Raw genomic sequence first — 133,750 nt, 5'->3', positions numbered from 1 at the left:
GGAATATCTTTGACTTTGTGGTGGTCATCCTCTCCATTGTGGGTAAGATAACCCAGTTCTCTGGTTCAGTATCCAAACGGGACCCTCTGGTTCCAAACTCCTGTGAACACCATAACACCTCCAACACAGCACACTGAGTCAAGTGTCAAGATGATAAAACACTTTGGCTCCGTGCCTGGCCAAGGGCCTTCAAGTCATTCACACAACATTCACCTAGAGACAGAGTTAGCTGCAGTTGAATGCCCCTTTAGGGACAGCGCTATAATTTAATGTCTGAACCCTGAGCCATCACTGGTTAGACCCTATCAGAACAGCTTCTATCTCTCTTAACTCTCTGTTAACCATCACCTTTGGCACTAGAACGGTGTGTTGATCTTCCATGTATGTTTTTTCTTAGCATGTATGGCTTGTTGCTGGCATTTAATGTTTGTGAGTCCCTGACATGGTTCTAAACTAGCTTGAGTGAGATAAAATGTCTGTCTTTCGTTGACACTGCTGCTGACAACTAGGTTGTATGTGTGCGTGTGTGTCTGTATATGTATGTGTGGTTCTCAATATGACCCTGGTCCAGGGACAGGGTTGAATGTGAGTGTGTGCGTGCGTGTGTATTTGTATGTGTGTGTGCATGTGTGGACAAGGCTGAGTGTGGGAGGTGCAGCAGCAGCAATCAAGGCTGTCTCAGTGGGTCTCTGGGGGGGAATCACACATGATTGTGTATGTGGGGGGGGGGGGGGGGTTGCTAACAGTTAATGGTTAGAAGGAGGGGGAATCTACATAGGAACACCTACACCAGAGCCTAAATGAGAGTGTACTAACATTGTAATACCCACACCTACCATTTTACTCAACAACAACAGCCCATGCCCAGTGTGTGACCCAGCCTGCTCTGTTGCTCATCTTCCTCTCTCTCCCAGGCATCGTACTTGCTGACATCATCGAAAAGTACTTCGTCTCGCCAACACTGTTCCGAGTGATCCGATTGGCTCGCATCGGTCGGGTCCTACGTCTGATCCGAGGTGCCAAGGGGATCAGGACACTCCTCTTTGCCTTGATGATGTCACTTCCTGCGCTGTTCAACATCGGGCTCCTCCTCTTCCTGGTCATGTTCATCTACGCCATCTTCGGCATGGCCAACTTCGCTTACGTCAAGAAGCAGGCGGGCATTGACGACATGTTCAACTTTGAGACGTTTGGGAACAGCATGATCTGCCTGTTCCAGATCACAACCTCTGCCGGCTGGGACAACCTCCTCTCCCCAATCCTCAACAACTCTCCAGAGGAGTGCAACCCCCACCTGCCCCACACCGGCACCAACGCCAAGGGTAACTGCGGCAACCCTTCCGTGGGCATCACATTCTTCGTCACCTACATCATCATCTCCTTCCTAATTGTGGTCAACATGTACATCGCCATCATCCTGGAGAACTTCAGTGTGGCTACGGAAGAGAGCACGGAGCCGCTCAGTGAAGACGACTTTGAGATGTTCTACGAGGTGAGCCGATGGAACCCATATTATACCCAATATAACATTATAGAATACAGGCCTAACATGTCTCATATAAGTTAACCCATTTAGAGAGTAAGTTAAGAGTAAATATGTTCAAAGGTCTGCACAGCATAAGTTATTTTTCAGAAACTTTAGCTAGTGGGCTTAGTTAACTGCCAGGCTAAGTTACCTAGCAGTATACCCATAGCAATGCCACTACCATGCTAATGTTACTGTGCTAGCCTTCTATTTAGTACATGCTGAAGCCATACCAAGCGTTTGTTGTGTCGTTTTCGGAAAATATTCAATTGGAATGTTTGAATCACATATTTTTTACACTGTGGCACCCACTTTTAAACACTCACATATGTGACACTACTCCTTAATGGGTTGAATAGTACCTGAAATAATAGTGTGATATAACTATGAAGGGACCAGAATGTCTGATATAATATCTACAATAAAGTTAATAATGTACAGTGTATTAATGCAGTATCATCTGCTGTCATCATCTACTGTACATATTGACTAATAGTACACGGCCTATAGAAAGCTTTGCTCCGTCCTGTGATGAAGCTGGAAGGAGAGTGTGACCTGGTGCTGTGCAGCACGGCCTCAGGTTCCTCACACATTCACACCTCTGGCACATAGCACCCAGGAGTCCTCACCAATAACAGCTCTAAGAAACTTGCACATCCCAGACTGATTTGATTCTAATCCTGCTGTAGCTTTGAACCGAATACAAAAGAGACAAGTGTTCTGTGTCTGACCTCTGTGGTCTTCTTCCAGGTGTGGGAGAAGTTTGACCCCGAGGCCACCCAGTTCATCGAGTACGCAAAGCTCTCCGACTTTGCCGACACGCTTTCGGAACCTCTGCGCATCGCCAAGCCAAACAAAATCAAGCTGATCTCGATGGACCTGCCCATGGTCAGCGGAGACAAGATCCACTGCCTGGACATCCTGTTTGCCTTTACCAAGCGCGTCCTGGGCGAGTCTGGGGAGATGGATGCCCTCAAGCAGCAGATGGAGGAGAAGTTCATGATGGCCAACCCTTCCAAGATCTCCTACGAGCCCATCACCACCACCCTGAGACGGAAGCAGGAGGACGTGTCGGCTGCCGTCATCCAGCGCTGTTATCGGAGACACCTGGTGCGTCGTCAGATGAAGCAGGCCTCGCTGCTCTATCGGCAGATTAACACCGCCACACACTCCCCCAGCGGGGGGCGGGGGGGCGGCAGCGAGGACGAGGCGGATGGAGGGGCTGGACGGGCGACGCCAGAGAAGGAGGGACTGATCGCCCTGATGATGAAGGAGAACTATGGCGGAGGAGGGGAGATGAAGCGCTCAGACACTCTGTCCTCCACCTCGTCACCACCCTCCTACGACAGCGTTACTCGGGCCACCAGCGAAGTGATCCACATCCTCATCCCAGGTGGCGACTGCTGTGACCTGCCCAGTCCTGCTGAGCCCTGCAGCCCCTTGTCCTCTGACCCCGACCCCAACAGACACCAGAAGAGTCTTCAGTAGAAACAAGCCATGTAGGACACGCCCCCCTACTCCCATAGTCTAGCTTGTTGACAGAATGTACTGTAGATCAGAAGGATTCTGTCTGGGGGAGACAAAGGGGGAGGAGGGAGGGAGGGAGGAGGAGGAGTGAGAAGACGACAAGGGAGAGGAGGGGGAGTGAGAAGAGGAGGAGGGACAGGAGGAGGAGGACAGGAGGAGGAGAGAGAAAAGGAGAGGAGGAGATGGGGGGATAGGAGTAAGAGGAGGAGGTGATAGAGAGAGGAAAGAGAGGAAGGAAAGGAGGAATGAGAAGAGGAGGGAGATGAGGAAGAGAGAGGAATGAGAGAACTTCCACATGCGGCTCACCATGCATGGATGATGACTCTCTCTATCCTCCATGGATGAAGAAAGGCTACCTTGGACCCCCAATTTCAGACATGTCAGGTCAGCTGTGTCTGAACATCCATATGAATGGGGGACCTCAGCAAAGGTCACAGGTGTTACAATGACCACAGGACCAATGGGACGATTTGTTTAAAAGACCAAAGGACCTGATCACAGCTAGTCAATATTGGATCAATATCTCTAGCATTACCCAAACTGTGGGCATATGGAAGGACAGCTACGATCAATTGTGGATGATGGTTGATCTCCATGTTCACCTGAAGGACCGCTGTTTGACCAAAGCAAGATCAAACAGTGACAAAGGGATACACATTTTTCAGAATATAAATGTAACTTTGTTGATGTTACCAGTCTTTATAGCACTAAAATTATGATGATGACATTTTTTTTATATTTTTTAGAGTATAAGTGGAATCGTGGTCTTATCAGACATGGAGAACCATGATTAAACCAATCTGAAATCCTGAATAAAGGAACCCTGACCACATGAAAACCACACAGGCCGAAGGAGAGAGCAGGAAATATGACCGCTGGCATGCACACATTTTATCACAGTTCAATTGCTACTTCCTTTAATTAAATGTCACATTTAAGTTTACACATTAAAAACAAGGTTCATCTGGTCTAGCAGCACTCAAGTCATTGTATCATCAATGACCACCTGGCCATGGTTGGTGCTATAGCCAGGCTGCTAGGAGACAATCAGCATCTCATGATTGAACAGGTCTTTATTTCTCTCTCCTTGTAGAGCTTAGTTTGGTTTAGTTGCTCTGAGTGTGTTCCTTTGGTCTCCAGGGTCAGGGTTGCCTAGCCAGCAATGACCATAACTAGGGTCCTGCTTCTTTATGAGTTCAAGTATTGGTTCAGCATGCGTCACAGTAGAGGGCATGCTCAAGGCACGATAAACATGTCTTTATCTATTTTGCACAAATTACCTGCGTTTGGTTAGCAATAATTTGCTATGTTTAAGAGGATTATTTACAAAAAGATGTGTCAAAGTTTGTATTGTACAAAGTCCTGGCTCTATATATGGTGACGTGTCTCCTGTCCCTTCCAGAGTACATCCCGTTTCTGGGCTAGAAGCTGGGTTAGGGGCTGGAGCTCCTCTGCTCTTTCCTCCTGCTCTAGATAACTGTAATAATAACAAAAACACTGCACAACTGTTTCCTGTCAGGTTGGGGTTCCATATGTAAAGAAGGGCTGTTTTCTGTAGCAATAGAGCCAGTGTGTGCCTGCTAGGACATGGATCCACACATACCTGGACACAAACACACCTGTATAATGATATACATGGTCACACACACATGTATCTTTATAGATATGTACCTGGATACAGTCAGTGTGTTACTGTTTATCTATGTACCGGGATAGTTAGGACAACACCAGACACCTTGTACAGTGTGTATACTTGTGTAGGTACAGCAAATATCTCTGAAGAGGCTCAATTCCCAGTCTGTCCAACTCCACCTCTAGAACACACACCCCACTATCTCCACCTTTACAACACACACCCCACTAACTCCTTGTCTACCACACTCCAACTCTACCATAACTCCACAACACTAACCATAACTCTATAACACTCAACCCACAATCCATAACACTACAACACAAACCCTAATCCCATAATTAAAATTCTATAATTTAGGCATTATTTAAATTCTGCCATTTAAGAAGATTTTATTTTAAATATAGAGCTAGAGGCTGTTCGTATCCAGACTCAGCTATGCCCCCTGCTATTATAGAATTCCTACTGATCAAGCCTCTCAGTCCATAATGTTGGACTGCTGATCTGGGAGCAGTTGTACCTTCTGAATGGCATTACATGGACCAGACTGTACTCTGAACTTGGATCAGATGCTCTGCTCTGTTCTGGGGTTAGGGTGAAGGCGGGCTGGCTATTTGCTGCTATGGTGTGACTGGCTATAGATCATATGAGAGGCTGTCCCGACCAGAGAAATCTGATTGCATGCTATTTAGGTACCAGGTACCACAGAGACAGGTACCTGGTACAAGACAGGGTTGTTTAACTGTGGAGGGGCAGAGATCAACATCTCCACTCTTTAATTCCCCAACATACTGTTCTAGTTGTAAACAAGAGATGCTTTAGTCTGAACAAAGATGCAGAAATACATCAAAGCAATGCTAAGCGGTTTCATCGTTAATTATCCTGATTGTTTATATGACCTGTGTGAGAAATGCAATACACCTGTTATTTCTTACAGTAAGCAGTCCTTAATGTATGATCATTATTTATTTTTCGTCATCAGGATATTTTCTCAGAGCAATTCTCACTGCTCATCCACAATGCTGTGCCTCCGTGAACCACGCTGGTGTAGAGAAACTGTACTAGACAAAACTACTTTTTAGTTGAAATACTTTTTAGTACTTTGCAAATAAGTGTCTGTATATATAAAACTAGCCTCCGGTAATAAACAAAGTGAGTCTACTGTATGTCTGCTCTCTTCATTTGAGAGTACTGTGTGTGTGTGTGTGTCTCTGCATCTGCTGGTGTGTGCAGTATGTGTGTTAGAAGCTTGGAGCTCTGACAGAAACAAAGTCTTCTGTTCAACAGTTGGAAAAACTCTCCCATCCTCCTCTCGTATCCTATCTTTTATCCTCGCTTCATCTTTATGTGAAAAGGCACACTTTGTTCCTTCAGGTGCTGCTTGTCAATGGTCATCTCATGATCTCTCTGAACAAATACAGTACTTCAATCTGAAAGCCTCGTTCAGTGTTACTTTCTACCATAGTTTCCCACCATGGCTATATTCTCTCTCTGTACATACACACACACACCCAGGGGAGGGTGCTGGAAGTGGGACAAAAAAAAGGCAACTCCTGCTGGTTCGATGGATTGTTATCAGACTCTACATGGTTGCACCAGCTTTGTGTAAATTCAAACGCAGCCTCATTTAATGGAGTTGGTTATGGCTGATGTTCAGGAGGAGAAGACCTCACATCAACTCTTCCCCCTTTCACAAATTTCCCCCATATATATTCTCCTTAGATTTACCTGTTATTGTGCTTTCATGTTAACGCAGAACCTCGTCTACCTAACCTGCTGACGCACCTGCTACAACAATCGCTTCGAACTCTTGTCCACTAAACATTTACGTCTTGCTACTGCTACACTGTTCCCACACACAGCTGTTTGTACACTGCAACATCTTACGCTACGCTTGTAGAAGAAGCTCTCACCACTTCCTGGCATGGACGTCTTGAACCTTCACCTGTCCCACAACGAGTTTCCCTCCCAGCCCGAGAGGATGGTCCAGTCTTGCTGGTCCAGTCGCATCCCTGAGATGGGCAGCCCAGCTCCAGGATCTTTGGTCACCGTGGGTGCTATAGCTCCTCCCAGGTCCAACACAGAGGAAAACGCATTCTTACCCTCAGAGGCCTATCTGAGGGTAAAGCTTCGTCTCTGGCCAGCCCAGCCCCTCTCTGAATACCTTGCTTCTTCCACAGAGATTCCAGAAGACGGTCTTCATGCTCCCTCTTCATGCTCCCCGAAGGCCCCGGTCCCCTGGCCTGCTGTCTGTATTCCTTTCTTTTTTGGGCCCTCAGTCGTTATCTGCACCTCCTGTTTTTCCGTCCGGCATCCTCACTCCTCCTGCCCCCCCTTCCGTGTCTGCGGAGCCTCCTCTATCCCTACCTGCAGGTGGCACTACAGTAATCCTCCCTCCGACCCTGTACCACCTTCACTACCTTCACCACCTTCATAACCTTCACCACCTTTACCACCTTCACCTACACCACTTTCACCATCTTGGGACGTGGGAGTCAGCCTGGACCTGACTCCCACGTAACCCTGGTCACGGTGACTCCTCCAGCATGCCCCGCTACCTCCTCAGCTTCCATGCCCTCCCCAGTCTCCCCTCCCTACAGATCATCATCCTCCAAGGTAGTTACGTTGACCTGGCCAACCGCCTTCATCTTTCTCTAATCTCTGTACGCCGCACCATCGATGGACCAGCAGGCTCCTCCACCAGGAACCCTCCCGGCGCCGCAAACTCACAACTCCAAAGTTCACCTACAACTTTTCCCTGTACAGAGACGTCTGCTCTGCCTCCCCAAACATCATTCACAGCTGGATGACTACCTCTCCCTTATCCTCCAGCTGCCCTGCTGTTTGGTGGCATAGCTTTTCACACCTACCATGTGTCTCACCTCCAAAGCCATAGGTCGCCTCCAGCTATTCAATGAGAGCATTCTGGGGTGCCCTGGTTTCAGAATTGTATTGCCAGATGTTTGCTGCCCTCTCCACCCAGCCCTGCTCTCTGTGTGGCGCTCCCTCTCTCCCTGACATGTACTGTCGCTGCTCCTCCCTCCTCCAGACCACGACCCCTCCTACCCCACGCTGACTTCTGTCCCAGCCCTCCTCGCCCTCAACCCCATCACCCCACAGCCCTCCTCCCTCCTCTAGGCCTGCAGACAACGATCGCCATGGCCTCTGAATTATTCCAGATCGGCATGATGATTTGCGATAACTTTTAAAAATGGCAGATGCTCAATGTTTTTCTGCAGGAGCGTCAGCGTTTGTTCATTTTGCTGTGGGCCACCCTCGCTCCTTGAGCTCCCATGATCCCACTGACCACAAAGCTCCCTGTCAGTGCACCCATCCATCATTATCCCCGCTTTGGCCAGAGAACCCCATCCAGACCCCACCTTTGTGAAATTTGTCATCAGCGGTTTCACTTACGGTTTCTCATGGCTCTGCTTTCCAACTTCTTTCACTGCCCCAACCTCTGGCTGGCACTCGCCACCCCTACCTCTGTGTCTTTGTTTCTCTCCAACAAAGTGGTCCAGGGCTTCATGATTGGTCCTTTCACTTTGCCTCCATTTCCAGTCTACCGGGGAGCCCCATCGGCGTAGCCATGAGAAAATACTCCAGAAAACAAGTTAATCATCGATGTTTCAGCGCCCCAAGTCAGTAAGGTTGCACTTGGCTCTCATTTGCTTTTGTCTTCCAGTGAGCGTCACCCTCCACGATCTCACGGTCTGTCCCCCCTCACACTATCCGCATACTGGGCAGCATTGCACCGCTCCCGTTACTTCCACTCCTCCCATTGAATATTGTTCCCTCTCTCGATTTATTAACCATCACAATGTCAATAGCCACCTCTCCATCCGGACATCCACAAGCCAAGTTTACCTCAGCAAGATTAGTTTTTTATGCTAAGAGCTTCTTAAGAGCGTTCTAAGAACGCTCTTAGAACGCTCCTAAGAAGCTCTTAGCGTTAAGAGCTTCTTAACGAATCTGGGAAACCCGGCCCTTATCGCTTAAATCACTAATGGAAAATGTTAGCTGTCTTCACAGTCGTGTAGACAAGGCATTCGTGAACAGATAAACCAATTGCAGCGCTCCCTCCCAGTGGCGGTTCTACATTGAATTACACGCGAGACGCCCTTCGCCCCCCCCCATTGAAATCAAAAGGCTGTTATGGTAAGACCGATTATGTTCTATACAGCTAAAACAGCCTGGGGTCAAATTGACACAAAACATAATAGGAGGGTTACATAAACATGCCCTTACACGCTAAATGTCTGTTATTACATTCTATATTAATATAACTTTTAGGGAGGAGCACTTTTAGTTATGACGTTAAACTAGCCTATACTTTGTCACGAAATATAGTTGTAGCAAAATAGCAAATGTTCGTCTTTGAAACTACCTACAGATTTGAAAATTCCGTTGGCTAATTACAGGGCCTAACCTAAATAATGAAAATAAATAATAACTGAACTTGTAACAGTTTTGTTGCAAAGCACACTATTATGGTGAAATGTTATCTTGTGTTTGTTGAGTTAAAACCGAAATATTGTTGTTGCATAGCAAGCATCATAGCAAAAAGGCTAACAAACGTAAGAGTTAGCCTATACCCACCAATTAACATTAGCCCTTCATTCATGACATGGATACCGTAATAATCATACAGAGACATATTTGCATACCTTTATCTTTTTCTCGTTTCTCCTCTTCTTCTTTTCTTTTTTTTCGAAATTGGGCACCTGATGGCTTACTTGACCTTTTCCTGTCCATCTTCTTTGGCACTCAACATTTTATTTCAATGAATTCAGTCATTGAAAAAGGATAAATTTAATTTACGGATAAAACAATCACATTAGTAATTTTTGAATATTTTTTGGGCAAAGTTTGCAGCGAGCCTTGTACCTGGAGCTGGGTACCGCTTGTAACCAACAGCGGAAATCGCTGTTATCTAGCCCAGAGCCATAGAAAAAGAGAGTTGCGACACGCTTTGATCTCGCCGACACGTGATCACGTGGTTCATGTAGCTCGCTGTAGTTCCAAAAAAAACCCACTGCTGTCAACCGGTTTGAATGGTTTTCAATGAAGCTGGCCAACGGAAGTCGCTTTCTCAGGCAAATGATGAATGAAACAGGCTCGGTTAAAGAAATACGATATTCTGGCTATCTTCAGCAGACTCGTATCTACAAAAGGCAGTCCTCCCTGACGTGTTTGGTGTAGAATGGAGTGAAATACAACATTGTGAACACTCACTGCCAGTGAAACACAGGAAAAAATTAGAGCTTTTTTGTCACGTGGTTCCGGTAGCTCCCTGTAGTTAAACAAAAACCCCACTGCTGTCAACCTGTTTGAATGGTTTTCGGCGGGACAGACGGCAGCACCAGAGCCATAGAAAAAGAGAGTTGCGACACTTCCATAGACTCCCATTGTTATCGAGGAATGCGGAAGTAAAGCGTGTCACATGCGACCTGTAGTTCCAAACATTGCATTTTCCACCGTTCAACCCCATTCATTTTCAGTGTCTCCGAAGCAAGTTAGCTGGTAAATTGATGAAAATCCTTCATTTTTTCATATTTTTACCACCACATATCAATTGTTATTAGTAGTATTTCATATAGCTAGCTTTAGATAAAGTTGATCGTAAGATTATAGCTTGTTTGATTCGAAACGCAGTTAGAGCTAGACTGTAGGTCTAGCTAGTATATAAGCAACACTTTTACTGAAGCTAGCTAGAGAGCATGTGTATCATAACCAGAAGTCAGTTGGCTTATAGTCTGTCAAATTAGTTCTAATTATTGGCGTTCGTTGGCATACAAAGTAAGTCTTCTATATATAGCTCTTATTAGCGTAGTTAGTAGAGCTAGCAACAATGAATTGCTAATTAAGTGGTCAGAAGCAAGTTAGCTGGTAAATTCACGAAAATCCTGAATTTTTTCATATTTTGACCACCACATATCAATTGTTATTAGTAGTATTTTATATAGCCAGCTTAAGTTAAGTTTATCGTAAGCTTGTTAGATTCTAAATGCAGTTGGAGCTAGACTGTAGGTCTACGTAAGCAACACTTACTCTAGCTAACTGTACGTGTATCATAGCCAGAAGATCACCGGATCACTACAAACAAAAGGAGTGGAAGAACACAGGACATATTGTACAATAAAATGTTTTATTGAATGCAGTTGGTTGCCTTGTTTATTCTGTTCTATTTACCAAACTCCTTTCTTGTCTTAAATTGAGCAGTTGCTGGTGATAATGGTTAGATTCAACTTGCATCAAGTACTACAAATATAAGTGTTGTTAATGTGGTAGGCTAAATTGTAAGTGGGCTGATGAATAAAAAAACGTTTAACAAGACCCATTTACTTCAACCGTCTAAGGTTAAACGTTAAGTGGAACAATATAGTCCTCATTAGGCTACTGTTTGGTATGTACAGTATGGTACAGTACCGTTTGTACAGTATGGTAGCTAGCATAGCCATTTCTAGCTCTGCTTCACAATATTGCGTTATGTAATAACGCAATATTAAGTTCATGTAATACATACATGTTAATAAAGTATCAGACATACATGATACAACACACCAGTAACCAATTGACATTATGTGTTAATATACCGAAAATGTCCGTGAATCGAGATAACAGCGATTTCCGCTTGTAACCAACAGCGGAAATCGCTGTTATCTAGCCCAGAGCCATAGAAAAAGAGTTGCGACACGCTTTGATCTCGCCGACACGTGATCACGTGGTTCATGTAGCTCGCTGTAGTTCCAAAAAACCCCACTGCTGCCGGTTTGAATGGTTTTCAACGAAGCTGGCCAACGTAAGTCGCTTTCTCAGGCAAATGATGAATGAAACAGGCTCGGTTAAAGAAATCCGACATTCTGGCTATCTTCAGCAGACTCGTATCTACAAAAGGCAGTCCTCCCTGACGTGTTTGGTGTAGAATGGAGTGAAATACAACATTGTGAACACTCACTGCCAGTGAAACAGGAAAAAAGTTAGAGCTTTTTTTGTCACGTGGTTCCGGTAGCTCCCTGTAGTACAAAAACCCCACTGCTGTCAACCTGTTTGAATGGTTTTCGGCGGGACAGACGGCAGCACCATCTCGATTCACGGACATTTTCGGTATATTAACACATAATGTCAATTGGTTACTGGTGTGTTGTATCATGTATGTCTGATACTTTATTAACATGTATGTATTACATGAACTTATACATAACGCAATATTGTGAAGCAGAGCTAGAAATGGCTATGCTAGCTACCATACTGTACAAACGGTACTGTACCATACTGTACATACCAAACAGTAGCCTAATGAGGACTATATTGTTCCACTTAACGTTTAACCTTAGACGGTTGAAGTAAATGGGTCTTGTTAAACGTTTTTTTTATTCATCAGCCCACTTACAATTTAGCCTACCACATTAACAACACTTATATTTGTAGTACTTGATGCAAGTTGAATCTAACCATTATCACCAGCAACTGCTCAATTTAAGACAAGAAAGGAGTTTGGTAAATAGAACAGAATAAACAAGGCAACCAACTGCATTCAATAAAACATTTTATTGTACAATATGTCCTGTGTTCTTCCACTCCTTTTGTTTGTAGTGATCCGGTGATCTTCTGGCTATGATACACGTACAGTTAGCTAGAGTAAGTGTTGCTTACGTAGACCTACAGTCTAGCTCCAACTGCATTTAGAATCTAACAAGCTTACGATAAACTTTAACTTAAGCTGGCTATATAAAATACTACTAATAACAATTGATATGTGGTGGTCAAAATATGAAAAAATTCAGGATTTTCGTGAATTTACCAGCTAACTTGCTTCTGACCACTTAATTAGCAATTCATTGTTGCTAGCTCTACTAACTACGCTAATAAGAGATATATATAGAAGACTTACTTTGTATGCCAACGAACGCCAATAATTAGAACTAATTTGACAGACTATAAGCCAACTGACTTCTGGTTATGATACACATGCTCTCTAGCTAGCTTCAGTAAAAGTGTTGCTTATATACTAGCTAGACCTACAGTCTAGCTCTAACTGCGTTTCGAATCAAACAAGCTATAATCTTACGATAAACTTTATCTAAAGCTAGCTATATGAAATACTACTAATAACAATTGATATGTGGTGGTAAAAATATGAAAAAATGAAGGATTTTCTTCAATTTACCAGCTAACTTGCTTCGGAGACACTGAAAATTAATGGGGTTGAACGGTGGAATGTTTGGAACTACAGGTCGCATGTGACACGCTTTACTTCATCATTCCTCGATAACAATGGGAGTCTATGGAAGTCTCGCAACTCTCTTTTTCTATGGCTCTGGCTCATGCTAGCCTCTAACTTAGGGTTAACATTAACTATTGAGTATCCACTGCATTGAACTGAATAACGCTATCTAGCTAATCGAAAAGTCAGAGCGAATTAGAAGTTTCTTGAATAAAATAAGCAAATATTCAGTTACTACACTGCCCATTTCCCATCACATTTGTATTCAGATACTGATTTACAGGTACCGTTCACCTGAAATAAGAAAAGTAAAAACACAGTTGTGAAGTTTTTCCACCTCTCTTGGCATCTCGCAATGACTTGTGGGATATCAGATGCGTTCTTGCTGGCCAAGTCACAAACCGATGCTTTCTCGATAAAAGGGGCGGATCAAGAACACTTTCGGGTATTTTTGGCGTTCTTGGTGACTTGTGTTCTTTGGACTGGAACCGTACTTGGGCAATGAATGAAGACGTCAAACAAGTTTGCAAGAACGGAATGATCGTACTGCATCCTCCTGTCCTTGGAAGTTTGTTCCGAACTTGCCGGGTTCGAACTATCAAGTACACAAGTCCAAACTTGACGTACTTGGTATTGAGAAAGGCCATAGGTACTTAGCTAGAACTTAACTTTCCAGTTATGTTTGGTTACTACGTCTTGCCCAGGACCTGATGCAAGTGTAGCTAATATGAACCTCATGTCTCCGTGGTGCAAACAAACATCAATACAAATTTAGTGTCAAACTAACTAGTTTCAACATATCGTTTAGTGTGGATTATGAACCCTAAATTAAGAGGATATGTACGCTCAGCTGGTGCAACAGGCTCTGGTCTACAGGGACTTTTCAATTCCTGCTCGGTCTACAGGGAGTGGGATAGGGTTGGTTGCTGTAATCAGGTCAGCTCTAGAACAGATGGAGGAATTAAGATCATGTGACCCCAACATCATAAACACATAATCACACTATCTCTCACCCTCTCTCTCCTTCTCCCTCTCTCTAGATTGCTCTACGCTGTCATACCCCTCTTTCCGTGTGTCTAAGACTGTCTTGTTAATATAAGCTTTGTGTCTATGGTGTGGTTATTGCATGTAGACCCCATTTGGAGTTAAGGTAAATGTAAGTCTGGTAAAGAGCATGTTGAGGGAGTTAAGTCTGGTGAGGAGCGTGTTGAGGGGGTGGGAGTTAAGTATGTTGAGGAGCGTGTTGAGGGAGTTAAGACTGGCGCAGCACATGTTGAGGGTGAAGATCGGTGGCTGAGTATGTCCATTGTGTGTGTGTATGACCGCTGTCTCACCTTTGTGACAGCGAGTGGCTTGTTACATTGTTTATCATAAACAACAGTGGCAGGTGTCAGCATGGTTCTATGTGGACTGTGTGTTTATATCAAAGTGAGATGGGATCCATACCTGCCTAAGCCTATTATTGTCAATCAGTGGCTCCTGACCCACACACACACACTCACAAATACACAGGGCGTAGATGACACAGCAAAAACATGTTTGCTTTCATGTGAGGCGTCTAAACATCGCTCTCAAAACACATACACACGAACATGCATACACACCAATCTACTGTTTTATCTCCATGGATACCTCAACAATAGGTTTAATATGAACCCAGACTGGCAATGGCTGGAGGTACTGACAGGGAACGGTGGAGAGATAAAGAGGAGAAAGGGCAACGTACAGAGAAAGAAAGAAGTCAAGCTCAGGCTTAATGCAGCTGACTGCAATCAGAATTGGAGGGATAGAGGAAGGAAGGATAGAGGAAGGAGGGGAAAAGGGATAATTAGATGGAGAGAAATAGAGGGATGATAGGACACAGAGGTAGAGAGGAATGATGAGGATGGAGGACAAAGGTTCCGTGTATCTCTGTCAGATCCCTAAGGAGGAGCATGAGGAGAGGTGACATGGCACGCAACACACACAAGCACACACATGCGTACACACACACACACAGTGTACATCTATATGTTTCTCCCGCTCTACCCTCCCCTGTTCAGTACTGTATGGCATCACCATGGCAGTAGGGCGTTGATGAGGTCCCAGGACGGGGTAGGAGTGAGCGGTGTTCTCCCAGGGGTGAGGCACAGACTTCACCCTGAGAGTAAACACTCCTGTTTGTCTCCTTGACACACACTCACAGGAACATATACCATGTTGACAGTGTGCCCTTATCAGGGGCATGGTCCCCGTGGTGACTATAAAATCCTTAATCTACCTTCTCTCTCTTTGGTTGCATGGCAGCAGAATCCATTTCCAGGAAAGAGGATTGCAATGAAAACAACAAAGACAGCTATACGATGGAGGGAGAGGGTTAGAGAGAGAGAATGCTAGACAGTCCTAGAGGTTATTCCCTCTCCCACTAAGCTGTGGTCTACTTCCCTACACTTAAAGAAGTTAATTGTTTCTATTTTAGATGAGTCTAGTTAAAGAATAAGAAAAAGTCAAAAGTGGCCTAAAAAGGATATTTGGATTCCAGTAAGCCGAACATGTAGTCTATAAATACTGATGGACCCATTTCATCCATGCTGTGTGTGTGTGTTTGTGTGGGTATGTGTGTGTGCTCCTGGTCAGAGAGCTTATAAACAAGATGAAGCTGCTACTGAGTTCCAGGAAGTTTGGACCCCCCTATCTCATCTAAATTGCCCAGTCATCAGCTGCAGGGGAACTGAGCTGAGTGGTACTGCCACCTGCTGGCCACCAGAGGGAACAGTGTGTTGTCATGTCCTCTTCAGCTGCATCATGTCAGCTGAGGAGTTAACCCATGAGCTGCCCTGGAAGGTCTCGCTGTGCACACACACAGGGCTGTGCAGTAGCATGCTAGGTGCTAGCAGCCTAGCTGAGAGCAGTCATGTTTCTGGGGCGCTGTTCTAAAGGGAAATCACTGGGACAGAGAACGGAGTCAGGAGACACTAATTACAGCCTAGGGTTAGTCAGAGCACCTGCTCCACAAACACCACCAGGTGCACCCACATGAGTGGAGCTAAACATCCACAATTGGTATAAGTGCCACTCAACCCTGCGGTGGCCTGTTCACCCACGCTCTCTCTTCCTCCTTCTAACTTCCTGCAGAGAAAGTGTTTTTCTGGTTTGATATTTTCTGAGGACACACACTCCAGACCAGTCACACATCTTACCAACATAGATACAGATTAGTTAGTCTCACTCACTCACACGTCATGGCCAGCCCTGGACTGGGCTTAGGTGCCCTGAACAAGAAGCAATTGTTTAAACCAAGACATAGTGATCTAGTCAACATAATAAAATGTTTACTACAGCTTCAGGCCGTGTTCACACTTGACTTTTTTTTTTTTTAAAGCGCTGCCTTCAGCGCCTTTTGAGCACCTTTTGAGCGATTTCATCACGAGAATTCTGAAACCTGAACAGGAATCATACATTCTAGCGATACATTATTATCCGTTATTTTCTGTTGGTTACTTATTGATAGCTAGCTACTATGGCGAATAAAATGCAATTACTTGCTTTAGCTTTGGCGTTTGTGGAGCCATAGCCTGGTAACTAAGGTAGAAGGTTACTAGGGAAGGTACACGCGTACCTACTCTCCTTGTCCTGATTGGTCAGTTGTCAGAAAGGCACTTGACGTCACCCAGCGCTTTTTTGAAGAGTTGAGAAAATTGAACTCAAAAAGGCGTCGGGCGCTGCGCTTTTTTAGAAGTTTTTAAAAGGCGACCGCTTTTTAAAAAGGCGTCCGCCTTTTTCCTTTTCCCATAGGGTTGTATGTAAAAAGGCACTGACGGCAGCACTTTTTTTCTGAAAAAAGAAGTCAAGTGTGAACACAGCCTCAGACATCCCCTTAAAACATTAGTAAAGATGAGAACCATTGTACTGCTCTTACAACCGCGAGTGTTCTAGAACACCATCAAAGATGCTCCAAAGTAAAGACATCCTAAACATCCTACTTCCATTTTGTAAACAGCGCTGTTAATGACAAGAACAAACACCACAGCTGTTTATCAGTATAACATACAGTACCAGTCAAACGTTTGGACACATTTGTGTCCAAACCTTTGACTGGTACTGTATATATATGGATCATTTCAGTATAATGAAACAGTTCTACAATGTTTTGGTCTTCAGCGGCAGATCTAGCCTCCACTCTATGGGTCGTGCTGGCTGTGTTTGGTCCTCAGATGCCCTTCGTTGTCTCAGGCTGCTCTTGCTTGGCCAGCTCCATCTTCTTCATCTGGTAGAGCTTGAGGAGGTAGTCGTCAGGGGCGATGCCCTTCTCCTGCAGCTCCGCCATGTGTCGCTCCAGCTTGGCAGAGGAACGGGCACTGCCCACCTTCCTGCCAGCCAGGTAGAGATGGAACTCCGTATAGCTCATCAGCTGACACGAGTCCTGCTCACACAGGCTGGGCAGAGACCCCGCCCCCAACCCCAAGAAAAAGCGCAGCCCTGACACCGTCTCCAGCTCTGATAGGCTGACCTCAAAGTCCTTCAGGGGTCGCTCAAAGCCTATTGGATGGTTGGGGACCACAAAGGCACTTAGGGCTATGGGTCTAGATGCTGATTGGTCGGTGTTGTTCATGTTTCCAACGAGGATGACTTTGAAGAGGTGGGTTGGCACGGCAACGTTATCTCTTCCAATAACCTGTAGAGACAGAATTATGATGTAACTGGTCGAGGAAATAAATTCTCTCTCCATCTACAGATTTGTATGAAAGGTACATGCTGTGTAATACTGCCCTCAAATGGATAAAAGACAGAACTGCAATATGACCAACATTCCATTATAGTCCCTCCAGTCTCAGCAAATAATACACATCAATGTACTACTTTAACAATAGGTGGTTTTCTTGAAGGCCTGGGTGCTGTCTACATAGCTGAGGCTACCTGGTATGTCACCATCCTTTTCCCATCATCCTGTTCTTCGGGCAGGGCCAGCGGGCCTGAGACAATCCACACATCCTGGAAATGCTTGGTCAGATCCCGGCAGTACATCTCCAGCCTACACACATACACAACAACCAAGCAACAGATTTGTCCGGAGTGGAACCCTGCAATGTTCTAGAGTAGGGTACCTACCTGTTCCAGAACGCAACGATGTTCTAAAGCAGGAAACACACCTGTTCCAGAAGCCAGCGTTGTTCTCATAGTTCTGAGGCACGATGTTGGACAAGTAAAATGTCTCAGCCATGGACTGCTGCAGACACACAAGAACACACCAGCCTGACTTGGGCAGAGGTGCTGTGTGTGGTTCTATGTGTGGGTTTTTGTGTGTGTGATTCTGTGTGTTTGGTTTTGCACCTGTGGTTGTGTGTGTGGGGTTAGGGGTGCAACAATTCAACAAGCCCACGGTTCGGTTTTTATGGGTCCAGGTTTCGGTTCGGTTTGTTTAGCATATTAGGTGAAAGTCAAAGTTTTTTTTTTTTTACCATTTCAGTGTTCTCTCTGTATTTTCGGTGTATTTTCTGTATATCCGGCGTAGATGCCCCATCATGTTATATGTATTACCGTTAGCATACTTTACACATGCCGAGCTTCGTATGATTTGCCTCTCTCCAGCAGTGATGCCAACTCCTCAGTAAGGAAAGTAGCAGTGCTGCGTGAGGCTAGTGAGACTGGCCGCCTGTGAGTACTTTGGAACGGCGGTCGATCCGTACTTTCATGTCAGAGTCTCTAAAACACCAGCAAGTCTCCAACAACATCGGAAAAAGTCGCTAGATTTGTCGGTAGTCACTTTTGACAATAAAAGTCGCCAGGAGGGTTTGGAAAGTTGCCAGATATAGCGAGAAAGTCGGTAAGTTGGCAACACTCAGACCCCCACCCCTCGCCCCTTGGCTCGAGGCAATGGCCTCGGTGGATGTAGGTGATATTGCATTTCCGGTTAGGCACCCGGCTCGTCCGGTCGTTTTTACTCTATTAACTCCAGTCAACATATCCAAAACTATATCCCCCAATAATTTTTGCTCAACATTTTTAGCCAATTCCCTGGCCTAAATACATCCACTGCAAACATTTATCATATTCTCATGTAGGCCAGCATGTAAACCAGAAGATACTATTTTAAAAGAAATTCCTGGACTAAAATAATGCTTCATGACAGTTTGTATGATTCAAAATGGTCATTTCACACTAGCATTTAATTATCGCGGCAAACAATTACACTGCACTTACTGTAAGTAAAGTACAAAAAAGTCAAAATAACAAAACCTGTAATTATTACTTGTGAACGAATATCGTTCACAAGTAATAATATTCTTATTAATAGTAATAATATTCTTCTGCCAGTCTTCGGATCAATGATTCGTTCATCTGCCGGGTATGAGTCTCAGAAGAGGAAAAAGAAAGTAAAATGGTTAAATCTGCTTTGAAATACCGTAAATAAACTACAAATATTTACGGTATTTCAAAGAAGATTTAACCATTTTGTAATGAGCGTTATTATGTTCATGGCATGACAAACGTAATTATAGCCTAATATAAGTAAGGGATAATTCCCGACGAGGTGTCCAATATCACCTGATAATGGACGATGCGAATGTTACGTCCCCCCCTATCTGTCTGTTTCAGTGTGCCTTGAGCGTGTTGGTGTTCTCTGTGTTGTGTTCCTGTGTGTGTTCTGTTCTGTGTGTTCCGCAGGTGGTGCTGGTTCGCCCCTGGTTTTCCGCTCATCCATGCCTCCCTCCCTTCCGTGATGCCGTTCACCTGGGTCACACTTTGGTTAGGGCACCTGATTAGTGTGCCAGGTTAGTTTAGTTTTGTGTGTGGTAGATTAGGACAGGTTAGGGGTGGGTACTTTATGTTTGTTTCTTTTCTTTGGTACCGTCCAGCCCCTTTTCCCAAACATACCACCGTGTTATCATGTTTGTTTACTGAGGCGAATAAAGCCCTGCTTGACCGTGTTTGCTGTTTGGCATTTTTATTGGTGTTTTGCTCGCACACATCTGGGGGTCCTTGGGCTGTGGGGTGTCGGGTCCCCCTCTTACGGGAGGTAGACTATAACAGCGGAGGCTTCCGAGGATGCCAAAGTACTCACAGGCGGTCAGTCGCTTATACCATGGTCACTTGCCAACGATTTTTTTTTTTTTTACAAACATTAATTTATGTTTACAGGCGTTTTGCAAAAGAAATCTAACGTTTTTTAACGTTAACCAACTCTGATATTTTATAGTCCGCTCAGCTCATAGAACCAACACCTGCTTTCCCTTGGCTGAGCTATTAGCGCGAAAGCTAACGTTATGCTAGCAAGATTCAGAGGCAATACCATTGTGTACGGTTGACAAACAGTAAATATAATTTTTCAGTATGTTTGACAATAAGATTTGCTAGCTTACCAGCCATGTCACTGTCCCAAAATCAATATCAAGATTTTCACAAACAAAGTATCGGCCATACTAGTACTAAACTACAGTACGGCCGCAGCCTGTGGAGCGAGTTGAATAGCAAATGGATGTGAGATGACCGCATCAAAGTTGACATTTTCTCCAAACAGTAATTATAATTTGACAGTATGTTTAACAACATGACTAGCCAGCTATCGAGCCATGTCATTGTCCCCAAATAAAATCAAGATTTTAAAGAAGAAAATAATCGGCCATGTGTAGAGTTGCTGCTACTGTCATGTTGACCGCAGCCTGTCTGCAGTAGATTGACTAGCGAGGTGAATAGCGAATGGGATGTGAGATGAGCGGTTACGTAACACTGACACACTACATTCAAAAAACATTTTTCAAATAGGTTAAAATAAATATTGAAGTCACTCATTGTTGTAAATACAAGTTAGCTTGTTAAAAGTCTTTCAAAATTGTAAATGGAGGCTTTGAATCCGTCCCTGTTGTTATGGTTACTTATTTCAGACACTTTATACAGGCTCATGATACTATGTAGCCAGCGCAATAATTTAGAACGGTGAAAAGACAGTTTTGCTGCAATTACGTAGTAGGTGTCCGTTATCACCCGATAATGGACACCCCTGCACCCACATCAGAATCGAGGATTCACCCAGACCATGGTATAATAAGTGATATTGTGGCATGTTAAGGTGTCATTATAGATTGTTGACGTCTTCTGGAGCAAAGACTAAGATTAATAAATCATGTCTGATAACCAAAATATTGCAGGGCTCGACAATAACGATGGCCCGGGTCCACCAAAACTATTATTGATTGAAAAATTTCAGTTTTGCTAAATGCATAAATAACTTCAGCTTGTGGGGCGCACAGTTGGCAAATCAAGAGTTGAGTAGTGAGTGACGAGTGGTTGTCAAATTGTAATTCTATAATCTCGATACATTTTTTAACAACTGGCGCGAGACAATAAAGTGAAGATGGCAGCAAAGTAGAGCTACGAGCTCAAACGGAAGCAATTTTTTTATGGAACGAAGATGCACTGTGTCGTCTGTCGTATGTTCCCGTCTAAAGCAGACAAAAGTGGATCTTTTGGCACAGGCACCGTCAATCCCTGACCAGCCATGCTAGCAGACAGCACCTGGTTTGCGTGACAGCTAAGCGGATGGTTGACAATCCATCTTCCAGGCCGTTGACCATGGGCGTATCTAGCCCTATTTTCATTAGCCCCCCCCAAATTTGTTTAACCCTTGTGTTATCTTCGGGTCATTCTGACCCATCAGTCATTGTGACCCACCGTCGTATTGCGACAAATTTACCTCCTACAAAAACAAAGTGAAGCATTTTCTTTTAACTGTCGGGCTGTCTCAGACCCCCCACATTGCAATGGTTAAAAGAAAATAATTGTTATTTGTTTTTGTATTGGGTAAAATTGGGTAAACACAACGGTGGTTCGTTATGAACCTTTGGGTCATGTGACCCGAAGGCAGCACAAGGGTTAATAAAAAAAATATACATATTTATATTTTAAATCTAAATGTGTTAATTTATCTTCCTAAACCCCATTAGAGGACACTATTTAAAAGGATATTTTCAAAAATTTCTTCTGGGGGAACATGCCCCCAGACCCCCCTAGTTTTGCTGGGTCACAGGAAAAATTATAGGTTTTATCTAGGGGCTTAGCCCCCCCAAAAGTGGGAACCTAGATTCGCCCCTGCCGTTGACCATGCTGGTCAGGAATTTAACTGAGATGCCCATCGTGTTATTGCACGACTTATAACAACGGCATATCACGTAATTAAATTCGTACTGCTAGTTTATGTACCCTTAGTATAGATAGTCCACATATTTAAATTTTAGGTATATGTTTATTGTATGCACCTTCCTGCCAAAGCAAATTCCTTGTCTGTGCAAACTTTCATGGCGAATAAATCCCATTCTGATTCTGAATTAAGAGGGGCCAGCCGTTCCCCCAGGCTATTGAACTGCAGCAGAAGAATGGTGTCGACTTGGGTACTTAGTATCATACTGATGAAATGCTATGGAAGCTTTTATATATTAGCATTGAGGGACCAGAGGTTTCAGTTTCAGCCTGACAGAGTTGTGCAGAGATGGCTGTCAGCAGGGAAGAGAGCACGTCATGTTTGAGTTTTATCACTAGAAATGTGATTTCATTTTTGTTCTTTTTACATCCAGGATGTGTTTAATAAATGGTTAAACATGTTAATAGAATAACACAATTTATAAGTCTTTGGTTTTGTAGTAACAATGATAAATTACAACTTTTGGAGGGGGGGCCAGTAAAAATTGTCTTGGGGCCAGTAAGTTTCAAACCCACTGGCTCGGTGGGGCCAGTGCCAAAAAATGTTAATGTTGAGCCCTGTATTGTTATGGTTATGTAACGTTATGCCAGGTAAAACCACAATGATGGCATTAACAATAACTAAGCTAGTAATAGTAAAGCAACACTCATCATCATTATAATAGTAAAATATTTATAGGCTTATTTAATTTAGCTTGCTTTGCCGATCGAGCTAGAACAACGACAGAGCCAGATATTCAAGTTTACAGTTTCTTTAATCCGACACAATACTTAAGCAGTCATACTAAAAACACAAAGCAAAAAGAACGTATATTTGGTGAGTCTGAGTCGTATGTGGAATGTATGTCCATCTAGAATAGGCCTATATTTCTAAAAACCAAGTGAAAGGAATACTATACAGTACTAATAACATTGATTTTCGTAAAGTTCACATGATGTATCTGCTTCTTGATCGGACTTGTACCCAGGGCTGGATTAACAATTTTCTGTGCCCTGGGCAACAAGGCTCAAGGCCCCCCACCCCTAAAAAAAAAAATAGTTTGGCTATTTTTGGTACATGTTTTAAATTGTCGACTAACTTCAATTCTTTTTTTCTTTTAAATTTTCTTTTAGCACTCCCGCTTAACTGCTTCTCAATCTTGCTACACTGCTTCTCCCCATAGATCGCTCTCCTCCAGCCGCAGCGCTTCAAGTCACGTGACTCTCGCTCGCAGTGTCCGCGGCGTAGAGCTGGCAAGCCGCAAGCGGCATTTGTGCAGGCAGCTACTAGACTACACAAACACTGTTTTTGACGTGATTTAACATAATATTTTGATCAAACAAGTTGCAATAAAGTGCTCACATTAAGGAAAGTAAGGACTGCGTTCATAACGTGATATAACATTTTAGTTGACGTTGTCCAGGGCCCCTTAGATGTAATGTGCCCCTGGGCAAGTGCCCAGTTGCCCAAATGGTTAATCCGGCCTTGCTTATACCCCATTCTGCCACTGCAATGCCTTAGCTCACACGCTCCCGCCTGGTTGTCGCAAAGTATGACGTTGTACAGCTAGTTGCAAGCGTGCACGAGTCTAGCTAGGAAAAAGGCAAACCACTGTTCTGCGCAAGACCGGACGAGCCGGAACTGGAAAGATGGCGCGGTCCGTTTCGCGCTCTCGCTTGCCTCACTGCGCCACTGAGCACTTTTCATAGAAATGAATGGGGACGCAATCTTGGAAGAGAAGCTGTGTCTATTCAATAAGTCTATGGCAACACTGCTCTCCAGTTCCTTCCTGTATGTGACTTGTCATTAATATACTGACAGTTCATTGGACAGGTACTCTCCGGGAAAGGTTACGGGAAAGGGGAAGGACAAAGGGTGTTAGGTAGTGTTTTCTCGTAGATCCTAAAGACCGCGGCTTACATGTAAAAAACGAACAGTGGTTTGTGTGTTGAACAATTCGTTTTTTTGCGGTTCGGTTTTGCACCCCTAGTGTGTGGGGTGCTTCTGTGTACGTGGGACTGTGTGCATTGCTCTGTGTGTGGGGTTCTGTATGTGTGGTTCTGTGTGTGCGTGATTCTGTGTGTGTGTGGTTCTGTGTGTGGTTGCTCCTACCACGGAGGCCTTGTTGTCTCCAGCCGGAGCCATGTGACCTCTGGACCATCCGCTGCCCAAGTAGTCATCATTATGAGCAGTGAAGGATTCTGGGATACCGGGGTCTGGCCGGAACTTACACTGTTTCCTGTCAGCTTTGCCTAAAACAAACACAGAGTACGTCACAATACCAAATATACGGTGGCCGACATGTGCAAACGCCCTGCAACTTAAGAAAACACATGCAAATTGACAAAACACAAGCAAGGAAAGGAAAGCATGCAAACCCCGAAAACAAATGCAAACAGAAAAACGCTGCATCCAGATTACACAACGGAAGTGATCCAGGCCTCTAGGGGGAGCGCTAAGTGGAACAGCTGGATTTTCGATCCAGAGAGAGCAGATGAGAGGTTTGTTTTGGAAACGGGACCAAAAGTGAAGTAAAAAGGCGACATAAAAAGGTTAGTATTCATTTTTACATTTGGCAATCCTCTTTTACAGTATTTTAAAAGAGCGTTTCCAAAACAAACCTCTCATCTGCTATCTCTCTCTCGCTCTGTGGGGTCTAAAATCAAGCTGTTCACTTAGCGCTCCCCCTAGAGGCCTGGATCACTTCCGATGTGTAATCTGGATGCTGCGTTTTTCTGTTTGCATTTGTTTTCGGGGTTTGCGTGCTTTCCTTTTTGCAGCGCGTTTCTATATTTGTATGGAAGCAAATCGTTACCAAAATTCAAATGCAAATGCATTTCCAGAAATGCATTTGCATTTTAGGAATGTGGCTGCATTATTTGACTCATAAATGAAATTAGTAATCAATCATCCTATTTGCATTTTAATTTTCTTCTTCAAGAGTGCTCAATCTTTCACTTAATTAAAATGAAAAGAAAGACATTTGAGATTTAATTTTCAAAACATGCCCCAGCAAATAGATACCAAAATTCAATTTGAAATGTAAAATCGTGACCACAATTCAAATTCAAATGCATTTGCAGAAATGCAAAATGAACGAAAAAGCATTCTGAGCGGCGCAGCAGAGTGACGTCAGTAGCCGCTCTTCTTCAGCTCCCTGCTGACCGAGCTATCCATCTTAGGGGGGGGGCGGTGTGCACATCTGCATTGCATTACATTGCAAATGTGCCGGGAAATTGATTGAATTGCCGGGTCTTTAGAGGACGCATCACAGACTGAGCAACTTGATGTCAAACAATGACTAAAACAGTGGCAGAGCTACTATTAATGTGTAAATCTGTGACGGCAGAGTATGCAGCCAAGCTCTCTATGACTTGTTCTACTCGGTCACGGGCATCAGACTCAGATATATTATTAGATTCTACCTGTTCAGCTAATACAATACAAACAGTGTTTGCACAATTTGAGGGAGCGCCATGGTCTCTGATGCGTCCTCTAAAGCAGCGGTCCCCAACCTTTTTTGCGCCACAGACCGCTTTCATGTAAGACATATTTTCACGGACCGGCAGAACGGACTGGGAGGAAAGATAGGCCCTGGACAGCTGCGCTGCTAATGCATGTACATTCTGGGTTTGATGTGATCCTAGTTAGTGACTTCCACACCTAATGCGAGCGCGCGAAGCGCGCGAGAAAAATAGTTTAGCTGATTTGAGCGAAAAATTGTTTTTGGAGTTTTATGTAAAATAAACAGCCGTTTTTTCAATTGACCCATCTTTAAGTTTCTTAGCCTGGTTTTCCATCGTTATATTGTTACTAGCTAGCTTTCGATGTGTCAGTCCCACTGTTGTGTGTGACTATAAGCTACGACAGTGACACCCAAAGTGCGTTCCTTATATCCAGTTCAGGCCTATTCCATAATTTTGTTTGATTGCTGTCACGGCAGAAAATCCCGCTTGATGTTGGAAATGGAAGCAGGGTTTTCAGTGCTTTAGTGGCGATCTCAGGATAGCCTTCATCCAAAACACCGATAGAGTTGTTGTCTCAAACAGGCTTCATTGAGTGGTAACTATCACTTGTCATGTGTCAAGAGGAAGAGACGTGCATGATACCGTTCAATAAAGCCCACAAACTTGCTAAAAAATGAGTAAACACACGTCTTTGCAGAGCTTTTTTGCTCAGGGGAAAAGGCCCGCGGAGAAGGAGAGAATCAGGTCATTTTTCAGAATAAAACGTCTTTCAGACTCTGATAATCAATTAAAAGGAAATAATGTTATTAATTCTTTTTTGTGCGGCCCGGTTCGAAATGACCCACGGACCGGTACTGGTCCGCAGACCGGTGGGCACCGGTCCTCTAAAGACCCGGCAATTCAATCAATTTCCCGGCACATTTGCAATGTAATGCAATGCAGATGTGCACATCGCCCCCTACCGAACAAGATGGATAGCTCGGTCAGCAGGGAGCTGAAGAAGAGCGGCTATTGACGTCACTCTGCTGCGCCGCTCAGAATGCTTTTTCGTTCATTTTGCATTTCTGCAAATGCATTTGAATTTGAATTGTGGTCACGATTTTACAGCCACGTTCTTAAAATGAAAATGCATTTCCGGAAATGCATTTGAATTTGAATTGTGGTCACGATTTTGCAGCCACGTTCTTAAAATGAAAATGCATTTCTGGAAATGCATTTGAATTTGAATTGTGGTCACGATTTTGCAGCCACGTTCTTGAAAATGAAAATGCATTTCTGGAAATGCATTTGAATTTGAATTGTGGTCACGATTTTGCAGCCACGTTCTTAAAATGAAAATGCATTTCTGGAAATGCATTTTAATTTTCAAATTTTACATTTCAAATTGAATTTTGGTATCTATTTGCTGGGGCATGTTTTGAAAATTAAATCTCAAATGTCTATTTCTTTTTCATTTTAATTAAGTGAAAGATTGAGCACTCTTGAAGAAGAAAATTAAAATGCAAATAGGATGATTGATTACTAATTTCATTTATGAGTCAAATAATGCAGCCACATTCTTAAAATGCATTTCTGGAAATGCATTTGCATTTGAATTTTTGTAACGATTTGCTTCCATATATTTGGTTGTGTTGTGTGTATTTGCAGCGCATTCCTATATTTGCAGCGCGTTTGCTGAATGCTGCGCATGTGTTGTCCATTTAATAAAGATGTTTCTTAATTTGCTTGTGTTTTGTCTATTTGCATGTGTTTTCTTAAAAATTGCAGGGCGTTTGCACATGTCGGCCACCGTACAAATACAATTTACATACATAGCCTACTATACCTGGAGTGGGCAATTAATTTCCCGAAAGGGCCACGTGAGAAATTGGGACCGTTGTGGCGGGCCGAATCAATAGGCTGAACTTAATTCTGGTCAATATACATTTTATTACTTTATTTAAAAAAACTGTAAATTATATGGGTTTGAGCTACTGGTACTGGTAATACATGTTACAATAAGGCTATGAAAATACGTCAAAATTGTATTTGACAAGGTATTGGGACGCACCGAGACATTCCTCAGACCAATGCCTTAAGCGTGTCTCACTGTACAGGTCCTCGGACCATCAATGGACATCTAACAAGCTACCTAGTAGTTTCTGGTCGGACAGGTGTTCGGCCACCCACCGCGGGGTCTTCCGGGCCTGGTCGTATGACAACGTGTGGTTGGCATAATACCGGACCTCCGCGCCGGTCACCGGAAAACCGTAGCGGCCAATGTCCTGCTGGACAGGAGTAGCTAAAGAGGAACGTGAACAGCGTAACATCAGCAACTCGCTCACTAGGTAGATGCCAGTAACATAATGTTTGACAGTGGTAGTTACCATTGAAACCTTAATCCTACACAAGGACTTTCATAGCGATTACCTTTGTCTGTCTTCCTCGGATCCTCTGTGTCCAGCTGGTAAAGTTTCAGAGCAGCGACACAGGACATTGTGCTAGCGGTGGCACCGCACACAAAGCAACCGACATATTTCAAGAACACATTCGCCGTCATGGCGAGGACTATATAGAATCTTCGTATTTTTTGTTTATTGTGTTTTTTTAAATGTTGCTACAATCGGTCTTCTCTTCGCATTTGTGACTCTTCTTCGAAACAAAGGATGCTTTGTGAACTGAGGGTAGCTATACGTCGGGGAAAGTGAGATGTCGCCAACTAGCGAGAGATGTGTATATTTTCTTGAACATTAAATATGCATGGAATGTTCTCTAAACAGCCAAAGTAGCTACCAAGCTTCAGGACATCACTTAACACCCTCAATGACGCTATGGTTAACAGTACCAAGTTCACACTGACAAGACCAAAAAGATAACAGGCAACCAAAGATAATACTTTAACAGTATTTTATTGTTTACTTTAATATACAAAAAGATACAATTGAAATAATTCCTTTCTAGTATTTTTTTCTCTACCTGTGGGGGCGTGACTGTCTCCCACTGGGGAGGGACACTACATTCATGTTCTGGCACACCTTGCTGTCGGGCTGCAGCCGCGCCCCCACCACTAAGCGGATGTAGCTCGACTCTGAAAGCAGAGCTCTAAGAAGACCACAGTATAAAGAAAGGATGATCCACGGCAAAAAAAAAAGAGCTATGTTACAATGATCGTTGAAATGATCCTCTTCCCACGCCAACACCAATAAGGGTGTATGGGGGGTATTTTATATATATATATATAACTTTTTTTTTTCAATCGTCCTCTTAGATCGGAAGAGGTATTACTGTGAACCTTATCTCTTCTCTGTAGACACCATCTTATACAGATCCTTTTTTCTTTTTCCCCCGTATATTTATGTTAAATCAGTAGTACAAGTCTGTTCTAGCTACAATAGTGAAACATGTCATACAACAATTACATTTCACAACCCTACTTATTCTGGTGATAAAACCCCTTGAGAGGACAGAAGCCAGTTGAGACCCAGTAGCACAATCTGGTCTCAGCTGGGAGGGTTTGGAAGAAAAAAGACTCAATCTGTACTTTCAGTGTGTGTGTTCACTGTTTGGTTTGTCAATGCAGGGGCTGACAGCTCTTCAGAGAAGGTAAGAAAACTCAACTAAACATTCATTATTGATATAGTAACAGAGCATGGTATGGATCAGGGTTACACTGCCAGACTAGGGGCAGGGATAGAAAGAGAAGTTGGGTTAGCATTAGCAGGTAGCGCTTGGCATTCTGAATGAATATCTCCGTAAGAAGTTTTAATACTAGATCAGGGCTCGGCTGATTGATACGGTCCTCAACATTGGACCACAACAGAGTACGAGGTAATTTGGTCAGTCCAGCACATAATTACACATTCACGACTAGAGCAGACCATCTCTCTGAAAAGCTGAGACTTGGAAAGAGCAGTACACATAGAAAGATAAGAGAGAGAGACACAGAAGGATGGCAGAGACCAAGAGTGATAGTGAAGTGGCGCAGATGGCGAAACTGAAGGCGATGTTCAACCAGAGATTACCAGTGTTGAGGAGCAACTCGGATGAATCTGCCTCTCTGACTAATAAAGATGGAAATATATCTCAAATTATAGATGTGTGACCATGCCTCTTCTCTGTCTGTCTGTCTGAGAGTTTAGTCTGTGACTAGATGGTCTGGGCTCTTCCTCACAGATTAGGTTATAATGCCAGGAGTGGGTGTGGCCTGAGTCGGGTATACTGGTGCAGGAGACCATGTGACACACACAGGAAGTGACAGAGGAAGCACTGTGGCAGTGATTTCCTGTCTCCATCCCCCAGAAGTTACCTTTCCACCACTAAACTTCAAACTAAAAGAAGAAAAAGGAGAAGTGAGAGAAGGTGAAAGGAGGAAGTTTTCACATTGTCAAGGGGTGCATCATACATGAGAACAGCGTGAGGTCCCCTGTTGCTATGACAATAATGTACTAGTAATATAGTACTGTCTCTGACTGTTCTGCTTTAACAACACTGTTCCACTGTGGCTCAGAGGTAAACACTTCATTAAGTACCGGAATCAGGAGACAGCTAACAGCTTTATGTTTACGTCATGCAATGTTGTCATGTTTATCAGTCCGCTGCTGACAGAAGCACAGAGACCAATGAAGCACGCAGCCATGGTTCAGCTCAGAACAACCACTATGATGATGAACATGACAATGAAGAAGACCAAAAGAAAGGCACATGAGAACACAGTCATTCAACGGTCAGAGAAAGTTGTGCTGCTGATGATACTGGTAACATTCCCGGAAACAATGTCACCGGTGCTAGATCACTCTGAGCGTCATCATAATCCAGTATCAGTTTTGGCCAATCAACATCTACCCATGGTTCAGCCAATCAACATCTACCCAGGGTTTATCCAATCAACATCTTCCTAGGGTTCATCCAGCTAACACCTACCCACAGCTTATCCAATCAGAGAGAGGGTGATACACCACTCACTCACCAGACAGACAATACCAGACTTTGGTCTGTTGCAGAGTTTTGATGCAAGTCATTTGGCTACATGGTTATGTGGCAAGAGAGCATCTATCCAGCCAGCCAGTAACTAAGCAACCCTATGCAGAGCTGCAGCGTACTGGCAACATCACATTCCAGCTGCTGGCAGGAGCACCAGTTTACCAGGAGACAGGCCATGTTTTGGTTGCTGGTCTACTAGATGTCTAGGTATAGTACAGTGGGGTCAGGAGTAGAAAGAACACAGCTAGGTATTGCTTAACATATTGCTTGCTACATGAATCAATTCTAACTGTTAATTAGATAAATCCTGTTACTGTAAACCATACATTTGTTCCTGTTAAAGATAAAAACACTAACCTGACCGTTTGACACAAACACACCCTGATTGACTACCAAAAAAAGGCTTGAATTCTGCATCCCAGAAGAATTTAAGTCAAGTCAGTGATTCTTGATGGAACCACATGGAACACTAACTCAAACAACTTAGACCAAGAAGACACAGGTCTGATCTATCTGTGGCCTGTAACCTCCACTACTAGAGTGACTTGCCGGTCTGGACAGACCTCAGAGTTATCTGGACCTGGCCATGGACACTGGGTTCATGGTGACAGAGCAAGAGACTCTGAGTCTCTCAGTGCATGCAGACATACAGTTAAGGGATACTGCATGGAGAGACAATACCTGAACATCAAGATGGTATTTATGGCACCATTGAATGTGTAAAATCAACAATGTATTTCCTGATGTTGCTAGACACTGTGAAAGGAGTGGTGTATTTACTGGTGTTTCTAGAGCTGAAGCCATGGCTCTGCTGCCTCTGTCAGTTGCTGTGAGAAATAAGAGGAAAAGTGAGACAGACACGTCCTCAGGGGACATACAACCCCCCTCCCGTTCTTCTTCTCCATAGAATATAGTATTATACCAAACATCATCATCAGAGGTGAATAAAAAAGATCACTTTCTGTTTTAAGTAGTTAAAACACTTTCAAAGGCATGTTGGAGTTTTTTTATAGAAGAAAAGTAAATGGTTCAGCTCATGTCTCTTGGCTTTCGTTTTGATAACTTCATGGTTTATCTCTTTTCTTTCATTGTCTAGAGGTCACCAGGACTCGGGTGCTATGACGGCTTCAGTGTATGCTGGAAGGGAGAGGGTAGTCTATGCAGGCCGACTATCCCAGGAGGAGAGGAGACCAGCACACACACAGAGTATGTGTAATGTGCAAGGACTGGACAGGCAGGATCCCATATGTATATCTATTTACAAAGGAAACCCCTTCACACCGCAGGAAACATGGTAGCACTTCTTCTAAAGAGTTGGGAATTTGGTACTTTTCCCAAAAACTCCCTTACCAATCAATTCATCATAAAAGCAAGAAAAAAATCACGTTAAAATATAGTTACTACAAGTTAACACAACTAACGGAATACATTACAGAAGTACACAGAAAAGAGTCTGAGGTATCTCTGGTCTGAGGTGTTCTGAGGTTGATGAACAATATTGTTTGTTTTTAATTTAGTGTTTGCGTTGTCTTGTCTATGTTCTTGACGTGTTGACGCTGTTCTCTCTCACCTTTGGAGAGGGTGTCTCTACTCAGCCTTGCAAACACTCCTGAACGAGTCCACACATTGCTTCCTTTACCGAGTTGCATGTGTGAACACAGTGTATTAAAGGAACATACAGAAATATCTTCATCTTTGAGTCGAAGCAGCAGCATATTGAACATTCACTGTTACACTATGGCATACAGAAATACAGACCTGCGTTGCCACAGTTTAAGACAACAGGAGGGAGAACCCCTTCTCACGCTCAATTAAATCAACCAGGGTTGTCAAGACAACAGCACCTGCTCTGGGTGCTCGTTTGGTCCAGTCGAGAAGAGGTACAGAAGGATGGGACTAGCCAATCAAAGGTCACCAGTTCACCTGACCCACCCTCCCACCTCACCTCTAAACCAATCACATTCCCTCACGACAGAGGGTAAAGCCCACCCTACCTTGGAAACACCCCCTTAAATAAGGAGCACAACTGACAAGATGGATCACAAGATATCTACTGAGCCTCGTCCCCCACCGCCTTCTCTCTCACACACACCTGAAATAGTATGCATCTCCATGGCAACCATCCACCTGTATGTTTCCTGGTTCTACATGTTTGGGGCCTTCCCACATTTGAATACTTCCCCAGTCAGCTCTGTGGTATGTCATAGTTCCTCCCATCATAGTCCAGATCACCAAACATTGCGGAGGTCGAGTTGTGTCTCCACCCTGGTTACCTGAGAATCAGTTCCGTACCAAACCAGGTGATGACATCACAGATCTTGACGTAGTTCCTTTTCCCGTGTCAATTCTTTGTTACAAACGTCCTGAAGAAACCAGCTGTAATATTTGACCCCCAACCCTCTGACCCAGAACGATTTCCACTTGTCCCCGTGCATCCACACATCAAAAGAACCTGTCCAAACATAGTGGTGTTGCATTTCCTGTTTCCTGTGTTTTCTAGACACCCGTTGGTCCGATGGTCAGTAGCACTGTGGGAGACGGACGTGACGTCATAGAAACGTTAAAAAGTCCCTTGAGGAAGCTTGGTTGTGTGTAACAGTCTAAGAGTTCCTCTGCAGGGTTGCAGCATAGTGGCTGAGATCAACAGAGAGGCTGCAGGGCTGGGGTGGGGTTGCTAAGCGGGCTTGTCTGGGCGGAGGTCTTGTGGCCGAGATGGAGTACAAGACAAGAGACTGTGAGAGGTCCTGGACCAGTCAGCAGTCTGAACCTGAGCACTCATACACACAGACGTCAGCTGCCCTTCTCCCCGTCAGTTTTAATTTGTAGTACGTCCTCGCGTCATTGTATAAAACAGTAGAAGAAGTCCAGAAATGTGCTGGTAGTCTTGATCCGATTTGGAGAAAAAAAGTAACATTAACAGAACCAATAATAATAACAATACAAATAATAAAAAAAAACATGTCTGGTTAAAATAGCAGCTGTATCCATGTGGCGTTTCTGAGATTGACAGGAGGGCACATTTGTTTCACTTGTGTGTGGCGGTCCTGAAGAGGGGGGGGGGGGGGGGTTCGAGAACATGGTGTGGGACGCCCCTTCCCTAGGGCTCAGATACTGGACTCTTTGGGGGGCAAGTCCACGTTGGTGACGGAGGTCAGCATGGAGACCAAGCAGTCTGAGGTAGGGGGGCCAGCCAGACGGCGGATCTGACAGATGCGCTCCTCCACACAGCCTGCAGAGAGACGGGCCTCAGCGTCGTGATCCCAGCACTCCTCGATGGTCTCACACATCTGCTCCAAACCCTGAAGACCAGGGGGGGGCGCTAGGTCACCACAACACGCACTACACCGCTATTCATTCACATACGTATCATACATGTTGTTAGTGGTAGTGGTAGTGCTGACCGTGCTGTCTGTGTTTGTGTGTGCCAGTGTGCTAACTCACAGGGTGTTTGAGCCAGCAGTCTTTGAAGAAAGGCCTCATCTTCTTGTGAACCACAATCTCCTGCAGCTCCTCCAAGGACGGGTGCTGCCCAATATCCTCCTCGAATGGCAACATGTACTCATCCACAGGACCTGCACACACACACACACACAAGCCCCTTTTAAACAGAGATCTCCCTATATTGCCGTAAAGAAGACCCCTCACTGAACGAAACCACACCGGCATAATGATACCTGCGTGTGATGTTAAACAGAATGCAGGCGTTTTGGAATCAGAGGGACATCAGTGTCTAGCATGTGTATTCCCTCCATTACAGCTGTCCCTTTTACACAGACGTGATTCGGCCCTGTGACTACCTCCACTGCCGTCTCAATTAGAGTCCGACCAATATTATTGGCCGATATTATGCATTTTCCATACTATTGGTATCGGCATTTATAATGCCGATAAAAATCATAATAAAAATAATTTTTTATTATGCCTTCACAATACAAACAAACAAACACGGTTCAAAATCAAGGCTCATAATGGCCAATAAATGAATGTATATATAAAATATTTAAAAACGGACGAAACACACTTCAACCATGTTATGAGTGTTGGTGTTGCATAGTTTGTCCACCAGAGGGCACTCTACAATGTCCCTGTTGGCAACACTCCTGTGTAGAATGCCCAAAACCCTACAACCAGCTGATCCAGCCAGAGTCGGGCAAAGTGTTAGGGAAATCTGTTACACGTTTCTGGATTTTTTTTACTTTATCTTTATATCTCTGATATATCTTTATATATATATCAGCCGATATATCAGAATAACGGATGGAATGCCTTGAGGGAATGTTGTGTGTGTGTGTGTGTGAGAGAGAGTGTGTGTGGGTGTGAGAGTGTGTGTGTGAGAGAGAAAAAGAGAGTGTGTGTGTGTGTGTGTGAGAGAGAAAGAGAGAGTGTGTGTATGTGTGTGTGTGCTCACCGTCAGCAGCTTTACAGCGTGACACAAGCTCCCAGAGCACCAGGCCCAGTGCGTACATGTCTATCCTCAGGAAGGCGTCCCTCTGGAAGTTGATGGCTCCTTCAAGAACCTCGGGAGCCATGTAGCGACGGGTCCCCACCTACACACACATGCACACGCACAAACACCCCAAAACACACACACATGTAAGCACGCACGCACACATATACACATGGTTGTTTCCATCCTTATTCTTTAAGTATAACTTATTTTAGAGTTCTCTTCCCCTGGAACAGATTTCATGTTCCAAATGAGGGGGGCTGTCGCTGTCTTGGTGTGTGGGGTTGCATCAAATTCCCCTTTTTTGCTCTGTTAAATTGCTGCACCAGTCCACACTTGACCGGTGGGGATCTCATTCTATTATGACTGTAACTGTTAGCTGCTCCTGGCATTCTCTAATCCCTGCTCTCCTCTCTCTGTCCCCCCCCACACACATCCCTTGTGGTGTGGGGGGTTTGAGTTGTCAGCACCTGCCTGGTCGTCGGTCAGCCAACGCTGGACCTGGTCGCGAGTCTCCCGGTCCTGTCCTACATCTATAAAGTTGAATAATGGATTTTGGTGTTTTAAAAACCCATCGACACTGTATGACTATGTTTAGCCTGTGTTCTGCTCCTCTCTCCCACCAACCGTCTCTGGAGGAGGGGATCCCTCTCTGAATTGCTCCTCCCAAGGTTTCTTCCATTTTTTTTTTCTCCTGTTGAGAGTTTTTTGGGAGTTTTTCCTTGTCTTCCTTGAGGGTTTAGGTTGGTTGAGGGGCAGTTCTATGGGCATATGTGAAGCCCTCTGTGACATGCTTGCGTGTAAAAAGGGCTATACAAATAAATTTGATTTGATTTGATTTGGAACCGTTGATGATCCACACAAAGAGTAGTCATGGTCCCTAACACACACACACACACACAGGGTTGTAACCCACCTGGCCATGTGTGTCTCCTGGAGGCTTGCCTGGTTCAAACCGTACCGCCAGACCAAAATCTCCAATGATGGCTGTTAGGTCTGTCCTCAGCATCACATTCTTACTCTTAAAGTCCCTGGAGAGAGAAAGAAAGAAAGAGAGACAGACAAGAGGAGGGAGTAAAAGAGAGGGATAGAGACAAACGAGAGGAGGGGGGTAGAAGAGAGAGAGGGACAGAGACAGACGAGAGCAGGGGGGAAGACAGAGGGAGGAGGTATAGACAAATGAGAAGACGGTAAGAGATTGACAGAAGGAGGAGGTATAGAGAAGAGAGGAGGAGGGAAGATAAGGAGAGAGGTAGGATGTATATAGATGAGAGGAGAGGGTAAGAGAGAGGGAGAGAGGTAGGAGGTATAGAGAGATGAGAGGACTGAAGCTACTGAACTCAGACAGGGTTGTGCATGGTGACTGTGGGTCAGGGTCTCACCTGTGGGCGATGGCTGGTTTGGGCCCTTCCCCCTTGCAGTGAGGGACGTCTTCATGGAGATAAGCCAGGCCGCATGCCATGGTTTCTGCTATGTGGCACAGTTCAGGCCAGCTCAACACGTTCCCCTTCAGATAGTCTGTTAGGGAACCCTACACACACACACAAAACATCAGTCAGGACTTCTTGCCTTTATCCCCCCCTCCCCTTCTCATTTCTCCCCCCCTCCTTCCCCCACCCCCCCATGTCTCCCCCTCCTCCCTCTTCTGTATCCTTCCCTCCTCCCCCTCTCATGTCTCCCCCTCCTCACCCTCTCGTGGAACTCAGTGATGAGCCACAGTTCCATCTCCAGGTTGGTTCCTCGTTTTTCCGCACCAATGTAGCGCAGCAGGTTGTCGTGCTTCATTCCCGGCGTGGAGAACACATCACGCTCGTTACTCCATGACTGCTTGTCCTGCAGAACCAGGTTGAAAACCGGGAGGAGACGGTTACGTGGAGCAGAACCACCTTTCACTTGCACTGGAGAGCTGACATTCTACAAGGACAGCAGTCTGCCATGAGGGTAGCCATACCTGGATGGGGAAGACCTTCACAGCCACGTATTCATTCATCATTTGGGCCTTCCACACACAGCCGAAGCGCCCCCTAGCTTTGATCTCCAACAACTGCAGCGGCTTGAGTCCCACCAGGGGCGAGGGGGGAGGGAGGCCATTGTCCTGATGGATTGGGAAACACAAAAACGCATCTACGTCAGGTTTAACAGCGTGTGTTGTTTGGTTAGTGAAGATGTGACTAACCACAGTGCTGCCAAGCACCTCTAGATGGCGTCATACTGTCACCAAGCTGCCTGGCCTGCTTGGCAGACTGGAACAAAATGGCCTCCTTATGGAACACACAAGAAAGGGCCATGAGAGAGAGAACAAGGGAAAAAAAAGAGAGGAAGAAAGATAGTCAGATGGCTGAGCGGTTAGGGAATCGGGCTATTAATCAGAAGGTTGCCGGTGCGATTCCCCGGGCAAGGCATTTCACCCTACTTGCCTCGGGGGAATGTCCCTGTACTTACTGTAAGTCACTCTGGATAAGAACGTCTGCTAAATGACTAAATGTAAAGAAAGAACATAAATCATGAAGTGAGAGAGTGAGAAAAAACCCAAGTGAGAGAGCAGGAGCAACAGAGGGCTTTAGAGAGCGATAAAGACAGAGAAAGAGAGAGAGAGAGCTGGCACGTTAAAGAGGTATGAATCATTTAGACAACCCTTCAGGAAGACATGGAGAGAGACAGAGCAAGAAAGAATACAGAAACACTGTGTGTGTGTCTGCATATGTGTGTGTATTCATATACCTCATTGACGTCGACGTGGCCGTAGGGAGGCTTGCGGTGGCGGTACATCCAGAGGGCCAGCAGCAGGGCCAGGGACAGCAGGGTGATGGGGAGGAGGGAGTACCCCAGCACGCTGTACAGGTGGGCGCTGGGTGCCGGGGCCTTGATCACTGGGAAGGCAACCAGGGGAGCATTACCACACTGTCCTGTCTCTTCAGTATAAGAACACACACAGAGACACACACACACCAACAGAGACACAGACACACACCCTTACTTGGTCCGTTCATGTCAGGCAGGTGTGTGAAGTGCTTGTTGCACAGGTTGCCCTCACAGCAACAGAAGAACACCTGGGGATTTTCTTCTGTCGCCACACATTCCTGCCTGAGAAGGAGATAGGAAGGGAGACACAGCCAAAAGAGGGGTAGGGAGTGAGGGAGGTACGTAAGGAGAGAAGAGAGAGGGAGGTAGGGAGGGTAGAGAGAGAGGGAAGCAGAGAGAGGGGGGAAAGAAAAAGAGAGTTAAGGAGGATAGGAGGGTAGAGAGATAGTAAGAGAAGTAGGGAAAGAAGTAGGTAGGAAGGGAGGAGGGGTGGAAGAGAGAGGGGGGAGAGACCACCATCAAACCCAATGTGTGTGGACCAGTGTACTTTCTGGTCTAATGAGACTTTCAGGTGGCTGACCTCTGAGAAGGGTATGAGCTCTGTCTGTGGTGTGTGTGTATGTTTGAGTGTAGGAGTGTATGTGTATGTTTGATTGTTTTTGGTATGTGTGTATGTTTGAGTTTGTCTGTGTATGTTTGAGTTTGTTGGGTCATAGAATAAGCCCTGTCAGCTGGTCCATCGGGGTGTGTGTGAGTTTGTGTGAGTGTGTGTGTGAGTGTGTGTGTGTGTGAGAGTGTGTGTAGACGACCTTGTCTAAACCGACCTGAGGTGTTTCCAGAGCTATCAGACATGTCAATCTCCCAGTGGAATGTTTCCAATATGTGGAACGCAGCTACCAGGGGCCAAAGAGCTTGTCTGCGCACACACACACACACACAAACCTGTCATAGCAGTTGAAGTCATCCAGCCAGCAGCCTTTCTTCACCAGCTCGATGGTTCCAGAGCTGTTCCTCCAGGAGGCATAGCAGTGCGAGCGCTTGTCCTGGTCCCCCTCGCAGCTCTCCACGCCACTGAGGTTGGTCCTCTCCACCTGGTAGTTGTGGTTGTAGTACAGACACTCGCGCGTGTCCCGCTCCGCCCCGCTCCATCCTGCGGGAGGGGAAAGGGGGTTTAGAGCTGGCCACAAAGTCGCACGTGTAGCCAAGGTGAATCGGTAAAACCAGTGCTCGAAGTGGGCTCACCGGTACGCAGTACCGGCACCTCTACATTTTACTCTTAAGCGTACCTTTTCACCTTTTCTTGCGTACCGGCACCTTTTCTTGCGTGCCGGTACGCTAGATTCGAAAAAGTTATATAGACAGCATCAGCTGATGCCTGAGTAAAACAGATTTTTCACTGCTGCTTTCAAACCTAGAAACTAAACGACTTTCGTTTGTAAGTAATTATGTTAGCAGGCATACTAGAAGGTGGAGAGAGGAACAACAACTCACGATGTGGTGGTGGTCTATACTTAGGAGCACAACATACACACACACACACACACACTAGGGCTGCTGCGATTGGTCGACGCTGGAAATGCGTCGACATCAATATTTTAAATCTACGCATCTTTTTTTTATTTTATAAAAAAACCCGCTTTAATTCATTATAACAAATGTTCTTCTTCTATATCACTACGTAATTGCTGCGTGCATGACGTCAGTCGTTGTTGGCTTGAGTCATTGGTCGGCTCCAGTCAACGCTCCAGTTTAAAAAAAATCATGGCCGCTGCAGCAGAGTCCGACTCGGTTCCGAAACGTCCCCAAGAACCCAAGGCTTCAAAAGTATGGGAATACTCGATTTATCACCAAACAATAAGGTGGTTTGTACACTGTGCAAAGTTGCAATGGCATACCACAGCAGCACTAGCGCTATGCACGAGCACCTGAAAAGAAAACATACAGGCGCTATTCTGGATGATGGACCGCCAGAAAAGGCTAAACCACCATAAGTGTTGTCTATTCATGTTTATTAGATTACCATAAGTAGGGAGAGCCTTTTTAATATATTTTGTCATTGTAGCTGCTAAATACACGCATTATTAAAGCCATAAAGTCGTCTACCTGCTACCTTAGTATTTCCATTAAATAAATGTTTAGGTAGGCTAGAATCTGGGTTTATTCTACATTGGTTGATAGGATAGCTCTCTAGGATAGCTCTTGCTATTTAGCCCATCTTTCCGTAACCATGACGCGTTGCTAGGACAACGGAGGCGTATGAAGTGTTTTAAAGACGTAGCTCTACTCCGGCTCTAGTCTGTGGTAAATGTACCTGGTTCTTAGATAATTGGCGAGTATTGCTAGAATCATTACCGAACTGGCATAAGCACCAGCCCAGAACCAGCACCTTGGAATTTTTGGTTTAAAACGGGTGTGTTTGTGCATGTTGGGCTTGTTGGGGTCTGTTATGAACCTTATCTAAATATGGGGGCTGGGAGCTCGTAAGCTATAGTTTGACTACTATGCCACTTGCAGAGAGACACACTGCAATGAATATTGCATCCTGGATTGAAACAGCAATTGAGAAGTTTGGAAGCAAGTAGAATCAAGGCTGTGGTGCATGACAATGCTGCTAATGTAGTAGCAGCCCTCAAGTTGTTGGAAGAGAGGCATGGGATATCTTCAATCCACTGTGCTGGCCACACATAACAATTAGGGTTAAATCCAGCACTGAAGAATCCACAAATTAACTAAGCAATTGGAGCTGCAAGGTGCTTGGTGGAACATTTTAAAAAGAGTAAAATGGCCAGCTCAAAGCTGAAAACAAAACAAAAACAAATGGGCAAACCTGAACACAAACTGATTCAAGATGTTAGTGTAAGATGGAACAGCTCTTACTACATGATCAGCCGCCTGCTAGAGCAGAGGTGGCCTGTTACAGCAACTCTGTCAGACCCAGAAGTAACAAAAAGAGCAAAGCATTTCCTTGACCTCAAAGCTGAACAGTGGAGCCTGATGGAGGAGCTAGAACAAGCTCTCAAGCCATTTGAGTGTGCTACTGTTTATCTTAGTGGGGGGTCATATGTAACCCTGTCCTCTCTACTGCACTCATTAAAGGACTGATGAAGTCCACACAGAATGCAGCCTTTGACAACACCCATGTGCAGGGATTTCAGGCTGCTGCAGCATATGAAATCTCAAAAAGGTGGGAGGTTGAGATGGCCTTCAAAGATGCTACTACAAACACCAGTGTAATTGCAGCTGCCCTGGATCCCAGGTTTCGCAGAATGAAATTCCTGTCCCCGGATGAAAGCCTGAAACTGCAGGTTAAAGTGCAAGCCCTTGCACTAGAAGCAAAGAGGAGAGTAATAGAGAGTCAGCAACAGCAGCATACCACAGAGGCCCAAACATCAGCAGGTGTTACAGAGAAGAGGTCTGTGTCGTTGCTGGATACATTGCTTGGGTCGGACTCAGAAGAAACATCCAGCCAGAATGACAGTGAAGACGAGATATCATCAGTCATTCAGTGAGAGAAGAGATTCAAGTATTTTGGGGATCAGCCTCTGCCTAAAAGTACAGATCATCTGCAGTGGTGGAAAGCAAATGAGGCAAGGTTTCCCTCTCTGGCTGTTCTGGCAAACTCTTATTTGTGTGTACCTGCCACATCAACACCTTCCGAGCGTCTCTTCTCCACAGCTGGAAACATAGTTTCCAAGAAAAGAGCTAGCCTGAGTTCAGAATATGTGGACATATTGACATTTTTACACTACAACACACATGTCTAACTGACGTTTGATTGAGCTGGACACCATTGTTCATTGTTTCTTACACTTTAAACATGTTGCACTTTGTTTATTATGCAGACCTAACTTTTTTATTTTGATAAGGGACTTAATAGAAACTTGCTGCACTGCTGACTTAAATATTTGGCCCTCTTTTTTATTTATTTTTATCACGTTGGTAGTTTAAACCTACAGTTTTGCACTTTAATATGTAAGCCTTTGTTTGTTTGTCAATGACATATACAGTTTGTTGTTTTCAAAATAAAATGAACTGAAATGGTCAATTTGATTTTTTTGGAGGAAAATTAATTGTTTAGATTAATCGACTAATCGGTAAAATAGTCGGCAAATTAATCGATAGAAAAATAGTCGTTACTGGCAGCCCTAACACACACACACACACATTATACTGGACAATCAAGGACTAGATGAGAGTGCAGTACTATCCTTTCTGTCTCGGTTGAGACTGTGTGTGTGTGTGTGTGTCTGGTCTTATTGCTTCCAGATAACTGAAGCCTCCCCTTAACCAATCGAACTCCAGAATATTGTTTTCTCCACCCATCAAAAAGTTGAGATCCATAACGTGGCTCTATTATGGAGACTGGAGTATATTCGGACTCATAATGACATTAGCATTTGTATGGAAGTGTGTGTGTGTGTCTATGTGACCCTGTATGACCCCTGTGTGTGTGCTGACGACAAAGAAGGTTAATGATATGGATCTGTTTTTTTTACATAATAATGTTCACACACACACACATACACACAGGCCTCCACACCCAGGCTTGAACATCTCCGTACGCCAGCTCTCCTAGTCCAGCACTAAGAGGATCCCATCAAGCAGAAAGGATGTCTTGATCAGGAAGAGATGATCTCAGTAACTGCTATAAAACACAAAATATCTGCTACCTGATAAACATCAGGAGAAGATTTTCAAAACCGAGCGGAGAACCAAGGCGGAGAATAATACCAATATATATTGGTTTACACCTATCAACATTTCTAGCCACTGCGGGACCAAAGGCAGGCTAGGGGAACTCATTTTAATGTTAAATAAGGGAAATGTTCATGTCATGGGACCTTTAACTGCCTATCACAGTCAAATAGAAACAAGTAACACTAAACAGCAAACAGGAATCAAATGTAAGCATATATTGAATCGAAACTTGATTAAAAATGGAAAGAATCGTTATTCAAAAAAATCGTGAATCAATTTTTAATTGAATCGTGACCCCAAAAATCAAATCGAGAGGTACCAAAAGATTCCCACCCCTAGTTGTCACGGTACCAGAATTTAGTAGACGGTACACCAGTGAAATTCAAGGTACTCAATACCATTTTGGATACCAAAGGAAAAGATAAAAATAGGTTACTGTTAAAAAAAACTGACAGTGTAGACATTCAAACGTAATTCTACATCCCAAACTCCAAAACATAAATTTCGAAATTCAAAAAATATGTCATCTAAACCCTCTGTAAAAATGGGTTAACCCTGTTGTGCTTTGTCCTCTCCTTTTGTATGCCCCAGTATTAGGTATTGCATTTGCAGTATGCTGCTCACCATAAAAGCCATTACGATGTTTGCAAATTGGTTTCTGGTGATCAACGATGTTCTCATTGTCATCTGCCTCACACCCAAAGTAGTTTTTCCATATGTGGCTCTTCCACTTTACTTGTCGACAACTTTTAGTGTTGTCCAGTGTTGCAACAACTTTGTCACTAGATTTAGCAACTTTTCACCTTCCCTAGTGACAAAAAATCAAATCTAGCAACTTTTGGCAACTTTTCAGAGAGCCACTAGTGGTTTCTGGTGAGGTTTCTTTTGTCAACACTGTGCTTGTCAGCATCCTACTCTGCATGGGTAGACCCGGTACCTACCGTAATTTCAGAAATTCTGGTATTGTTCCGTTTTTGGGGGATTTGACTACCGACTTGGTACCGGAGTACCGGTTTTTGTGACAGCACTAGTCAGGATGATTGGATACTGGATGTAAGAGTGGAATAACGATTTGTATCTTCGAACCTCAATTTTCAAAAGGGCAAAAAAGAGTATTTAAATAGTTGTCGGAGAACGGCGATAAACAGGTCGAAAGGGTTTTCAAAACAGGCCAAAATATCTAACATTTGGGGCGGAGTTTGACTGGCAATGGAGTAGGACGTGTTTGACTTGAGCTCCCGCCGAACTGCTGCAATTTTAAGTTATTTCGCGCTTTACATTACAAAAACTTTGGTGATTCTGCTCTGAACCTGTTTCTGAACCAAGAAAAGTGTCTATATGTGAGGCAATGGCTGAAAAACTACGCAAATATCAGTACGACGGATCAGTCGATACTAGGCCTAACACCGCCCCGACACCGAGTTCAACCGTCACCCGATCTCGAGTGACTCCACCCGCTTCAACCAGCCTAGAGAAGATGGACGCTGTAGCCTTGAAATCCGACATTCTTCGCACGCTAAAGGCGGACATATCGGCGGTGATTAAATCCGAACTGAAAAATGCGCTTGCCGAGGACTTCAATGCCCTCAAAACCGAAATTCAAGCGGTTAAGTTGGAAATAATAAACAACACAGCAGCGATCCATTCGGAGATGGATAAAATGAAGGCTACTATCAAGGATGTGGAAGGCGGGCTATCAATGTGGTCGGACGAGGTGACAACTTTGCAGTCTGTGGTCGCTGACTTGAAAACAGAGGTAGCTGGGCTAAAAGGCAAATGCGAAGACATGGAGGGAAGAATGCTGCGGTGCAACATAAGAATTCTGGGAGTAGCTGAGACGGATGGATCAAGCTCTACTGTGTCGGTGTCGAGGCTGCTGAGAGAAATACTACAGCTGGATAAGGATGTGCTTGTGGACCGCTCGCATAGAAGCCTGGGTCCAAGAAGACCAGATGGGAAACCACGCGCCATCGTAGCTAAACTCCACTATTATCAAGACTGTGTCGATGTGCTGAGCCGTGCGCGCTCTCAAGCTCCGCTGAGATTCAGCGGGGACTCGATCGCCATATTTCCAGACTATACTGCAGGCGCGCCAAGGCCAGGGCTGCGTTCACGGAGGTTCGGAAATTGCTGCACAAACGTGAGGGCGTCCGATTCGGCATCTTATTCCCAGCCCGACTACGCATCACACATGACGGTAAAGAAAGAGAATTCACCGATGCGGAAAAAGCGATGGGCTACGTTAAAAAGAACATCATCTCTACTGAGGCCTGAATGTTATTGAATGACTGAGCTTTATGTAGGTTACGTTATTCCAATTTAAAACCTACCCCAATGGAGCAATACTTATTCTGTTCACATTATCTTCAGCTGCTGTCATGTGGGGTTGGTCATCCTCAGTCATGGGTAAGTGATGCTCTGACTCATTTCAAGGGCAACTTTGTGTGGACAATATTTTCCTAACTTGTGTTGCTGTAAATAATGATCATACCAGGTCTACCTTGTTACACAGAATACTTTATTGTACTGTACAGACTTCCTCTCATCTTATTTTCTTGTGTAGCCTGTTTTGATAAACAGTAGCCTACAGCCTATTGGTTACCCTTTGTTATGAGCCTGTGATGCTCTGTTACTTTTTATGAGGAGCGTACAATATGCATCTTAAGGTGTAATTGCCTTTGCCATTGTCTTCAGACTAATTTTCTTTTTCTTTATGATTTATTTTTTATTTAAGAGCAGAATTTGATTTAATATCACAATGCGCTATCTGAGTTACTTCCATATAGGGGGGTTCGGCGGGAGCCTGAGCGGTTTGCTCTTTAGTGTCCCATACACAAGCACTAAATGTATGGATTTGTTTTGAAGGGGTATTGTACTCACCATGTTCTTGTAGGTGTAAAGGGGGGTGGGGGAATGTTACCAGACTTTTTTATTGACCAGACTTACCCTGTCGGGTGTCCGTTTTATATGTCACTGCTGTCATGTTGTGGCTTGTATAGGTTTCAGATGTATGACTTTTCCCCTAAATATGTCTGGCAACTATAATTCCAGAGGGTTGGATGGCTGCTCAGTCAACTTTGTGAGTTGGAATGTTAAATCACTCAACCATCCAGTGAAACGTAAAAAAGTACTTTCACATTTGAAACAGCTCAATGTTGATATCGCATTCCTTCAGGAGACACATTTACTTACAGTGGATCATTTTCAGCTGAAAGGGAGTTGGGCAGGACAATTTTATCACTCCAATTTCCATTCCAAAGCTAGAGGGGCAGCCATACTTATTAATAGAAACACACCATTTACTATGACTAGTGTAGAGGCTGACCCCTTGGGGCGATATGTTATTGTAGTGGGACAACTTTGCTCTTTACCAGTTATCTTGGCCAATATATATGCGCCAAACTGGGACAACCCTGGGTTTTTTTCAAACATTTTTTCACGTCTACCAAATATGTCATCGCACCACCTTATTCTTGGTGGTGACACAAATTGTACACTTTCCCCGGTATTAGATCGTAGTTCATCCAAAAAGGCATCCCTGTCTAAATCAGCACGTTCAATTAAAGTATTTCTTAAATCATATGACGTTGCTGACGTGTGGCGATTTCGCAATCCTACCTCCAGAGAATACTCTTTTTTCTCCCCCGTTCATAGGAGTTACTCCCGTATAGATAATTTTTTCCTTGATAAAAGACTTCTTCCTCTTGTAACCAAGTGTGATTACAAAACAATAGTTATTTCAGATCATGGTCCTCTAGCTATGGAAATACGTATCCCTATTATACAGTCCATTTACCGTCCCTGGAGACTTAATTCTCTGCTTTTATCAGAAGAAGCTTTTACTAAATTCATATCCTCTGAGATTGCATCATTCCTGGAGATTAACCAAACACCAGGAATGTCTTCTTTAACTGTATAGGAGTCACTAAAAGCATATTTACGGGGCCAGATAATCTCATATTGCGCAATCAAGAAAAAGAAAAACACTGCACGCCTTAAAGATCTGACGGATGATATTCTTAAATTAGACAGACTATATAGCCATATGCCCTGTGCCGAGGCAATGAAAAAGCGTATATTTTTGCAGACCGAGTTTGATCTCCTGACAACACGACAGGCCGAATACCTTATCTCTAAATCGCGGCATGGATCCTATGAGCATGGGGAAAAGGCTGGGAGAATGCTTGCTCATCAGTTAAGGCAACGAACTGCCAATCAGACCATTCCTGCTATTAATGATGAGCAGGGCTTAAAAAATACTGATAGCCAAAAAATCAATTCTTGTTTTAAAACTTTTTACCAGTCACTGTACACCTCCGACTCTAGTGCAGAGCCTTCCTCGTTGGAAGATATTTTTGGAAATGTACAAGTCCCCTCCATTAACCCTGAGGTGGCTGATCAATTGGAGGAGGACCTCTCAACTAAGGAGATAACATTAGCAATTAGATCAATGCAAGGTGGCAAATCACCGGGGCCGGACGGTTTCCCCACAGACTTCTTTAAAAAATTCTCAAAACAGCTCTCCCCTTTATTGTTAAAAGTATTTGAAGAATCTCTTTCATTGAAATCCCTACCACCAACCATGCGACAGGCAGTTATCTCTTTAATCCTTAAAACAGACAAGAACCCTCTCGAGTGCGGCTCATTCCGTCCAATTTCCCTTCTTAACACTGATGCCAAAGTTCTTGCTAAGGTCCTCGCGCGCCGTTTGGAGGAAGTTCTGCCCTCTGTCATATCACCTGACCAAACAGGCTTTATTAAAAGTTGGTATTCCTTCTCTAACGTCAGACGACTTATGAATATTCTTTATGGCCCTTCTCCACCCGGTGAGCTAGAGGTAGTGCTTTCATTAGATGCTGAAAAGGCTTTCGACCGGGTGGAGTGGGAATATCTGTTTAGCACATTGAAGAGATTTGGATTCGGCCATAAGCTTGGATCATGGGTCAGACTTTTATATACGTCTCCGTTGGCGGCTGTGCGCACTAACAATAATGTATCCACTTACTTTGAGCTACAACGCGGCACAAGACAGGGATGCCCTTTGTCCCCATTGCTATTTGCAGTTGCAATGGAACCACTTGCTTTAGCTCTCAGACAAAATGTAGACATTAAAGGTATCCAGCGGGCAGGGCTGGAACACAAAGTTTCACTTTATGCGGACGACATGTTATTGTACATGTCCCAACCCCTCTCAAGTCTCCCAAAACTAATGACTTTACTTACAGAATTTGGAAACATTTCTGGCTATAAAGTCAATATTCAGAAAAGTGAACTCATGCCTATTGGTGATGGAGCTAGTCGGATGTCTCTCGGCTCAATTCCCTTTAAAGTTAGCCCTAAATAATTTAAGTACCTTGGGGTATGGGTCACACATAACCATAAAGATCTATATGTGGCTAATTATCAACCTTTATTAGCTAATCTAAAACAGGACTTTGAGCGCTGGGACCATCTGCCTCTCTCTTTGGGTGGAAGAATCAATGCGGTAAAGATGAACGTGTTGCCTAAGTTTTTGTATATTTTTCAATGTCTTCCATTTTTTTTAACAAAATCTTTCTTTTCCAAACTGAATAATCAGATCTCAACCTTTATTTGGAACAAAAAAAACACCAAGAATTAAAAGAACTATATTGCAGAGACCTCGTACAATGGGAGGGATGGCACTCCCAAATTTCATGTATTACTATTGGGCGGCCAACATAAGAGCATTGCTGTATTGGTTGAGGAGCGATACTACTGCCCCTGCGTGGACAATTCTCGAGAGGGCTTCAGTTGAGTCCACCTCTCTAGCAGCTTTATTGTGTTCCAAACTACCATTCACACAGCCTATTTCTAGCTTCACTTCTAATCCAATTATAACACATTCAATTAAAGTCTGGAATCAGGTTAGAAGATCTTTTTCCCTTAAAGAATTATCAATGGCTGCACCAATTGCTAAAAATCACATGTTTATTCCATCAATGATGGATGAAGCCTTTGATGCTTGGTCTAGGAAGGGGGTGGTCTCGCTGTCTGATCTCTATATTTATGGTAATTTTGCCTCCTTTGAACAGCTGGTACAGAAGTATAACATTCCCAAATCACTTTTTTTTTTGGTATTTGCAACTTCGGAACTTTTTAGTCTTAAATTCCGATTGCTTCCCATCGTGCCCTCCCAGTTCGCTGTTAGACTTAATTTTCAATTGTAAATCGGTAAAAAAATGGGCTATGAGCAGAATCTACGAACAACTCAATATATACGACTTGACACCATTGGACATACTTAGAGAATTTTCTCATCATCCATATGCCTTAGACATGCTGTTATACAATTTAAAATTGTTCATCGTCTGCACTGGTCTAAAGTCAGACTCTCTAAGATTACTGATATAGACCCCACATGTGATCGATGTAGGCAGGATCCCGCCACTCTGCTGCATATGTTCTGGACATGTCCAAGACTTTACATGTTCTGGCTGAATATTTTTGAGACCTTCTCTGGGATACTTGCAAAGGTAGTCGAGCCATCCCCACTAATTGCATTGTTCGGTGTAGCCCCCGAAGACGCCTCTCTTAGTGAAAGGGAAGTCAACATGTTGGCCTTCTGTTCGCTTCTAGCTAGGAGGCTGATACTGTTTAAATGGAAAGACCCTATTCCACCGACACATAGCCATTGGATCAGGGAGGTCATGTGCCATCTAAAATTGGAGAAAATCAGATATACAGTTAGAGGGTCTACTGAGAAATTTTATAATATTTGGCAGCCTTTTTTTACTTTTGTTGAGGGAATGGAAGCTGACAATATGACAATGTAAACAATTTCATTTGTATAATTTCTATTTACTTTATTCATTTTTTTTTTTTTTACGGATGTCTGGTTATGTAATATTTGTATGCATATGTCTGGTATCTGGGAGGGTGGGGGGGTTGTTTGAGTTTGTTTATCTGTAAAATGTAAAAACCAATAAAAAGACCTTGATCAAAATATCTAACATTTACTTTAAAGTTGACAAAAGCTTTATTACATTATTGTTTTTATTTGGACTGCATAAATAGGTTACTTCTACTTTATAATGTGAATTTTGTATTTAGAAAAGATGTAGGCCTTGTTATTGTTTTCCAATTGCACACAGAACTCCCCTATTCCTGGGGGGTGTTCCATCAACGTAGGTTAAGAGAAAGCCAGGCTTATTTTGATAAGTCTCACTTACTTTAGCGAGAGTTCTGTTACATTACGGTCTGGGCTTGCAATTCCCGAATTTGTGTCTGCGTGACCTCAAAATATATTTGGAAGCATTTGTGCAAGTGCAAATCATCGTTATGTTGCAACCTGTTTTAATTTCTTTACAAAACGCCTGCTCATTAGCCTACTACACAAGTGCCTGCTGTGAGCTGATACAGTGACCGGTCCACCGTTCTATCCAATGTTACATAACCAATTAAACTTCATCTTTACATTCTGAACTTTAATGAAGATTTTTGATTGGTTAATATTAGCCGTCAGTCACTCCTTGTCACTGTGGTCCGTTGTCACATGACAAGGAGCTAACTAGCGTGCAAAATAAATCTATAACATAAAAATTGTAGTTGTGATTCTCCTTAATATTCGGTGGGTGCTCCTCCATTTTGGCTGGTGCTCCTAGTTGGGAGCACCAGTGCCACCAAGTAAAATAGTTAATTTCAAGCCCTGGGGCCAGTTGCATAAAAATAGACCATAGTCTTAGACTTAAATGTAAGTTGAAGTCCGACTTGCCATAGACACTTCAATTTACCTGTTGCATAAAGCTTTACTATGAGTGACGAACGTAAGACTGACTTAGATAGCCTGTTGCACTTTGCATTTGGGGTAAAATAAGACACAAAAGAAAAGATGGCAGACAAAACAGCGAAACAACTGCGAAGGATCGATCATAGACTTATATATGGTAGACACAGCAAGCCTGCTCTTTCAAGATGGTGCCTCATTAATTTCTATGAAAAGTGCTCAGTGGCGCAGTTAGGCAAGCAAGAGCGCAAAACGGACCGCGCCATCTTTCCAGTTCCGGCTCATCCGGTCTTGCGCAGAACAGTGGTTTGCCTTGTTCCTAGCTCCGACACTTTTTTTTGTTCAAAAAACATTATTCAAGTACAAATTCAAAAACACACTGAAAACATTAAATGAACACATACATACATGAAATAAGCGGTGCATGAGATTTACATTAAAGAGGTTGTAAGGCATTGTAAATGTTAAGAGTCCGGATGGATTTCTTATTTGTCAGTCCTTTTAAAGTTTGAAAATATAATTTCATGTCACTTTTAAATTTGTGAATATTCGGTTTTCTTTCAGACCATTTAAAGACTTAATGACTAATTTAGACCATTTTATATTTATGGATATAACATGTTCTAAATACAATTTAAAGATTCAAAATGAAAACATGGCATTTATCCAAATCATTACCTTCATAGTAAAAAATTATATCTCTATTTTGTAATTTTATCCTAGAGCCACACAATACATAAAATACATCCTCCACATCAATCCAGAACACTCTGACATAAAAACATTCACAAAACAAATGTGCAATCATCTCTGTGAAGACACAAAAACATTTGCAGGATTCAGAAAGATCAGATTTATATTTCTTTAAAATGTGATTTGTTGGGTAGATGCAATGGACAATTTTGAAATATACTTCATTTACTTTATTGTTAACAAAATTTATTATAATAGGTCCAAATCAAATTCCAATTGATATTCCCAAAGTGGTTATTCCAATAATGTTTGCATCGAGCAGCTGTGGGGCAATATATCAAATGTCTTAAATATCTATTATTGCACTTTTTAATCCTATATGTCAATGCCAATTAATAAAACATTGGTTCTAAATGTTGACTGGTCATTAGAAACATTACTACCCTGCAGCACTCTTACGTAACCCGTGGGTATAGCATCAAATACTATGCTATAAACTCGTGCAATTATTGGAATATTAAACTTCCCTTGTGTTATCTTCGGGTCATTCTGACCCATTAGTCATTGTGACCCACCGTCGTATTGCGACAAATTTACCACATACAAAAACAAAGTGAAGCCTTTTCTTTTAACCGTTGGGCTGTATCAGACCCCCCACATTGCAAAGGTTAAAATAAAATTATTTTTATTTGTTTTTGTATTGGGTAAAATTGGGTAAACACAACGATGGTTTGTTATGAACCTTTGGGTCATGTGACCTGAAGGCAGCACAAGGGTTAAGAATTCTGAATATGTAAGTAAGTTACCGTTGTCATTAATCAACTGGGAGATCAATAAAATATTGTTTTGGACCCATTTTGGATAGAATATTGACTTGTTCTTGTACATTAAGTCTTTATTATTCCATATCAAATGTTTGTGGGGTGAAAATTGTGTTTATACATAAGAAGCCAACATAAAAGAGCCTGTCTATGAAAGTTAGATAGCTGAAGAGGGATTTTATCAATACCAAAATTGCATTTTAGTAAGAATTCAATACCCCCAACTTTTGGAAAAATTAAGTTTGGAATGAAATACCACAGTTTATCTTTATTTATTTTTAATCCAGTTCACCTTGGAAATTATATATGATGTATGGAAATCAAGAACATTCAGACCTCCTTGATTGTATGGATTACATAAAGTATTTTTGTTTAAATAGTGAGGCTTATTTTTCCATATGAAATTGAATAATGTAGAATCTATTTTCTTAATAAAAGGTTTTGAAACATCTAATACTTTGGCCGGATAAACTACTAATCCTTCAGTTTTGGACAAAAGTACCCGACCTTTTGAGTGATAAATCTCTCATGAGCCATCTATCAAATGTATTTTTAACTTTTGGAATGAGAGGTTGAAAATTGGATTTCATCCTTTCTGTCTGACTTTTACAAATATGAATTCCTAAGTATGTTACTTCCTCTTTAACAAGGATACCCTCAAATTCTGTTGTATGTATATTGCTTTCTTTGAGTGGAAAAAGGGTAAAAAAATATATATTTAACGCTAATCCTGAAAATCTTGAGAACACATTAAGACAATCAATAACTGTTTTTACCTGAAATTCATCTTTTAAGAAAATGGCTGTATCATCAGCTAGCTGGCAACATTTTATTTCTTTCCCCACCGAACGTCACGTCAATAACATCACCAGGACTGCATTATTCCATCTCAAAAACATTGCACGCCTCCATCCATCACTCTCCTCCTCCACTGCCGAGCTTCTGATCCACTCGTTCATCACTTCCAGACTCGATTACTGCAATAGCATCCTTTACGGCTCACCGTCCAAAATCCTCAATAAACTCCAGTACATCCAGAACTCCGCCGCACGTCTGCTCACTCACACCCGCTCCCGTGACCACATCACCCCCGTCCTCCAGAACCTCCACTGGCTCCCCGTCTTACAACGCATTCACTTTAAAATCCTTCTTCTCACTCACAAAGCCCTTCACAACCAGACCCCCGCTACCTCACCGACCTGCTCTACCACCACACTCCCTCCCGCTCCCTCCGTTCCTCTGATGCCAACCTCCTGTCCACCCCACTCAGGACCGAGCACCGAACCTGGGGTGACAGAGCTTTCTCCATCGCCGCTCCCTCCCTCTGGAACTCACTCCCCAAACCCATCAGAGACTGCGCCAACCTGTCAACTTTTAAATCATTAGTCAAAACGCACCTTTTTAGATCTGCTTTTAATGTGTAATTAATGTGGTGATTTTATATGATGTCCTTGTTTTATGTTTATTTTAACCATGTACAGCTACTTTGAGAACTTTGAAAAGCGCTATATAAATGAAATGTATTATTATTATTCCCTACAACATTAATTCCTTGAAAGTTCTCATTATACAAATGTAGTGCCATTACTTGCATTACTAAGAGAAACAAGAACGTGGCTGCAACGTCTACTCTTACTCTGCAAACTCTTACAAAATAAAAAAAATAGCCTTCCTCTTTATCAGTTCTTGTATACCCCTTACATTAAATGAACAAAGTGACAAAGACAGGTTGAACAATAGAAGAGAAAAGTATCTAGAAAAACTACTGTTAAATTAACCTTGTGAAAAATGCTTTTCTTTACCTTTTGAATATTAATAAATTGCAACAAACAGGCATCCATTTATATACCTCTGACCCCTGAAACCGTGCTTTCCAGTGGCGGCTGGTCAATAGAGGGAGCTAGGGCGCCGCCCTCCTTGGTGAAAAGTGTTTTAGATTTTTGTTTTTCATGTAATATATTTTCTAAACAATAGGGATGCTCCGATCGGATTGGCGCCGATCCATATCGGAGCCAAAACCGATATTCTCATTATTGGTTTGATTCGGCGTTCTCAAAACGGCCGATCAAACATGGCCGATCAGATGGCATAAAATCTGCGAGAACTACTATCAGAGACGTTTCAATAAAACGTTATATAGGCATTTCAGGCCGCCAATGGTAAGAAATTATTCTTTAACCTTTAGATGCGTGAGTTCTAAATATTTCCGACGCTTCCACCAGAGTGAGTTATTTTTCCAAAACGGAAGCTAGCTAGCTTTAGTTAGCTTCCGTTACCTAGCAACCTAGCATAATACTCGTAGCAATGCTACTACCTGCTAGTGTTACTTGTTAGCCTCCTAATTGTACATTTTGAAGCCATACTATAGCGTTTGTCATAGTTTTTGTCTATCGGAAAATAGTCGGTTGGAATTTTCAGAATCGCACATGTGCGACGTTACTCTGTGAGACCCGCATTCGAACGAAAACAGTCACGGACAGCCACTGCTTTTTGGAAGGCCAATAAAGACCTCTTTCCTGCTCTTGCACAGGCAGCACGAGTCTTCCTCTCCACACCTTGTACAAGTGTAGATAGCGAGCGACTTTTCAGCACAGCAGGACATATTTTAGATGAGAGGAACAGGTTGACTCCTAAAAATGCTGAGATGCTTATATTTATCAAGGCAAATCTGCCAGTGATGCTGCTTAATCAGAAGTAAGGTTTGAATACTCTAGTATGCCCTCTCTCCGAGTGAGTGAGTGAGTGCGTGCGTGCGTCCGTGCGTGAAGTGAGTGAAGTATGTGAGCGTGAGTGAGCGAGACACTATACATATAGATACACGTTTTACTTTTGTTTAATTGCTGACTTCCTGTGCACCTTTAATCTTTATTCTCTCTGTTATCTCCTCCTAAATGCAGACAAATCGACTTGAAACTGACTGACTTGAAACATTAGATATTTGTCTATAGCTTGTTTATGTTGCAGTTAAGTTTTCATTATTATTTTTCCACAGGAAAGCTACTGTATAAGCTCCAAGTTCTCTTGAGAGCCTCTAGAGAGTGGAATGTTGCACATGTGATTCTATTGTTGTGATTTTTATTTAAAGATTTATATTTGTATCATTATTTTAATATTTATTATTATTTACACATTTTATAGTAAGCGAGAGAGCTTCTACACTGGAATGTTGCACGTTCCCTGCATTAAAACGGATGGTTGTCAATTCATGATACTCTCTTGTCTCGTAATTTAAATACTTTAAATACAATACCAATGTTGTTAAGAATAATTAATTTCATAAATCATGCTACACAATAAATAGAATGCTTCAATCGACACTGTGATCGTTGATCGGTATTATCGGATCGGCAGATACTGATTTCAGTGATCGGTCATCGGTGATCGGCACCAAAAAACCTGATCGGAGCATCTCTACTAAACAATAACTACTAATTTTAAGCATGACTGTGTTAAAAATACACAATAATGTGTTGTGTATATATATACTAAAATTCTGTTTTGGGATAAATTTACTTCATGCTCGACATCTGGGATGCTAGAAAAATCGCCCATCGAAACGCCTACCAACCTGCTGGCGATAGGTGAATTGCTGACCGTTGCTAACAAGAAACACATATTTAGCCAATCAGCGTCCTCAAAAATTATTCCTAAAGGGCGCTGAAATAATCGCCCCAAGCAAAGAGTTAAGAGTATAGAAGTGATTTTGCAACTGTAGGGCCTACTTTACGTTATTGAAAATGAATGACTCCGGACCGGACTTTAGCCGTTCTCAAATTCTGTCAGATATCCTCTCCAAAATCCTTTTGAGAGGAGAACTTTAGTGGAGAAAATAAAAATAAAAGAGTTTGTCCCAGATCAAAATCAAAATTACACAACAGGCGAGCGAAAAGGGTACAGCTAAATCATACACGAGAGGTTTCTCCAACGATAAGCTACAACAGAAAGGCCTGGCTAGCTGGATGCAGTCATGTCAATGCCTTATTTTGCTTCCCGTGCTTGCTTTTTATAACATTCGGAACAGATACAACATGGACTGTTACAGGAGTTAAGGACATTAAACATGTATCTGAGAAAACAAAACAAGTGCACAAAGGCACACATGGAGAATACAATCAAGCTAGCCATGCTAGGACAGACAATATCGTTATGCAACTGGACGAAGGTCACCGGATTGGGGTGAGGAAAAACAACGAAGAAGTGGATAAGAACAGGCACGTTCTATCAAAGATAATTGATTGTGTTAAATTCATCTATAAATCCTTAATATTTAGTTTTACAGTAATAGTTGTGTTGTGTTTTCCAATAATACCAGGGAGAGTGGCTCAAGTGCCCAGATGTCTGTGGTTTTCAATATTTCTGAACTGAGTGTAATGATATTTATAGTCCACAAATGTGGACATTTGCCTATAGCTGTGTGCATTAATTAAATAATTACTATTTCACAGAGAACTTGTATCATGCAGTTTGTGTTCAATTGTATTAGGATGGTTACTGAATTGACTGAATATTTCACAGCCCCACCTAGAATAATTTTCACCAGCCGCCACTGGTGCTTTCCTAACATTGAGAAAATATTTTTGGGAATGAAAGTGCCATAAAAAGTGGAATCTCTACATTTCAATTACTTTAGAACACCATTTCCTTTTGTTTTATTTTAGATTAGATCTGCTTTAGAACTATGCTTTCAACAAAGCATAAATGTAACTTTTCATATTTGTTTCCACCCCAGTTGTGAGGAGTTTATTTTCCATCAACTATTACACTCTTATTTCTTTACCATCAACGAAGGCTCTGGCTCCTACAAAGAAAGCTATCCGTGGCCAAAGTTTGTTGCGCGCTTCCTTTTCTTTGGTGGTCAAATCTTCTCCAAATTTCAGTTTATTTACCTTTAGGAACTCAGACTCCTTTGCACATTTCCACAGTATTTCTTTCGTCGATCGGGATGTAAATCTTGTTATCACTGGCCTAGATTTTCCGCTCTCTCTCCTTCCAATTCTGTGGCTTACGTCAACGTGCAATCATAGATCTTCTCCGGCGTTTGGTATGATTGCGCTACAGATGTCCACGACACGCTGCTTCACATCCCAGACAGCATTTACATCTGTGCCAGATCCGTTTTCGAATCAGCAGATTCGCGCAGCAGTTGCACTCACTATGCAGATCTGCACCAAATTTGCGCCAGACCTCTCAAATTCAAAATGGCGGCGAACACAAGGGAAGATTCAAGTGCTAGCTCCATACACAAACGTCGACCAGGTAAGAAGTTCTGTCATATTTCATGGCTTATTCTGATTTAGATATTTATAAAAGCCTTGTATATTTGTCATGACATGCAAATTTGAAAAAAAAAGTGTAAAACTAGCAACTTTGTAGGTCGCTAAACATGAAGTACACGTAAGTGTACTTATGGACTGATGCTCCTCGAAACTAAGCTAATATGCACACACGTAAAATGGGAAAAAGCTAGCTCTGATGCAGCTAAAAAGCTGTACATGGTCCCAATGAAATAAATAACAAATAAATCACTAAATACATACATACTTAAATTAGTTGGGTTGAAAATGTTAGTAAAAATGTGCACATGTAAATTAGCTTGCATATTATCCCATTGGAATAAATAACAATTAAATAATGCAAACCTACATACATAAATGAAATTAATTTGTATTTGATTTTATCATGTTTTTATTTCCAGAGCGTTTTTCTTTGCAAAGAGCATTGGAGCTACTTGGGTCAATTGATGGAGACAACTCAGATTTGGACGTGTCTGACAACGATGATCCCATCCTGGATGGCAATTACCAACCATCACCACAGGAGGAAAGCAGCAGTGAGGAGAGTAGTGATGATGAGGACCCCATGCCTGAGCCCACTGACCACAGCAGAGGACGCAAACATCTCCATAGTGCAGATAATGGATAGCCAAGACCCAGTAGATATTTGTTTATTTTATGCAGTTAGGACCTTAGGGCTATGTGAAGGATTGGAAGCAAAATGCTTATTTACAAAACTTGTTGACAGGTTCAGGGACAGGGACAGAGACAGGTACAGAGACAGGTACAGGCACAGGTACAGGTTCATCCCGCACTCTCAGACGTCGCCGTCAAAGTCAAGAGATTGAGGCTGATAGCTCAGAAGATGACTTGGAAGAGCCAACACCAAGACCAAGCCAAACAAAAAAAAAAGAAAAAGGGAGACTCTGAACAAGGTAATTGTTATTATTTTTGGCCTTCACACCTTGAGGGTAAATCTTCAAATTTCATATAAACTTCCACACAGATTCAAGTATTTTATGCACCAATACACCTCAATTGCTTACATGGGTAAAAATGTAACTTCCTACAATAAATACTATTTTTATTCTGATTCTAGTTGTGCAGGACGTGGACTACGCTGGAAGGCTACTCCATTGATGCCAAACCTGGCAGAGTATCAGCATCAGGACGAAACTGATCTAGACAGACATGGCTGGACCCCACTAGACTATTTTGATCAGTACATAGATAGAGATTTGATGATGACGATTGCAGAATGCTCTAATATTATGACACTGTCTAAGAGTGGGGAGACACTTAACATGACAGTAGATGAGGTTTACCACTTTTTTGGTGCCTGTATTTTGATGTCCTGCATCCGATACCCAACCATTAGGATGTACTGGTCCAAAGCCTTGAAAATCACTGCCATCACTGACAAATTCACACGTGCCAGATTCTTCAAACTGAGGGGAGCAATAAAAGTGGTTATTGATCATGATGTGCCAGAAGACCTGAGAATGTCGGACAAATTCTGGAAGGTGAGGCCTTTTCTGGATCGGATTCTGCGAGGCTGCTTGTCTCTGAATCGACCTGATTGCGCATCTATTGATGAGCAGATGATACCTTTCACAGGAGCCTGTCCCTGCAGACAATATCTACCAATGAAGCCAAACCCAGTTGGCATAAAGAACTTTGTTTGTGCTACAGCAGATGGCATTGTGCTTGACTTTGAGCTATATCAAGGCACAGGTTCACTGATTGAGAAGGTCGAAGAACCAGAGGGCCTGAGTTTGGGAAGCTTAGTCATCGAGCGTCTGTGCCAAACTCTGCATCGTGGCACAAAGGTGTATTGTGACCGGTTCTTCACCACCATCAAAGGTGCGCAACGAATGATGGAGAAAGAGCTGTACATGACTGGTACAATAATGAAGAACCAACTCGCTGAAGCGAAGCATAAGTTACCCAGTGACAAAGCCATGAAAAACGCAGGAAGAGGTACCTCATCAGAAGTTTCCGCTGAAGATGGAAAGTTGTGTGTAGTGAAGTGGTACGACAACAAACCAGTATTGCTGATGTCTGTTGTTCATGGTACACAGCCTGAAGACACCTGCCAGCGCTGGGACAAGAAAGTGAAACAATATGTCACTGTCTCGCGACCAAGCATTGTCCGTGAGTACAACATCAAGATGGGTGGAGTTGATTTGATGGATAGAATGATAAGTTACTATCGCATGAGCACCCGTACTAAGAAGTGGACAATGCGGATGGTAATGCACTTCACGGATCTGGCTTTAGCCAACAGCTGGATACTCTACCGAAAAGACCATGCAATATGTGCTGGACCAAAGACAAGACCCATCCAGTTCCTTCAGTTCCGCATGGAAGTGGCTAAGATCCTCTTGGCCCAGCATCATGGTGCAGATGCAGACCTTTCGACACAGTCAGAGGAAGAAGAAGATTCAAACCAGGGAGTGAAACGTCACGTGACAGAGTTGCCCCATGTCTCGGTCCGCAGGAGGGCTAATGCTCACCTCCCAGAGATGATCGGCCTGAATAATGCAATGCGCTGCAGACAACAAGGTTGCACTGGAAGAACCCAAGTTCGTTGTATGACCTGTAAAGTGTTCTTGTGCTTGCAAACCGAGCGCAACTGTTACTCAGCCTTTCACACATAAGTGATGGCAGTGATTCTCAAGGTGTGTACATGTTCCTTGGTTCCTCCATGTTCTCCGACTCCGTGAAGGTCAATCAATCAGGTGACCTCTGGGCCTCTGTAAGAAGGCCTGGTCCTTCAGTGCTCAGTTATCGCAGCCTTTAACATGTTCCCTTTTTTACATTACCAATGCAAAATGTCACATGAGCTACTCATCTATGTTTTTTTCTTTTTTTCACTATGATGTTCAAAAAACATTAGTAGCCTAATGCAAGAGTGACTATTTAAAATGCTTTGAATGTTTTATATTTTGTTACAGACATACAATGTCATCCTGCAACTGTTTTGCAGCATATCAAATGTACCAAACACTATTTTTAACTGTCCAAAATGGACAAAAATGCAATGTTTCCATGTTGTTTTTACTCTGATAGTCAAAACATGTTGAAAAAATATGTGTGTATGTGTTATTAACCTTTTCATGTTCCTGTTAAATTTGCCTGAAAACGCCTAAACAGCATACCCAAAGTAAATTGGAAGCTGTTCTTGAACCATTTGGAGTACATGCATGTAAATGATCTCTTTTGAAAGCTGACACTCTGAAGTTATGTCCCCTGTTGTCAGGACCCCTGTCAGTCCTTCTAGTGTTGAGTAATAGAAGCTTGAACACAAGGAAAGTGAAAATTTCTATTTCCGCCTAGATTTTGTTTTGAAAACAGAGGCCTGAAGAGGCCTAGAGGTGGTAGGTATTATCTGGAAGACTAAATTGGACCACAGGTTGAAGCCTTACCCAATTCAAATCAAAAGTCAAACATAATACCACAATATATTCATATTTGACACATGTTTTTATAAGAGTACATCCAGGAATTTTCTAAAAGGGTCTTTTGGAGACTCCAAAATGACCCTTTGTAACCAAGGTCAAGGTCAAATAAAAAGGTATTATTTTTCATAATTGTTATCTCTGGCCCATCTCTGGTACTTAGAAATATCATATATAATAGCTAAATCCCTAATTAGTAATACTGAAACACAAAAACTGAAGCATGAACACATTGGAGTGCTTTATCTGATTCCAAGGATTGGCGCACAAAGAACACTGATTCTGTCAACCATATTGCGCAATCGACTGTTATTTTGAAGGCTCCACAGACGCATACAAATGAGGTATTGGCATTTTCAGCTAGCTGTCAGCTACAAGGCTAACGAGCTAATTTCAGAGCCAGTCGAAGCCAGTTCGAGAAATTTGTTTAGAACGAGTGTGGGGGGGGGGGGCGGGGGGGGGCAGGACGCACAGACCTAGTTGGCTTTAGAGGGCTGTCAACGGGGCATGGAAGCTCCTATTGGGTCGAACAAGGTGTCAATCAAAAGGGGAGGGTTCAACGGACATTTTGAGACCTTCATTTTGTAAATACTCCGTTGATAAATCGGAGAAAATAACACTTTTATGTGAACAAGTTGTTTCTTCCGTCGGCTAACTTGCATAATGAAACAAAGGATAATGGCTATTCATGAACGTAAAACATTGTATTTGGACGAATTACTTTACATGGTTAGATACTTTGAACCCTTGGGACTTACGCAGATCAAGTTTTGATGGCATGATTTGCACACCTGGACCTATTTGAACAACTTAGGGTGAGTACAACTTTTTTCTTTGGCATTGTTGAAGGAATGTTCACCGGAAAAAGACGTTGACTTTGCTTGCTATTGCGACTTGATCTTGAATTGGTTTATTTCAATGGAAGCACAAGAATCGTAGCTTTCCAACGATGTATAACATGTGTAGCGTCTAAAAAATATATTTTTTAGAATTTAGTGCGTCGTAACTGAGGAAGGGGGAGGCAGCATTTTTGTCTCGCGGGCGAAACAGGAGCGTAAACAGGTTAATACATTAAAAAACAGTCAGGAAAAAAACTGCTGTGTTCAAGGCAGAAATAAAGAGTTTTTCATTCTATTACACAAAGGTGACTTTGTGTTTAATGGAAATTCGGACCATGAATCCACATATGTGGACATCATTTTTCTCTAAAAGTACATCATATAAAAAGATGATACTTAGTTTTTATTCTAATTAGGTTCCAATAAGCCCAAATAGCAAAGAGAAATTAAAAATGCATGTAAAAAAACAGCTTGGGCCTTAAGAGGTTTTAACCTGGGAAAACAACTGGGAATAAATACATTGATTAGAAAAAAAAGAATATATATATACATTTTTTTTTTTTTTTGGAGCACCGAAGACCCATTTTGACCCAGGAAAAACCCTGGAATGGGGTTAAAAGTCCGATTAAGAATCAGATACATGATGCAAACAAGATGGAACTAACCACATATGTTGTTTTTTCTTCTTTGTGTTTTGAGTATGATTTCCAACTCATTGTATCGGATTAAATAAACTGTTAACTTGAATACCGGGCTCCGTCGTTGTTCTCGCCAGGCAAAGAAAGCTAAGTAGTCATTGTAACAGAAATCCTCCATAATGCACTTACGTAGCCTACTGTCAACTTTCTATTCAAACGAAATTTCTTCATACTGCCTTCAATTTAACATCAGTGTAGAAATATGACCTGTGTTTTCTATGTTCAACCTACAAAACCAAACTATAATTATGCCTATTTTCTTTTAATCTATTAAATGGATATAACGTGATCTAACAAGACTTGGCAATAGTTAACAGCGGCACAACTCTGCATTTTTTATATTAAGACAATATACCTACTACTAGCGACCGTAATTGATGAGTGAGTGTAGTTGCGGAGTCAGGATGACTAAAACCTAATGTAGCATAACCATAACAATATTCTGGTTATCAGTTAATGTATTAATCTTCGTCTTTGCTCCAGATAGACATGTCAACAATCTATGTTCATGCATTCACATAATATAGCCTAGTAATTGCCATCTTGACATAAAATCTAATCTGTTTTGAAATAACGGGAATAAACTATAGGCTATTAACAACATTTCACCTCGAGTTGCCTGCCCTGCTGTAGCCAGTTTAGCAAATGGTTGGCACACACGTGCCAACCATTTGACACGTGTCTACACTGGCTACAGCAGGGCAAGCAACTCTAGGTTAACAAGCTATTTCTCCCTGTGCTCATTCAATATAAGTCTATGGCTCATTCAGCTCCAGGTAAATCGGCAATCGGCTAATGTTCACTTTTGTGCTTGTCCCCTGTTCGTACCCGCGAGCACATTTCCATGCAACTTTTCTTGACGTAAGCAAATAAATGGGGTGCTAGTTTACCCATTTCGGATTGGTTTCAAACTTAGCAAAAATCAGGCAAAATTATTCCATGAAAAAGCTAGTAGTATGAGCCAGGTTGGAGAATCGAACAAAAATTATTGGGGAAGATAGTTTTGGATATGTTGACTGGAGTTAATAGGGGTTATGTGGAAAACACTTCCGTATTTGTTAGGGGTGGAACGGTACACTGAAGTCACGGTTCGGTTTATACCACGGTTCAGACATCACGGTTCGGTACGAGTTCGGTACAACGGAGGGAAAAGCAAAACAAACCAGGTTCCTCTACGAGTGAATACGGGCGCATTGAAGATGACATGTAAATTCCGATTGCGTCAGTGATTTTTTTGGCCCTATTTGTATGTGTATCTAATGGCTAGTTAAGCACTGTAGGGAGGAGAAGTTGGACAGTTTTTCTTTGTCTCGTTCCAGTGATTGGAACACCTGGGTGATGGCGTCAGATATTTGTAGTCATTTATCACACGCCAAATGCGTTGTAGGCGTTAGCATGTTAGATGTATTTCCACTCACATACCCCACAACCAGTGACGTGCGGTGATGTCAGTAAGAGGCTAAGCACTGAGTTATGAAAGCCAGATTACCTAATTTATTGTTAGGCTAATATGTCAAAACAGTAAACTCAGTAAACAGTACTAGCAGTAGCCTACAGCCGCTGACTGTTAGCACAGCCACATAGCCAATCTTTTCTTCATACCAGTCTGTCTGAAACGATCGAAAACATGTCCCTTTTGCTGCAGTAGTCCATCTAGGTCTGGCGTAGACCTCCCTCTTGATATTAACACATTTTTTGAATAAAATCGAGCTTGGAGAAATTCCTCAACTCGGTGATATCGGCAGACACCGCTGCTGTAATTTTGACTTGAATTTTGAGGGGATTACGCTTACAATGTAGCTGGTGTAATGACGTTAGCTGCGCAAATGTCCAGTAATATCTCGATTTTAATTGGTCCATGTTTGATACGTAACATAGATGATTACTGGCCTAACATATGTGCAAAGGCACAGCAGAGTTGTGCTTTTCAACGTACATGTTGAAGAATATAGGATCGAAGTGCACAAGTGAATTTCTCGCTTGTCGTCCGCAGTGAACGGACAGTAAAAGCACACTTATTCAAAAAAGGTTTTTGTATTTGATTATGCGTAACTGCTACATTTGTCATCGTAACGTCTATACAATTGGAATAACACACATATCGCATATATTAATCACAAGAATAAACAGTAAAAATACAAGTTTATTAAATACAATGATTTAATAAACATTTTAACGTTTTAATTTTGCCTACCCAGACTGCACGTCACTGCCCACAACTGCTGAACAACGCCGACACACAGTGTCTGTCTTATCCACCACTCTTCTGCCTGTACTACTGTAACTGAAAGGGAAACCAAAGTTTTCCCAAACTTGCAATCTTAAAGAGGCCGGCGGGTCCTCTATCTCGTGTGGGTCGCCATACTCGTCCTTAGTGCTGCTAGCTAACCTATCTCTGACTCACGGTGGCGCCAATCAGAGCTACAGATTAAATGTCCCTAAAGAACATGAGTATCTAACAGTAGTTCCGCATTACACTAATTAATTTGCACGCAAGTTTTATTTTTATACCGTGTATTCTCCGTGTAATTTCATGCACCGAACCGTGACGCTCGTACCGTACGGTTCAATACGAATACATGTACCGTTCCACCCCTAGTATTCGGTAAAACAGGCATCATCACTTCCGGATCTGTACGCTCTATGCTGACATGGTGCTGTTTTACACAAGATGCTTCCAGTTTCCAATTTTATATCTCGGTGAATTCTGCGCCAAAAAGGTCGACGATGGCAGCTTTTAAAAGAAAAAGCGATTCCCCATTGATCTGTCGACTCTGAATTTTGATTTGACAGTCACTCATTTCGGTCTTTTGTCACGCACCCCCGCCACACATTGTATTTGTGTATGTAAAACTATTTATATATTTAATATGCTGCAGCGCCCAACCAAAATTTCTCTGGCCGATCCGCTCTCACTATGGAACCGGCAGGAATCAAGCGCGTCCCCCCTGGAGTTCTTAGTCGAGCCTGCCACTTATGAGCCAATCAAAAAAAGAAAGGGGCTACACAATAGCCAATCAGAAAATAGCACTATTGTATCTGGGTAAGATTTAACGCAACAACCAATGAAAAAAAGCATATCCTGGAATTGTTCATGTGATTCTGCTACAACATCTTCCGAAAGTTTTGTTCACCCACAGAGGAAACCACTGGAGTTTGAGCACTTTGAGCACAGAGTTAGTCATGATCTCCTGTTTTAATGTTACAACAAATTCACAACTTGTTTGACACAAACAATGACAACTTGACTGCTGTTAGAAAATGTTTCCCAGATAATTAGCATCAGTTTTTCATGAGTGTCTGTAACTTAACCCTCGTGCTGCCTTCGGGTCACATGACCCAAAGGTTCATAACGAACCATCATTGTGTTTACCCAATTTTACCCAATACAAAAACAAATAAAAATACTTTTCTTTTAACCTTCGCAATGTGGGGGGTCTGAGACAGCCCAACGGTTAAAAGAAAATGCTTCACTTTGTTTTTGTATGCGGTAAAGTTGTCGCAATACGACGGTGGGTCACAATGACTGATGGGTCAGAACGACCCGAGGAGAACACAAGGGTTAAGCAACAGTTTTACAGCCTGTTCACTGACAACACCTTCTCAGAACAAGTAGTCTAGGCCTAGTCATATTTTCATTATCACACAATGACTGACATATTGTCACATTATAAACATCTCTCTCCAAATAGGCGTAATAATTGTATTAGTACTAAATAAATGTAACTGTATTGCATAGTCGATGTTATAGGTCACTTTTAAAATCATGTCATATTTTATAATTATATCCTGGCCATGGATGCATTAATCATTGCACCTGTCTTTCAAAGATGTCAGGTAAAAAGCAATTAAGCATCCTCTCATTCGCCATAAGAGTAAAGCCCCCTAAAAAGGCTAGGTTAGAGGATGCCGGCCCAGAGAAGGTAGCGGAAAGGGCAGGCCCACACAACATGACTTGCTCATTATTAATTACGATGAAATGAAAGAACATTTGAGTAATAGAGGCCCCGGTCACAGGCCCCGTTTTTTCCCTGCCCTATTGTCTTCACCTGTGTCTCATTCAGTCTCGTTAGTTTCATTGTGTCCACCTGTGTCTTGTTTGGTTCTGTGTATTTAGGTTTCTGTTTTGTGTCCAGTCTTTGTCTTGTCATTACCCCTGTCGGTGTGAGTAACCTGTCTGTTCCTGTTTTGAGTAATAAACCTGTTGTGTTGACGCTATGTTTGCCGACTCTCCTGCATTTGGGTCCTACCCCACCTCTCGCTGTGACAGTAACTCTCGCCCTGACAGCCCCTGGTTCCCTTTTTCAAAGGTGACTGGCTTGAAGCAATTTGGGAGGCTATCAAAGATCGCAGCCTTGGTTTTAGTGCTTCCACATTCTAAATTCTATTTTCGATGGTTGTTTGGAACAAAACCTCAACATGAAACAGCTTGTCTCTGGACGGGACATTGTCATCGTGACCCTGAAAATGGCTGGGCTTGAGCCAAACTGTTTCAAATGGGAGCCATATGATAAAGGAGTCCAAAAAGGCAACAAACACTTAGAATAAACAACACCAGTCATAATCTCTCTCTTTCTCTCTCTCTCACACATGTGGAAATTGAATAAATATTTTGTACTTTGTATTTGGTTGAATTGTCAGTACCATGTGTCAAATATTTTCTTCTGCAAGTCAGAGCAATTATTAATAACAACAACAAAAACACTATAATAATAATATTATTAATGAAACACCCCCATTCCCGTGACCCGTCCAACCCGCCCCCCCTTTGACCCCCTCTGGAGGGGGGGGGGGGAGAATGTCACTCTTGCCTGTCTTCAAAACTTGAGAGCCCTGTCTTATTTGAGTGAGAACGGCTGGCCCGGTAGACTGCATAGTCTTACTGTAGGCGGCAGCCACGTCTCGTTCGCGTCACGTCACAATGTAAATAATTTTACATGTCGGTCAATTTTACACCGAAAAGGTTGAGGATAACTTGCAATCTGAGTGAGACTGCGTTCCCCGGTACTAGGATACATTGTTTTGACGTTAGCCTCAGAGTCAGAGACTCGGGTCACTCATTGGCAGTGTGTTCACAATGTTGTATATCACTCCATTCTACGACACCAAAAACGTCCTCCCTGACGTTTTTGGTGTCGTGCTTTTTGTAGATACGAGCCTGCTGAGGATAGCCAGTGTGTCTGATTTCTCAAAGCGAGCCTGTTTCATTCGTAATTTGCCTGAGAAAACGACCTCCGTTAGCCAGGCTAGTTTTGCCCACTCAGTCAGGCTATTTAAAGATCTCTGACAGTCAGAATCACTGTCCTTAGCCAAATGTGTATATTGACCAGTTTAGAGCTAAATACTCTTGCCAGAGCCTGGAATCAAACCAGTGTTTTGAGTGATTTTGCATGGGTCTCCATCAGGTCATCCGGACATTTCACACTGAGGTACACAGTAAAAATCACTGTTCGGATTTTCCCGCATCTGGTACTTAACCCTTGTGCTACCTTCGGGTCACATAACCCAGAAACCATAAAGGTTCATAACGAACCATCATTGTGTTTACCCAATTTTACCCAATACAAAAACAAATGTTTTTATTTTTATTTTAACCTTTGCAATGTGGGGGGTCTGAGACAGCCCAACGGTTAAAAGAAAATGCTTCACTTTGTTTTTGTATGAGGTAAATTTGTCGCAATACGACTGTGGGTCACAATGACTGATGGGTCAGAATGACCCGAAGATAACACAAGGGTTAAACGGTTTGGTTAAATACATGGTCTTCACAGTTAAATAATTTGTGACAGTTCAAGTCGGTTGAGATGTTACACGAATCGCGATACACGTTTTAAACAACAGGGGTGCTGAAGCTGTATACTTTGACCTTGCATTACAGCTTTGATAGTTAAATTGTGTTAAACAGTCGGAAACATGGCGGCGGCAAGTGCTAATGCTGATGTTGAGGATGCCAAAATCTCATTCAAATCAGAGATGGGGCGGCATTTTGGCTTTCCAAAGACTGAAAATGAAAACCGATGTGGTGAGGTGGTAACAGACAAAACAAAAACTGTTTGCAGATACTGAAAGAAAAAAGATAATATACTCTAATAGTACAACAAACATGATGCAGCATATAAACCGTCACCACAGTTATAAGCACCAGTCACCTCCACCTGCACGTAATAGCTATTAACAGGTCAAACCGCACTGACCGGTGGATTTGCAGCAACAAGTGCGAGATTAAAAAAAAATAATTGACATAGAAAATTCACAGAGATTTGCAGCATTTAGTCTGAGTTAGAAATAATAAAAGGACACTTTCGTTTATAATTTGTCTTACATCTCATTTTGTAAAAAATAATTGAGAGAAAATCGTATAGTGAAACCAGTATTGTGAATCGTGTCGTGAGTTGAGTGAATGGTTACATGCCTACTGAGAGCACTTATGTCGCAGCACGTTTGTTCTGTCTGTGTTCGGAAACATAAATGCTGACTTTTTTTCTCACAATATGACCAAACATGAATGAATTTACGTGGTTACTTTATCTCTAAAAAATGTGTTAATTTAAATAAACAAGTTAAGAAATAATGTCACTTTAACTGTTTTCAAAAGAGGTTAATTGACATAAGATAAGGCCTAAACTAGATAAGGATGAAGGTGCTCAGATTATAAAATGAGCGTTTACCCCACCAGCCAGTCTTCAGAGACAGAAGTAACCTGCCTGGTGCCGTCATGGTTGAAAAAGCATTGCTAAAATGCCCTCTAGAGTGGCAAAAAATTACACCAAGTGCCCTATTGTCTGCCAGTCACATTGGTAAATATCCTTGAGTGCCCAGGATGCCTCTTCATGCAATAAATTAAAGTGTGTAGAAAAATTAAATGTATAACATGTCTTAATGAGTGAGAGAAAACATGATGCAGTGCCCTATAAAGGTGCCTTACAGTGGTCTAAACTTGACTGTTCCCGTGCCCTTCCTTCCAATGGAAAAGGGTGCTGTTATGAAGTGCCCTTTATGCTGCCCCTACACGACAGTGTCCCAAATGGTGCCCTTTCCCAAGGAGAAAATGAGATGCTATGCACATAGCCTAAATGTACAGGGGTATGTAACATTATTATGTCTATGCTTTCAATAGACAGAGTAATCTAGACAGGCGTTGGCAATAGGCTACATTGCTACTTTTTCATAAGCTTCCCTTGCCGACTAACAGCTAGTCTAGCTAGAGTCATTTGCTAAATAAGGTATGTTGATGTGTATTTGAAACGTATTGAGCATTCTACCTATTCTAACTATGCTAGATACAGGAGACGTTAGCATTGCTAATAACTGTTAGCAACAAAATCATACTTACAGCTTGCGTTTGTGATGCGCATATGGTCGGAGCAGCACCTCTTTTCAGCAACAGCGGCTTAGCAAATCCTTCTTTAAATTGTCCATTGTGTTTAAACAGTGGACAATTGGCAATTCCTTCTTTTAAACTTCCAAACTTTCTTTGTAATTCCCGTGGAAGTACACAGAGCAGCGTGCAGCTAAACTAGTGTCTGAGAACTCAATTTTGGGGCATGACAAAGGTACAGACCAGTGCCAAATAGGGTGGATTTTTTTAAACCGACGGTTTTACAGCTACATTTTTTAATTGTGAGATTTTTATAGGAGAGAGGTGACAATGGGACTTGAGGTTCACTGTATGTCCATTTTACACACAGAACTTTCTATTCAACTATGACAAGGTAAACCCGGTTTAGCAGTCAATGACTCCTTTTAAAGCTCAGCATTTAGCCTCCGTTCAGAGATCTGTGTGCCAAAGGTATTTTGAAGTAATTTATAAATTTGTCTGTTTTTTTGATGGTATTTCACACAGGTCTCCGAATAGGTTATGTAATATTTGTTGGGCTGAAAATGGCACGGGTGCAGGGGCCCGTTCTCCGTACTTATTACATCCGAGATCAAATGACACATCCAAGATGACATCATCTTGCATATCATGATCTGGCTAATTCGGTTCTTCGAACACAATTGTTGTTTATGATTAGTATAGCTGGATTGAGTTATACGTTGGTCTAAAAGGGGGTATGTATCGATAGTAGAAACTTTGATCAGCAACGCTGCTATTGGCTGCTCACATAAGTCTATGGCTGCTCACCGTGGCCAAAATGAGCGCCCTGTTTTTTCCGCAACAGAGCCAACAGAGCAACAGCTTGCTCGAAGGTTACTCCGAATTTTAAGATTTTATCAGAACGCCAGGGAACACCTCAAAGTCTGCAAAATCCAAGAAAGAGGGCTGGCAAAAAGTAGCAGACCAAATTAAATGTAGAGGAGTGACGTGTTTTATCGCTTATTACAGTAAGCTATAGGCCTATGTTTTGTTTTTTTTCATACTTTAATATTTTCATTTATCATCTTTAATGTCATATGATGTGGTTTCAACAAATGTAATATGTAAATGACACCCTCACAAAAAAACGATAAAAAGTATAGGCTAGCCTATCGCGCTGTGCTTAAGGAGCCTCACGCAATGAGCAATTAATTTGGTTTCATGTTAAATTCTGCTAATTATTCTTGCACCTTCTGCAACAGGTTCCTGTAGTAAAAACGGACAAGACATGTCTGTGACAGACTTCCTGTATCACCTCTGCTTGTAAAGCCTCAATCTAATCGTGTTTACATAAAATAAACCTGCTCCCGAGCAGGTTTAAGCTTACGGACCTGTTGCTATGATAGCAAGTCCAGGATGAGCTTCGAAGAACCGGGCCCCGTTCGTTGTAACAGTGTGTTTACACTGCAGCGACGCGAATCGCTTGCCATCGCTCGCCTTCCCACAGTTCACCACGCGCGGGGGCGTATCAAACAGATTAATGTAGAATTGTAGTTCTCTAAAGTCACTGTTGTAGTTGTCATGGCCAAGTGTGCAGACTTGGGTTTACGTACTCGCAACATCGATCAAAATACAACTTGTATACAAAATACAAAACTGTTTAATAGACATACACGTTGACATGTGTAAAAACGTTTTATTATAATACTCAAAGTCTCTGCTAATCTGTCGATACGACCAGGGAGTTCCAGCCGGGCTTATAGTAGTAGCCCGGCTGGAACTCCCTGGAACGTAACTTTGTTCGAGAGTACAAAGTACAAAAAAAACACCAGGAGCACCGACAACGTCGGCAAACCTGCGCCTGGCCTCATTCTTTTTATTAATGTCTTTGTACAAATACAGAGACGTATGGTACAGGATTGGATATGCAGCCACACAGGCGATTAGTTTCTCCTCCATCTTAAAAACTGAAAGCTAGAAATGTTTACCATGGTTGCTACGTTACGAGAAAAGAAAACACTGCCATTGGCCATCGCTATCGAAAATCGCTCCTCATTTGCATAAAGTTGAGAAAATCTCAACTCGATCGCGTCGCACCGCTACCCACAATGCACCACGCAAGCGATTCGACTGGCTCCATTGAAAATGAATGGAAAACATGTTGTCGCTCGCATCGCGTCGCTGCAGTGTAAACGCACCGTAAGGGTTGAAGCTAAGTTAATCAATTGTCCCTTTAGCCCGTTAACATTAGCGAGATGAGTGAGAACAGCAAATATCGGTTCGTCAACGGCTGATCCGCATCCAAATCATGTGGTTAATTTCAATCAGGCTAAACTTATCAGGGAAATTGCACGTGCACGTCCTACTTCAAAAGGCAGGAAAGGTCACCAAAACCGTGATTTTCTAACTGTATGATGGCGGAAAAGACGAAAGAGAGAGCGGTGATAGGCTATTCTCGCCATCCGAGCAAACTATTATAATGAGTCTCTAGACAATAAGCATATTATCATGGCTAAGTCAAACACCGCCACGGCTGCCAGAGCAAAACAAGCAGCTTGGGAAAAAATTGCCGATAAGCTAAATGCGAAAGTTTTGGGGAAATGTATAGGCTCATCTTAAGTGCCTCATTACCCCAATCAATCAGATCACATTTCTTTAATTGTGCCTGCTGGTATAGGCATGGTATAGGAAATTAATAATCGAATGAGATCTTGCTAGCGAAAATAATGATCTCAACTCTTTCAGAATAAGTAGGCTAAATAAAAACAAGGCCAAAGAGTATCTAATTGATACGAATTCATAGACAATTATGAGGATATATGTAGGCTACTGCGCTTATATCATGTACTATATATGTGTATATGCATGTAGGCATATGTGTAAATCCCTCTTTGATGTCGTTGACTGGGACATGGCCAGGGAATATGATGAATTGATTCATCAGCTGGTTAAGCGCCAAGTACACTTTTCTTACAGCAAAGCATGCTGCGGCTTTGCCAATGTTTTCTGCATCGCCTATACTGTATAAAAATGTAGCCTATAGCCTACCTGACGCAAAAAACCTCAAGGCTATGCAGTCTGAAGCACAGTTAAAGTTTCAAGTAGCTTTATTGTCAATTTCTTCACATGTCAAGACATAAAAAGGAATCGATATGACGTTTCCCACTCTCCCACAGTGAAACATATAAAAAGCACAGGCACAACAGATAAGACAAGACATTTCGTAAAATATAGCGTTACATATTCACATACAGCAGCATAAGCTCATAATAAAGCATAAAGCTTGCTGCGGCGTGTGATATTTGCAATGTACGGCCCGAGAAGATCTTGCAAATAAATGAGTCCATGTCGGCTGAATCGATATCGCTCAAACAAGAACTCATCCGTGTGAAATAAAGGATCTTGGCAATCGCGAAGAACTCTATTGGTATGGAAAGCTAATCGAACTAAATTATAGCTCCTTGGTCAACTGGGTCTCTCAAAAAGGGAGCTGCCATGTTATTTTCTGGGGGTGTGGCAAGCTTATCCAGCTACACTTACGTTAGCCTGCTCTGGAGCAGGTTACTGCTAATTGATATGTTACTATGGTGATTTATCGAAAGTTGCTTCCACGAACCAAAAAGAGGGGCGTTTTTTATCTTAGCCTGAAAATTAGCTTGCTAAACCGCTTAGCGAGCTACGACGAATACCCCCCCAGAACAATCCAAGATAATGACAAATCGTCAACAATCGAATCCAGCTAACTGAGTTAGTGACGTACGGAGAACGGGCCCCTGTTCTATGAGCCCTGATGCATCCTGAAATATCCCTGGGAAAAAACAAGAGGTTTTCTCCTTTTATGGTATGCTCAAGAATATATAGATGAGCTGTGCGCTGATTGGTTGGTTTACAACGAGTGAAGCTGCGGAGCAAAGACGCAGCACGGCCAACAGCACTCACTGAAACATCAAAGGTCGAGACTTTAAATAAAAACGTACATATAAATATATTGTGTTTACACAACACTGTTTTCAACAGATTGACTAGATATTATTTGAAATGATAACGTTAGTTGTACAGGGATCTTCTCATTGACAAACATCACAGCCCGTCAAGTGTTTGGTTCCTTAGGAAGACTCTGAAAAGTATCAGCATTCCCTGTACAGCCTGGAACACTGCATTTACGATGGTCCATTTTCAATATCCTTTAAAAACTTCCAAACTTTCTCCTTTGTAATTCCTGTGGAAGTATACAGAGCAGCACACAGCTAAACTAGTGTCTGAGATCCTGGGCCAGAACACCAGAGGGCTGGTCTGTATGTAAATGTCAGGCATGCAAACAGGTCAGGGGTAGAAAAGGTGAGAACGCTACGGCGAACCCCTGACCCTCTAGGGATGTCTGGGGACTAGCTAGCAAAATGTCTTAAATTTTTAAGTTAAACGCATCAATCTAGTGCACTTTGAGAGCAAAATTAAGAGGCTAGATCAATGTAGAAAACCTCTCCCCACTCTGCCCCTGATTGGCTGTGAGGTTAAAGGCCGAAATATGCTTCTGCGTCTCCGTTTACGGATGGGCGGGCGCACGGATACGCACGGATACGGACTGATAGACTTCGTTTATGGTTCTCCGTAGGCTGTGGGTGCTGAAAACAATTCACCGCCAGAAGAGTAGGTGGTGCAACGGTTTTTTGTAAGTCGTCGTCGAGTGTTTATTTACCTAGGTTATCGAGAAGTCGGAGCAAATTTGCAAATTAGCCGTTTCATCAATAAAATACGCACATTTTCAGCAACTACACTGCCCATTTCTCGTCACATTTTAATTCAGATGCTGATTTACATGTACTGTTTAGCTGAAATATGAATTCTAAAAACTTACAGCAATGGCGGTCAAAGGATTCTGTTCGTCCTGTTTATCACGGCAACCCCGCCCCTGATGCAAGCGGTTCTTAATACTGACCAATCACAGCCAAGGGGGTCTCCATAGCTCTCCGTCGCTCTCCGAAATTACGACGGATAGTTAGAAAATTCAGGAGGTGCACGTCGAGCTCTCCGGGGCTCTCCGAGGGCTGACGGAGAGCTCGTAGAGGGCGTTCCACGGAGACGAGGGCGTTCCCATGTGTCCGTTTTTCAAAAAACGCAGAAGCATTTATCGGCCTTTAGGCATTAGTGACGATTGGTTCCAGAGCCAGTTGTAACCAGTTGCTCATCGGATCTGCACAAATCACGTAGGTGACCCATTTTTGTTTCAAAAAGGTGAGTCTCACCTAAAGGTGAGGAGTTTGCATGCCTGAAATGTTGGGGCGTGACAAAGGTGATGCTACATTTGTGACGTCACAAATTCATCTTTTTCGAAACCGATCGTTTTACAGCTGCAGTTTCAAGTTGTGAGATTTAGATAGGAAAGAGTTGTCAATGGACTTTGAGGTTCACTGTATGTCCATTTTACCCACCGAACTGTCAACTATGACAAGGTAAAATCGGTTTTGCAATCAATGACCCCTTTAAAGATGTGAAGACAAAAACGTTATCAGCCTACACAGAGTGCGACCAAAATTTGTACGGGTGCGACTAAAATTTTTACTAGGTCGCACCGGTGCACCTAACCTCCTCACATCCGCTGCCTCTCCAGGAACGAAGCGTTTGTTTCTTCTTTGACGGAACTCGCACTCATGGTTGGATCATATCGTGGTCTAAACTAATCAGAGACAGAGATGGTGCGGGTCTTTGCCTCTGATTGTCTGTGGTCCAGATATTCCTGTAGGCCTACACTGCTCCGTGCTGTGTGATTGAAATTACGACCAGAGAATCAGTTATGGCAGACCTGGGCATTGTACGGCCCGCAGGGCCACAACCGGCCCACAGGCTGTTCCAATCCGGCCCGCGTGAGGTAAATCTAAAAATAAATAAATGTGTTGAGCGGTTGTATGTAGTCCTGAAACACTAGTGATCAGGCAATTTACATATGTGCGCTTGCGCAACCTCACCGACAGGAGAGTTAGGTGGTTAGCCCTCGAAAATGAAAAATGAAAGGTTGATACAGAATGTAGTTTTTAACAAGACATGGACTTCTAAGTATCTGTTTACTGAGGTCAAAGTCAAAGCTGTGTTCTTAGTTTTGGAGAACAGGTCGCTGTGCTGAAGGATTAAAGAATTAAAGAGTTTTTTTCTTGAGGGACTCAAGAAAAAAACTAACGCGGACATAATAAGAACTTGACTGATTCAGTGGGCGCGGGCTGATGGTTTGCTAGTTAAATTGCACACTCGGATCATCACCTGTCAGCTGTCCTTCGCATATCCACCTCAGACATTCAGCCAGATTTCGATGCACTTGTTCAAGCCCACTGGATTCCTCTCACATAACAAAATGAACTGCAAAAAAGTATTGCTTTTTGTATAAAGTTGATCAATTGCATATCTTTAACATACTGCAAAACAACTTTTCAGTGTTGGTGAAGATTAACTAGTTACAAATAAAATGAAACATTGGTGTAATGATTATTTTAGTTTTTACTGTTACTTCGATAGTCTTTTCCTAGTTGACCAACATGTTAAATATGTATATAAATATTTACAGAATATCATTATTCTTCTGATAACCAGTAGCAGCTAATCAAAATATATACTTTACTGCTTTTTACAATGGGGGAAAATGAATAGTGAGCAGAATTAAGTTCAAGTTATCGTTGATGCGGCCCTCCAACACATTTCAGGTTTCTCATGTGGCACCTTGTCAAAATTAATTGCCCACCCCTGAGTTACGGAGCTGGGGCATGGAGCTAACCCATGGAGCTAGGATGTTGATGCTAGGGAGAGTGTGGCAAGCTGGTTTAGCCAAGGCCAAAAGGCAAGAAAGCCAAATTACAGGTGTTGGCCATCTGAAGGGCATGCGACAGCAAGGGGGGACCCGCTATAAGACTTTGAGCCATGAAATGTTAGGTCTCAGTTCAGGGAAGCACTTTTAAACAGTAGCACTTTCTATTTTAAAATGTTTTATTTTGCTTGCAATGTTTTAGTTTGGCAGCTCAGTGAAGCACTTAAAATATTTTTATATACAGTTTAATTGTGCGTCAAATAAAACCAATATTTACCTACACCTTATTCTTGTTTAAGGTCATTTACATAATATATATGAATGTATATGGAGCGTGATAAAAAGGTGACCTTGAAATTGTGGTGACGCAAGGAAAAATTTGGGTGCACCTAAATTTTGTGCTTGTGCACCTAAATAAAAAAGTTAGGCGCACCAGTGCAACCAAGGGAAAAAGTTAGTCTGGAGCCCTGTTACATCAAGTCCATGACCTTCTGCAGTGTTTTGAAAACATAAGCCTACATCCAAATGTAAGTTTCACTTGCTGCCATGTTCTTTTTTTGGCTATTAATCTCAACCTCCTGTTGAGAATATAGGCCAGTGATTACTGTCACAACGGTTTCATCAAATGATGCAAATTATCAGTAAATGCATTACTTACGTTAATAAGTAGCCTAGGTAGGCCTACAATGTACGCATTTAAACGGTCAGCAATGTCTTGCCAAATCGTCTCCCTTGCTCTGTTAAATCTGGCAGTATTGCCCTTTTTGGGGGCAACTCCCCAAAACTCAAAAAGCCAGTTACGCTGTTGAAAATAACACTGCTCTGCTGTTTTACGCCCTACTTTTTCCAACATAACTCTTCTGTTCGACAATTGCCTGGTCTGGGCTGCTTCTGTTCTCCGTTTGTGCCCACAAGCTAACCTTATTGAGGTCTAGCTTGAATTAGTGTTGATTGTTAGTAGAAAGGCTTGAAGTCTAAGTTGACGTTAACCTAAGTGAGGCTCTTCGTGTCGGCACAGATTTAGTTAGCGACGTTGATGGAACACACCCCTGTTCCATAAAGCCAGTTTACCGAATAAGCCAGGCTTATGTCAGTTACTTCCCAGACATAAGCCTGTCTTATTCTGTTAACTTGTTTTATGGAACAAGCCCCTGATTGATCACATCAATTCGGGGATTTCTTACTATGGATGATCAGGTCCATTCAGCCTTTTTCTGGAAACAAAGTTTTGATTCTCTGAGATAAGAAAGCCGGAAAGTGTTTTTTGGGGGGTAAAGTCACTTTTCATGGTAAACCTCATCAGACCACAGATGCCACCGCTTGCCATAGGCTACTATGCCTGCATATGTTTATCGTATGCACCTTCCTGCCACAGTAAATTCCTTGTTTGTGTAAACTTAGGCTACATTGCGAATAAAGCTGATTCAGATTCTGAGAAATGGATGACCTTATCAAATTATACTTTTCTATCGGATTTAGCAATAAGGAAATACTAGAACTTTTTGCCCAGAATCACCAGATTGTCATAAGCATCCAGACTTTGAAGAGACATTGCGCAAATTTGGCCTATTAAGAAGGAAACAACATAGGACAACTGTGACAATTTGTGACAATTTTGCTACTTTTGGTAGTTTTTGGTAGTTCAATATGTGTAGTTTTCCTGGAAATTTGTGACTTTATAAGGTCAGAGATTTCTTTTGACCTACAATGGCCCCCACGACCACGATCCAGATCTTTTTGAGATAGCTTTTGAAAATGTTGTTTAAAAAATATGGTTTGAAAATCGAATTTCAAAGCTATAAATCAGTATTCCGTGTCAACAACCAGTTTTACACTTGAAAATGTTTATGACCCTAATTTATCTTAGTAGTGAAGGTAGATTTAAACAATCACTATTTTTTCATGAATACAAATCATTGCCTAGCTTTATTGTACAATGGCATAGCCAAAGTGCAGATCTCAATCTAATTGAGAATCTGTGGCACTATTTAAAAATTGCAGTGCACAAGCATTGTCCACCCAACCTTGAGCAAATCTGCCTTGAAGAATGGACCTCAGACACTGGTAAGGGGTCTGAATACTTTTGAAAGACACTGTATTTATATTGTATCTCAGCCAGGGTTTTGGCAGGGTGCCAGCTGGATGCCTTCCCCCTCGTCCAACACAACACTATTTATAGCTACTGGGCAGGACACCAGCAACAATACTCCAGGAGGAGAGGACTGAGAGTTTAATCAAACTAACCAAGTCTGTCTGTGCATGAGAGCAGAACAGGAAGCCATAGTGGTGACCTAGTGGAAGGTGAGGCATGGGGAGTCAGGTATAGAAGAGACTCAAATTCAGACCTCCCTCCACCCATTTTAACCTCATAAGCGCAGCTAGTTCAGGCAGGGCAATCGGGCAGCGCGCGTCAGTCATCGGGGACGTAAGGCGTCTTACTCCACCTTCCTTTCCTCCGCCCACTACCACACCCAGGTTAGCAGCGCATATCCATTGGGCCACGGCCGATAAGGCGTCTTTAAAAGACGCGCGGATACGCACACACTCACCCCGGTTGTTGTATGATCAGTGCTGCTGCTACCCTCCACCATCCCCTTCTCCCCCATGCTGTCTGTATGTTCTCTCCAACAGGGGGATTATATCTCTATTGCTCCCTGCCTCATATGTCAAGTATGGATGTGTTGCATCGAGGAGGCAGGGAGCGCTTCCCTTAGATCATCCACTCCGCCAAAGTTAAATCTACATGTCCATGTAATGTAACAATAAATTCTCAAATCTAATACGTGATTGTCTTGACTGAACTCTCTTTCTCTCAGTTCTCAAAAAGTTAAAGTTGCCTGTTCACTGCTGTTCCTCAGTGGTATACAATTTTCAATATAGTAAGTTCTGCAGAACTAGCAAGACCAGACAGTCTTTGTGGAAAAGACACAAACAGCTGGTTAGTTTAACATCACAATACCCTGCCCTCACTGACCCTGTCTGACTCCGTCTCGCTCACACTCTCTCACACAAACACTGAATTGTGGTCCACACATTATTTAATCTCTAAATCTATTAATCTGTGAATAAAAGCGATTATATTTCAATTGGGGTTTTTCTTGGTTGAATAAAGGTTAAATACAAATAAATACACACAGATGGGGTGGAGAGAGACAAGCGGGAGAGAAGAGTAAAGGGTGATTATGTTATACTGTCTTATGGCGACCATGTAGAGACATAAATGACATGCCGTCGTGTAAATAAGATAAATAACATAAGGCCATTTAGTTTGTTTAATAAAAGATACACCTGTTTTATAGGAAAGGTAACCTGATATGACTTATTTTGTGATCGGGCGCTATATATAAAAAATACAAAATAAACCTTTACTTGACCTTCCAGGGGAGGCGGGGGGTGCTGTTAGGGGGGCGGGGCGCCCCCCTAATATAATGGTAGGGGAAACACTGACTGTAGTTAAGATTTGCACTGATAATACAGACATACAAAATACAGACTGTTTATTGGCACTAACCACTGTAATACTGTTAGAACTGTGCACTTCTGGTACAAGATTATCTGTTGCATTTACTATATGCACTATGTATGTTGCTTTGAATTAAAGCAGGGTTTCCCGCTTTGCAGCTAAGGCGTCCGCCTAAGCAGCACACGCCTGCCGCCTTAACTAAAAAAAAATTAATAGCGATATCCGCCGTGTTACTCTGTCCTGTTTTCTTCCTTTCATTCCAAACCGTGACCAACGCCAGTCTCCCTTCTCTGCAGAAAGCATTAGTCTATCGCATTAGTCTATCGCACAAACCCCCCCACCCCTCCCACCCCCACTGATTAGAGTACCCGCAGAGGCAAGAGGAGTGAGCAGGTCTTAAAATTGCAACCATTTTTGTATGTACAAATAAAATTAAAAAATGTTGTATGTAAAAATAAAAAAACATACAATATTGTTCAAAAGTTTGGGGTCACTTAAAAATGTCCTTATTTTTCAAAGAAAAGCACTGTTTTTTTCAATGAAGATAACATTAAATTAATCAGAAATACACTATACATTGTTAATGTGGTAAATGACTATTCTAGGTGGAAATGTCTGGTTTTTAATGAAATATCTACATAGGTGTATAGAGGCCCATTTCCAGAAACTATTACTGTATGTGTTCGAATTTTACATTGTGTTTGCTAATTGCCTTAGAAGACTAATGGGTGATTAGAAGGATTAGAATTAGAATGCCAAAGGTCTGCAATGTTGTAATTGCTGCAAATGGAGCATTATTTGACGAAAGCAAAGTTTGAGGAACAAAATTTATATTTCAAATAAAAATAATTATTTCTAATAATAATAATTAACCTTGTAAATGTCTTGACTATATTTTCTATTCATTTTGAAAGTTATTTGATAAATAAAAGTTTGAGTTTTCATGGAAAACACGAAATTGTCTGGGTGACCCCAAACTTTTGAACGGTAGTGTATATATTTGAGAGCATTTGTGCGAGTGCAAATAATTGTAATGGTGTGACCTGTTTTAATTTCTGTACAAAATGTTTGCTAATTAACCTACTACACAGTATGTGCCTGCTGTGAACAGATACAGTGACCGTTCCAACATTCTATCCAACGTTACATAACCAATTTAACTTCATCTTTTCATTCTAAACTTTAATGTAGATCGGTTAATATTAGCCGTCAGTCACCCCCCCCCCCCCCCCCCCAATGGCAAACCCCACACTACCACCTTAACTAACAATTATAATTTTTTTGCGGGAAACCTTGTTTAAAGTATCTGCTAAATGCATTTTGGGGGGGTAAAAGAGAGAGGGATAGATCGTGTGGTGGAAAATCTGAGAGAGAACGAGTGAGAGATACATGTAATCACCAGTGACCTTTGGAAGCTGTCTAACCCTAACTACATAGAATTGTTCTGAAACCCACCCACCACCCCCCTCTGAGCCCAGAGCCTCAGCCTGACACCTCAAAGCACAGATGGGGAGCAGGGGGGAGCTCTCCACAGGGGCCCAGACAGAAGGGACTCCCCTATTCATACACACACCCTCCAGACAGGCCCCCACTTCCAGACACAGGGCCTCTAGGGGAGGGGCATGGTCCTCAGGGAGTGTCCTCAATCCCCACGGTGAAAACACTATCTCCTCCCTCCCTCCCCTCGCTCCATTCTTTCACCACATAGGGGGCTGACTTTACTCTCTGGTCTGACGAGGAGAAGAGTAGAGGAGGCCACCCCAGGTCAGCAGCTATATGGTAATACCTTTATTCTATAATCTACTGGAGCAGTTCAGTCTTCACCTATCCACCTCCTCACCTCTCTCTAACCCACCTCTCTCCTCCATCCCCTACTTTCCCTCCTACCAGACCCTGACCAAGAGCTGACATACTACATACTGATGTGCTCTCTGTACTTCTGATCTGAAACAAAACACATGCTGGAGTGAACACTGGGGTCTGTAACCATACACACACAGTGTGTGAGGGAGGGAGGGAGGGAGGGAAGGAAGGAAGGAAGGAAGGAAGACCTGGGCCTAACCACAGTGGTTTTTATGTGCCACCACTTGGTCCCGCGACAACATGAGAATGGAGTAGAAGTTAAACAAACACATTCCTGTGCAAAACACACACTTGGAGCTTGAAATGAACCTTTTTACTTGGTGGCACTGGTGCTACCAACTTTAAAAAGTTAGGAGCACCAGCAAAAGTTTACGAGCACAAACCGATTATTAAGGATCACCACAACTACAATTTCTATGTTATAGATTTACAGGGCTCTCAAATTTGTGTGTGAGTGGGGGGTACTGGTGATGTTTCTGATTGGCTGGTAGGGGCCATTTAACTCTGTATAACTCAAGACAGCTCTCAACTCTGCAGAAAACTCCCTCTGTTTGCCTGTGCCTCGTCCATTAATTGTGTATAGCGGGACAAGTTATCCCTTACTTCTCAGCGTGAGAAATAACTTATCTGCGTGAGATATACAAGGTGTTGCGTGAGAGCATGAGAAATGGTTGAACTAGACTTGAGAGCCCTGGGTTTATTTTGTGCGCTAGTTAGCTCCTTGTCACGTGACATGGAGTGACTGACGGCAAATATTAACCAATCTACATTCAAGTTTAGAATGAAAATATGAAGTTAAATTGGTTATGTAACGTTGGATAAAACGTTGGACCGGTCACTGTATCTGTTCACAGCAGGCACATACTGTGTAGTAGTCTAATTAGCAAACGTTTTGTACAGAAATTCAAACAGGTCGCACCATTTACATTTAGTCATTTAGCAGACGCTCTTATCCAGAGCGACTTACAGTAAGTACAGGGACATTCTCCCCGAGGCAAGTAGGGTGAAGTGCTTTGCCCAAGGACACAACGTCATTTTGCACGGCCGGGAATCGAACCAACAACCTTCTGATTAATAGCCCAACTGCACTCGCACTCGCAAATATATATCGTTTTGTATTTTGACATACAAAAATGTATTTTTTAATTTGTACATGGAGAGAGAGAGACGGAGAGAGACGGAGAGAGACGGAGAGAGACGGAGAGAGACGGAGAGAGACGGAGAGAGACGGAGAGAGACGGAGAGAGACGGAGAGAGACAGAGAAATTTCAGGCTGGAGGGCAACTCGAGTTGTGCAGCTGTATTCAGGCCCTCATAACCAGCTCCTTAGCGTCTCAGGAGAGAGTAGTTTAACTACATAAACTGTTTTCAAGAAGTTTCACAGCTATGAACCTTGCAGCTCTCTTCACAGCAAGCAAGCCAGAAAATAAGTCTGTCAGACAACCAGTCAGTTGCTCAGTAAGCCAGCCTACCAGTCAAATAGCATGCCAGACAGCCATGTTTGTGGTCACGGTGAGGGTGGTTGTGGCTGTGGTAGTAGTCGTGGCTGGGGTGGTGGTTGTGGCTGGGGTGGTGGTTGTGGCTGGGGTGGTGGTTGTGGCTGTGGTCATGGTGATGGTTGTGGTGGTGGTTATGGTGGGGGTAGTGGTGGTCAAAGGTTGTGGTTGTTGTCGTGGTTGTGGTGGTGGTCATGGTGGTTGTAGGGTGGTGGTGGTTGTGGTCGTGGCAGTGGTGGTTATGGTTGTGGCAGAGGTCATGGTGATGATTGTGGTCATGATGGATGTAGGGTGGTGGGGGGTTGTGGTCATGGTTGTGGTGGTGGTTGTGGCTGTGGTGGTGGTCATGGCTGTAGTGGTGAGAGGTGATACAGGGACAGAGGGGATACAGAGTTGTGGTCATAGCTGTGGTTAGCACACATAGGATTTATAATGTAAAATAACTATATAGGAATGAGGTTAGACTGCTACAGAGGAAAAGAGAGTGTGTGTGTATAGGCTGTGTGACTTGAAGGTCAGCTAGAGTACATTGAAGGTGAGGATTGGTGATAGTTTCTACCCTGCTTCACAGACATTACACTCCCCATTCCTAGGTGCCCTGGAGTCAAATGCCAATGAATGCGTCAACACTGAGAACTGACTAGCAGTTAAGGTTTGCTTAGCTCTACAGAATGGAGCCACTCGAAGGCTACATAGATTGTAACACTGTAGGCTACACAAAAGATCTGGGGTTGAATGTACATGCATTCATTTAGCAGATCGCCTTAATCTAAAGAGATATACGAATAGAGAACGCTGTTCTCACCACCAGGTGACCATTTACAGCTGACACAGATGAGGTTCTACTCGGGCAAAGCGAAAACATACACAATAGAGCCGCTGGCACCAGTACCTCTCTCCACACACCCCTCCCCCACGCTGTACAAACAAGGGGGGAACTGGAAACACAAACTGGGCACCCTACACAACACACACCTACCATAGAACGGCGGCCTGTGTAGGCCTGTACGCTTGAGAGCTTAATACTCTAATCAACAACCACATACATTACATTTAATGAATGTACACACACACATATTCATTAAGACAATGTTGCCAGTTAAACTTAATTTAAAGCCCTAACGCTCGTAAAGTAATTATAACGTTATAACAACATGCTCGACATGATCAGGCTGGGAAAAAGCCCATTTCCGAATGACAGAAATTATATTAAATAACGTGGATTCATCACAACGGAGATAAGACGTTACAACCAAAAGAGCTTCCAAAAGAACAACTGTAAGAATGTAAGAACAACTAGGCTATAATAACAACTCACATAACTATGACTATAATTATGTTATATCAACAATTTTTACGTGAATTCCACACACTATACAATAGTTGCCTGATTCAAAATATTGTACATTTGTTCCAGCCCCAAATCTTACTACTACACCTACACAGTATGGCCACATGACCGTTTCTTCATTCATATTTCATCCTGATTCGCAAGATACGCTCGTACACACACACACGCACGTACGCACGCACACAAAACTAAATAGTCTAAAAGTTTATGAAATTATTTAACCACTTAGCATTGGAGATTTCTACAGATAGGTCCCATACATTAAAATGTAGTTATCTGGCGGTCAGCTATTGAAATGGCTATTGATCTCTTGCCTACTAGCGACCGAACGGGCGCCCAAAAGGACACGAAAGCTCAGAGGAGAACACAAATGTGCAGCTAACCATATTTGTTAAATTGCAATGTTCGGTTGCCATTCGAACCATGCATTTACAAAATGATAACAAATAGCAGTACACTGCAAGAAAGCCACGCGCGGATACATCGGTGTTTCCTATCCTACAGCCAACGGTAGTATAAAGCCATAGTATAAAATCAGTAATCTCACATCGAATCCACATTGGATACATTCTGCAACAGCCCTATGTGACAATTCCAACTCAGTCAGAAGGGGATATTGCATAAACACTCACCTGCACACAAAGTTCCCAGAAGAAGAGCAGAAGTCAGCCAAGAAGCAAACATATTCCTTTATTTAAAAAGAAACACACCAGATTTTCTCCGTTTCAGTCTCTTTTCCTTTGAGAACATTTAAAATGATGATCCGCACAACACACACGCGAGCCGGGAAGCACCGAGGCCCTACGATGTCCACGAGAGTTGCTTTTGTGTGTTCAGCTCTCTAATGCTACACAATTGCCCGTGCTAAAAATAAGTTTCACATATAAACAAATCCATTGGAGAATGATTGATATAGTCCCGCGCATAAAACCAACGAGGTAAAATAAATCTGACGTCTATCAACAAGCATGTAACGTCTCGCTCCCAGCGTCGTGCGTAACCTTTACGACAGTGTGCTCGCGGCTGGCCGAGGACACGGTCCGGGATTCTCATGCAAGCAGCTGAACTGAGTCCAAAATGGCTTCTGGAGAGGGGTAGCTACAGTAAGCGCAGTCGGTGGGAAGGCCCGGATGTTTAAATACAAAGACAGGAATGCAATCAGAGCCTCTGAAAGGGGAGGGGAGAGGCGAAATGCTGTCAAAATACTTTAGGTCGTGGAAGAGCCGCCTGGAGGAGAGGGAATGAACATGGATTATCTGATAGCGGGTAATTGGTACTTAAAACGGAGTGTCAAATGTCTTTACCCCTAAAATGCAAACTTTCACAGAAACATTTCTTTGTTCGAATTCTGCCACGTCATAAAGATGTTTTTTTCCATTAAATATCTGATAAAATTATTGTTTTTGCAGATATTACAATGGAAGATTATTTAACCTAAAATGACCCTAAAAAGGTCTACTTGCCTGTCTGACTGTCTGCCGGTCTAACTGCCTGATGTCCAATACCTGATTTTGGTTTCATAAACTCTCCATCAACCTCTTAAACGTAATCTATTCCCAAAATGCAACAGGATCCTTTATGTAAACTGTGTTTTCCCTTGCAACAACTCAACAAATGACTAAATGTAATTGTAACTAAAGTACATCCAAAAATGACTGATAGAACCCTGGATCAAAAGCAACATTTAAACCCTCCGGATAACCCTGAACATGAAAGAACCTCACCTTATCGGTGTTTGACTTGTAATGTTACCAATGAACATTATCTCCCGCCCCTTTTTTCTATCTTTTTCTTTCTTTCTTTTTTTCTTCAGATCTACACAAACACGTCTCTGTATTTGTGAGATGTGGTAGAGGATTCATTCGATACTGGCATACTTAATTAGTATGTACATACACTGCATTGTGTGTGTATGTGTGTGTGTGAATGTGTGTGTGTATGAATGTATGTGTGTTTGTGTGTGTACGAATGTCTGCGTAGGTGTATGTCTTAATACGTGTGTGAAGACAGACACGGTCCTTCCTTTCCCTCAAGTTCCTGCTGTTCAATATCCTTTCCTGATGGTTGCCAGGGGAACAGAAGAGGATGCTGAGGTTTCTCCAGGAGACTTGGTCAGGTCCTTCGGTGAACCCAGGCACACTTTCTCTACCAGTGTTTTTCTCTACCCATCCCAATGTATCTTGATAAAGTGTTGTGTGGCAACATATTGTGGTGTAACGTATCATGTGGTAAAGTGTTGTGTATAACGTGTCTTGTTGCAACGTACCGTGTTGTATCATATGACGCATGACGTATTGTCTGGAAGCGTATTGTGTTGTAACATAACGTGTGGTAACATAACGTGTGGTAACATTGCGTGGTAACATTACGTAGTACCGTATCATGTGATAACGTGTCATATGGTAATGTATCCTGTGGTGACGTGGTAACATATTGTGTGGAAACGTATCATGTGGTAGGTAACGTGTCATGTGGTAACATATTGTGTGGTGACATGTCCTGTGCTAATGTGTTGTGTGGTAACGTGGCGTGTGGTAACGTATCGTGTGGTGACATGTCCTGTGGTAATGTGTTGTGTGGTAACGTATCGTGTGGTAAAGTGACAGTTTTGCCCATCCTATACTCACACCACTAAATGTCATCCAGTCTTCTTTCCCTGCCTTTCGGAGTGTAGCTATCCCAGGCCTCAGGACACAACGTGAATCATCAGGGGACAAGTTTCTCATGTGTCATTGCTGCCACTGGCATCTCTGACTGGAGGGCAGTGTTTGTGTGGGTTTAGGGCTCAGAGTAGAACCGCTGCTCCTCCGCGTCGAGAGGGGCCAGTTGAGGTGGCTCGGGCATCTGATAAAGATGCCTCCTGGACTCCTCCCTGGTGAGGTGTTCTGGGCACGTCCCACTGGGAAGAGGCCCCGGGGAAGACCCAGGACACGCTGGAGGGACTATGTCTCTCGGCTGGCCTGGGAACGCCTCGGGGTCCCCCAGGAAGAGCTGGTGGAAGTGGCTGGGGAGAGGGAAGTCTGGGCCTCCCTGCTTAGGTTGCTGCCTCCGCAACCCGAGCCCCGAATAAGCGGAAGATGATGGATGGTATTATTATAGTGAATGTATTTATTGATAGTTAGGCGGAATAGGTATTATTGTAAGGATAATTGATTTAGGATATGTATAATGGGTTAGGCTGCGCAAGTAAAAGGCCAGAGCAGAGCAGGTTGAGGGAGTTGGGTCTAAGGTGAACAACAGACAACACCTCTGACGGTCGAGTGGGAAAGTACCTGGTGAAATGACCAGAGTTAGTTCGATTGATTATTGAAAGTGTCTTGGTTATTTTGAAGTTATTTAGTTATTGGAAATTGTTTTGGAGTTTTTCTTTCTATGTTACCCATGTGCACACATCCCATACTGGGATGTGTGCCTGCTGGCACTGGCTATTAAAACCTTTTGGATTTATTGTAAATCTTTGAAACACTGCCTCCAAGCCTTTTTGTCACTGCCGCAAAGTCAGCCATCCTACAACATATAGCAGACAGACGCATGATGTGACATTCAGAACATGAATTTACAGACATGTCACCCTCACAGTTTCTTGTCTCTGTGGGAAAGAGGAATTTGCAGTGCACACATGTACAGACACACAGTCATAGCTCTCATTGAGATGTAGATTTTATTCTTGAAATTTCACTGACGTAACAATGACTGTCAATGACCACCGTGGACATCATGGATTAAGAGGGAAGCACTGTACCAGGATCGTCATCTGTTCAACATCAACCATGAGATCAGAAGGACATCTAGGGTGTCCCGCAGGGCCGGAGTGGGGCCACTTTTCAGCCCGGGAGTTTCAGGCCCAAGACTGGCCCTTTTGTTTGTATACCAAACAGTGCTGGATGCAGCCTGCTTTGACTGGGGGTGCAGTGAACATTTCTGGGGGGTATCATGATTACAGAAAGGGATCGTATTATTTTTTATATTGATACAATTTTTGAGACTGCTTAACGATCCGAGTGTTAATCAGGCACGGAGCCAGACGTTGTAAACATTAGGAGCTTTGCCCCAACCTAGTGCGTATGGGTTTGATGTGATGCAAGATAGGGACTTCTACAGTTAATGCGAGCATGCACAGCGAAATATTTTGCCATTATTTGACCGCAAAATCGTTTTTTGAGCTTTATGTAAAATAAACAGACGTTTTTCAATTGGTAAAACCTTGTCTAGCGATGGCATCACTCCGGCTCTGCTCCCATCCATCCTCCCTGATGCGTATCGTTACGGTAGGGCCGCCCGTCCTAGCTATCGGTAGCCGATCTGGGAAAACTTTTGGAAAAGACGGTCTATGGACCCAACCAACTCTATTTGGGAGGGGAGAACTCCCTCACATGGTACAACCCATGCTGAGGCTGAGGTTTCAGAATGCGGAACGTGTGTAGCCTACTTTAAGAGAAGATAGACTAACGTGACAAATGTCAACAACAAAAAAATCCTCGACCGGCCCAAAAGTGAAGCGGCCCACCGGCCCAAAAGTGAAGCGGCCCACCGGAAACTCTCCCGATTCTCCCGATTACCCACCCCGGCCCTGGTGTCCCAGTTGTTATTTGGGTTCAGATCTCTTCGGCATCAAGGACACACCCAGATGTGCTTTGTGTTTAATTCTGCAAATATAGCTCTAATAACTAATAAACATGACTCAATCAGGCCGTTGTATTTGTGTCTTATCCAGTGCGACACACATCTGGAACTGTAAGGAAATATTTTATAGTGTTTTAAAAATATTATATCATCCCATCTCAGGCAAACAGAGGACCAATCATGGCTTAGTCTACTAAGTTAAACACATAAGCTACATCAGAGACAAACAATAGTTCCTGATGTCCAATGGCTGGCTGAGCTCTGGAATAGATTATTTACATGGGGATTGTTCTACAGAGAGAGAAATAAAGAGAGCCAGAGAAAGAAATACAGAAAGAAAGAGAGAGAGGCATATATAGACAGATGAAGACAGAGGGGTCATCTTCCTTATGAAAAAGACAGAATTCTGGCCTGTGGCTACAAATACTAAAACTAAAGCTGCTCTCTTTCAGAGTGGGTGGGATATTGGTTGGTTGTTTGTGGATGGTTGTGTGTGTGACTGTCTAAGTAAGTGTGTGTTAGTAAGTTGGAGTTTTATAGACAGGGGCCATGATGTTAGATGTGGACTAGCTAGAGGGAGAAGATGAGGACTGGAAGAAGAGGGAGGGTGGATGTGAATAAAATGCGTAGGGGCAAGGAGGAGGAAAGGTTTCACAAACAAAATAAGGCTGATCAAATACCTTGGTGTAGCAGTGTTCTAGAACATTGTGATTCTCCGTTGTTCTATAACGTTGTGGTTATGTAGCCTTCTAGAACACAGTGGCTATTCAGTTAGTATAGAGTTCTTTATATCAGGATGATGATTCTTATGGTTAGTTAAGCCCGTCATCCCGATAACTGGAGACAGATAATAGAATCAGATTTAAAAATGTTATTAAACTCAAATAAATCGGATCATTCCAAACTAATTCCTGAGAGATGTGTCAGAAGAGAAATAAGATCACAGCTCATCTATCATCTGACAGGTGAACCCAAGTGCAAGACTCAGATGCTAACGTGATGATAACCAGGTTTATTGCAAACACAGAGGGTGATGATGGTGAGGTCTGTGGGTGCCAGACAGGAGTGAGTGAGGAGGGAGCCGTAGATTGCAGAAGATGGAATTAGGTAGCCGTTGATGTCTGTGGTACATAGGGGCAGAGGCGGATTAGTAATTTTCAAGGCAAGGCAACGACCAACTACCGTCAAAGTAGCAACGTTGAACTGGCAACGAGTCTGTGGGAAGCCAGGGTAGATGAACTGTGCAGGTAATGATAGATGGGTAACAGGTGTGTCTGGTTGGGAGGTGAACCAGAAGATGTGGACTGGAGTGTTGGGGTATGTGACCTGGAACACAGACTTGACACACACACACAAAACCAGGACTGGCAAGATAGAAACATAACAGTTTGAGTCCATGGTTCTATAAGTGTGTGTGTATCCAGCGTGAAGTCTCTGATTGACCAGTGGGGTGAGAATGGGAAGAGACAGATGTTCAGGCACTGTTGCCCATGAGATTAGAGAGTGAGGTATGCAAGGGGTTGAGTGTGGGGGTCAAAGGTCTAGGGAGCTGGAAAGGGAAGAAGGAGATGGAGGGTGGGGAGTTGCAGATGAGAGGGGAAGGAGATGGAGGGTCGGGGGTGACAGATGGAGATGCTACCAAATGGCCTCATGCATAAAAAGAAAGATACAAAACCACCTGAGCGTGATGGTGCTCTATTTCCTCTGTCGTAGTGTGTGTGTGTGTAGACTGTTGGATGAGTGTTTGTTAGTGCTCTACCTACTGCTCAGAATGTGTAACTACGCCCCAGCAAGAGAACACTTCAGTAGTGAAGACACATCCAGCATCCCAGGCTCTCTGTGATACCTGCCCCTCCTTAGGGTTTTGGGGGAAGCCTGGGATAGGCCTGACCTTGTAGCTGGAGCCTAGGCCGGGGAAGCACTTTATCTCTCTTCCTCCTTTCTCTTTCTTGAGTAACGTCTGCACCCACGTCCGGCAAACGAAGGCCTAAGCCAGCGGCTAAAACCTCTGAATTTCCTGTGGCGGGGCCACCCACAGACCGTCGCTACCATAATGGAAGCCATCAAAGCCTCCAAACAAACGGTCATGGCCAAAATTGAAGACACTATGACTACACTGTCGACAGACCTGCATGCAAAGATAGAGAACCTCTCCAAAGAGCTGCGTGAAGAAATAGCCATAGTTCGCTCCGATACACTGTAAACTCTGGAGACTGCTAATCAGGAGCTCAAGATAGAGGATTCATCGTTACGACCTAGGCGAAATGTATCAACAGAAACCCCCCCCCGGGAGTGCAAATCGTAGTGCCGCCCCCCCCCCCCCCCCCCGGGCCGCCCCCCCCAAACGCAACACGGAGATATGACGTGGCGCGGTCGGCGCCCTCTGCTGGTTGTGCGGGAGGGTTAATTAATGGATGCACTTGGGAAAATGCCGCCCCCCTCTTCATGCCGCCCTAGGCGGCTGCCTATGTCGCCTGTAGGAAGGACCGGCCCTGGTTGAACTAGAGTTACAGCTCTCTTTGCTGTCCTCCCAAGTCAAGTAGCTAAGATCCAAGCAGGGGGATCCCCCGCAACAGATCGTTGTTAAGTTTCACTACTTTACAGAAAAGATGGACATCCTGAGGAAAGCATAAAGCCAGCAACGGAGATCGTTTGTCTGCCCTGCTGAAGCTAAGCAGTACATTATCGAACACTTACAAACCAAGGATACAGGTAACTGAGGGACTGTAAACCTCACAACCCCATACTTATTATGTATCCCATAAAATGTCATGTACAACCAGTCTACCTCTCAGCTGAACGGCAAACTAAGACATGGCAGTTTTGAATGTGTGCATTACCCATTATGTCAGTGTAACCCTCATGAAATTAGGGCTAGTAATGTCAGGAGTAATACAATTTATTGCCTAAAGAGGGCGCAGTATGCGTTCTGTTCAAGGGAACTCCCCACAAATAAGAAATCTCTTATTCCTCTCAAGATTTTCCCATGAGACGTGTTAAGAACGAAGCTCCCGAATTTCGACATCCAACTTGAGAGTGTCAACTGAAGTAATTCAATAGAATAATCCCATACTGGAAACTCTGATAGTTTTTTTTATGCACACTAGAAGAATCTGAATGATGTGAATCTGAATGCTGAGATGGCCAGCCAAACCCAGATCGTGGATGCGATGTGGCCTACCGTATGATCCAGACCGGACCTGATTCGCCATATCAAGAAGACATCAGACCCCAGTACTGCCCATCAGGTAGACAGGTAGTTTAGAGATACAGTACACATAAAGAGCTGGACCAGAACGGAACTTGTGGAACTTTCAAGCACACACTATTCATGGGCTGAACGGATTATATCCTGGGAACTGTAGATACACACACACTAAAAAGACTGAGTTCTTCTACAAGAATCCTACTATTTCCAAACAATCTAATCTTCATTTTTTATTTTAAACTTTTTATATTGTGATTGTTGCAGGACCGATTGTGAAGCAATAAACTGGTAATTTGTTCAATTTATTCTTTGTCTTAGGCCTACCTCTCCTTCGAATCTAGGTAGATATTTAGTGCTTTTTTCTAATACTAGATAAGACAAGTGCTACATAAACTTGGCGAGCCAGCCAGGACAGGTTTTTCCTTATTTTGTTTATCGCTTCCAACATACGCTTCCAACATACCTGTGTATATTTTAATCTGTCATTTGAAACACTTAGTGGTGGTAAAATAGCTTACAACAGGGAGATAATTCAGAGAGAAAACGTGAAAGTGCCTAACTCACTGTTAGTTAGTGGTTTAACTGGTGATGTAGTTGACAACGAAGTAATGGACTATTTAGCCACACTTTGTTCAATTGAGAGAATAGTCAAAATAACTACAGATGATCCTCAGTTCAAAGACTCATTAATAGCGGAGTTCACATCAGGTGAGGCCATTGAATTTATTAGTGCCTCTTTGCCCTGCCAAAGGCCTAGTAGTAACCCAGATGTAATCCACCATATTCAACTTCTTTCTGAAGTGTATGTGGCAGACAAAAGCTCAAACTTAACTGACTCTTACTTAGCTGAACTTAAAGATACTGTAAAGTGGAATTGAAAACAAGTTTTAAGTTCACCACACCACAGAATAATGTGTTATTAACTACCCATCCAAATTTGAATGAAAAAAAACACAGACAAGTATGTTAAATTAGGCTTTGAAATCGTGAGAAAATCAGCACTCTTCTCTGCTAGAGACTGGGGGGGCGTGTCGCCTGAAGGAGCTGAAGCTCTGCCCCTCGCTGTCTACCTACGACTCAGATAATGGACACTACGTCAAGCCGAACAAAACAGTATGGAATTAGAATTTATTTGTTCAATGAGTGAAACATACAGATGCATATAAATGAAATGTTCCCCTGAGCTGTAACACAGGAGTAAAAATGGACAGCGGACAGTGAGCTCTCCAACTACTTCTAGCACATTAGCTACCATTTCACCAAAATACCATCATTCTACACCGAGTAGCCTAATATCAAGTTAGCGGTTTGCACTAACTCATAGCAGAGACCTCTGGAAAAGTTATCTAGTATAATTATAACAAGCACACAGAACTGAGTGATGAACTGCTGGCGGTGGTGGATGGTCCAGGTGCGACCGGAGGAGGAACGGCAGGGAGGGCGATGCTCGGTACGGCTCCGCGCTGCAAGAGAAACCGTGTGTCCCTGAACCCCGTCTGTCTCTGGTCCATGTTAAAATTATCTGCCGTGAAATGGTCACTGCAGAGGCGGCTGTTGGAGTTTATCTGAAGCTTTCCATCAGTGTGGCTCTTCACAAAATCAATCCACCTATTTTTCCTTTCCTAGCTAGCTGATGTAGGCTACAATAACAGTACAGCAGTAGGAGCCAGAGAATGTCTAATATGGCTCAGGAGGAGCCATTCAGTGATCTGACGTAGATGGGTCAAAATGACATAGATATGTCATTTTTTGGCTCCGCCCATTAAAACCTGATCTGAAAACGTAAGAGAAACTGTTCTACGGTCTAACTCCACATTTCAGTGCGACAAAGTTTTCGCGCTTTGCACATGCTTTCAGGAACTAATTTCACACGTATATAATGTACCGAGAAGCAAATCATGGCATTTGCTTTACAGGATCTTTAAAGGCATTGCAAAACTTAGTGGAGCTGACTTTGAGAAACTTTTATTAGATAAAGTAGCTAAACTCCAGGGGCCTCATGTATAAAGGATTGCGCAGCTTTCATACCAGAAGATGGTGTACGGCCAAAACTCGAAAAGTACCTACGCACAGAAATATTCACATGTATAAAACCGGTCGTACACCAGGGGCCCGTTCTCCGTACGTCGCTTATTACATCCGAGATCAAATGACACATCCAAGATGACATCATCTTGCTTATCATGATCTGGCTAATTCGGTTCTTCGAACACACTTGTTGATTATGATTAGTATAGCTGGATTGAGTTATATGTTGGTCTAAAAGGGGGTATGTATCGATAGTAGAAACCTTGATCAGCAACGCTGCTATTGGCTGCTCACATAAGTCTATGGCTGCTCACCGTGGCCAAAATGAGCGCCCTGTTTTTTCCGCAACAGAGCCAACAGAGCAACAGCTTGCTCGAAGGTTACTCCGAATTTGAAGATTTGATCAGAATGCCAGGGAAAACCTCAAAGTCTGCAAAATCCAAGAAAGAGGGCTGGCAAAAAGTAGCAGACCAAATTAAATGTAGAGGAGTGACGCGTTTTATAGCTTATTACAGTAAGCTAGGCCTATGTTTTTTTTATTTTCATACTTTCATATTTTCATTTATCATCTTTAATGTCATATGATGTGGTTTCAACAAATGTATTATGTAAATGACACCCTCACAAAAAAACGATAGGCTATCCTCTCAAAAAGTATAGGCTAGCATATCGCGCTGTGCTTAAGGAGCCTATCTATCACGCAATGAGCAATTAATTCGGTTTCATGTTAAATTCTGCTAATTATTCTTGCACCTTCTGCAACAGGTTCCTGTAGTAAAAACGGGAAAGACATGTCTGTGACAGACTTCCTGTATCACCTCTGCTTGTAAAGCCTCAATCTAATCGTGTTTACATAAAATAAACCTGCTCCCAAGCAGGTTTAAGCTTACGGACCTGTTGCTATGACAGCAAGTCCAGGATGAGCTTCGAAGAACCGAACAATCCAAGATAATGACAAATCGTCAACAATCAAATCCAGCTAACTGAGTTAGCGACGTACGGAGAACGGGCCCCAGGTCCTGCGCACCTTTCCTTTATAAATCACAATCAACGTGAGATTTACCACACGAGAACGAGCCACTGACCCTGCCTTGCCTCCTCCCATAAATGAATATGCAGATGCGCTATAAATGTGCTCCTGAGGTCATTTCTTTGTTTGAATTACCGTATTTCTTCGAATAAACGCAGCACCAAAAATGAACGTTATTTAATAAACGCCGTGGCGTTTATTCGAAGAAATACGGTGACTGTGAGATCGAGGTTCTGACAACAGAGGTGGAGGCGAGAAAATGTGTCCTGTTTGTCGGCCTGTCATCAGGTAGGCTATTAGCGACAAAAGAAAGTCGGCGGAGTTGAAAACTGTCACTATTTGCGCCCTTTCTTGTTTTTAACCTGTAGCACTTTGAGATTTAGCTAAATGTAAAGTGCATTACAAATAAAATCATTATTATTATTATAGGGCCATAAATGATGTGGGTTCAGAGAACCGGACCATGGCAGAAATTAAGAAGAAATGGTCCGATGTAAAACTTTAAATGAAGAAACGGGTGGTGGCGCATCGTAACAGCATGGCAGCTATAGGGTTAGTGACATGCATTTCCTGAGTGATTTTGTTGTTTGTTTGACACCCTCATGTTTAACAGAAGTTATTAAGTGGCGGCGGATTAAACAGAAGGCTATATAGCATTTCCCGTTTTGGGTTTTGGCATTTTGATGTGATCATCCACATTAATGATCAAACTTTTATTTTCATGTTTTTTTGAATAGTCAACGTCATAAACGTAGTAGTGGAAACTTTATTTAGTAATGTTTTGTGAGTTTCGGCACTTTTCAATTAGAATTCGCCATGTTACAGAGCCAGACAAGACTTTGCGGACGGTCCGCACATTCTCATGTCTGCTCAAAACTTTCCGTGACGGCCCGCACATTCTCACGTCAAGTAAATATTTATACATCACAAAGTGTGCGAGAAAACCAGCGTACGCAAGCTTTTTGTGCGTACGCAACGTTTATACATGAGGCCCCAGAAGTCCACTAAAACCCAGCATGAACCACTTGCCCCTGATACTCCACCCCCAGCTAAAAGAGTCACTGACTTAATTGACCTAGACCCACTCGGGCAACAGCCCTATCGCTTAAGCTATGAACACTTCACCCCTCCTGAAGTCCAAAAAGTAGTGGTAGAACATGTGATCAAGAATAGTGACCCGCCTTCGTCATATCAATGCCGTGTCAAGCTTAGACCTTTTTCTGGAAAGTCCCATGCCCTTGCTCCGAGTCCGACTATGACAACTGACGCAGCAATGTAGAGTTCCTCCTCTCCGACGTCACTGTGTCTGACAAGCACACTGTCATGAAGATAATGGAAAGTCTTCTGCCCCTTGTGTGGTGGAAATTTAGAATACAGTTATAATGTATGTGTTTTATGTACAATGAATGTGTTTTAAGAGAAGTTTAAAGTTGCTTAAGAAGCTTGATACAATGAATGTTGAATCAACTCCATTTGGTAGAGATGCCATTTGCAGTTTATGACACCTGGGGAGGATGAGACAGTTGGTCTGGAGACAATGTGGATTCAATTGTATTGTTATTGTGATCTGAGGGAGTAGTTTAAGATAGATGAACTGATCAAGCTGCTCTGACCCTTCCTGTTGCATGGGTGGTGTTAATTAAATACTTGTTTGAAGATGTCCACACAAAGGACAGTTGACCATTTGACTGGTGAACTCCTGTGGCTTTAGTATCTACTGGTTTGGGGAGAGATGCCACATCAAAGAACTGTGGGACACTTGGTATGGAGTCAAACTGTCACTGAGCAGTGCTGACCAATCACAGAGTTTGCTACATTGATGGATTGACCATCAGAAGAACCATTTGATCTAACGTTTATATAAGGCAGGGTTTTAGGGTTGTTCTTCATCACTCTTGCAAACGATCTGTGGCTAGCAGCTCCTTCGTTATGACTGATCACAAAGTACTTTGTTAATTCTTAATTTGTACAAGCAAAATAAATTGTATTGAAACCGCCATCTCTTGACTATTCAAATCTATACAGTGCCACTTGAATTTCCGCCATGTCACCTGCTGCTAATATTTTGAAGCATCTAGGACCAAAAGCATCACCTCACAACTATCTCTGTCTTCTTGATTCAGCTTATGACACTGTTGATGATGGAGATGAACTTGCAAGGTTTTAAACACCAATCAGAACTCAGGCGAGAAACCGTCCAGCTACTTGCAGCGACTACAGACAGTACTCAGTCCTCTCTCCTCTCCTCTCAACGAAGGCAGTCGCATTTTCTTTCCCTCTCCTCCCCCTGACCTTCCCTGCTTGCTTCCCTGCTTGGCTTCTATCGTATTGTCTAGTTATTCACGGAGAAATGCTCTGAAGTTTCAATCATTTGGATAGTTTTTGAAGATATTACTCAAAATCAAATACTACAAAAAGGAACAACCTAAGAGGACTGAAGCCCAAGGAGAACAGAAGTATTTTGGGCTGCCCTCCAAGACTGACCACAGGCAAGCAAACTTAAGCTTGTTCCCTGTAGAACTATGGCTTGTAATGACTGCAAACAACTTACTCAGAGGATAGTCGAACTGGAGCTAAGAGTCAGAACCCTCTTAGATATCAGAGAGACCGAAGACTTTATAGATTCCATGCTACCTAGCCCGGAGGCTAAGCTACCTGCCAATGAGCCACCCTTGGAATCAGCTTTCTCTCCACCGGCCGTTGGACCGGATGAGTCACGGCCTGCTCTCGGCGCTAAACCAAAGAGGCCTAGCGCCGCTTCTACCTTCATCAGAGATGGGACTGTCACCAAGGATAAACAGCAAAAAAAGCGAGGCAGAAACTCTTCCCGCATCACCTCTCCTCCTGTCACACTCAGAAACAGTTTCGAACCACTGGGAACTTTCTCTCCCTTGTGTGTGGAATCCAAGGCGAAGAGGCACAGGAGTGCTAGCCACGCAGCTAACAAACATGAAGGGCCCAGATCGCCGACACACCATGACGGTAGCTACTACACACATGCAAATCCAACACATCATCGTCTGCTGCGACCGGGAGTCCCCCATTTCACTCCAAGCCCCTCTCGGACCACTCGGGGCGCTGTTCGACCCCCTATCAAGCCTAATCAGACAACAATATCACAGGATTATCAAGATCCAAGGTATGCTAAGACTACCCACAGCCCATCAACACTTAGAGGAGCTAACACTGCTAGCACTATAGAATCTACTGCTAGCACTAACGCAGTGTCTAACCTTGGCCTAGCACAAGGTCCTATCATTGCTAACCCAAATAAGATAAGAACTGGCCCCGCAGCTACTGACAAGGCAAACACAACACCACATATGGCCACTATCTTGATTGGAGATGCCATGACAGCACATGTTACTGGCAAAGACAGAAAATATTTGTCTTAGCAACACATCTGTCGAGGAACTGTCGTCAGAGGTACAAACAATCCTCAACAATAAACCAAACAACCCTAAGATTATCATCCACACTGGCTCGTTTGATATCCTACACAAGAAAACTGGCACTGAGATACTTAAAAAACATTTCACCCAGCTATTGAACACACTCAACAGATATCAAGATGTATTCATCAGTGGACCGATTGCATGCTTTCGCAGAGGAAAAGAAGCCTTCAGTCGACTACTATCTTTCAACACATGGTTGGCATCTGTCTGTCTGACACACAAACTGAGATTTATCGACAACTTCAATGTGTTCTGGAACTGTGCAGACCGTTTTCAAGCTGACGGACTCCACCCAAACCGTAGAGGATCTCGACTACTAACGGCAAATATCAATCACGTGCTCCTGACCACAAATCAAGCTTCTCTCCCTATCCCTGTTGTGTCTAAGCTGACTGACGCATCCCAAACAACCTCCCATGGAACAGAACAGAACATTCAAACAGCCTCCTGCAAGGACATGGGCCCTGCACAGATCTGCACCCCCCGGATGAATTCCCTTGTGATGGAACAGCTCAGTGACAGAGACTTTCCCAAAGAAAAGCTACGCTAGGACAGCCACCATGCTATTTCATTGGACATACCGGTCATCATCACAAACAGAAAATGGCATGGTAAAATGCATGGTTACAAACCTGAAACTAGTGTTAGAAGTCACAGAACTATCCATATTCTTCCAACAGATTTATCTACCCCTGTTTTATCTGTTAATACCCCACAGATGAAACTGGCCCTTCTAAATGTTAGATCACTATAACAAAACATTTCTAGTTAATGATCTGGTCAAAGAAAACAACTTAGACTGCATCTGTCTAACAGAAACCTGGCTAAACAATGACACGGCAACAGCAACTTTGATAGAAGCGTGTCCGCCCGATTACAGCTTCCACCAAGTTTCTAGGACATCAAAAAAAGGTGGAGGAGTCGCAGCTATTTTCTCCTCTAAACTGTTGTTCAAAATCACTGAGCTAGGTGAATTCACATCATATGAATATCTTGCTATAGAGCTCAAAACCGAATCAATACTTTTTGTTATTATATATCGGCCACCCAAGCACTCGCCAATATTCATACAAGAATTCTCTGAACTATTATCACTATGTGTCACTAGATATGACAAAGTAGTTTTAAACGGAGACTTAAATATCCAAGTAAATAAAAAAGCAGACCCAAGAACTATTGAGCTCTTAAATATCCTTGACAGTTTCAATCTAACTCAACACATAACAGACCCAACACACCGACACGGAAACACACTAGATCTAGTGATAACAACTGGACTAAATATCAATAATATTTCAATAACTGATCTACCCCTCTCAGACCATCATTATATACTTTTTAATGTGGAAATTATCCTAACAAAAACCAAAAAAGAATTCTTAGTCCATAGAAGATATTTAGACGATACAGCTATGATGAAATTTTCTGAACAATTTGCTCTATATGAGCCGACTAACCATGATTGCTCTCTGAATGAAATGGTAGAGAACCTCAATGATGCACTATTATCTGTGTTAGACTCTGTTGCACCACTGAAAACCAAAAATAAGTGCACAAGCAGAACCTCCCCATGGCTGAGAAATAAAAATGTTAGTGAAACAAAAAGAAAATGCCGTGCAGCAGAGATAAAATGGAGGAAAACAAAGATCACTATCCACTACAATATCTACAAAGATACACTAACCACCTATAACAAAACCATCCGTCTAGCAAGGAGAGAATATTTCTCCAACATTATTACAGAAAATGCCAGAAATTCCAGAGTTCTTTTCTCCACCATTGACCAGCTGCTAAACACTGTCCCTGCTCCACCTCCATCCTCAGTAGTTAAATGTGAAGAGCTTGCTTTGTTCTTCAAGAACAAAATAACTTTGATCAGAGCTAGTATTATTAATAGTGGGGTCGAAACTGACATCAGTAGATTCTGCAACATAACCATGAGCACATTTACCTGTATCACACTTAGTGAACTTTCCAAAATTGTCAGCGAATCTAACTCCACAACCTCAGATATTGATCCTATACCCACAACATTCTTTAAGCGAGTGTTTGATAGTGTCTCAGGTCCGGTGCTAGAGATTATAAACACATCCCTTAGAACTGGCGTTTTCCCAGATGCCTTCAAAACAGCTGTTGTAAAGCCCCTATTAAAGAAACCCAAATTGGATAACAGTCTACTTGCAAATTACAGACCAATATCAAACCTTCCATTTATTAGTAAAGTACTGGAAAAGATAGTTTTAGTCCAATTAAATTCTTTTCTTGAAGAAAATAACATCCTGGAAGTCTCGCAGTCAGGTTTCAGGAAATATCACAGTACTGAAACTGCTCTCACCAAAATAATTAGCGACCTCAGACTAAACTCTGATGCAAATAAAGTCTCTATCCTTATCCTGTTAGATCTCAGTGCAGCATTTGATACAATTGATCACGACATCCTAATCAATAGACTGGAAAAGCTTATTGGGTTCACGGATAGTGTATTGAACTGGATGAAATCATATATCACAGGAAGGAAGTTTTATGTTTGTTTAGGTGACCATAGGTCCAAGAAACATGATAACTGCTACGGGGTTGCTCAAGGAAGCTGCTTAGGTCCATTACTCTTTTCTCTTTATATGTTACCACTCGGCGACATAATCAGAGAACATAACATAGATTTCCATAGCTATGCGGATGACACACAACTATATATATCCACTGAACCCAACGATGCAACGGCCATCAATTCCATTACCAACTGCCTGTTGGCAATAAACAAATGGATGAACGCTAACTTTCTTAAATTAAATGAAGACAAAACCGAAGTCCTACTATGTGGCCCCAAATCCAAAAGAGAGATGCTTATTAAGAATCTTGGAGGTTTAACCCCCTGTCTTAAACCAGAGGTGACGAGTCTCGGTGTAATCCTGGACTCAGATTTGAATTTCAACTCTCACATTAATAAAGTGACCAAAACAGCTTTCTTTCACCTGAGGAATATAGCAAAGGTACGACCATTCATAAACCAAAATGATGCAGAGAAGTTAATTCATGCTTTTATATCCAGCCGGCTGGACTACTGTAACGCACTTTTCACTGGTATTCCCAAGAAAACCACTGAAAGACTACAGCTCATTCAAAATTCTGCAGCTAGATTATTAACCAAAACTAAAAGGAGAGAACACATTAGTCCTGTCCTAGCTACTTTACACTGGCTCCCTGTTACCTTCAGAATTGACTTTAAGGTCCTTTTCCTCACATACAAAGCTCTACACGGACAAGGACCTAGCTACATTGCTAACTCCTTTATAAACTACACACCAGCTAGAACACTGCGATCATCAAATGCAGGCCTATTAGAGGTCACCAGAAGCAGTCATAAGAAGATTGGTGATTCGGCCTTTGTCAATTACGCCCCAAAACTATGGAACAAATTACCCATAAATATTAGGGAAGCAAACACTCTAGACATTTTTAAAAGACAGCTTAAAACCTACCTTTTTACCGAAGCATTTAAGTAATTTTATCTCAAAAGGGTTTTCCTACTTTTATTAATTATATTATTGTTACTTTTAAGATGCATGTTTAAAGTTGGTTTCTCTCTTGAACAGAGATCTTATTGGGATTTTTATTTTTGTTTGAATTGTTTATCACTTGTATTATTGTTTTTATTGATTTTATGTAAAGCACCTTGAGCTGCAATTCTTGTATGAAATGTGCTATATAAATAAAGTCTTACTTACTTACTTACTGAGTAAAGTTGTGAAAAGACGTGGCATTCCCGCTGCTGAATCAGAACTACAGCTCCTTAAGCAGTTTTGCAGAGGCTGCTGGAATAATTCCTTAATTACCAGTCTGCAACTAGAGCAGAAGAAAAAGAACCCACCCTCATTCTCTGAATTGCTTCTCTTGCTGCGTACTGAAGAAGACCGCCAAGCAGCTAAGTCTAGTCGAATGAAACAGCACTTAGGCTTCCCAAAACCCAAAGCTCAGACTAATGTCCATTCAGTGGAAGACTTCTATACTGAAGAGACTGATTTTGCAAACAGTGAGACTTGAGAAGCAGCTTGCAGAGTTACAAGCTCAGATGGTTTCACTGAAAGCAGCATTGAAGGATGGCACACGCCAGACTCCTGTTAAATCTAGTAAGAACCAAATTCCCAAACCAAGAACCCCGCTGGGGACAGCACCTCAGTAGAATGGAGATTCACAAAGAAGCCTCGCCCAGGTTTCAAGTGCGGCAAGGATGGCCACATGGCCCCGTCTTGCATTGATGAGCCAAATCCTGAACTAGATTAAGGGAAGCGAAGGGAGTTCAAGTGAAAATTACAAGCATGGGAAGAACAGAACGAACAGAAGTTAAACTAAAACCTGTCCTTGATGTGGGACTATCAGGGGCTGGAAGCCAACGTGAATGTCCCAAAGCCAGAACTCCAACTAAAGCTTCCATTCAGTCACACTCAATAGAAACCTAATCCCAATTCCCCAGAGGTTTTATAGGCCAGAAGTGCACAGCTACTGTCAAAGTGTCAGGAGTGAACTGCAACTGTCTTCTAGACACTGGGTGTCAGGTGACCACAATTTCAGCTTCATTCTATGAAAATCATCTATCAGAGTACTCCATTCAACCACTAGATGGCCTGGATGTTGAAGGTGATAATGGGCAAAACGTTCCATACTTGGGCTACGTGCCTATCCGCCTGAAATTCCCCAAGAACTTTGTTGTAAATGAACCTGAAGTGTCCAATTTAGCACTTGTGATTCCAGATATACGTAGTAGCTGCAATGTACCTGTACTCACTGGGACGAATGCCCTCGACGTCTTGTATGATGAAGAGGAAACACTTGCAAACACTACTCAACGCAGGAGTTCTGTGAATCCGAATCGCCGTACTTCTCTCCAATAGTAGTGGTCCGGAAGAAAAATGGAGACGTACATCTGTGCGTAGATTACAGAACGTTAAATGCACTGACTATCCGAGATGCCTACGCAATTTCAAACCTCGAAGAAACCTTTTCTGCCCTTGCTGGATCAAAATGGTTTTCAGTAATGGATCTCAAGTCTGGTTATTACCAGATTGAAATGGAAGAACGTGACAAAAAAGACTGCTTTTGTGTGTCCCTTGGGGTTTTATATGGAGCTAAATCAGGGCCAAATGTTTTGTTAATTCAAAAAAAAATCTTTCGTTGAAAAACTAAAGCTTGACATTGAAAATGGCCGGGTTTCCCAGATTCGATCGTTCTTAAGGACTTAAGAAGGCTCTTAAGAAGGGTTCGGCTAAGAAGGAGCGCTAAGATAGGGGTGTTTCCCAGACGCGTTCTTAACTGCCTTCTTAAGATCCCGCCAAAGAATCTTCTTAAGAAGCTCTTAGAGGGAGCTGCCCACTGCCGTGGTGCTGAAACTAAGTCAATCGATGCCAGGCAAATCGATCACCCACCACTTTATCAGTGCATAAATCACACACAACACCCTGTTTCTCTTCATGTGTTCTGTAGATCATTTTGCGTCATTTCCTAGCTTTCAAGCCCTATAGCCTACATGATAGTTGGTATGGGTTGTGTGATGGTAGTGGGTTTAATGTTGGGAGTAGGGGGGTGGCACCCTATGTTGAAGGCAGCGTAATGTTTCCTCCCAATCCAGCACGGATCCACCAGGGAGGGATTGTGGATTGGGATCAGTGTGCCATCCACGACACCAATCACCCGGGGGATCCCAGCCATGGCATGAAATCCACGGTGGACCTGGCGGACCTCGTCCCGTATGGTGGGCATTCTGATGTGTGTCCGGGCATGGCGCAGGAGGATCGGTGTCACGTCTGCCACACTCCGTGAAACCGATGCCTTGCTGAGGCCGGTGCCGTCCCCAACCACCTCCAGGAAGCTCCCCACTGCGTAAAAACGCAGCGCGGCCAGGAGCTGCACCTCCGGGCTGAGGGCAAAATTGCATCGGGTTGCCCTCTGACGAGGCGTTGGATCTCCACACGGGGAAGCCGGTACTTGGACTGGACAGCCCGGTCCGACAGCACATTCAGTGGGGACAAGTGCTGACGCACATAGGCATTTATATAAACTGTCTGGCTTCGCGCACGGCGACGCTGATGATTAGCAGCGAGAATATGCTGTATTGCAGCCATGGTGTCTCACACGCGTGGACTTCAGCAACGCCTTTATATAGACTAGCAGGTGGAGCCTCTCTTGATGAGGTTCCAGTCGAGTTCAATTACACCTGTCAGTTTCCCTGATATCTGTGAAATACCACAGGGTTGTTGATGTTTTTATAGCTAATGTAAACTCATATGCATATGCCGAATGTGTGTGAAAACGTAATGAGTGATAGTAATGATGATTCATTTTATTTATGTGCTACAGGAACACATGGGCAATTATTTATTTTTATATCTTTATTTTTCTTCTTATGCTATTATTTTTCTTGTTCTGCAGCTGTGGGCGCACATTTATCATCACGCATGGTTTTAGTATTCCTTTGAGTGTCAGATATAACTTTCCCTGATGCAGCTGCAGTGAGCGTTTGGTCGCTAAGAAGGCTGTTAAGAGTGGGTCAGGCTGATCTTACATTTCCTTCTTAGTGAAAGATCTTCTTAAGCTAAGAACGACTCTGGGAAACACGTCCTTCTTTCACAGCGCTCTTAGAACGCTCCTAAGAAGCTCTTAGCGCTTAAGAGCTTCTTAACGAATCTGGGAAACCCGGCCAATGTAAGTTTTGGTCAAAAACTTGAAAAATAAAACCATGAATTCAAAGAAAAAAGAAGTTTACCAATTTTATTTTCAAGTTGAATAACATTTTGATTAAAGTCTGGAATTATTTTGAATAAATTATTAATTTTTATTTTTCACTTTTAGCTTTTCACATAGTTTCACATTTAATGTTTTCAGATTCAAAAATCTTTTTTTTACAGCTTCAAATGTTTTTATTTTTATTTCAGGTTGTTGTTTTTTTTAGTTTCAGTTTTTTTTTTTCAGTTTGAGATCTGTTTTTCAGTTTCAGACTTTTGGCCCTGATTTTGCGTAGGGGACGTGGCTTCAACTCAGAGGCGGGAGTTATGAGTGACAGCCTAACCAAGAGGCAGAAGACTCGGCAGTTGGCATGGCGTCCGCTCCGCCAAGGCAACACGCAGGCTAATATCTTTCACGTCTTACCTGTGCGCTGGCGCCAGCGTGTTGCCTTGGCGGAGCGGACGCCATGCCAACTGCCGAAAAAAAAAAAAAACCTGAAACTCAAAAAAAAAAAAAAAAACGTTTTGAATCTGAAAACATTAAATGTGAAACTATGTGAAAATCTAAAAGTGAAATGAAAATTTATGATTTATTCAAAATAATTCCAGACTTTAATCGAAATTTTATTCAACTTGAAAAAAAAAGTGGTAAACTTATTTTTTCTTTGAATTCATGGTTTTATTTTTGAAGTTTTTGACCAAAACTTTTCCAAAACTTGACATTTTCAATGTCAAGCTTTAGTTTTTCAACTAAAGATTTTTTTTCCGAATTAACATAACATTTGGCCCTGATTTAGCTCCATAGTTTTACGAATGTAAAACTATTATTCCTCTCCAAGGAATAACAAATGCCCTCAGTACCTTCCAAAGGTTAATGGAGAGATGTATGGGCAGCCTTAACCTGAAAGAAGTACTGGTATTTTTGGATGATGTCATTGTTTTCCAGCACACTTAAGGAGCACGAAGCCCGACTGTTAAAAGTCCTTCAGCAGTTGCGAGAATATGTCCTCAAGCTCTCTCCATCTAAATGCCGTTTCTTCCAAAGCTCAGTTTGCTACTTGGGACACATTGTTTCAAGTAAAGGAGTCGAGACAGATCCTGAGAAGGCCAGCGCTCTCAGAACCTGGCCTAGACCTCAAACTCTGAAGCAACTCAAGTCATTCTTAGGCTTTGCAGGCTACTATCGCTGTTTTGTCAAGGACTATTCAAACATCGTCAAGCCTCTGAACGACCTCACAAAGGGCTATCCACCGTACAAGAAGGGCAAAAACGCCAAGTCTTGCTCTGGAATCTACTTCAACATCAAGGAACCCTTTGCGCATCGGTGGACGCCTGCATGCCAAAGAGTGTTTGAGACAGTCATTGAAAAACTCACCTCTGCACCTGTACTTGGATTTGCGGATCCGAAGACACCCTATGTTCTCCATACGGATGCAAGCACTTATGGCTTAGGTGCAGCTCTTTACCAAGAACAAGAAGGTGAAATGAGAGTCATTGCTTATGCAAGCAGAGGGCTTTCACCTAGTGAAAAGTGATATCCAGCCCACAAGTTGGAATTCCTTGCATTAGAGTGGTCCATCGGTGAAAAGTTTCACGATTATTTATACGGGAACACATTCCTCGTCATAACAGACAACAATCCGTTGATGTATATACTGAAGTCAGCTAAACTGGATGCTGCCAGCTACCGCTGGCTAGCAGCGCTCTCCAGCTTCAATTTTAACATCAAATACCGCACTGGAAAGTGCAACCAGGACGCTGATGGCTTTCCAGACGGCCGCATGATGGTCTGGAAGAGGACCAAGAATCTGCTGAGGAGAGGGAGCGGATAAAGCCATTTGCATCACACCATCTGTCTTCATCTCCCGATCCTGAACAACAATACCTGACAGCTGACGCGGTTCATGCCTTTTGTCACTGCCACCTGTTGAGCAAGGCTGAAACACAATTCCCTCCATCACCTTAGTGGAATCCCTCACTCTTCACACTGATGCTCTGCCTGATGTCTATGAAGATGTTGGAGCTCTAGGTAGTTCCACAATACCTGCCTATAGTGAAGAAGAACTCCAACACCATCAGAGATCTGATCCTTTCGTTGGACAAGTCGTCAAGCTGTTGGAGTCCGGAGATAGAACGAACCATAACCTCAACCCTGTATCTTTGGAGCTGAAGTTAATGCTTAAAGAATGGAAGCGGTTGGAAATGAGAGATGGCCTGCTGTTCAGAATCCATCAACTTCAGAATGACACCACTTATCAGTTCGTGGTTCCCCAAGTCCATGCGATCTACTATCCTCCAGTGCCTCCATGACGATATGGGGCATATGGGTCTGGAAAAAACACTAAACTTAGTACGTTCAAGATTTTATTGGCCGAAGATGGCTGTAGATGTAGAGCAAAAGTTAAAGACGTGCGGGCGTTGTGTCAGAAGGAAAACGCCGCCTGAAAAGTCAGAACCTCTCATGAATATCCAAACAACTCGTCCTATGGAACTGGTATGCATGGACTATCTATCCTTGGAGCCAGACAGTCACAATACTAAGGATATCTTAGTTATCACTGACCATTTTTCTAAATACGCCATTGTACACCCACAAAACATCAGAAGGCTACGACAGTCGCAAAAGCCCTGTGGGAGCAGTACTTAGTTCATTATGGCTTTCCAGAGCGCCTACTAAGTGACCAAGGTAGGGATTTTGAGTCTCAGCTCATTAAAGAACTCTGTACCCTAGCCGGCATCACCAAGGTACGCACAAGTCCCTATCACCCCAGGGGAAACCCTGTTGAGAGATTCAATCGGACGTTGCTTTGCATGTTAGGAACGTTAACTGACAAGAAGAAAAGCCACTGGCTAGACTATGTGAAGCCCCTAACACATGCCTATAATTGCACTAAAAATGAGGTCACGGGGTTTAGCCCGTATGAACTCATGTTTGGGTGCCAGCCTCGGCTCCCCGTTGACCTTGCGTTTGGGTTGCCCATAGGGAATAACACTCCTAAGACTCACTCCCAGTATGTGAGAAACCTGAAGGCACGACTTGAAGAAAGATACCAGATAGCCAAGAGGAATTCACAGAAGGTTGCTGATTGGAACAAACGCCGCTTTGACAGGAATGTCGGGGAGTCAACACTACAAGAAGGCGACCAAGTCCTTGTAAGAAATGTGTGCCTACGGAACAAACACAAGCTCGCGGATAAGTGGGAGTCCACTATGTACAAAGTCCTGAAACACATAGGAGACCTACCTGTCTACAAAGTACAGCCCATAGATGGAGACGGTCCTGTCAGAACCCTATATAGGGATCTCCTACTCCCCTGCGGTGACTTGGTTGAACCTGAGGATGTTGAAGCTGACAAGCCGAGTCCAACGGCCTAGAACAAGATGTAGTCCACCTCAACACTTTGGAGAAACCTCTGACTCTGAGGATGACTTTCCGGTCTACCCCTTACAGCCGCATGTCATTCAAGAGGAAAGGGTTGTTCAGGTGTTCGAAGTCCCAAAGCCACAGCACACCACTGTGACTCAATTCGAACCGTTGAGGCCCCAACTTCAGGGTGTGGCCACTGCAGACGAGACCCTGCCAGTAGAACCTGCTGAGATGAGCTGGGTGGTGACCTCAGACAGCGGATGGCGTAGACGGTACTGATCTCGGGGAGAGTCGTCCCAATGATTCTCCCCGCGGTTTTTACCCTAGGGACTTGATCTGTTCCACACACGAGGAAGACACTACAACATGTTACCACGTGCAAAGGCAACCTCATATCCCCATATCCTGTGTAGTGCACTTTCAGTTCATGAATTATACTTCCTAAAGTACTTAAAAGTATACCTTGGAATACTCTAAAGTAACCTGTGTAGTGCACTTTCAGTTCATGAACTATACTTCCTTTAGTGCCTCAGAAGTATACTTTGCAATACTTTCAAGTGCACTTTGAATTATTGAAAGTACTTCAAGAATAAATTTAATAACGTCCATTTACTATGATCTAGTTATATATATTTAAATATTCAGGGGCCCCTCAAACGCCGTTGAGCTGGCGTCACTTGGCGGGGCCTCGCTAAGTGACACGGCAGATTCTTAGCTGAAAGAAGCTAATTACTGCGTAAACACTAATGCTGTAGTAATCCAGCTCTTCTTATGAAACGTAACAGTCATTTAACTCATGGCTACAATGGCAAACCAGCACAACCATGACAATTTCAACTCAACAAAACATTTCATTCTAAGCAGACACATTTAAAAAACGAAATTCATGAAGTCACATTTGTATTTCAAACAAACGGCAAACTTATCAGCAAATTTTGACACTATTTACTGCCTTGCATCACGGGAATTGACCAGCCAATGAGCCACGCTATCTTCATTTTTTCACGTCATTTAATTCTTCAGTCAGTTTGACAGTATAACCTTCAAATGCAACCCTTCTGTCTGCTTCTTTCTCAAGTAGCTTTTTCGTTTTTTCCATTAATACTCCAATTGATAATTATTAGTATAAGAGTATAGGGTTTCAGAATGTTTTGCCAGTAATTAAGGTTGCAGCTTCAGTAACAAAAAAGATTCAATGTGCAATGCATAATAGACTTTCCTAGACATGAATAATTAGAATGAGATGGATCTAAAAAATGTAACCTGTATTGTACTTTTAAATCATTTTGACGGTTTTTGCTGTGTAATAATAGAAAACGTACATCCTACTCCAGAAGAAATGTATACCATTTTCTGTTTCTAAGCATATCAGAAGTGAACTATTTTCTAAGTATACTTCTTACAAAAGTGAACTATTTTCAAAGCATACTTAAGTATATCAAAAGTGAACGATTTTCTAAGTATACTCCTTAAAAGTATATCAAAAGTGAACTATTTTCAAAGCATACTCAAAAGTATATTAAAAGTGAACTATTTTCTAAGCATACTTCTTAAAAGTATATCAAAAGTGAACTAAAAGTGTACTATCCATATTTTAGAAGTATATTAATATACTTCTTTTTTGTAATGGTAAGGTTACAAGTCAGTCTCTCTATCCTCTCTGCTACACACTAACTGTTGAGGTTGTTTGAATAGAAAGAGCAGAGTATTAGCTTTGGTCAGCTTTGGAACAAAGGTTTAGAAACAGTTGACATTTCAAGGTAAATGTGTTGATATGCAATGTAATACTGTATGTGACCAGTAGAGGGGGCTATCCAGTGGTAGAACCTTGGTGGTGTGACGCCTGGGACACACTGGCTGCAAAGCGCCCGGACGCGCCGCGCCACGATCGGCTACGATCGGCTACGACTGAGCAAAAGCTGTTCACACCAGACGCGCATTTCTCCGTGCCGGTCACCAAGCCTTTCAGCTACTCTGAGCTTTCCTTTACGCTGACATGGTACATAAACATGGCATTGGCTATATCCCAGCATTGATCCTTATCTACGTTGTCCTTGTAAAATTGTTGCTGACATACAACAACTCCCTGTGCTTTTCAACTTCGAGAATTCATTTGATCGTTCATTTAGAAATCGACTTGAGGGTTCTCTCTCGGTAGGCTATGTCTGCGTGTGTGTTGTGTGCAACGCGTGACAACTCGTTTCTCTCAAACAAACAAAACAACTACGGGCATGCTAGCTCAACGGATCAATCCGTTTATTTTCATTCGTTTTCATCAGGGTAAACACATGTAAAGGACGTTCGTTACCAACATTGTGTAATTATAAAGTCTACAACTTTACAAATGTTCACCGTAGTCTACAATTAATGGAGTAAAATCTTAATAACATGTTTTTTTATTCAAATATATCAACTAATATGGTGTACTTCATCATCCTGCAGCCGATTTCGCAAGCGTCTCGCGAACAAATTCGACCAGCTGCCGAAACGATCGCTGCAGATCGCAGGCAATCGCAGCGCTTCGCAGCCAGTGTGGTCGGTCCCATTTGATAACATGGGCGCCGAAAGAAAAAAGGAGGCGCTTCCAGGCGCGTCGCAGCAGATCGCAGCCGATCGCAGGCAGTGTGTCCCAGGCGTTAGAAGTCCAGTCAACATTTACAAAACTATCTCCCCCAATCATTTTTGTTCGATTCTCGAACCTGGCTCATACTACTAGCTTTTTCATAGAATAATTTTTCCTGATTTTTGCTTTGAAACCAAGTTTGAAACCAATCCGAAATGGGTAAACTAGCACCCCATTTATTTGCTTACGTCAATAAAAGTTGCCTGCAAATGTGCTCGCGGATACTAACAGGGCACGAGCACAAAAGTTCACATTGGCCGATAGCCGATTTACCTGGAGCTGAAAGAAATGGCTTGAGTTGCCTGCCCTGTTGTAGCAAGTTTAGCAAATGGTTGTCACACATACATGAAATGTTGTTAATATAGTTTATTCCCGTTATTTTAAAACAGATTTGATTTTTCGTAAAAACGTTCATGACATGATGGCAAATATTATATTATGTTAAGCGTGAGCATAGATTGTTGACATGTCTATCTGGAGCAAAGACGAAGATTAATAGTACTTTAACTGATAACCACAATAGGAAATGATATATATATTTAAATAATATTAGTCTTGCCTTCAGAAGCTTTTGTTAAACACACTCATTATTCTTTTTTTGAGCGTGTCAAAGCCAGACTGCTTTTGTGGGACAATGAAGGTCCTCAGTGACTCTATGTTTCACCCCCACTTATATCTGATGGAAACGTCTTGTATATAGTTCTGTTAATATGCCCCTTTCAAAGGCACGTTCAATAAAGTAGATTATATTTTAGACACACTTCTCAATTTATACATTACCAAGTCTTGTTAGATCACGTTAAATCCATTAATAGGCGTTTGGGTTAGGGTTAACCCTACAAAACCAATTGGTTTTGTACGTTGAACATATAAAACACAAGCCACATTTCTACACTGATGTTAAATTGAAGGCAGTGTGATTTTCGTGGCATTTCGTTTGAATATAAAGTTGACAGTAAGCTATGGTAAGTCTGCATTATGGAAGATTTCTGTTACAAAAATAACTATTAAGCTTTCTTTGCCTGGCGAGAACAACGACGGAGCTAAGTGTTCATGTTAACAGTTTATTTAATCCGATACAATGCGTTGGAAATCATACTCAAATCACGAAGAAAAAAAACAACATATGTGATGAGTTCCATCTAGAATAGCCCTATAGCCTATTTCTAAAAAACAAGTGAAAGGAATACTATACAGTGACAGCATACATTTCCGTAAAGTTTGCATCATGTCTCTGATTCTTATCGGACTTGTACCCCATTCTGCCACTGCAATGCCTTAGCTCACACGCTCGAACCATATAAATCTATGCTCGCGACTGGTTGTCGCAAAGTATGACGTGTACAGCTAGTTGCAAGCGTGCACAAGGTCTCGGAGCTTGGGAAAAAAAAGAGCCACTGTTTAAAGCTAGACCGGAAGAGTCGGAAGTGGAAAGATGGTGCGGTCCAGTTTCGTACTCTCGCTTGCCTCACTGCGCCACTGAGCACTTTTCATAGAAATGAATGGGGACGCCATCTTGGAAGACAAAAGTTGCTTCCTCTAGTTATATTAACTCTATGTACTGTATCAAGCTTCTTAACCAACTTTTAAACACATTCCTCATATATAAAACACACACATTATAACTGTATTCCAAAATTTCCACCACAGTGGGTAACGTGGACAGCAATTGGCGGTCTTTTAAGCAACAGTTCGAGTTGTATATGGCTGCCATTGGACTGGACAATAAACCTGACGCCAGGAAGATTGCGTTGCTACTTACGGTAGCGGGTCCCCAAGCCATTGAAGTGTTTAACACGTTCGAGTTCGGCGTAGATGAGGACAAAGAGAAGTACAACACCATAGTGGGGAAATTCAGTGCATATTGTTCCCCACAGAAGAACATTGTGTATGAAAGGTATGTGTTCCGATCACGGATGCAACAGCCCGACGAAACTTTTGATTGCTTTGTGACTGATTTGAAGCTTAAAGCGCAGTCATGTGATTTTGGAGATCTAAAAGAATCTATGATCCGCGATCAGATTGTGTATGGTATCCAAGATAAGAGGATAAGGGAGAGGCTGTTAAGAGATGCTAAACTGACTCTGGAAGTCGCAGAGAGACTGTGTCATGCTAGCGAATTAGCCCAACAGCACGCGAAGACGTTCAATGAAGCGAATGCCACTGCAGTGCATGACAGTGCCAGTGTGGCTGTAGTCACACACATGACAAAAGTATTCTCCACAAAAGAAAGACGGAGAAGATGCAGCAGTATATTCCTGCAAACGTTGTGGTGGAAGACATGAGCCAAGGCAGTGCCCTGCCTATGGCAAAATATGTTCGAATTGCAAAAAAAACAATCATTTTGCAAGACGGTGCTTATCAAAGACCAAGTCGGTGAGGCTAGTTGAAGATACTGACCTAAGTGAGACTTTCTTCGTGGGCATGGTGTCATGTGACAATGTAAAAAATGATACCATAGAGGAAAATGTAAGGCACTTACAAAATGAAGAAACATGGATTGTGTCATTGCCAATTAATGGAGCTTTAGTAGCGCTAAGGATTGACACAGGCGCACAAGCAAACTTAATCAGCATGACGGAAATTAAGGCCATGAAAGATAAGCCTAAAATAACCAAGAAACCAGTGCAACTGAAAGATTACAACGGGCATGACATAGAAAGCAAAGGTCTGTGTAGGCTGAAAGTGACAGTAAAGGACAAAAGCTACAATGTCCTCTTCTCTGTTGTTCCTGAGGGCCGGGAATCCCTGCTCGGTGGTGTCTCCTCAAAGAACCTGAACCTGGTGAGGAGAGTCTACCACATTAACTGCTCAGAAGCAGTAAGTGGACACACAGACACAGTTGAGTCCATTGTGCATCTTTACTCTGATGTTTTTAAAGGACTAGGATGCCTTCCATGCACGTACAATGCATCTCCAGTGATCCATGCACCAAGGAGAGTTCCAGCTCCACTTCGGGAGCGCCTCAAACAGGAATTGGAGAGGATGTGTCAGCTAAAAGTCATCACAAAGGTGGAAGAACCGACTGAGTGGGTAAACTCGATGGTCTGCATCGACAAAAAGAACGCAAGCAGAGAACTGAGAATATGCATGGACCCAGGAGATTTAAATAAACATAAAACGTGAGCACTACCAGATACCAAAACGGGAGGAAATCGCAAGTATGATGGCTGGAGCCAAATTCTTCTCGAAGCTAGATGCGGCACAGGGATTCTGGCAAATCAAGTTGGATGATGAGAGCTCAAGATACTGCACATTCAATACGCCTTTTGGGAGGTATAGATTTCTGAGAATGCCGTTTGGCATAATCTCAGCATCTGAAATATTTCATAGAGCAATGGACAACATGCTAGAGGGTCTAGAAGGGGTTCGTTGCTATATAGATGATGTGGTAATCTGGGGCTCCACTCTGATAGAGCACAATGAAAGACTGACAAAAGTGCTCCAGAGGGTGCGTGAGAATGGACTGAAGTTAAACCGCGCCAAATGCCAATTTGGTGTGCAAGAAATAACATTCCTTGGAGACAAGCTTTCTTCTCGAGGGATAGAGCCAGATCAAAACAAAATAAAAGCCATTTTAGGCATGCCGCGCCCCACAGACAAGAAAGGTGTGCTCAGAATAATGGGAATGATCAACTTCATTGGAAAGTTTATACCCAACCTATCGGTGAAAACATCAGCACTGAGAGGACTTCTCCATGACTCCAATGAGTTCAAGTGGACATCGGGAAATGAGCGAGAATGGAATGCTCTGAAGGTCACACTGACGAATGCGCCTGTGCTTGCGTATTATGATCCGAACAAGAGCCTGAAGATTTCGACAGATGCGTCGAAGGACGGACTGGGAGCTGTCTTGTTACAGGCGGAAGGGGATAGCTGGAAACCAGTTGCTTACGCTTCTAGGTCCATGACTAAGACTGAAACAAGATATGCCCAAATTGAGAAGGAATGTCTTGGATTAGTTTATGGACTATAGATTTTTCATTGCTATGTCTATGGGCTTCCCACATTCACAGTTGAGACAGATCATCGTCCTCTCGTATCAATCATCAAGAAAAACCTCAATGAGATGTCACCGAGGATTCAGCGGCTCATCATGAAACTGCAACGGTATGATTTTGAGCTTATATATACGCCAGGCAAGCACCTAGTGCTGGCAGATGCGCTATCACGAGCGCCAGAGATGAGTACTGCAAGCTCTACAGAAGAAGAGATTGAGAATCACGTCAACATGATCGTTGAGTCGCTACCTGTATCCTGCAAAAAAGCAAAAGAGATAAGTGACGAAACAGTCAAAGACAAGGAGCTACAGACAGTGATGGAAAACATTCACAATGGCTGGCCCAAGGGGTCCTCTACAAAATATTATCACATTAGATCAGACCTAAGTGTGGCAAATGGATTGTCATTCCACACAGCCTGAGGCCAGAGATACTTCGTAGGCTACACGAGGGACACCTTGGCATTGAGAAATGTAAAAGGAGTGCCAGGAATGCCGTGTATTGGCCTGGAATCAATAAGGAAATTGAAAACATGATAGGAAAATGTGAAACATGTAACAACTAGAGAGGGTACAATTTCTGGGGAAATTGTAGGGTGTGCTTGCTTGCGTCGGTTGCACAGGGGTCCGTTTTTGAATGACATTTTTACAACTGATTTCTGTATATTTGATATGAAAATGCATACTTTTTATTTATAAAGATTAAATAGATTTAAAAGCATTTTTTTTTTGCTGCTCATTTACAACTGAAAATACGAGTGAAGTGTAGAATGAAATAGATGTCTTCTCATTTCCCCTGCAAGAGCCTCATCGTTGAATCAAAACGAATAAATTTGGCAGACCGGTGTAAAAATTGACCTAATCTCTATGTCATTTTAAGTTTTTCCCTTCTCGTGATATTTTCAGGCATGTAGCCTACTCATTGCATTCATTCATTAATAAAGAACCCCTTTGAAGATTATTCTACGACGTTACCCGGCAGTAGAAGATGGAATCGCGATTCAAACAGTACCATCTGCTAACTGAAAATATGCCCCCCAAAACGTAAATAAGCTTGACATTTATTTAGTGGAAAATCGCTCATTCATAAAAAGCTCACTGGTAGCGATCATTGTCAGTAACAACGCAAAATGCGATATAGCCCTGTGTGGAGAAGCTGCCCCGGTAAATTGTACTACTACGGTACAGTACTAGACTACTGCTGTGTTCGTCTTGGTAGCGATTGCGTTGGTTGAATTGGATTTAACGTTCCGTTGTACGGTTTAGGCTGAAATAAATTATTTTCATGAACAGATTGACAACGTTTAGGCTGTGGCAATGAAGTTCAGGTTAGTAGTTAGATAGACTTTTGATTTAAGTAAGGGGAGTGCCGAACATGTTCTGTCGCCGTTTGACTTCCTAAACAGCTGTGTACTGTAGATGTTTTTGTAGTGTGTCTCGCGTAAGCTACAGCGTTGCAGTGAGCTACACTGGTTTGAAACCACAGGTAATGGTAATTTCACCAACAAATCGTTTACTAATGTCAGAATAAATCCTACAACGAAAATCTACATGTGAGGAATGTTTATTTTAACGATTTAAAACAGATACATCATAGACCACTGTAGTATGTGTTGCCCGGGCAACACAGGCTAATGTCATGATGCTAATACTTCAGTGAAATAGTAGACTACTGTTTCCGAAAGTAGATGTACTTCCTTAATAATATCAGCTTATACTGTACATTACACATCACAATTGTGTGTCATATCACAAAGTAAAATGAGTAAATAGTTATCACCCTAGCCTCTTTGCTTGTGGCGTTTCTGCAGCTGCCTTGCAGTAAAGCTATAGTTAGCCTAGCTATCCCCCAAGTTAACAGATGCGAAACGAATGTTCTGCCAAAGGTAGTCACGCGTGTTTTCGTGACGTTAGTGACGTAGTGCCGTTAGTAACGTCAGTGACTGTGGCTAGCAAATTAGTTAGCTTCACTTTTCGCCACAAAAACTTAACTTGAGCCTAAACCATGCAACGGAATGTAAATTCCAATAGAAGCAACTCAATCGCTACCAAGACGAAACTTTTGACACCTACGTTGTCTATGTAGGCCAAATATTGACTGAGTTTTAGGGGGGCAAAAAAAAATAAAATAAATAATAATAATATATATGTGAGAGAACAAAGGTTGTGCTCTCGCCGAAGGCTTGAGCACACCCAATTACCAGAGCAAACAGGCAAGGGAGCCTATGTTGATCCAGGATCTCCCCACAGCTCCTTGGGAGAAAGTTGGAACAGATTTGTTTCACTGTAATGGCAAAGACTATCTGCTAGTAATAGATTACTATTCAAACTTTCCTGAAGTTGCTCTGTTCACAAGTGCAACTTCCAGCAGTGTCATTACTCATGTCAAGTCCATGTTTGCCCGGCATGGGATACCAAAGGCTGTAGTGAGTGACAATGGTCCTTGTTATAACAGCAAGGAATGGCAACAGTTTGCAAGGCAATATGGATTTCACCATGTCACTTCAAGTCCACAGTATGCGCAAGCAAATGGCAAAGCTGAAAAGAGTGCATATCATCAAGCAGCTTCTCAAAAAAGCAGCAGACAGCAAGTCAGATCCGTATTTAGCTCTATTAAGCTACAGAACGGCCCCGCTTGAATGTGGTTTATCCCCAGCAGAACTGTTGATGAATCGCAAGTTGCGCACAACTCTACCTTGCTATACAGACATCAAGGGGAATGCGGAGCCACAGACAAAACTAGAGGTTATGAAATGGAAACAAAAACAGCGCTATGACAAGTCAACCAAAACCTTCAGACCACTTGCCAGGGATGATGTGGTGTGTATCCAAGACCAGGATGCGTGGAACCGGAAAGCTACTGTTCTTCAGGAGGTCGGACCATCATATGGTCCGACCTCCTGAAGAACATAGATCATATGAAGTAAGGACTGAGGAGGGTCACGTGCTCAGAAGGAACCGTCGCCACCTTCTAAGAACCGAAGAGTCTTTCAAAGAAACCGAATGTGAAGATGAAGATGGACCTGCTTCTGTGTCACGTGGAGGAACAGTGCCAGTCCTGGAATCAGTTGGCTGTGTACCTGATGTGGACACAAGTAAAGGTCAAGGTGTATAAGTTGTGAAAAAATTGTGAGTCTGGTTGTTCACAATCAGTTTCGTTTACATATGTTAAAGCATGTTTTTGTTCACTGCTTCAGGGAAAGGGGGATGTGTTGATATGCAATGTAATACTGGATGTGACCAGTAGAGGGGGCTATCCAGTGGTAGAACCTTGGTGGTGTTAGAAGAAGAATGGGTAGATTATGCGGGAGTGGGAGATAATAAAGTCAGGAGCACATGCCCATGTTAAACTTAAAACAAACCAAGTCTCATCCTTGATACACAAACAACACAGTAAAATTGCATGAAATTGCGCATGGTACATCAGAATGATGTCACCTTGAAGCCAATAAGGTTTGAAAAACCATCAGTCAAAATGATATTTGATGTATTGACACAAAGATATTGAGGCAATGTGTACATTTACATAAATACACCACTTTCAGACATTTTGTATTGCATTTCTCATTGCATTTCACCCTATATATAGACACATCTGCCCGGCCCGCACACTATCCCCATCCATGCTGTTTTCCCTCTCAAAGATCGCTTGAAAACCACAGCTATTGTCTCTCTTCTTGAGTAGATCTCTTTCCAGAACCTCAGTCAATCCACAATCAAGAATATCCTCATAGGCAACTTGGCTAGGGCATAGCCCACAATCAGCTCCTTGCGAGTACTGCTTGTAATAGTAAAGTAGCCGACCCTCTGTTCCCATTAAACTACACAACATGCACACTCAGGGTGACCAACAAGATTATATTAACTAACAAACATCTAACTGAACGAACACAACAACTGAAATCCCTCGCATGGCTGTTGTAACCTAACTATTTTCCACAAGTCTTTGCGTTTTTTGACATGCCGCATTGCATGCTGGGTACCCAAGAGTGGCACTCACCTCCATTCCTGCAAAATGCCTAGAGCAGTGGCGTCAAACCCTGCTCCTCTAGGGTCGCTGTCCTGCATGTTTTAGATGTTTCCCTGATCCAGCTCACCTGGTTTGAATGAATGGTTGTTATAACAACCCATTTAATTGAATCAGGTGAGCTGGATCAGGGAAACATCTAAAACATGCAGGACAGTGGCCCTCAAGGACCAGGGTTTGACACCCCTGGCCTAGAGAGACTAGTCATCAAATGTATTAAAGCGGCTATCCCACCATCACTTGATCCATATCAATTTGCATACAGGGAGAATAGATCAATTGAGGATGTCATTGCCATTGTGCTCCACACACTACTGGAGCACCTTGAGCAGAAGAACACCTATGCATGGCTCCTCTTTGTGGATTACACCATCCGGCCATTCAAACTCTGGGCCAAGTTAAATTATCTTTGACTAAACACCACACTGTGCAACTGGATTGTTGACTTTTTAACAAATCGCACGCAGAGGGTCAGAGTGGACAAGAACACGTCCTCCACAGTTTTCATTAACACTTGGACGCCCCAAGGGTGCGTGCTGAGCCCCCTGCTCTATACTCTGTACACACATGACTGCCTTGCCTCTTCCTCCTCCAATCTCATTGTCAAATTCGTCGACGACACCATGGTGCTTGGTCTCATTAACAACAACAATGAGACTGCCTATAGGAATGAGGTGCAACATCAGAATCAGAATGGGTTTTATTCGCAAAGAAAAGTTTGCACAGATAAGGAATTTGCTTTGGTGCAAACATTAAGGAAGGTGCAAACATTAAACATATAGGAATCTAAAATTTAAATATGAGGACTAACTATACTAAGGGTACATAACTAGCAATACTAAGTGGAATTAGTTTAAAATAAACTATACAATAAAATATAAGTTGCAGTAATTTACAATATAAAAATACAAAAAATACAAATATTACAAAAAATACAAATGGTACAAGATTGTATTGTGCAGTGCAAAAAGCAGTGTGTTTTAAGGGCATTGAGTCATGAAGTCAGTGTGAACCCTTGGCCTTGTTGAAGAGGCCAACAGCGGAAGGGAAGAAACGTTTTTGTGGCGTGTGGTATTGGTCCTGATGGACTGCAGCCTTCTGCCGGAGGGGAGTGACTGAAACAGGGAGTGACCAGGGTGGGAGGAGTCGGCCACAATCTTCCTCGCTCGCCTCAGGGTCCTCGAGGTGTGCAGGTCCTCGAGGGTAGGCAGATTGCAGCCAATCACCTTCTCAGCAGTGCGGATGATACAGCCTGCTCTTGTCCTTGGCAGTGGCAGCAGCGTACCAGATGGTGATGGAGGAGGTGAGGATGGACTCAATGATGGCTGTGTAGAAGTGCACCATCATTGTCTTTGGCAGGTTGAATTTCTTCAGCTGCCGTAGGAAGTACATCCTCTGTTGTGCTTTCTTGGTGAGGGAGCTGATGTTCAATTCCCACTTGAGGTCCTGGGAGAGGATAGTGCCCAGGAAGCGGAAGGACTCCACAGTGTTGACTGGGGAGTCACACAGGGTGATGGGGGTTAGTGGGGCTGTATTCTTCCTGAAGTCCACAACCATCTCTACTGTCTTAAGAGCATTGAGCTCTAGGTTGTTCTGGCTGCACCAGGTTGGCCGCTTCTGACCTATAATCAGACTCGTCTCCACCAGAGATCAGCCCAGTGAGGGTGGTGTCGTCCGCAAACTTCAGGAGTTTGACGGACGGATGACTAGAGGTGCAGCTGTTGGTGTACAGGGAGAAGAGCAGAGGAGAAAGGACGCAGCCCTGGGGTGATCCAGTGCTGATGGACCGGGAGTCAGAGACTTGTGTTCCCAGCTTAACGCACTGCTTCCTGTCATACAGGAAGTCTGTGATCCACCTGCAGGTGGAATCAGGCACGTTCATCTGGGAGAGCTTGTCCTGAAGCAGGGCGGGGATGATGGTATTGAAGGCAGAGCTGAAGTCCACAAACAGGATCCTGGCATAGGATGCTGGGGAGTCCAGGTGCTGTAGGGTGAAGTGGAGGGCCATGTTAACTGCATCGTCCACAGACCTGTTGGCTCTGTAGGCAAACTGCAGGGGGTCCAGTAGAGGGTCTGTGATGGATTTAAGGTGTGCCAGCACCAGGCGCTCGAAAGACTTCATTACCACAGAGGTCAGGGCGACGGGTCTGTAGTCATTATGTCCTGTTGGCCTTGGCTTTTTGGGCACAGGGATGATGGTGGAGGACTTGAGACAGGCTGGCACATGGCATATCTCAAGGGAGGTGTTAAAGATGTAGATAAACACCGGAGACAGCTGGTCATCGCAGTGCTTGAGGGTGGCTGGAGAGACAGAGTCCGGCCCAGCTGCTTTGCGGGGATTCTGCCTCTTGAAAATTCTGTTAACTTCACCCTCCTGAATGGAGAGTCGTCACTGTAGAGGGGGGAGGTGGGAGGCCTCCTGGGTGGGAAGGGGTAGTTCAGGACTGTCCAATTGTCTTTCAAATCTGCAGTAGAACTCATTCAGGTCGTTGGCCAGGCGGGAGTCGTTAGTGGAGTGGGGGGCTCTGGGCTTGAAGTTGGTAATCTGCCTGAGCCCTCTCCATACAGAAGCAGAGTCGTTTGCAGAGAATTGGTGTTTTAGTCTCTCCGAGTACAGTTGTTTAGCCTCCCTCACTGCCTTGCTAAACCTGTTCTTCGACTCCTTGAAACTGTCTCTGTCCCCACTCCTAAACGCGGCCTCTTTCGCTGACCTCAACCTTCTGAGTTTATCTGTAAACCAGGGTTTGTCATTGTTGTAGCTCACCCTGGTGCGTGTTGGTATACAGCAGTCCTCATAGAAGCTGATGTATGATGTCACAGCCTCTGTGAGCTCATCCAGACTATTGGTAGCAGTCGTGAACATGTCCCAGTCAGTGCAGTCCAAGCACGCCCGCAGACCCTCCATAGCTTCACTAGTCCACTGTTTCGATGTCCTCACAGCAGGCTTACAGCGCTTTAGCTTCTGCCTGTATGCAGAAATCAGGTGGACCATGGCGTGGTCAGAGTGACCCAGTGCTGCTCGGGGGACCGCATGGTATGCTTTGCTGATTGTAGAGTAGCAGTGATCCAAAGTGTTTCCTTCTCTGGTAGGGCATCGCCTAGCACAATAACCAAGGAATACGGATTTTCATGCTCCACACTCAGTATCTGGCTGGCGAGCACACATTGAGCCTCGTTGACGCTAGCCTGCGGAGGCATGTAGACGCCAACCAGAATGAATGATACAAACTCTCGTGGCGAGTAAAAAGATCTACAGTTAATAAAAAATTATTCCAGATCAGGAGAACAGTGCTGCAGAATCACTGTCACATCTTCACACCAGCCACCGTTAATGTAAAAACAAATACCACCACCTTTTGTTTTGTCAGAGAGCACAGGGTCACGATCCACTCTCAGCAGTTTGAAACCTGCTTGATTTAGCGCAGAGTCTGGGATCAGTTCACTCAGCCATGTCTCTGTAAAGCACAAAACGGAAGATGAATGAAAGTCTCTGTTTTTCCACACCAGTAGCTGAAGTTCATCAAGTTTGTTGCTCAGTGAACGCACGTTGGAGAGAAATATCCCCGGTAACGCTGTGCGTGCCCCACGCCGACGGAGTCGCACCAGTGCACCGGCTCGTTTGCCTCTCCTACGACGCTTCACTGCTAGGACAAAGCCGAGAGTGGCTTTGACTATAATTCCCACTAATTCTGCCACTGGAAGCAAAAAAGTGGGAAATAAATCCACAGGAGTTGTAGTCCTGATGTTTAGAAGTACTTCTCTTGTTAGAGAACCCCGGAAATCTTGGCAGAACACTGAATTAACAGACAAAACGAGACAAAAAAGAGCGCACCTAACGACCGAGGCAGCCTTCATCGGCGCCATCTTGGATCTCTAAGAATCTGTACGTTAAAACATCTGGCGTCATGGTGCCACTGCAATAACCTGGTCTTGAACATCAAAAAGACCAAGGAGATTATTGTAGATTTCCGCAAATTTGGACAAAATAACCATCGGACGCTCTCTGTTGGCACAGAGGAGGTAGAGAGGGTGCCCAACTTTAAGTTCCTGGGGGTGACCATGACTGAAGACCTGTCCTGGGGTACTCACACTGCCTTAGCTGTAGGAAAGGCCCAACAACACCTCTACTATCTGAGGAAACTGAGGAGCGCCAAAATCCCGAAACCACTGATGGCAAACTTTTACAACTGTGCCATCAGAAGCGTTTTAACGTACGGATTCTTAGTGTGGTTCTCCAGCTGCACTAAGGCTGAACAGAAGGCACTCCAACGGGTGGTAAAAACTGCGGGGAGAATCATTGGGACGACTCCCCCCGATATCAGTACCGTCTACGCCACCCGCTGTCTGAGGAGAGTGCACAACATCCTGCGGGACCGTCACCACCCAGCTCACTGTAGGGCTGTTTTGGCAGCCCCTTTGTCACTGGTCACCCAGACACTCGTCTGGGACAGTCGTTGATTTGCATGAATGCTAAAATGACAATCACACCTTTATGACACACCTCTGGAAAGGTGGTCTCAACAGTTGAAGAGGAAGGTGGACCGAGGAAGACTCTGAAATTATAATTAAAAGTTGTGTTTCTTGTAAATATAGTTCTAAACAGGTTTTAATGTCACATTTGACTGATCTTTTCAGTCAAATGACCGGTGTCCCCATTTTAGTCAGGTTTGGGTGTATATAGGAAGAAGTTTTTACCACTAACTTTGAGTTCTGTTTACGATACAGCTCCGGTGCGTTAGGCGCCTAGTCTTCAGTGTGAATCCCTTTGTTAACCATTGCTCTGAAGGTATGTTTTGTATTTGATGATATTTCATTATCATTGTATTGATTATCTTACTATTTAGATAATAAACTATTATTGTGCATTTGAAGTTACTTGTTCTCCTTGAAACGTCCCAACGTCCCACGTTGAAGGGAGTCAGGTGGCTGAGCGGTGAGGGAATCTGGCTAGTAATCCGAAGGTTGCCAGTTCGATTCCAGGCCGTGCCAACTGACGTTGTGTCCTTGGGCAAGGAACTTCACCCTACTTGCCTCGGGGGGAATGTCCCTGTACTTACTGTAAGTCGCTCTGGATAAGAGTGTCTGCTAAATGACTAAATGTAAATGTATCTATCACGCTACGGCGGTGAAAACTTTGATCTAGTCTGGTTGATGCGGCTAATACTGATTATAAACATAGACTTTTGAAGTAGGTTTTAACTTAAGGCCTCTGAGTCACTTACGGTGGATCTCCACGCTCCGAAGGAATTTACCGGAGCCTCTGAGTGATTGGTTTACATACTAGGTCTACTATGGTTAAAATCCATATTATAGGTATGATAAACGACTGATTAGTGAACACGCATACTTTAGGGTCGATGCTCTGATCAAGCAGACGATTTTTACCTACGCCAGAGTTTCATGTCATTAACTGTTTAGCGCTCAAGGTTACAGGTAACGCACTTGTGCACATTTCTAAAATTGGAGTCAGATATTAACGAGTCAATTATCTCCCTGAACATCTAACCAGAATTGAATTGGGTTTCCCAAGCCGGGGACAAACACCAAGCGTCTCCGGCCTTACGAGATCTTCTCCAACCTACATCACCATCTGTTCCACCTGCTGCCCTCAGGTAGAAGGTACAGGTCCATACGGGTCAGAACATCCAGACTGACCAACAGTCTGTATCCTCAGGCTGTGAGGCTTCTGAACAGTGCCCCCCCTCTCTGCCTCCCTCTCATGGACAGTAACCACACCCACCAATACAATAACAATGAACTGGACTTTGCATTGTTGCACAAATGACAAAATACTCCACATATCTTGACTGTACCGCCCTTGTTAATGTTCTTGTTAGGTCATCTATGCTGTTAAAGCCCTTCACGATGCTGCTAATGACTGAAGACTGTTACTGTTTAGAACACGTGTCTTGATTGTGCTAAGGTTTACACAGGGGTTATTTATGAGAAGTTTATTGGAGGGATATTGCACCTTTGCATTGCACTTTTTATGTCAAAACTATGCAGTGTTTGAATGCTCTAAACAGAATTTTGTTGTTTTTCTATGACAATGACAAATAAATATTGAATTGCGCTGACGCTGATTATCTAGCTGTGCTCTGACTGTGTGATATGACCAGAGGTGTCAAAAGTATTCACATTCATTACTCAAGTAGAAGTATAGATACTAGGGTTTAAAAATACTTCTGTAGAAGTTGAAGTATCAATTCAAGCTTTTTACTCAAGTAAAAGTATAAAAGTACTGGTTTCAAAACGACTTAAAGTATAAAAGTAAAAGTAGCAAGGGGAAAAAATGCCATTAAGGACAAAAGCTTAGGCACAGGGGTCTATAATGCACGACCCCACCTCCCCCCAAAAAAACATTTTTCCAAAGGCCATAATGACTTGTTATATTGAAATGTTAATGTTGAAAAATGTGGGCTGCACCAGTTTATGCCCATTGAAAATGAACGCATTTTAGTACAATGCAAATACATTAAAGAACCATATATGTGTAGCCTACTACTAAGCATTAACATGTGTTTCATGGAGCGGAAGATATGATGACTAGTTGCCTATAAGTATTGTAATGCTGCAAAAAGTCAAACTTCAGAGGCATGTTATCAATAGCCTTTATTCAAATTAGACGGCGAGTTTGTGAAAGCCATTAGCTCGTGGTAGCCTACTTGGGTGGGCAGAGCTTGTTTTTGCATCCAAACATGTCGAAAAATTCTTCCAGGTACGGCCAGGGATGTAGAAGGGTTGGCTATCTTCCTAGCTACCAACCTCCTCGCTGGTGCTTGGTTCGGACATTTTGCTCGAGTTCTCTTGAGTCTCTGCCACGGACATCTTCGTAGGCTACATACATCTGCTATTTCCTTGCTGGAGTTTGACGTGATTTTGTGTCATGTGCAGGTGATGGATCACGTATAAACCAATAGGGTGTCGGAATGGTATATGTTTATACTTCTCATCCAACCAAAATCAAATTCACTCTATCCGGATGCAGATTTTTAAAATGTAAAGAGTAGAAAGTACAGATAACTGCGTGAAAATGTAAGGAGTAGAAGTAGAAAGTCGGCTGAAAAATAATTACTTCAGTAAAGTATAGATACCCAAAATTTCTACTTAAGTAAGGTAACGAAGTATTTGTACTTCGTTACTTGACACCTCTGGATATGACGAGATGCTAGTCACGCGCTAAGGTCTCGGAGTCCCCTGCATTAACAAGTTCTGCCGGATAAGCAAGCTATTTTTACTAATGTTTTGTTAGCGATTGAATGGTAATGCAAGCTAGCTAAAAACAATGTTAGTTAGCTTGGCTAAACTGGTTTTCATAGCAACAGAAATCTACAAATCAGATCAGTCGAACTTTATTCAGAAAGGGGGGGATGGCGGGAACATTAAAAGTGCAGGGTACAGTAAAAATGAAATGGAACACTTCTTTCTGCCTTGAAGCTGCGTGCGCATCATCATCAAGACCCCATCTATATGTTGTTGTGGTAGAATTCTAGTGGCACTGTGTAGATTTGAATAGTCAAGAGATGGCGGTTTCAATATAATTTATTTAGCTTGTACAAATTAAGAATTAACAAAGTACTTTGTGATCAGTCATAACGAAGGGGGTGCTAGCCACAGATCGTTCGCAAGAGTGATGAAGAACAACCCTAAAACCCTGCCTTATATAAACTTAGAACAAATGGTTCTTCTGATGGTCAATCCATCAATATGGCGGTCTCTGTGATTGGTCAGCACTGCTCAGTGACAGTTTGACTCCATACCAAGTGTCCCACAGTTCTTTGATGTGGCATCTCTCCCCAAACCAGTAGATACTAAAGCCACAGGAGTTCACCAGTCAAATGGTCAACTGTACTTTGTGTGGACATCTTCAAACAAGTATTTAATTAACACCACTCATGCAACAGGAAGGGTCAGAGCAGCTTGATCAGTTCATCTATCTTAAACTACTCCCTCAGATCACAATAACAATACAATTGAATCCACATTGTCTCCAGACCAGCTGTCTCATCCTCCCCAGGTGTCATAAACTGCAAATGGCATCTCTACCAAATGGAGTTGATTCAACATTCATTGTATCAAGCTTCTCAACCAACTTTAAACTTCTCTTAAAACACTGTATTGTACATTTTCACCACAATTCCTCTCTTTTTTTGTTTTACAATACCATAAACCCAAACAGTTAATCAAGAAAAATAAAATTCAAACATTAACATAAGGAATGCTAGTCCCAAGACAAAACCCATTGTACCCCGTATACCACAAAGTCCAGGTTGTCGGAACGGATGCCATGATTGTGCATCCGTAGTGACCATCTTCAGTTGGATGTAGGCAAACTTCTTTCAGTCAGTGTAGTCGAGTCGAACCAATTGCAAACGACGATCAAATTGCTCAGGGCAACTTTCAACGACACTGCACTTTGCGTACAGCTCGGAAATTTCCTTTGTACTACGCAGAACGCGTATCCTCTGTTTCCGTCTCCAGACAAGGTGCACGCTTACAATGGTTAGCGTGTATCCACGTTGCTCTTCCCTCTGATCTTAACTGCCGGATTAGTCGTCAGGAGAATCTGGTATGGCCCCGTCCACCTTGGGTTTTACGAGGTGTTTCAGGTCCTTCACCACGATCCAGTCCCCTGGTATCAAATCATGCAGCGGTCCAGTCATAGGAATAGCCTCCTTCACCTGCCTGTGAATCTCACACAAAGTAGACTCCAAAAGGTTGCACAGTGATAAACAAGCACATTCTCACAGAAGTCAGTTAAAGGTAACTGACTTCTTGTCGTCTGACTTAATTTTCAAGGTTCTGTTCTCTCATTCAACTGAAGTGATTAACACAATGTTGACTCCTATCAACACCAGAATAACTTCCTTAAACAAGTGTGACCCATTATCATTACATACCCTCAAAGAAAAATCCCATCGAAGAATAATCTAAATTAACAAAACTTGACCACTGAGCCCCTGAGAAGTCTAAAACTTCTTTCCATCCAACAATCATTAAAACAGTATCACTTCTCCAAAAATTTTACTCTACAAAATCCATCTATCAATACTCAAATAGTTTCTCTAACCTTAACTGTGAAGCTTATCGTGTTTAAATTCCTTTTCTCATAATACTTGTCCCACATATGAAGCACTAACAAAATATGACTATGCATCCATTACAAATCCTCTTGTATGTTAACATTAATGCATTCTTGATATCACACCAACTGTAGAGGCATGATCTTTCCATATGTTAACTGAGCAAAATCTCAATATACATGTTTTATGCAGACCATACAACCTCCATTTTTTATTCTCATATCCTTCCTTTTTCCAAAACGCATTTTCTTGTGGATTAGTCCAAGTTCGAATCTCCATTCCACCATTCCTTTCTCCATCTGTCCGCTGTATTCTGTAATTCTTATCAAATATACTCAAACAAAAACAAAATTCTCACTCTGGGTTAAATACAGTCCAATATTTTCAACTCAGCAATATTATATCAAACCCTTACAGTCCTACCACAAATCCAAACTACAGAAGCTAAATAAAACCATAAACCCCCATAGTCACTTTCTGTTTGGATCAGTCAGTCATAAATTCCTAAACGTCATCTCTTCCTCTCTAAGAAGCCTGCGTTTCCCTTAAAGAATCTGTAACAAATGTTGTATCAAGGTCACACAACAATTTTCCTCAAAAGAGTCCTGTAAGCCCAAATTTGTCAAGTTAGGCTCATCCGGACATAGCAACATCATCTCATCACTTCCTGTAAACATGTCAACATCAAAAACGTATTCTAGTTAGTTCATCAATGCATGCAGGCAATCTAGAAACTTCTCCAGCTAGTATCAGCACTAGCATTTTCCCTGTGGAATAATCATCATTGTTAGAGTGAGCCCCACATTTGCATAGAGCAAGTTGTGTCCCAGATGAAACTAAGAAACTTCCCATGTTTCCATCTTTCCCAAAATCATATATAACACCAATGATGTATTTAACTATCAGTAAATATTTTAACTCTTTTCCATTTTATGAATTAACAACCTTTTGAACCAATTTGTATAGAATAAAACTATTTTAGAAAACAACCAAATTACCCCATCTTTTAGTCTCTTATTATCTTTCCTTAAAACCTTTAGGAACAGTTCAAATGAATACCTTTATATTTCAGATTCCCTTTTTATTTTTCTGTATTTAGATTTACCAAATCAAATCTCTCTTTTTCCAAGACATGAGGAAAACTATCATCACTACCCCAAACCAGAATTTAATCTGTATGATTCCAAAATGAAACATAGACTGCTAACAATCGCTAACATCCGGATTTCTTTCTAGGGACAATTCTACCCTCTTACAACATGTAAAACAATTACCCATTGTTATATTTACAACAGAACCTCGATATTTACAATTCTATCAAATATTAGTACTATTTTAATTTCAATAATTTATCTCACCAACATTCTCCATCCATACATTGCTAATGTAACACACCGTGGACGTGCTCTCAGAACAGACTAAATGATATGCGTTGCTCTCCGTTTCTTTGCCAACGGGAGTTTCCTATACAACATTGGCGATGCAGAACATCTTGGAAAAGCAACAGTCTGCCGAGCCATAAGAAAAGTGGCCCTGGCACTGAAAGGCCTACTGCAGACCTACGTAGTCTTTCCTGGGCAAAAACCTCTAAGGACCATCAAAGAGGAATTTCACATGATTTCTGGTGACTGATGTAGCACACATTAAGTCAATGAAGAAATTTGAAATCATGTGAATGACAATGTTGCAATCTCAGACTGGGATGAGTAAATCCTTTCCATTTTGCAGGATTTCCCAATGTGATTGGCTGCATTGATGGCACCCACATCCCCATCATAGCTCCATCCATTAATGAAGGAGACTATGTGAATAGGAAGTCATTCCACAGCATTAATGTGCAGGTAGATTTACTGTCTTACAATAATAAAGACTACAGCACAACTTTAAAATATTGCAGCTAATATCTCTTCTCTGCACTGGCAAGATTATATGTGATGCAGCACATTTGATCTCAAATGTGGAGGCCAAATGGCCTGGCTCGGTACATGACTCAAGGATATATCGCGAGTCTACCCTGAGCAACAGAGTTGCAAATGGTAAGTTAAGCTTTGAACAAATAACATTCCCTTGTCTGCCTCTTCTACCACACTCACAATGTACCCACTATATACTTACAGGAGAGTTTCATGGCCACCTGCTTGGTGACAGAGGGTACCCATGCCAGCCCACTCTGATGACCCCTTACCATGACCCTGAGCCGGGTACTCAGCAGTGGTACAATGTGGCCCACTGCAGGACTAGAGCCCGGGTGGAGATGACCATAGGCATTCTCAAAGCCCGGTTCCAGTGCCTACGTAGACTGAGGGTAAAACCAGAGAGGGCATGTGATATTATTGTGGCATGTGTTGTTCTTCATAATATTGCCACTATTAGAGGAGAGAAACACCCTGCCGTACAAAACGACCCTGAGGATGACCATCCCCTCCAACCTGCAGATGTCCAAAATGGGAGAGAAGTCAGAGACATACTGTGCCGCACACACTTCCACCAACCCTGACACTGAAATAAACACAAATCATTACCATTTCATTTTGTCTTCTTTATTGCCTACAAATAGAAATGCAACAATTAATATTAATATATTGTTCTGACAATTAACACTCACTCACCTGTGACCATGCACCCACCTGCAGCTGGTGTTCTAGCAATTCAATTTCTAGATCCGTCTTCTTTATCTTCCGCCCCAAATACACCATCTCTTGGTCAGTTTTCTCCATTTGTTTTAACAAATGGAGTTTGTACAAGTCCTTAACTGGTAACTGGGAATACATTAGGATGACATTAAATCCCAGTTCTACACACAGAATTCACCTGCCATTTACTGAACATCTCACTGTCTGTAGCTGTGCTTTGGAGGTTGATGGACCCCTCTCCTGGCAAGGCTCATCCATGCTCTGTTCAACAGGATCAGACTGTGCATTTAGTTTTTACATTCATTACTCTCATCACTTCAGTGTACATTTTAAACTGACAATTACACCCAAGACTGTAAATAAAGTACATGGAGAGAGAACTATCATATATGTAGCTACCATATATGTAGGCCTCTCTGCAACCCTGTCTGTGGCAGCAGTCAATGTGTCCTCATCATCATCATCATCATCATCATCCTGTGATGAAAGGTATTGTTTCAGGATAGTCACCACTACTATGCATAATGGAGTATTGAGTGGCCTACTTACAAGTGGTACAGTTGTGCAAAGGCTTGCAGGAGGCTCAACCACTCGGATTACACCATCAGTGACTAGAAGTGGACCAGAGTGGAAAATGAAAACACATTCACACACATACTCGCACATACTTACATCTTATGTAGGCACTTGTGTCCTGTGGGGTGATTGGCTCTGATGAGCTTCCTCCAGGGATGCCTTCAGCCACTGGACGGCCAATGTTGTGGCTCAGAGCCAGCTCTTCTGCAGAGGTCAGAGGTGCTGGTGGTGGCCCTCCACCCGTTTTGCGTGCCTCTGCCTTCTTTCTATTTGCTGAATTGAACTCAGTGTTAATTTAAGCAAGATATCAGGCGACAGGACATTGTGTGTTTCCGCCACTACAGGATAAAATAGGCAATGAGGAGATTCACTTTGTAAATCAAATCAAATCCAATTTATTTGTATAGCCCTTTTTACACGCAAGCATGTCACAGAGGGCTTCACATATGCCCATAGAACTGCCCCTCAACCAACCTAAACCCTCAAGGAAGACAAGGAAAAACTCCCAAAAAACTCTCAACAGGAGAAAAAAAATGGAAGAAACCTTGGGAGGAGCAATTCAGAGAGGGATCCCCTCCTCCAGAGACGGTTGGTGGGAGAGAGGAGCAGAACACAGGCTAAACATAGTCATACAGTGTCGATGGGTTTTTAAAACACCAAAATCCATTATTTGTATGTCAATAATGATACCAAAGTGATGGAAGCTACAATAATGAACCTATAGGCCAAAAGGCTAAATATGCCTTACCTGTTTGTATTACGTTTTTATATTTCATTTTCAGTTGTTGCCAAGTGCGCTTCACGCCTGTGGGATTGCACCTATATGAACATTGTATTTGATTAAAGTACAATTCCAACACTTTTTCACCTGTAATATTAACGGACATTAAATGTTCGATTTATGGACTAAATTCAAACTTACGCATTGACTCGATCAGCAATTCTTTCCCACGCCAATTGTTTGTCCTTCGCAGCTACAGCCGTATTATTTTTTTCCGAAATATGTGCTCGGACTCACCATACGCACGGATTAAAATTTCCAATTCCATTGCGGTGAAATAGGAAGCCCTTTTTTTTGTCGCCTTTTTCCATGGTGAATCCTAGTATCGGAGCTCCATAGATGTTGGCTTTTAGTAGAACTCGTGCACGCGCTAAACTCAGAGTTGACGTACTCTGAGTCGAATTAACTAATTCATATCAGGTGTTCTGGAACCGAATTTTCGGAGTTTCCCATGTTAGAGTAACTCAACTCTGAGTTCAGGGTTAATCTCAGAGTTTGTTAAACCCGCTACCTGGAATACCCCCCAGATCAAGACCCATCTAACAGGCACACAATACCCAAACCCAAATATTGTAATTCATGTAATTATTCAATATTGAATCAAACCACTATAACCACTCCTGACTTGTTTCAGTTTTTTGTATTCAAATAATGATGCCTACACATTTAAGTAATTGTAGGCCTATAAATGCTATTATTGTATGTTCTAAAAGTAACAACAAATAAATCAAAAATAACAATTGTTAAATATAGCTGCAAGCAGCGATGCGGGTTCCTCCGCAAAATGGAAAAATAAAAATGTACATTGTAGAAGATCAAGAGTTGGACAACAAGAGAGCAAAATTACTTCATGTTGACCAACGACAACAGGCTGAGTGGAGATTCAAACTCAAGAGCATGAGGTTGCAAGTCAGCCTCTCTGCTACACATCAACTGTTGAGAGTTTATGAATAGCCATATTGTACTTTTCCTATAAAAATGGGACAACGGATTGACTGGGTTGCTGCTGTAAAGAATAGCTTACTCATAGTTTTTAAAAAGGTTGTTTGGGGTGCCATAACTTGTCATGGAATGGAATTTCAAATCATGCCTAGCATCAGTGGCGATGTGTCCTGGCTTAGGTTACTGAAATTAATTTGCACAACAGGAAAGGGATCCACCTGAACAATCAATTTACTTCATTAGAGCTAACTCGGTTGTGAATCTGACACTACCATGCCAGACTACAAGTAGCTAGCTACTGTGGTGAACCTGGCTTGTTTTGCAGTGGTTTACACAGTCTCGCTAAACAGATGATCGGAGTGTTGTGATTGCTATGCAGATTGCTAAACACGCATTGCTATGTTTTACAACCGGAGGATTTATCGGGAGA

At 42.8% G+C, this 133,750-nt stretch overlaps 3 protein-coding genes and 2 long non-coding RNA genes across 7 annotated transcripts in view; 2 read left to right on the top strand and 3 right to left on the bottom strand.

The window, feature by feature from the left end:
• LOC134035327 (sodium channel protein type 5 subunit alpha-like) overlaps positions 1–3,113 on the top strand; it is a 214,378-nt gene extending 211,265 nt beyond the window's left edge. The window contains exons 25-27 of the mRNA XM_062480326.1: positions 9–42; positions 915–1,492; positions 2,276–3,113. Coding sequence (XP_062336310.1) covers positions 9–42; positions 915–1,492; positions 2,276–3,013 — 1,350 coding nt within the window. The 3' untranslated portion in view covers positions 3,014–3,113. The remainder of the gene's footprint in view (positions 1–8; positions 43–914; positions 1,493–2,275) is intronic.
• Positions 3,114–12,258: 9,145 nt separating this feature from the next.
• Positions 12,259–28,157, bottom strand: LOC134034632 (nuclease EXOG, mitochondrial-like). The gene is made up of 6 exons (XM_062479088.1): positions 27,943–28,157; positions 27,665–27,814; positions 24,179–24,318; positions 18,042–18,118; positions 17,809–17,923; positions 12,259–17,566 (listed from the first exon to the last, which is right to left on the bottom strand). Exons 1-6 carry the CDS (start codon positions 28,070–28,072, stop codon positions 17,102–17,104), a joined length of 1,077 nt encoding a protein of 358 aa, XP_062335072.1. The 5' UTR covers positions 28,073–28,157; the 3' UTR covers positions 12,259–17,101.
• Positions 28,158–31,483: 3,326 nt separating this feature from the next.
• Positions 31,484–85,269, bottom strand: LOC134034631 (activin receptor type-2B-like). Of its 2 annotated transcripts, none has more exons than XM_062479086.1 (11): positions 84,861–85,269; positions 38,684–38,891; positions 37,911–38,023; positions 37,661–37,809; positions 36,891–37,034; positions 36,629–36,772; positions 36,322–36,470; positions 35,856–35,970; positions 34,901–35,039; positions 33,934–34,064; positions 31,484–33,791 (listed from the first exon to the last, which is right to left on the bottom strand). In XM_062479086.1, exons 1-11 carry the CDS (start codon positions 84,910–84,912, stop codon positions 33,597–33,599), a joined length of 1,539 nt encoding a protein of 512 aa, XP_062335070.1. In that variant the 5' UTR covers positions 84,913–85,269; the 3' UTR covers positions 31,484–33,596. The 2 variants fall into 2 exon arrangements, with proteins under 2 accessions (XP_062335070.1, XP_062335071.1); XM_062479087.1 differs by having other exon boundaries at positions 37,917–38,023; positions 84,861–85,268.
• A 44,780-nt stretch (positions 85,270–130,049) lies between these two features.
• LOC134035278 (uncharacterized) lies at positions 130,050–130,590 on the top strand. Of its 2 annotated transcripts, none has more exons than XR_009932335.1 (3): positions 130,050–130,229; positions 130,329–130,424; positions 130,506–130,590. It is a non-coding gene; the product is annotated as an uncharacterized LOC134035278 (long non-coding RNA). The 2 variants fall into 2 exon arrangements; XR_009932334.1 differs by having other exon boundaries at positions 130,313–130,424.
• A 317-nt stretch (positions 130,591–130,907) lies between these two features.
• LOC134035263 (uncharacterized) lies at positions 130,908–131,931 on the bottom strand. The gene is made up of 3 exons (XR_009932331.1): positions 131,571–131,931; positions 131,421–131,498; positions 130,908–131,282 (listed from the first exon to the last, which is right to left on the bottom strand). It is a non-coding gene; the product is annotated as an uncharacterized LOC134035263 (long non-coding RNA).
• Between the last annotated feature and the right edge of the window lie 1,819 nt (positions 131,932–133,750).

Source organism: Osmerus eperlanus, chromosome 15, assembly GCF_963692335.1.
Source record: "Osmerus eperlanus chromosome 15, fOsmEpe2.1, whole genome shotgun sequence".
Classification (NCBI taxonomy): domain Eukaryota; kingdom Metazoa; phylum Chordata; class Actinopteri; order Osmeriformes; family Osmeridae; genus Osmerus; species Osmerus eperlanus.
Note: the sequence above shows the minus strand (reverse complement) of the source record. Positions and strands in the feature narration are given on the sequence as shown.

Excerpts from the sequence above, each read along its gene's own strand:
- LOC134034632 (XM_062479088.1), bottom strand. The coding sequence starts at position 28,072 with ATGACGGCGAATGTGTTCTTGAAATATGTCGGTTGCTTTGTGTGCGGT. Across the intron at positions 27,815-27,942 it reads TCCGAGGAAGACAGACAAAG|CTACTCCTGTCCAGCAGGAC; the intron begins GTAATCGCTATG and ends GTTCCTCTTTAG. Across the intron at positions 17,924-18,041 it reads AACGCTGGCTTCTGGAACAG|GCTGGAGATGTACTGCCGGG; the intron begins GTGTGTTTCCTG and ends GTATGTGTGTAG.
- LOC134034631 (XM_062479086.1), bottom strand. The coding sequence starts at position 84,912 with ATGTTTGCTTCTTGGCTGACTTCTGCTCTTCTTCTGGGAACTTTGTGT. Across the intron at positions 38,892-84,860 it reads TCTGGGAACTTTGTGTGCAG|GATGGAGCGGGGCGGAGCGG; the intron begins GTGAGTGTTTAT and ends CCCCTCCCGCAG. Across the intron at positions 35,971-36,321 it reads AAACCAGCCATCGCCCACAG|GGACTTTAAGAGTAAGAATG; the intron begins GTGAGACCCTGA and ends TTCTCTCTCCAG.